Source organism: Mesoplodon densirostris, chromosome 1 (genome assembly GCF_025265405.1).
Source record: "Mesoplodon densirostris isolate mMesDen1 chromosome 1, mMesDen1 primary haplotype, whole genome shotgun sequence".
Lineage (NCBI taxonomy): Eukaryota > Metazoa > Chordata > Mammalia > Artiodactyla > Ziphiidae > Mesoplodon > Mesoplodon densirostris.
The window spans coordinates 72,848,705-72,992,883 of record NC_082661.1 but is presented as its reverse complement, the minus strand read 5'-3'; the positions used below and the strand labels follow the sequence as shown (position 1 = coordinate 72,992,883).

The 144,179-nt window shown below is 37.7% G+C and overlaps 1 protein-coding gene and 1 pseudogene across 5 annotated transcripts; both read left to right on the top strand.

The window, feature by feature from the left end:
* The first annotated feature begins 40,735 nt into the window (after positions 1-40,735).
* On the top strand, positions 40,736-133,480 carry PPA2 (inorganic pyrophosphatase 2). 5 transcript variants are annotated; one of them, XM_060088295.1, is made up of 13 exons: positions 40,736-40,946; positions 55,208-55,309; positions 56,807-56,871; positions 61,178-61,222; positions 65,769-65,822; positions 67,266-67,385; positions 75,624-75,710; positions 83,596-83,722; positions 111,677-111,804; positions 113,818-113,903; positions 122,316-122,385; positions 132,165-132,201; positions 133,269-133,480. In XM_060088295.1, the coding sequence occupies exons 1-13, from the start codon at positions 40,754-40,756 to the stop codon at positions 133,295-133,297; spliced, it is 1,143 nt and encodes a 380-aa protein (XP_059944278.1). In that variant the 5' UTR covers positions 40,736-40,753; the 3' UTR covers positions 133,298-133,480. The 5 variants fall into 5 exon arrangements, with proteins under 5 accessions (XP_059944278.1, XP_059944291.1, XP_059944285.1 ...); XM_060088320.1 differs by lacking the exon at positions 40,736-40,946 and adding an exon at positions 53,518-53,570; XM_060088308.1 differs by lacking the exon at positions 55,208-55,309.
* LOC132483011 (26S proteasome regulatory subunit 8-like) lies at positions 46,299-47,524 on the top strand (annotated as a pseudogene).
* Positions 133,481-144,179: the final 10,699 nt, after the last annotated feature.

Below are 144,179 nucleotides of genomic sequence, written 5' to 3'. Positions count from 1 at the left end.
CTCCCTGCCGTGCGTGTCTGCTTGAAGATACAGCTCCTATCAGGAGGCCCTATTCTACAGCAACCTGGGGTCCAAAAACTGCTCTCTTCCTTTTTTAAAAATTTTTTTATTGAAATATAGTTGATTTACAATGTTGTGTTAGTTTCAGGTGTACAGAAAAGTGATTCAGTTATACATACATATGTACAAATATACTATTTTTCAGATTCTTTTGCATTATAGGTTATTACAAGATATTGAATATCGTTCCCTGTGCTATGCAGTAGGACTTTGTTGGTCATCTATTTTATATATGGTGACGTGTGTATTTTAATCCCAAACTCCTAATTTATCCCTCCCCCCCACACCTTTCCCCTGTAACCATAAGGTTGTTTTCTAAGTCTGTGAGTCTATTTCTGTTTTGTAAATAAGTCCATAAGTGTCATTTTTTTAGATTCCACATGTGACATCATATGATATTTGTCTTTCTCTGTCTGACTTACTTCACTCAGTATGATAATCTCTAAGTCCATCCATGCTGATGCAAATGGCATTGTTTCATTCTTCTTTATGGCTGAGTAATATTCTGTTGTGTATATATACCACCTCTTCTTTATCCATCCATCCGTCTGTGGCTCTCTTCCTTGACTCCTTAGGCCTAGAGAACAAACAGGTTTCTTTGCAGTTGGTAAATGTGTTATAATGTTCCTTAACCCTGCTCACACCCTTGTAAAAAGTCCCTTCACCAAACTGTCCTTAGTATCCCTATTCAAGCCTGCCATTCATTTGCCACTAAAACTGTAACTGTGTGCCACAGAAAAACTCCAATCATGGTATTTAAAACTTGGTATTTTACTTTTTTTTTTTTAATGACATCCAGGGCTAGTGTGGTACTTTTGTGGTCATGCGGTATCTTGGATTGTATAATTCTTCACCACACTAACACTGGCTACCACATGGCTGTGGGAACACTGCCCATCACTCCCACTCTTCAGGCAGCAGGAAGGAGAACAAAAGGGCCAACAACTTCAAGAAGTCTTCCAGGAAGTCTCCTTCAATGCTTTTGTTTCCATCTCTTTGGCCAAACTTCATCACGTGGCTCTGCCAACCTACAAGTGAGACCGGGAAATGATTTTTCTAGCTGGGCGTGTTGCAGCTATGAATAAATTTGGAGTTTTGTCATTAAGAAAAAAGCAGAAAATGATACTGTATAGGTAATTACAAGCCTCAATTCTGGTTAAATAATCCAAAAAATTGAATAGGTAACGAGGGCCAGAGAATGTGTTGAGGGAAAGGGGAAGTAGTTATGGATACTGTGAAAGATATATAAGATGTTAATGTTGGAATGACCCTGATTAACATCCTCTTTATTTGACAATATTTTACTTAAGCCCTTTGATCTAATAAAATATTATTTATCTGAATACACAACTCTCTAAAATCTTCTTGTTGACACCTTTTATAGAGTATAACCAAGAAAAAAGAAATGGACTTAAGTCTGAAGAGAAGTGACTAGAAAACAAAAGAATATTGGCAATTTCCATTTCTACAACTTTGGTAATGTTAAGTAATTCTGGAACCATATCAAAGGACACAATGACAGAATTTCCATTGACCTAAATAACCTCCTGAAAATGAAGTGGTCACAAAATTCAAACTGTTGAATTATGATCATCACACACATACTTTTTGCAAAGCATGCCACTCAAAAGGAGCAAAGTTCAGTGTTACTGATAAACATGAACAACTGTTGATGTGTCAAAGGTCTAAACCTTTGGGATATAAGCTTCCTTGATGAGCTGAATCTTAGGAAAAGTAATAACTTAATTTTGTCTCTCAAACTTTAATTAACACACAACATGTTCCAAGATCTTATGTTTTTTTTATTAGTCTGTAGAAAGTACAGAAGAACTATATTTCTTCTCTCTCTGAGAGTTTATATTCCTTGAGATATGAAACTGTACCTCTAAAAGCTGTGTGCATTTTATGTACAATATACTTGCACATATTTGCAACACATTTTTCTTTCCAAAGCCCTCATGGCTGAGCTAGTCACTAACAGAACATTGCTCTGAATGTCATTATATAGAAAAAAATTCCCACCTTTAAATACATTGTAATTTATGCAGTTGTTCTTGATTTCCAAACTAAGAAACGAATTTATAACTATGTGAAAAATGTAAACAGAATTTTTCATTGAAATATATATGTTAACACCATCATGGTTACCATCTTTTTGAATGAAGTGATAAACATATGTTCTAATTTAGTCCAGCAAGTGCTAGATTTGGTATTGGGAATCTTACATCTGTTCTTCCCAAGGAAACACACTGTCTCTTAATTTTTATCAACATTAACTTGTAATTTGTTAAATATAAGCTAGTCACATTGTGCTTCATTTGTAAAAAAAATAATTAACATTCTAGAGTGGGGGGAAGGGATAGTTAGGGAGTTTGGGATTGACATGTACCCACTGCTATATTTAAGATGGATAACCAACGAGGATCTACCGTATAGCACAGGGAACTCTGCTCAATGTTATGTGGCACCTTGGATGGGAGGGGAGTTTGGGGGAGAATGGATACATATATATGTATGGCTGAGTCGTTTTGCTGCGCACCTGAAACTATCACAACACTGATAATCGGCTATACTCCAATATAAAAGAGTTTAAAAAAATTAACATTCTAGCTTGTCTTCACTTTGCTATCCATCACGCTCTGTGGAGCCATTAGAAAATATACATTTATGAAACACGTCATGGCTTGTAAACCTAGAATTCTGTTTATAATTCAATTCCCTCTCCACAGTTTACCTTGTGTTATTTATTTAACCAATATTTACCAGATTCAAAAATTTTTAAGACTTTTCCTAACTAGCCATGTCAGGCTCTGTGCTAGGAGCTAGGTGTTTAATATTGAGCTTTATGTATTGATTAGCTCTCTATAAATTTGTGGTTGATTATATGTCTTTTGATGCCCAGGAGTTTTGTCTATGGAGAGGAACAACCAAAAGTATTTTTACTTCATTTGATTTTCAGCTTACTAAATTCATAATTTTACTTACTAGACTCTTATATTCATATTCATATTGATGGTAAATTTGGTTAACTAAATTTACTTTAAAAAGATAAACAGCAATTCCATATTAAGCATGCCTGAACACCTTAAACAGCAAATAGAATATGTATAAATACAAGAATTATACAACTTATTATTACATATACCTTTACATGTATTTTAAAATAGTAACATTATAAGGTTGGTTAACATCTTCAATATTCCTAGTGTTGTTGTATAATATTTTTACTCTACTTAATTTGATATCTGCCTAAGGTTTTAGTAATACTATGTTTAAATAGTGTTTCCAGGGGTGGTGAATCTTTCCTGATTAAAAAAAGAAAAAAGACTTTTCCTAACTAGCCATGGTCACAGGATCTAGGTTATCAATCAGTTGATTATTGGATGGAGAATTTGGATATAGAATTTAGCTGCTTCTCTCAAGCAGATTAAAAGTCAAGAAAATTACTATCAGGCTATTTCCTTTTATGGTTAAGTTTTGCAACCATTTGTCTTTCTTATAAATGATGTATTTTGAAAGTTAGTAATTTCACCTATGTCTTGTCATCATAATATATTGACCTGTTCTGTTAGCATTATTACAACATTTTTTATTCCTTAACTAGTATCTTATTATCATTTGTAGAACCACATAACAGTTTCATCTCTTAAGAGATGCAAGAACAGGAACATACATTTCTCTTTAAGACATTTTGCTAATTTAAATACTTTTGAACACTCCTACTTTGTTATAATGTGCTCATTACTATTAGCACTATTTTCTACTTGATATTACATGTGGCTATGAGGGCTGATTAATTCTCCCTGTTATTGATACAATACCTTTTATGGACCATGTAAAAATTGTCAAACTCTTTGCTAAAGTGATTATACCATTTTACGTTTCCTGCAGCAATGTATGAGAATTTAACTCACATCCTCTCCAATACTTAAAGTTGTCAGACTTTTTAATTTTAGCCATTTACTGGGTATTGTAGTGGTACTTAATTGTGGTTTTCATTTGCATTTTCCTGATGACTAATGACATTAAGCATCTTTTCACGTGTTCATTAGTTATTTGTATATCTTCTTTTTTAAAGTGTTTGTCCATGTTTATTGGGTTGTTGTTCAATTTACTATTAATAAGTTGCAAAAGTTCTTTATTTCAAATTCACATCTTTGTCAAATACATGTAACATGAATATATTCTTCACTCTGTGGCTTACCTTTTCATTCTCTTGACAATGTTTATCAAAGAGCCAACATTTGTTTTGTGTGAACACCAATTAATCAATTTTTGTGACTCATGCCATCCCAGAGTAAAAAACATTTGTTCCTATGTTTTCTACTAAAAATTTTAAGTTTTATTTCTTAAATTTAAGTGTACATTTAAGTCTAATTTTGACATTTGGTATGAAGTGTCCAGGCTCACTTTTTTTCTTATGCATATCCAACTGTTTGGGCACCATTTTTAAAAAGACTGTCCTTTCCCCATTCAATTACCTTAATACCTTTGTTGAAAACCAAACGGTCATATATATGTGGGTCTATTTCCGAACTTTCCATTCTGTTCCATTGATCTGTGTGTCTATTCTTTCACCAATAGCTCATCCTTGGTTAATTTTTTTAATAATAAATCTTAGTCCTCTAACTTTGTTCTTCCTTTACAAAATTACTTGATTATTCTAGGTCCTTTGCATTTCCATACAGATTTTATAATCAGTGTGTCAGTTGCTGCCAAAACAACATGTTGGGATTTGATTTGGATTAGTTTAGTCTATAAATTAATCTAGATACTGGGAGAATTGCCATTTTAACAGTGTTGGATCTTCCAATAAATGAACATCATATATTCCTCCATTTATTCAGGTCTTTTAAAATTTGTCTCTGCAATGTTCTGTGGTTTTCAGTAAACATATATGCAAGCACATATTTTGTTATATTTATTCCCTAAAAATTTCATGTTTTTTGATACTTTTGTAATGGAAATGTTTTATGATTTATATTTCCAATTGTTTGTTGTCAATATATAGAAATGTAACTGATTTTTGCTCTGATTTGGGGACCTTGCTAAAACCACTCATTAGCAAGTAAGTTTTTTTTAGATTCTTTAAGATTTTGTATGCATATGATCAGTTTTCTTATAAATAGAGTTTTTCTTTCTTTCTTTGCAATCTCTGTGGTTTTTGTTTCTTTTCTTGCTTAATGCACTGGCTAGGATCTCCAGTAAATGTTGAAAAGGAGTAGAGTGGGACTTCCCTGGTAGTCCAGTGGTTAAGACTCCATGCTCCCAATGCAGGGGGCCCCGGGGGTCAATCCCTGGTCAGGGAACTAGATCCCGCATGCCGCAACTAAAGATCCCACGAGCCACAACCAAGACCTGGTGCAGCCAAATAAATAAATAAATATTTTTTTAAGAAAGAAAGAAAGAAAAGGAGTAGAGAAAGTGGAGACATTCTTGTCATGTTCCTGATCTTCAAGGGAAAGTGTTGAATCTTCATTGATGCCCTTTATCAGGTTGAGAAAGTTTCCTCAGCTCAGTGAGATCTCTGTGCTTTGCTTGCGATCCCCCTATCAGTACAATCAAGTGGAATGTCTTCAGGCAAAAAGCCAGGTAATTGTAGGGCTCATCTCATTTGTTTCTCTCCTATATCAGAGATAATAGATCTACTATTCCTGTTATCCCATGTCTGAAAACACTTTTTCTTATATTTTATCCAGTTTTCTAGTTATTTATTGTGGGCTGGCAAATCTGGTCTGGGTTATTACATTATGGTCCCACATTCAGAGGAGATAGACAAACATCCATATATTAATACTCTCTGTTTATTTAAATCAATAAAATTAAAAACAGCTCTGTATATTCATAATTTTTGTTGTGACTTTTATTATACACTTCAATTAATTTTTTAATTTTTTGTCTTTTAAATTTTTTATAGAAGTATAGTTAATTTAAAATATTATATTTTGGGTATACAGCATAGTGATTCAATATTTTTATAGGTTATATGCCATTTAAAGTTATAAAATAATGGCTATATTTCCCTGTGCTATACAGTATAAGTATATCCTTGTTGCTTATCTATTTTATACATAGTAGTTTGTATCTCTTAGTCCCCTACCCTATTTTGCCCCTCCCTTCCTTCTCTCTCCCCACTTGTATCCACTAGTTTGTTTTCTATATTTGTGAGTCTGTTTCTGTTTTGTTATATGCATTTATTTGTTTTACTTTTAGATTCCACATATAAGTGATAACATACAGTATTTGTCTTTGTCTGACTTATTTCACTAAGCAAAATACTCTCTAGGTCCATCCACGTTGTTGCAAATGGCAGAGTTTCATTCTTTTTAATGGCTGAGTAATATTCCATTGTGTGTGTGTGTGTGTGCGTGCACGTGCGTGTGAGTGTGTGTGAAGCACATCTTCTTTATCCACAAATCTGTTGATGGACACTTGTGTTGCTTCTGTGTCTTGGCTGTTGTAAACTATGCTGCTATGAACATTGGGGTTCATGTATCTTTTTGCATTAGTGTTTTCATTTTTTTTCCAGATATATAGCCAGGAATGGAATGTCTGGATAATATGGTAGTTTTAGTTTTAGTTTTTTGACTAATCTCCATACTGTGTTCCATAGTGGCTGCACCAGTTTACATTCCCACCAACTATATACAAGGGTTCCTTTTTTCCATATCTTCATCAACATTTGTTATTTGTAGACTTTTTATGATGGCTATTCTGACTCGTGGGAGGTGATATCTCATTGTGGTTTTGATTTGCATTTCTCTAATAATTAGTGATGTTGAGCATCTTTTCATGAGCCTGCACTTCAATTAATTTTTAACTTTTGAATATCTATTCAATTTATCTATTATAAATTGAAGGCTTTTGAGTAACTCAATCTCTTCAGTTAAACCTAATGATAAACAGAATAATCCTACAATGCATAGAATAACCCCTTTGTAAACATAAAGAATTAAATTCCAGGAAGTTCTGGGTTATCCTACTGATGGGCTGACTAAGCTTCGGTAACATTGGAGAAAGTCCTCAGAAAGAAAAGCCAAGAGACCAGAATCCTGAGATAGAAAGCTGATAGTTTATAAGAAAAGCATCCCATATAGCTTGTTAACCCAATTGTTCGGTCTCAATAGCTTCCTCCAAAGTCGAACTTCCATGCAGCTTGGGACGGTGTCTTCTTCTTGTCTGGATTCCAGCAGATCTAAGCACAGTGCTTTACACACTGTAATGCCTAGTACTTTTTACTGAATGAAATTGCAAAACTTTATAATGCATAGTAAAGCATCATTTTACAAGAAAACAAATTTTAAATGAATTGCATAATCAAATTTTCACTTTTGGTAATTTAGATCATGAAAATTAATATTTTCAGTCAGTCATCCATATAACATTTACTGGGCACTTCCTATAGGGCAACAGATATTTGTCCATTATGACAGAAGTTGCCACAAAGTATCTATTCTCCCCTTCTTTTTGGCAATAGAACCCTGTAATTTTTGCTTGCACATTGTTATTTAGCTAAAAGAGTGTATTTCAGTCTCCTTTGCATCTAGGTATGTTCATTTGACTTAGTTCTGGCCTATAAAATCTCAGCAGAGATTCTGTGGAAATTCTAGGAAGTCTCCTTAAAAAAGAGAGCATGTACCATTCTTCCTTTTATTCCCCAGTCTTCTTCCTGTCTTTGATGCAGAAGCTCTCCTAGCAATTTTAGGCCATTAAGACAAGGGTCATATCCTGAGGATGGTAGAGTCATGCACAGGAAAGAGCCTAATGACAGCAGAGAATCACTCAACGATTAGTGTGAATTGCCTGACTCTAGACTGCACTTACTGAAGAAAGTAAAATTCACTTTTGATTAAGCCATTGTTATTTGAGTTTTTCTATTATATGCATATGAATCAAATTGCAGCCAATTCAATTTGAAAAAAATATTTGAATATTCTACCTTTGTTGATCTTTTATGAGACTGTATTAATCTGATTTTTCACTGTGATAGTACTGTATAACAGATAGCCCTCAATATCTCAGTGGCTTAAAACAGCAAAGACTTTTCTTGCTTATGAATTGGCATGTGGGCTGCTATTCATCTGATCTTGGACATGATGATGTTTGGCTGGGCTTGCCTGGACTCTAGACTCCAGCTGTGCTCCACATGTTGTCATCATCTGGGTCCAGTGGCTGCCTATCTATTTCTAATGATGCAATGGAAGAAGTGCAAGAGGATAAACCAAATCAGGCAAACACATTTAAAGTTTAAGCTAATATTTTATTGGAAAGTCACATAGCCAAGCTCAACGTCAATGTGATGGAAGAATATACTTCCACCTACTCTACTGAGAGGAATTACAATGACACCTGGTCATGTGTGGATGAATAATTTTTCAACAGGAAGAGAGTAAAGAATCCGTTACGGAGAACTTGGAAAAGTTATAGAGATCTTGGAAAGGTTACTTTGACCTCTCTGTGTCTCAGTTTTTTCATTTGTGAAACAAAGTGTCAGGTTAGATGACCTATACCATTTAGTTTTAAAGGTTTGTGGCCATAATTCTAGATCATCTTATTTTCTTCCTGGTTCTTGAGAGACAGAGATATACCAAAGCATAATACTAAAGAAGACTTTTTATTTAAGTATAGATTAGGGTTATTGAACTTTAATATAAATGAACATAAAACAGATATCAGCAGGTATATCAGGGATTTTTCTCCGTGAAATATGTTGTTCTCTTCAACTCATCCTACCCTTAAAATAATAAAGGGCACAGTACATATAAATGTTCAGATTCAGATGGTAAAGTTTTATTATCAGAAGGTCATTAACATCACATATCTTGACGGTCATATCTGGCTTGAGGGTATGGATATGCTGAGAGTCTTCTAAATTGGGACCAGGAGTGGAAGTCCATAGGGAGGAGGAACCATAACCTTTCTATGTTTTCTTTTTTGCTCACTGCTCAATACAGAAGACTCTTTTCCTTTTTGAAATGACTGTTTAAAGAGTACTTAGTTCAGTTAAATCATAACAATAAGCTAGAAAGAATTGATGACGTCTGAGCACAGATTAGCCCCAAAGTCATTCCCCAATGATTATGAATATTTTTTCTAATATTTAGTATTCTACTTTAACAGAAATTCTTAATGCAAAGACCACAGTCACTTAGGTCAGTGAACAACCTAAAATTTTAAGCAAATTTATATATATTGTGCACTTGGTGGAGGAAAGGGTCTATAGCTTTCATCAGATTCTGAAATGGGTCTGTGACTCAAAAAGGACTGACCCCGATTGACACTAAAACAAGCCATAAACACCCCTGATTTCTCTCCTTTGGGCTTCTTTCTGGCATTAAGAATCATATATGGTCTTAAAATTCATTCATTGCTAAATTTTTGTTGAGTCTGCTATGTGTCAGGCTGTTTGAAGCACAAAGAATCTGGTGCCTAAATGTCTCCTCTGGGGATAGCAAGCCTTACAGCAAAGGGGCTGATTTCAGTAACATGGGGAAATGCTGAAAGTTACATGTCAAGTTTTTGATATCACATCAACAGAAAGGAGAAAATAGCATTATAAATGTGCAAAAAGTTGAGAGACTCCTACAGGGAAACACAAGACAAGGTTTTATGGAACATTGTTTGGAAAAATCAGTCTCATTTGGAGCAACAATATTAATCACTTGTGAACTATGGCTACTTACTCATCCCTAAGTAGTCAGAATGAAGAGATCTAATTTTTATAAATATTGGAGTCTCCCCCTCCCTGCCTCTAGAAGTCTCCTGATTAGCAGAAATCAATGAGGGAGATAACATTCCTGGCTTTCAGACTGCAAAATCAAAGCAGAGCTGTTGGAAGGCACTGACCAGTTCATATTTGCAGAACTACATTTGATACAGATGTAATTCTATCCCTACCTCTCTCCACCTCCCTCATCCTCCACCCCCTTCTACAAAATAAGTCCACATCCCCACAAGCAGAGTTGCAGAGACTGGGGACAAATAATTTCCTTTATCCTTGGTCAGTAGGCTCCTCAGACAGGCTTGGGGCTCTGGAAAGAGAATATAAACATTTATTTTCTTCCCACAGATACTCCTGGCTGAGAAACAAAAATCAAAAGATTGCTCAGATCTCTGAGGAGAAAAATGCATATCTATTAGTTTTGTTTTGGGTGATGATTGGTGTCTTGGTGCGTTTGGGCTACTGTAGCAAAATACCACAGACTGGGTGGCTTATAAACAACAGATATTTCTCTCTCACAGTTCTGGAGGCTGGGAAGTCCAAGATCAAGGCACAGCAGGGTTGGGTTCTGGTGACAGCCCTCTTCCTGGTTCATATCCAGTGCCTTCTCACCGTGTCCTCACACGGTGGGAGGGGATAGGGAGCTCTCTGGAGTCTTTTTTTTTTATTAGGACACTAATCCCATTCATGAGGGCTCCACACTCATGACCTAATCACCTCCCAAAGGCCCCACTTCCTAATATCATCACATCAGGCATTAGGATTTCAACATATGAATTTAGGGGAGACACAAAAATTCAGATCACAGTGAACAAAAACTTTTGGAAGAGTGCACATCATCTTGAGAACTCTTCAAAGAAATTAAAGTCCCTAAACAATGAAGTGGTGAAAGGGCTGAAATGAAGAATGACTTCAACATTTTTAAGGGGAAAAACCCAGAAGGCAAATCATTCTCCTCTTATGAAACAAGTTGCTGATTATAGACAGAGGACCTTAAGATTCATGTTAGATTAGACAGTGCAGGTGGTCAGATATGTGGGTGTGATCCCTGACTTCACTAAGGCTAGTAGGTGTGACAGGGGAAAAAATTGGGGGTTCTGAACCCTCTGAACCTTGACACTGCTTGTTTGACTCAATGACAGCCACTTGCTTTCTAGGAAGTCAGGACTCGATTGCAAGTGACAGAAATGTAACTAAATCTAGGGTAATAAAGAGGGTGTATTGGAAGGGTACTAGTGAAACTCCCAAAGCCAATATAAGATGAACAACCACCTCTTGGAAGGTTGGTTCCAAATATAGGTTCCAGTTTCCAAATATAGATTATGGAATTATGGCTGTAAGATAAGAAGGCTGATTTTTCAAAAAACAAATTAGACTTGTAGAGGAGCTCTAGGAATTTCAATAACTGGAACAAAGCGTTCAAATACCATTAAGACTGCCTCTGTGCCTCTTTCTGTTTCTGCTGCTCATGTTTGTGGACATGTTTCTTCATATTGTGGAGTGGTGGGGTATGACCCTGGACTCGCATATTTATTACTTACTGCTCCAGTTTTAACAATGTCAGGGAAGGACTCTGATTGGCCTGCTTGAGTCATGAGCCCACGTTTGGCTTCTTGTAACCCTGGAGACAAGATCACATAACTTGCATTGGACCATATGCTAGAGTGAGAGTGGGGACAGAAGAATCAGTCCCCCAGAGAAGAGGAGCATCAGACACTGATGACTGGGAAGATCATTGTGAACAAGATAATCGCCCCTATTAATGTCTACTCCATCTATTTCCTGAAGATCCTCTATAAGTTTCTCTGACTGGAAGAAACTTACCTTTCCATGCTGATGTAATTCTAATACTCAGGAAGGAAGGGCAGAAAAGTCTTTCAAGGTTCTAAATGAACAGCTGAAGATATAATCCCTACAAAACCTGAGTTTCAGATTATCCCCAAATTGGCTCTCAGAGAAAAGTCCTATCCAACTCAGAGTGAAAGGAGAAGGGCAGAAAAGTTGGGTCCTGGGTCACCAAAGTTCTGAATATTACATTATCTTCTCTTTATCCACCTCTTGGAGAGAACTAGCCAAGGTGACCAAGATTTCCTCAGGGGAGGGTGATATTTAAAAACTGCTTGTTATTTATAACATCTGTTTTTCTAAGAGGGGAAAAAGGATAGGAGTGAAGTCTGATCATTTGAGGACCTTTTGTTTACTTGCTACTGTTTGGAGTATAGAAGTTTATCACTTGGGAGTTTTCCCCACAATTTTTTAAGTTGGAAAAAGGGCAAGTTTCTTTCTTTAATTTTTTTCTGAGTATATTATGTAGAAAGATACATCTTCTAGTATATGATCTGTTTTATTGCAATATGTATAATTTACCTTCTAAGTCATGTGTACAGAGAGCTTAGTGTGATTTATTTAAGTAGAATAGACACAAGACACTCTTTGCTAATTTCATTTGTTTCTGTGATAAAAGGTATGTCAGGTCTGTATTAGTCAGGGTTCTCCAAAGAAACAGAACCAATAGGATACAGATATATATAGAGAGATTTTTTATGAGGGACTGGCTCATATGATTATGGAGGCTAAGAGGTCTCATGATCTGCCATCTGCAAGCTGGTGGTGTGGTTCCAGTCTAAACCCAAAGACCTGAGAATTCTGATGCTGATGGCTTAAGCCCCAGTCAGAATCGGAAGGCCCATCCAAAGGCAGGAGAAGATAAAGTCCCAGCTCAAACAGAGAAAGCATATGCACCCTTCCTCTGCCTTTTTGTTCTATTCAGGTCTTCAGCAGATTTGTTGATGCCCACCTGCACTGGTGAGACCATCCTCTTTACCTAGTCTACTGATTCAAATGTTAATCTCTTCCCGAAGTGCCTTCACAGACACATGGAGAAATAATGTTTTACCAGCTATCTGGTCATCCCTTAACCCTAGTCAAGTTGATACATGAAAATTACTATCACAAGGCCTGTAAAGGGAATTTTAGCCAACCGTGCCTCAGAAAAACAGAAAAATCCCAAGGTTTCACTGACTTGTCCAAATCATACTTTATTAAGAAAGGTCTGTTAATGTGCTATATAACACTTGAGTGGAAGGTGAATATCAGTAGAAACTAATATTAAGCTGCTTTGCAATCATGGGTTATAAATTAGGTATATGGATATTAGACAATGTACTCAGTGATGATTATTGACAATGTTGAATCATTCAAAAGATGCTAATATATGTTCTGCTTTTTCCATAAACTAGCCACTGTGACAAATGATTTGCATATAAAGTAGCCATTGAAGGAATTCTTTTACCACCACTCCCACCTTTTCTGGGCCTAGTGCCTCTTTCTAATGGAATCTACTATTCTCCTCTCTCTGCCATGTAGTATGTACAAGAGACACCATCTTACAGACCATGCCCCTTGGCCACAGTTGCTTGGTTCAAGGTAGGTCACCTGACTCAAGAACATCCAATTAGAGCCCATCACTGAGAATTCTGAATTTAGGAGCAGAGAGAATATGGCAGTGGGGAGCGCAAAATCTCAAACTCAGGAGAAATTAGCAGCCATGGTTCTGTTTTCCAGAGAAGCTGGTAAGGAAGAAGAAAACTGATATGTCAAGAAAAATAGGGGGAAAATTTGGGTAGAGAGCAAGAGTCCTGGACTTATTCAAAGATATGAGCTTCAGTTGTTTTCAAGGACCAGCTGCATCCTTGTGGCTCAGTTGTTCAATATTTCCTTCTACTGTATGAGATATCTTGTCAACTAGTTTCGATTTTTGCTTAGATTAGTTTGAGTTGTAGTCCTGTTACTTGTAACAAAAGCATGGAACTAACACTGTGGATTATCTCATTTAATTCTCTCCATAATCCTTTGTGGTAGGTCCTATTATTCCCTTTTTATAGATGAGGAAACTGAGTTTAGAGAGGTTCAAATCTTGCCCAGGTTAAGCAGCTTGTGAACAGCATAGACAGGAGTCACACCCCAGGTAACTCCAGACACACTTTCTAAAACACAGGATTAGTGAATTATGGCTGTAAGAGAAGAAGGCTGATTTTTTCAAAAAACAAATTAGACCTTATACATAATAGTACATATTTTTCTTTTTTGCTTGTCTTGAGAAGATATATATTTTCCAAAAAAATGTTGGTGTATCAATTAACCACTCCTGCAAAACAAATCACCCCAAAATTCTATGGTTGAAAACAACAATAATCAATTTTCCATGCTTCTGCTGGTAGGCGATATACTCTGTCTGGAGAACCACAAAAACATGTGAGAGAAGACATGGATACAGGGAGGGATAAAGAATTTGGAGCAGTTCATGCAATCTGCCATGCAGACAGTTATCACAACTGTTTTCGATTTTCCAAGTGATAGTGTTCCGGTTAATTATTACTCTGGATTAGGAACTGAGAAAAAGTTTCTCATGCAGTTGCAGTCAGATGATGTCTAGGGTTGGAACAGAGGGAGTGTTGAAGCCGATGGTGGCTGGCTGGGTATCTTGCTCTCATGGCCTGACCATGTAGTCTTACTATAAGACTTAGTTTGAGTTCCTTACTGCATGGTGGCCTCAGGGCACATGGACTGCTTACTTTAAAAGCAAGACTTTGGGCTTCCCTGGTGGCGCAGTGGTTGAGAGTCCGCCTGCCGATGCAGGGGACACGGGTTCGTTCCCCAGTCCGGGAGGATCCCACATGCGGCGGAGCGGCTGGGCCTGTGAGCCATGGCCGCTGAGCCTGCGCATCCGGAGCCTGTGCTCCACAATGGGAGAGGCCACAACAGTGAGAGGCCCGCATACCGCAAAAAAAAAAAAAAAAAAAGCAAGACTTTAAGAGCAGATATTCTAGCTCATAGCCTTGGAAGGCAATGTGACTTTACTTCTGCCACTGTATTCTATTAGTTACAAGTGCATCACAGCTGGTCTGTATTCAAAGGAAGGATAACTCTCTATTTCAACTTCACTTCTTGACAGGGCAGTAGCAAGCTTCTAGAGCATGTGAGATAACAGATATTGTTAGTGATTTTTATATTTTGGAATATATCATCTACCACAGGCATTATGATATAGCAGAAAATTGGACTTGTGCTGTAGTTCTGGTTTGGCACTTATTAGCCGTGTAACTTTAGACATATTCTCTGATCTTCCAGTGTTGGCCAATAGTAAGCATCACATAATATTTATCAAATGAATGAATGAATGACTTCTTCAGCTTTCAGTTTCTTCCCCAATTGGGATTAATAATACCTAAAGAAAGTCATAAAGAATAAATGAGATGAGAGACTTGAAGATGTTTTGAAAATTTGAAAGGACAACTGTCTATGGGTATTCTTGTCTTTTTTCTTCAGTGCCTATGACATTCTCTTTGGAATATTCTCAATAATGACAAATTTTTGTCCTCTGAATAATTTGACTTTTAAAAAGAGTCATTCGAAGCAGGGAAAGGACTTATGATTTCACTGAGTAATAGCATTTTGGGGTCTGAAATGAGATATCATCATGGTATGATAAGACGGATATTTTCAAAGTAACTGGTAACCTGGTCTGAATGACTTTTCTAAGAAAAGATTACTGAAGGTGTTTTAAGCAAAGGCAGGGGAATTGAAATAACCATATGATGGCTGCAAATAAGGGAAAATGTTCATTTGAATGTTTGTTTAAAAATAGGATTAAAAGTTTATCATCATCACTCTTGTCCAGTGTCTGAGGAAAGACTCAAGCTTCCTTTCTAAGATGGGGAAATTTGAATTTTACTGGTGATCAGTTAAAAAAAAAAGCCAGTAGTAATTAAGTGAAATAATTGTATTTTCAGGTAAGGACCAGCTGTAGATTTCCAAAAGTTACATAAAAAGCACCTTAGTTCAGTCACCTCTATATTCATCTTCTCAAGGTTAAATTACCTTGCTATTCTTACTTATATGTGTTTTTTTCCTTTTATAATCTTGGTGATAGTGAATGGGAAGTTATTTTTAAGTATTACTTCTGAAGTTTTGTTTTTTTTAACTTACAAAAAGCAAATTGTTTCTCAGTCACTAAAGCAAAAATAATTAATAAGAAGGAAAATGATTTCAGCAAATAGGGCTAATCAGTTACCAGCAGTTTCTTTCTTAAAGACATGTGGTAGTAGTTGGCTTTCTCTAGGGAAACCTTATTTATCTGTGATTAAAGTGGATAGCACTGTGCCATCAAAGTCAGCCAAGAAAACTCTGAGCAGACTACTTAGGTAATTTTGATATTATTTTCACTTAGAGTAAAGTTAAAAAAATTGTTCTAAGAGAGAGAAAATGTAAAAGAAAAAGATTTTAAAATAAAATTATATATAATAAATATTATTATATATGTTATATATTTTTTATAATAGGAATGATATATTTTATAAGCATACATAATAAAATTAGGTGAAAGCTTTTAAAAGTATATATACTAGGATCATGCACTAGATTAACAGTCTAGCTGATTGCATACGGTCCTAAAAAAATCACCAAAGAACATTGCATGCTCATTTCTTCTCAAACCTGAAAGGTAGTGAACAGCTATCAGAGATTTTTTGGTGGCTTATAGTCTGCTTGACTTTATGGGAAAGGCCTCCACTTAACTTCAGTTATCCACTCCCCTTTGCCCTCTTTCAAATGAGGCCAAACTCAGTCCTAAACAGTTCAGACAGCCCACAGGCCATTTTTGACTGAGCCAGTGGCTGGTCCAGAAGACAAGGAGGATATTTTTGACATTAGCCTGAAAGTTATAAGCCCTGATTGGTTTTATTTGAGAAGGGCTGGGGAACACAGGACCCACAAATGGCTCTGATAAATGATGCTGGTTTCCATAGCATGAATAGGATATACAATTGCTGCTGCCTTGTTCCAGATCCTTAGAGAGTACAGATGCTAAACTCAAGTAGATCTCTCCTTGAGGGGCTTCTAATGTGAGACCCAGATGAGGCTGCAGAGAGTCATTCATTCCACAAAATTTATAACTCTGATTGTCTTTTAATTTAATTAAGTCATTCTTCTTTGTGTTAGAGGTATTAGTATTTATCTTGTTTGCAATGGAAAAGTCCCTTGTCTTAAAGAATACAATATTGTCTCTATGAGAAGAAAAATTTTTTTAAGTAGCTTAGAAGGTAAGTCAAGAAAGATACAATAAACTAGCTTCAGAACTATCTTCCTCAACTACAAATTCTGTTCAAATATGCTGCATCACACCAAGCACCACTGAGCAGATGTTACATAACTTTGATATTTTGTAACAAAAGAGATACTTTTTCAATAACAGGAAAATAACTGAAACCTGCTTAAACATAGTGGCAGATATTGGTTTTCCTAATTAAAAAGTTAAAGAGATATAATATTTAGCTTTTTAGAAAAGTGCACAATCATTTTAATTTTTTATTAATTGGTGCTCAGAGATATAGATCACTACTGTTTTATGGCCTCCAAATTATAGCCCCACTCATTTTCCTAACTTTTTTTCCCATGTTATGTTTTGCCTTATTCTTCCTCAGATGCACAGTTCTTAGTCCCTTTCTTCCCCTCCATGTCCAGTCATCTTTGTCCTTCTTTCTCTCAGACTCTCCCATCTTGCTGTGTGCTGGATTTGTCTCCTCCACTCTGGAAATCTTTTCCTATTTCAGCTTCTCTACCTTTCCTAGAGAAAAGGACCACAGGAGAGCCTTGTGTTTTCCACCATTTTTGCTGCCACTCCCACTGTTCCCATTGTTTCTTGCTTGGATTCTTCCATTGGCCTCCTAATCAGACCCCTAGGTGCTATACTTGCACCCCTCTAGTTGATTGGCCACACTTCAACCAAGGTGATAGCTATAAAACAAATTGAATCATGGCATCCCCTGCTTAAAACATCTCATTGGGTTCCCACTGTATTTAAGATAAATTACAAAATCTTTAAAATGACCCACAAGGCTCTTCATGATCTGTTTACTACTCTCCTCTGTTACTCACTGTGATCCATCCAATGTGGACTGTTTTTTTTCCTATCTTCTTCCTTTGCTTTCTTTCTGCCTAATTTTTTTTTTTTTTGGAAGGGGAGGGAGTCAGAGTGATGGTGATTCTTAATGTCTTAGGCTTATTAAAAAAAAAGAGAGAGAGAGAAAGAGAGAGAGATACTGTCCACATAGGGGTTGGATGAATCTCTGAAAATTGTTAGCTATTGGAGGGCTCAGAAAATGCGTTACTATAGTGGGAGGCATTACTTTTGCTGCAAGATCATCTAAAGCCTTTTAAAAATACTAAAATAATACATGCTATTGTAACAACAATGACTACTACTACTGCTACTCAGAAATAAGCTTCAGAGATGTCTTTCCACATCTTTCTCTACATTTATTAACATATACATAAACACAGGTAAGTTCTTTCTTGGACAAACAAACAAAAATTATAACTTCTCACCCCAAAATAGCTGAACCTCAGGATAGAAGGCTAGAAATTGAGATATTTTTATGACGAACCCCTATAAAATTTTCTGCTTGCTTTTCCTGTGGACTGTAGAGACAGTTAAGTGAATCAGTCCATTTAACAGTTTAATTTTCCTCTTCCCCCTGCCCCAACCTAGTGTGGAAATTCACCTTGGTTACTGCAAACTCTGATACACTATCTAACAGGGATGCTCCTTCACTGAGGAAGGTGTATCACGTTGAGAGGGACCATTGTTCAGGAATCCCGGGGTAAGCAGCAGTGTAACTAACCACACCTTCATCTGCTATGGGTATTATCATCATTAAACTCTTGACAATGCAATGCACAACAAAACAAAAGGGCTTCTCATTCTAGTTTGCATTTTCCTTGTTGCTAACAATGGCTGAGCATGTTTTTATACATTTGTTGATAACTTTTGATTTTTCTGTGAATTGCTTATTTTTGTCTTCTACTCTGTTGGTTATTGGGTTGTCTTTTATTGATTTGTAAAAGCTTGTTATAATATTGAATATTGTGATGGATGTGGAGATGTCCCCCACCCCAGACTCCCCCTTCAAGGAGGGGTTTGTTGCCTCAGCTGCAGAAAGTACTATTGGCAGAGAGCCTTCAGCTGTCAGGTCCTTCAGGGATGGCGTCAGCTGCAAAGCCACCCAGCTCAAAGTCACACTCTCACCATAGTAGCTTACACCCAAAGACTGACGTGAAGGACGGAAGGTTATAAAGGTCCAGCCATTCTGGCCCACTAGGAGACAATCCTGACAGCCCAGTTTACCTCTAGATCTCCCTGTGTGGTCAACCAGAGCTGTTTGGGTCTGTGTTGCAACTGAACTTTTCCCTTGGCCCAATCCTGAATCCTTCCCCTGCCTTCACAGGGATTGATCCTAAGGGCACTTCCTAATAAATATTATGTCTCAGGTTCTACTTCCTGGAGAATCTATCCTGCCAAAAATATATATTTCATATATTATGGCAAATGTTTTCTCAGAAAATATTTTTCAGACAAATGTTGCCTCAGGACCTTTGCACATTCTCTTCCCTATGTCACTTTACCCTTGGCTCTCTCCTACTTACCCTTTAGGTACCAACTAAAATGTCACATCCTTACCAAGGCCTTCCCTGATTTTCAACCTAAATCAAGTCTCCCTATTATTTTCTATCATAGCTTCCTATATTTTCCTTCATAGCACTTATCTCAGCTTTTAATCCTAGTAATAGGTTTATGTGATTATTTGTTTATGCCCGAATTCTTCACCAGACTCTAAACACCATAAGGGCAATGATTTTCCTAGTTTTTCATCATTCTTCATCCAGTTACTATCATAGTTCCTGACACATGGTACATCTTTAGTAAATATTAGTTAATGAATGAAGGAGGGAGAGAAAGGATGAGTTCTCTTTCTAAAAACATTATTTTCAAACAAGGAAAACTCCACAGCTACTGAGTTTCTAATATAAGAATCATCAACTGAAATCATGAAACTATTCTGCATTCTTTTATTAGGCCCTGAGATTCTTTTGTGGTGTGAGCATGAGGTTTGATGTAAATTAATCCTGTCCATATTTTCTTGCAATGGGTGACTTTAAATTTATTTCAAGGAATTGCCTTTGGAACCCAGGGTTCTTTTGAATCCAATCGGAAAACTGTTATTCCATATAATTAGAATAACATAAAAGAGGAAAAAAATAAAGAAGTTCTATGGTTAAGCCATTTAAAAACAAAATTAATTCCCGCTGCTCAAGGCCTAAAGGGAAAATCTAGAAAGAGGACAGAGAAAATGGGTTGTCTGATTAGATTTTGTTCAGGACCTATTATTACCAATTTAGTAGCTCACCCTTGAATTGGATTAGAATATTACTATGATTACTAGATTTATAATATTACAAGGGATTTATAATGTGTCATTTGGAACTGAAATTTCTCATGATTATTTTAGCCTAGAAGCAGTAATAATACTTAATCAAGCAAGACTTTCTATTTCTTCATGCCATTTAACAATGCGTAGTTAAATCACATGTGATTCTTGTATGATGGATAAATTTTATTACATCCAATTTAGTAAATAGCCAGAAAGACTGAAAGTTTAATATCGATGTATTCTGCACATCACTGGGACTTGGTTAAAAACAACTTGATTGTTTTCTACTCTATTTTTAAGAGGTGTATGGGCCTCAGGACATGGACTTATTTTCACATATATATGATCATTCAGAAAAGAATTTCTACATGTTAACAACAGTAACTTTTTTTGTTTTTTTTCAGACAAAGGGGAATAAAACTAATTTCTCATCTTTCAACCAATTATGTTTCTACTTGCTGGGTGAGTCTGCTTCTTGGGCCATTTGTTTCATCAAAACTTGGATCAATATCTTTTGTAAAATAGGAAAGAAAAACGTTAAAAAAAAAAGAGGACAGACAGATGTCTCATCTGCTCTTCAGTCATGACAGTTTTAAAGAGGAATCCAATATAACAACATATTTTTTTCTTTGTCCTCTATTCTTCTATCCAGCTCTTCTTAACCACTTCTACCAAATTACTCCTAAGGGCAAAGGGGAGAGAATATATGCCCCTTCCCTTTACTAGATGTTTACCACCAGCAATTCTGAGGTAGAATTTAGGCGGTCAATGAACTTGGATTTTTTAAAAAAGATTATGTCTTTATTTTCACTTACTTCAATTAAAATTTAGTATTTATGAATGTAGGCAACAAACCCTATAGTAGTGTTAGTATAGTATATGATTTTTGCTTCCAATAGAAATGGTATATAATTGTTATATTATTTTTTGGATATTGCAGATGTCTCTAAATATCATTTATATCCATCACTACTTCAAAATTAGGGTAGTTATTAGATCTATTTCACTTAATGCTTCTGTGAAGAAGCATGTATCTTATTAGATCACGATGTTTTTTCTAAAATATTTTTGTAAATGCATTTCAGTGTAATTGGTTTCCTTTTTAGCTATGTATTTTATTTTATGCATTTACAAACATCATTTTGAGAAGAGTTTCATAGGCCTTGTAGGTGGCTAGCGGGGTCCATTGAACAAAAATGGTCAGGCACCTCTAAAGCATTTATTTTCAAACTTATTAGACCTAACTTCTCCCTTTTTTAAAAATTGAGGTAAAATTGACATAATATACATTTAACCATTTTAAAGTGTACAGTTCAGTGGCATCTCATGCAGACAAAATATTGTGCAACCATCACCTCTTTAGTTTTGAAATATTTTCATCATTACAGAAGAACACCACTTACCCTTTGAGTAATCACTCCCCATTCCTCCCTCCCCCAATCTCCTGACAACCACTAATCTTTTTTTCTATCTCTAAGGATTTGCCTATTCTGGATATAACATATAAAAGGAATCATACAACACAAGACCTTTTGTGTCTGATGTTTTTCACTTAGCATCAATGCTTTTGATGTCCAACTCGTAGAATATTTCAGAACTTCATTCCTTTTTATGGCTGAATAATATCCATTTTTATGTATATACCACAACTTGTTTATCCAACTCAGCAACAAAAAGACAAATAACCTATTCAAACAATGGGTAATGGACTTGAATAGACATTTTTCCAGAGATCTACAAATGGCAAAAAAAAAAAAAAACCCCACAGGAAAAAATGTTCAACTTCATGGTCATTAAAGAAATACAAATAAAACCCACAATGAACAGACTTCCGGGGAAGATGACAGAAGAGTAAGATGCGGAGATCAACTTCCTCCCCACAGATACACCAGAAATACAGCTACACGTGGAACAACTCCTACAGAACACCTACTGAATGCTGGCAGAAGACCTCAGACCTCTCAAAAGGCAAGAAACTCCCCACGTACCTGGGTAGGGCAAAGCGGAGAGATTTCCGCACAGAGGATCGGTGCCGACTGGCACTCACCAGCCCGAGAGGCTTGTCTGCTCACCCACTGGGGTGGGCGGCGCTGGAAGCTGAGGCTCGGGCTTCGGTCAGGCTGGCGGCAAGAACTCAGCCTGAAGGAGGCTGATGCGCGACAGCTAGCCGGGAGGGAATCCGGGAAAACTCTGGAGCTGCCGAAGAGGCAAGAGACTTTTTCTTCCCTCTTGGTTTCCTGGTGCGCGAGGAGAGGGGATTAAGAGCGCTGCTTGAAGGAGATCCAAAAATGGGCGCGAGCCGCGGCTGAAAGTGCGGAGCCCAGTGACGGGCGTGGGACACTGGGGCTGCTGCTGCTGCCGCCAAGAGGCCTGTGTGTGAGTGCAGGTCACTGTCCACGCCGCCCTTCCGGGAGCCTGTGCAGCCCGTCTCTGCCGGGGTCCCGGGATCCAGAGACGGCTTCCCTGGGAGAACGCACGGCACGCCTCGGGCTGGTGCAACGTCACGCTGGCCACTGCTGCTGCAGGCTCGCCCCGAACTCCGTGCCCCTCCCTCCCGCCCGGCCTGAGTGATCCAGAGTCCCCGAAGAGGCTGCTCCTTTAACCCTGTCCTGTCTGAGCGAAGAACAGACGCCCTCCGGCGACCTACACGTAGAGGCGGGGCCAAATCCAAAGCTGAGACTCAGGAGCTGTGAGAACAAAGAAGAAAAAGAGAAATCTCTCCCAGCAGCCTCAGAAGCAGCGGATTAAAGCTCCACAATCAACTTGATGTACCCTGCGTCTGTGGAATACATGAATAGACAACAAATCATCCCAAATTGATGAGCCAGGAGTCAGTGCTGTGCCTCTGAGGTGGGAGAGCCAACTTCAGGACACTGGTCCACAAGAGACCTCCCAGCTCCACATAATATCAAATGGAGAAAATCTTCCAGAGATCTCCATCTCAACACCAACACCCAGCTTCACTCAACGACCAGCAAGCTACAGTGCTGGACACCCTATGCCAAACAACTAGCAAGACAGGAACACAATGCCACCCATTAGCAGAGAGGCTGCCTAAAATCATAAAAAGTCTGCAGACACCCCAAAACACACCACCAGACGTGGACCTGCCCACCAGAAAGACAAAATCCAGCCTCATCCACCAGAACACAGGCACTAGTCCCCTCCACCAGGAAGCCTACACAACCCACTAAACCAACCTTAGCCACTGGGGACAGACACCAAAAACAACGGGAACTACGAACCTGCAGGCTGCAAAAAGGAGACCCCAAACACAGTAACATAAGCAAAATGAGAAGACAGAAAAACACACAGCAGATGAAGGAGCAAGATAAAAACCCACCAGACCTAACAAATGAAGAGGTAATAGGCAGTCTATCTGAAAAAGAATTCAGAATAATGATAGTAAACATGATCCAAGATTCTATTTCCAAGATCCAAAATCTTGGAAATAGAATAGACAAAATGCAAGAAACAGTTAACAAGGACCTAGAAGAACTAAAGATGAATCAAGCATTGATTAAAAACACAATAAATGAAATGAAAAATACTCTAGAAGGGATCAATAGCAGAATAACTGAGGCAGAAGAACGGATAAGTGACATGAAAGATAAAATAGTGGAAATAACTGCTGCAGAGCAAAATAAAGAAAAAAGAATGAAAAGAACAGAGGACAGTCTCAGAGACCTCTGGGACAACATTAAACACAACAACATTCGAATTATAGGGGTTCCAGAAGAAGAAGAGAAAAAGAAAGGGACTGAGAAAATATTTGAAGAGATTATAGTTGAAAACTTCCCTAATATAGGAAAGAAAATAATTAATCAAGTCCAGGAGGCACAGAGAGTCCTATACAGAATAAATCCAAGGAGAAACACGCCAAGACACATATTAATCAAACTGTCAAAAATTAAACACAAAGAGCAGCAAGGGGACTTCCGTGGTGGCGCAGTGGTTGAGAGTCTGCCTGCTGATGCAGGGGACACGGGTACGTGCCCCGGTCTGGGAAGATCCCACGTAACGCAGAGCGGCTGGGCCCGTGAACCATGGCCACTGAGCCTGCGCATCCGGACCCTGTGCTCCGCAATGGGAGAGGCCACAACAGTGAGGGGCCCACATACCGCAAAAAAAAAAAAAAAAAAAAAAAGCAGCAAGGGAAAAACAACAAATAACACACAAGGGAATCCCCATCAGGTTAACAGCTGATCTCTCAGCAGAAACTCTAAAAGCCGGAAGGGAGTGGCAGGACATAATTAAAGTGAGGAAGGAGAAACACCTGCAACCAAGATTATTCTACCCAGCAAGGATCTCATTCAAATTTGATGGAGAAATTAAAACCTTTACAGACAAGCAAAAGCTGAGAGAGTTCAGCACCACCAAACCAGCTTTACAACAAATGCTAAAGGAACTTCTCTAGGCAAGAAACACAACAGAAGTAAAAGACCTACAATAACGAACCCAAAACAATTAAGAAAATGGGAATAGGAACATACATATGGATAATTACCTTAAATGTAAATGGACTAAATGCTCCCACCAAAAGACACAGAGTGGCTGAATGGATACAAAAACAAGACCCATATATATGCTGTCTACAAGAGACCCACTTCAGACCTAGAGACACGTACAGACTGAAAGTAAGGGGATGGAAAAAGATATTCCATGCAAATGGAAACCAAAAGAAAGCTGGAGTAGCAATTCTCATATCAGACAAAATAGACTTTAAAATAAACACTACTAGAAGAGACAAAGAAGGACACCACATAATGATCAAGGGATCGATCCAAGAAGAAGATATAACAATTGTAAATATTTATGCACCCAACATAGGAGCACCTCAATACATAAGGCAAATACTAACAGCCATAAAAGGAGAAATCGACAGTAACACAATCATAGTAGGGGACTTTAACACCCCACTTTCACCAATGGACAGCTCATCCAAAATGAAAATAAATAAGGAAACACAAGCTTTAAATGATACATTAAAAAAGATGGACTTAATTGATATTTATAGGACATTCCATCCAAAAACAACAGAATACACATTTTTCTCAAGTGCTCATGGAACATTCTCCAGGATAGATCATATCTTGGGTCACAAATCAAGCCTTGATAAATTTAAGAAAATTGAAAGTGTATCAAGTATCTTTTCTGACCACAATGCTATGAGACTAGACATCAATTACAGGAAAAGAGCTGTAAAAAATACAAACACATGGAGGCTAAACAATACACTACTTAATAACGAAGTGATCACTGAAGAAATCAAAAAGGAAATTAAAAAATACCTAGAAACAAATGAAAATGGAGACACGAAGACCCAAAACCTATGGGATGCAGCAAAAGCACTTCTAAGAGGGAAGTTTATAGCAATACAATCCTACCTTAAGAAACAGGAAAAATCTCGAATAAACAACATAACCTTGCTCCTAAAGCAATTAGAGAAAGAAGAACAAAAAACCCCCAAAGTTAGCAGAAGGAAAGAAATCATAAAGATCAGATCAGAAATAAATGAAAAAGAAATGAAGGAAACGATAGCAAAGATCAATAAAACTAAAAGCTGGTTCTTTGAGAAGATAAACAAAATTGATAAACCATTAGCCAGACTCATCAAGAAAAAAAGGGAGAAGACTCCAATCAATAGAATTAGAAATGAAAAAGGAGAAGTAACAACTGACACTGCAGAAATACAAAAGATCTTGAGAGATTACTACAAGCAACTCTTTGCCAATAAAATGGACAACCTGGAAGAAATGGACACATTCTTAGAAATGCACAACCTGCCAAGACTGAATCAGGAAGAAACAGAAAATATGAACAGACCAATCACAAGCACTGAAATTGAAACTGTGATAAAAAATCTTCCACCAAACAAAAGCCCAGGACCAGACGGCTTCACAGGCGAATTCTATCAAACGTTTAGAGAAGAGCTAACACCTATCCTTCTCAAACTCTTACAAAATATAGCAGAGGGACGAGCACTCCCAAACTCATTCTATGAGGCCACCATCACCTTGATACCAAAACCAGGCAAGGATGTCACAAAGAAAGAAAACTACAGGCCAATATCACTGACGAACATAGATGCAAAAATCCTCAACAAAATACTAGCAAACAGAATCCAAGAGCACATTAAAAGGATCATACACCATGATCACGTGGGGTTTATTCCAGGAATGCAAGGATTCTTCAATATATGCAAATCAATCAATGTGATACACCATATTAACAAATTGAAGGAGAAAAACCATATGATCATCTCAATAGATGCAGAGAAAGCTTTTGACAAAATTCAACACCCATTTATGATAAAAACCCTGCAGAAAGTAGGCATAGAGGGAACTTTCCTCAACATAATAAAGGCCATATATGACAAACCCACAGCCAGCATCGTCCTCAATGGTGAAAAACTGAAACCATTTCCACTAAGATCAGGAACAAGACAAGGTTGCCCACTCTCACCACTCTTATTCAATATAGTTTTGGAAGTTTTAGCCACAGCAATCAGAGAAGAAAAGGAAATAAAAGGAATCCAAATGGGAAAAGAAGAAGTAAAGCTGTCACTGTTTGCAGATGACATAGAGAATCCTAAAGATGCTACCAGAAAACTACTAGAGCTAATCAATGAATTTGGTAAAGTAGCAGGATACAAAATTAATTCACAGAAATCTCTGGCATTCCTATATACTAATGGTGAAAAATCTGAAAGTGAAATCAAGGAAACACTCCCAGTTACCATTGCAACAAAAAGAATAAAATATCTAGGAATAAACCTACCTAAGGAGACAAAAGACCTGTATGCAGAAAATTATAAGACACTGATGAAAGAAATTAAAGATGATACAAATAGATGGAGAGATGTACCATGTTCTTGGATTGGAAGAATCAACATTGTGAAAATGACTCTACTACCCAAAGCAATCTACAGATTCAAGGCAATCCCTATCAAACTACCACTGGCATTTTTCACAGAACTAGAACAAAAAATTTCACAATTTGTATGGAAACACAAAAGATCCCGAATAACCAAAGCAATCTTGAGAACGAAAAATGGAGCTGGAGGAATCAGGCTCCCTGACATCAGACTATACTACAAAGCTACAGTAATCAAGACAGTATGGTACTGGCACAAAAACAGAAAGATAGATCAATGGAGCAGGATAGAAAGCCCAGGGATAAACCCATGCTCATATGGTCACCTTATCTTTGATAAAGGAGGCAGGAATGTACAGTGGAGAAAGGAAAGTCTCTTCAATAATTGGTGCTGTGAAAACTGGACAGGGACATGTAAAAGTATGATATTAGATCACTCCCTAACACCATACACAAAAGTAAGCTCAAAATGTATTAAAGACCTAAATGTAAGGCCAGACACTATCAAACTCTTAGAGGAAAACATAGGCAGAACACTCTATGACATAAATCACAGCAAGATCCTTTTTGACCCACCTCCTAGAGAAATGGAAATAAAGACAAAAATAAACACATGGGACCTAATGAAACTTCAAAGCTTTTGCACAGCAAAGGAAACCATAAACAAGACCAAAAGACAACCCTCAGAATGGGAGAAAATATTTGCAAATGAAGCAACTGACAAAGGATTAATCTCCAAAATTTATAAGCAGCTCATGCAGCTCAATAACAAAAAAACAAACAACCCAATCCAAAAATGGGCAGAAGACCTAAATAGACATTTCTCCACAGAAGATATACAGACTGCCAACAAACACATGAAAGGATGCTCAACATCTTTACTCATTAGAGAAATGCAAATCAAAACTACAATGAGATATCATCTCACACCAGTCAGAATGGCCATCATCAAGAAATCTAGAAACAATAAATGCTGGAGAGGGTGTGGAAAAAAGGGAACACTCTTGCACTGCTGGTGGGAATGTGTATTGGTACAGCCACTATGGAGAACGGTATGGAGGTTCCTTAAAAAACTACAAATAGAACTACCTTATGACCCAGCAATCCCACTACTGGGCATATACCCTGAGAAAACCATAATTCAAAAAGAGTCATGTACCAAAATGTTCATAGCAGCCCTATTTACAATAGCCCAGAGATGGAAACAACCTAAGTGTCCATCATCGGATGAATGGATAAAGAAGATGTGGCACATATATACAATGGAATATTACTCAGCGATAAAAAGAAACGAAATTAAGCTATTTGTAATGAGGTGGATGGACCTAGAGTCTGTCATACAGAGTGAAGTAAGTCAGAAAGAGAAAGACAAATACTGAATGCTGACACATAAAATGGAATTTAAGAAAAAATATGTCATGAAGAACCTAGGGGTAAGACAGGAATAAAGACACAGACCTACTAGAGAATGGACTTGAGGATATGGGGAGGGGAAGGGTAAGCTGTGACAAAGCAAAAGAGTGGCATGGACATATATACACTACCAAATGTAAAATAGATAGCTAGTGGGAAGCAGCCGCATAGCACAGGAAGATCAGCTCGGTGCTTTGTGACCGCCTGGAGGGGTGGGATAGGGAGGGTGGGAGGGAGACGCAAAAGGGAGGGGATATGGGAACATATGTATATGTATAACTGATTAAATTTGTTATAAAGCAGAAAAAAAAAGAAAAGGAGCATATTCTGCCTAAATCAAAAAAAAAAAAAAAACCCTCAATGAGATACCACTACACACCCACTAGGATGGCTCTAATAATTTTTTAAAAAAACAGGAAATAATTATGACAAGGATGTAGAAAAATAGGAATCCCTGTACATTGCTGGTAGGAATGTAAAACAGTGTAATTGTTATGGAAAACAGCTTGGTGGTTCCTCAAAAAGCTCAATATAGAATTGCCATATGACCCAGGAGAAATGAAAACATGCCTACACAGAAACTTACATAGGAATGTTTGCAGCAGTGTTATCTTTAATAGCCAAAAGATGGAAATAATCTAAATGTCTATCAATGGGTGAATGGATAAACTAAACTTCCCTTTTAATAAGAAATCTTTTGTAACAGCGTCTTTCTTGAAATTAAATTGATAGATAATAAAACTTATTACACTGATAATTTTCAAAAAATCAATGTAATGCTTATCATATAAAAGACATAAAAGTAGTTTGCAATAAAATTATGCATATTCCAATATGCAAATACTCAGATACCAGTACTTGAGACTTGCGAAGTAGTCCTATGTTTGCATCCACATATAGACTCACTGTGAATTAGGAGTTATAAGTGCAGACCGATACAGTATTAGAGATTCAAATATCACAAACATATTAAAACAATGCAAAAAACACTTTGTGTTATATACAAAATGACCTTAGTTTTTAGACGGAGATAATTTTGGAGAAAAAAAAGACCAGATTTGCAGATTTTGCACCTACCTGAATGTCTGATGGGAGATTTGAGAGCAATGAAGGGCATAGGACAATACTTTCTTGGGTAGGCCTATCTAAGTGTTGTAGGATGGTCAGCACCCCTGGGCCCCATACACTAAATGGCAGTAATGCTCCTCAATCACTGTGATGTCAGAAAACACCCTGACAATTTCAAAAATGCCTCCTTGGGGGCAGTACTACCCCTTTGAGAACATGTGACCCAAAGTTTACTCCTTGGATCTTGAAGTTTCTCTGAAGATTCATGTTTTATCCTTAAAATTGAACGCATATCTGCATTCTATGATACAGTATAAGTGTGCCTGTTTAAAAATATATGTAACTCTCATGTATCTGAACTGCATGGAAGCCAGTCTCAGTATATTTCATCTTCCTTAAGACACTAACTTAACTCTGAAAGTGTTAATGAGTAATATAGTCGTCCCTGTAACCTTCAAAGGACGTCTCAGGAAAGAGTTACACTTCACCACTTATGGCAAAACTTCTTTAAAATCCGTTTTAAGACTCTCTCCTTTTTTCACAAAGTCCCTCTGTCTCCCCAGATGTCTATCCTTCAGCTTTTCCAGCCAGATTGGCTTCAGATCTTTTCACAATTCTCTCTAAATATTTCACCTTAACATGCTCCACCAAACAGAACAAATATTAGACAATAAAAGCCAGTGACCAAGTTTCCTGGTTCCTCCCTCCAAATGGGCACAGACTCTGCAAGGAAATTACGATCATATTTGTCCTTTTGTCGCTTTACAGTAGAACAAGGAGTTCTGGCATTTGAGATTTTGTTTTAAAGGCTTCTGGGCTTTAGGAAGGGGCCTACAGGAACACATGGGCCCTCGGATCTGCTCTCTGCAACCCTGGCCCCGGCTTCCTCCTAAAGTGGCCCAGTTTCTGATTGTGCAAACAGTTGTGGTGTTGACAGCCCCAGTGCCTTCCTCCAAGTAGCTGCTTAACAATTGCTTTATAACAAATTGATTTGTTCTCAGGGACTCTTCTGAGAGTGTAGAGCTAGGAGAAGAACTTTGAAACAGTGTCATTTCAGAAAATAAAACGTACAATTTGTGGTTAGGCATCCTGAGGTCTGAACCACCAAAACTGAGGTTCAGAGACCCACGCTTTGCTCTTGGTTAGGTGGTTAGATGTGTCACACACAATGGAAATCTCTTTTTCACTTAAACCAAATATATAGGATACTTTCTTTATTCAAGATACTCAGAGCTATATCCTAATATTTAGACATCAGCAGGCATTATCTCCACTTTTTCATATTCTTCCCTCATCTCAGTCCAAACGGCTTCCTCCACCTGCACAGGGTTATCAATGACCTCCTTGTCAAATATGAAGGTCAATTCTCGTAATAAATCAGAACGAGAGAATCCAGAAGAGAACATTAAATAAGACACTTTTTAATTAGAAATTAAAACTTTTAAAGAAAATCAAATATTTCTGTTGTTTCATCTGTAAAAGTGCAAGCAAGAAGAGTAGTAATTTTATGTTGTACACCTGAAACAATACCTCAATAAATTTTTAAATTAAAAATAGATTGAAAAATAAAACGAGAAGAGTAGCAATTTTACAAGAAGGGGCAAAAAAAGTTCACTTATGATCTTTGCAAAAATTAAGTGAGTTTTAATTAAAAAGAGAAGCCATTTTGAAAATAATAATCAAACTACTGTAATAAAAATTAGCTAATAAATGAAATGTTAATAAGCACAATGAATACACAAATTCATGAAAAATATAATTCTAACTTAAAATTCTGGCTCTTGCAAGAGAAGACAAACATCTTTATGTAAGTTATGTCAATTAATTTATAGTAATTAAGTCACAATTACAAGATCTGATCCAATTCAAACTAGTTAACCTCTCTCTGTTCCATGGTTACAAACAACATCCTCTGGTTATTAATGTTAACAAGATAGACAAGATTTTTAAAAATTGGTGGAAACAAGCTTTTACTCACAAAAATCTGAAAGCAGAAATCTTACCAAGAGGACTCTATAGTCATCATGTAACTTTATATAGAGAGGATAGTACTTACATCTACCTAGGCAGTGGTCAGGATTTTGATCAACACCAATGTCTGGAGGTAAGTGATACAGGGCTTTCCTATATGAGGGAGCCACATTATTTCTATCCTGTTGCTCTGATGTATTCGATCTCCATTGCTGAGGTAACCTTCATAGTTCAAAATGACTGCTACAGCTCCAAGCATGGCATCTTCAATCTACCTAGCAAGAAAGAAGAAATAAAAGAAGGATGTATCCTTCTCTTAACAACCCATCCCAGAAATTGCATACACCACATATACTTGCATCCCACTGAGCAGCACTTAGTTGACTGTCCATAACTAACTATGAACTAGCAGTCTTTTTTCAGGGTGGTCATAAGCCCAGATGAAAATTAGGAGCCATACTACTACAGAAAAAATGGAAACTGAATATTGGAGAATAATCAGCAGTCTGCCATAAATGTCATTTTCTTTTCCTATATCCAACTTCCCTGGAAATGTCGGTGAAAGGTTTACATATTTCTACTCCAGTTGTGAACAAGGTTCACATTCTTGGGCACCTGAGTTCTTTCAGCATCTCCAATTATTTCATGACAGTTAAAATTAGGAGACTGGTTTACCCAAGTTCCCAAAAAGATCTCTAGGAGATATCATCACTAGTTAGTTACACTCCCTACTTAGATAGTAGATCCTAAAATGTTTTTGTCAACAGTAGTGGCTTTGCAATGTGTCAACCTGATTAAGCTAAAAACTATAAGGCAGACTCTCCCATAAAAAAGAGGGAAATTTCTTTTGTGCATATACCATGATGGTTGTATCATTTTATTGTTTCCTGACATAGAAAAAAAGCTTCATTGTTCTTTTAACCTTCGAAATTCAGATGTTTCAACAAGACAAAATCCTATTGAGATAAAGTTGTGGGCTAATTTCTAACGATCTATATATTCTTAGAATGAGACCAAACATTCCAGGTGTCTGATTCTTAGACATATTATTGCTCCATAGCATTAAACACAATGACTTTCTTTTAAAAAAAAATTGAGGTATAGTTGATGTACAATATTATATAATTTTCAGTTGTACAACATAGTGATTCACAATCTTTAAAGGATATAGTTCATTTGTAGTTATTATGAACTATTGGTTATATTCCCTGTGTTGTACAATACATCCTTGTAGCTTATTTATTTTATGCATAGTAGTTTGCATCGCCTAATCCCCTACCCCTATCATGCCCTTCCCGCCTTCCCCCTTCCCGCTGGTAACCACAAATTTGTTTTCTAGATCTGTGAGTTTCTTTTTTGCTATATTCACTAATTTGTTGTATTTTTTAGACTCCACGTATAAGTGATATCACACAGTATTTGTCTTTCTCTGTCTGAATTATTTCACTTAGCATAATGCCCTCCAAGTCCATCCGTGTTTTTGCAAATGGCAAAATGTCATTCTTTTTTATGGCTGAGTAGTGTTAAACAATGGCTTTCTTTAGAAAATGATGAAGAGAAGAATTTTCCCTGGAGAATTCTTCCTCAAATTAACACCATAAAGTTTCCTAGTACTTGTAGTTACCCATTGGGAGAATCCAGCATATAGTTCTAAGGGCCCTCTTGCCAATGGCTTTCCTTGACTCTGGCAACATATTTATTCGTACCTGCCAACAAGTTATGTGCATCCTGATTTGAGGAAACTGACAAAAATATTAAGCACTTTTAGAATATGAAATGTTTACTCAAAATGAAATATTGACACTTGTTATTTTGTAAATTACATTTTAGAGTGTTACCTAGTTTACCTTGCATTCAGAAAAGTAAGTAAGGAATTTTATTAAATAAGTTTTCACTTATTGTTAATCATTTAAATCCTCATCTTTCATTCCCTACAATTTACTGAATTATTTAAGAATCAGAATTAAGAGTGTGTTATAGCAATAAGAAGAAATAATAGGTAAACCAGGTTAAAGTTCTTTAAAGATTTTAAATATGCATTTCTGAAGGTAATATTTATTACATAATATTTAATTATTTCAAATTTAGCCCAATGATGGGCTTGCATCATTGACATCCCCTGCTATTGTCAGGCAGCAAGTCTCAATTCTAGGACTTTACAAGTTGGAGAGTAAAGACAAATACACACGAAACCATTAAACAACATTTCCAGAGTTTATATTGATAAAACACACCAGAGGTTCTTGAATAGAGAATTGATTCTATAAACTGATAGTTTAGGAAAACATTTAGAATAGCATGCAGGAGGAACCAGAATAGGAAGTAAAAGACAAGGTGTGTCTAGATATTGACAATGACTCAAATATCAGGTGATAAGGACCCAGACGTTAGTCCTGGCAGTGGATATAGAAAGGAATGTTGGATTCGAAAAAATTTACAAAATTTGATGCCTGATTGGAAGTAATGGAATAATGAGAGAAGAGTCAAAAAGAATCACTCAACTTTCTCTACAGAAGAAGAACAACAACAACAGCAACAAAAGAAAAAACATGTGATGATATTCTCAGATAAAAGGAAATAAAAGTGGGAGAGTAACTTGGAGATAAAATGATAAATTTGCCTTGGGACATGTTGAGTTTGAAACAGTGCAGACAGCTCTTATTGAAGATGGATTGGTTGGATTCTCTGAAGAGCAGACTTTGAGATCAAGTGTGGTATGTACAGTGTTTACTAGGTTGCACCCTTGGGACTGGTACGTGGAAGTGCAGGCAAGAAAGTGATATTGGGTAGAGGGAGAAGTTGAGCTGTGATGCAGGCCCAGCAACAAGTTCAGCTGACCCTGCAGGACATCCTAGAGCTTAAAAGGCCAGTTAGATTCGCCCAGTGTAGGGTCAAAATCATCAGCCTTTATAACCCCAATGATTGGATGGGCTTCCCTGGAGAGGGGCATGACTTGGACAAAGCAGCTAAGGCTGTTCCTGGAGAGGCTGACAGCCAGAGCAAATAACCCTTCATTAAAGGGGGCACATCCCAGTAACTCTCACAATTATGAAACTGTGGTGGAGATGAGAGTTGGAGCTAAAGCAAAGTTTGTTAATTAGTGAATCCAGTTCTGTTTCTGCTTCTAACATTGGTAAACATAACACAAAATCTACCATGCTTGTAGTTGTCATTTTCTGAAATGCTGGATTATCCTAGCAGGAAATAAAAGAATTTTAGAATTGTGGAGTAGTCATTCATGTGTTGACTTTTATAAAAGCACATATGTCTCTAAAATGAATGATTATCCTTACCTACAACATAATAAATAAGCAAATTAAAAAACTGCTAATTACCATTGCTCATGCTTGCTAGCCAATAGCTAGCTTCGGGGGCTGGACCATGAAATACAGCAGTAGTCAATAAAAGGAATGATAATTTCAAAACAATTCTGAACATTTTCTAACTTATCTGTTTAGGGACACATGGACTGTGATAGTTCACTGGTTTTTGAATACTTTAAAGGGGTAAGTTTAAAAATATTTTTATGTTACCAAACGTTTAAATTTTTGTCATAGTATCAAATAAATGTTCACAAATATTTCTAAATATTATCTAGAGTTCATGTTCATCCACTATTTGTCAGCCACACTTTTTCCTTCTAAATACGTGTCAAAGATCTGTATCATTTCTCACTTAAATACTATTATTCTATTGAGAAATAAAGTTATCACCATGACAATACAAAAACTTTGTGGAGCAGAGCTGCCATACTTATCAGGTATACATACCTTTGGACTTTTACGTGAGAGAGAAATAAGCATCTATTTTATTTAAGCCACTAATATTCTTGTTTTGGTTTCTGTTTCTGGTTCTCCCAGCTGAACTTACTTCTAATCTTAATTTTTTTCTTCTTGTATAAGAAAATATTTTAGGGTAAGTTTTGACTAACGTAAGGCCCCCTCTTTACTACCTATACAATTTTATTCAAAAATGCTGTAAAAATATTACATGATCTGTCATTATGATGTATTTAAAGTAAGAAGTTATTTGTACTTGAAAGAAAAAAAATGTAATATGTTCAACTCTAAAAACCGACTAAGATAATACTAAAAGGGAAGTAAAGTTGAAATCTTAAGCAGACTGACAGAAAATCATTGCAAAACACACATCTAATATATGACTGGTATCTGAAATATGCAAATAACTCTAAAAACTCAACAATAAGAAAATAAGCAACCCCATTAAAAAATGTGGGAAGATCTGAACAGATGCCTGACCAAAGATATACAGATGGCAAATAAACATATGAAAAGACGTTCAACTTCATATGTTATTAGGGTATTGCAAATTAAAACAACAATGAGATATCACTGCACACCTATTAGAATGGCTAAAATTCAAAGCACTGACAACACCAAATTCTTCAAGAATGGAAAGCAACAGGAACTCTCATGAATTGCTGATGGGAGTGGAAAAATGCTAAAACCACTTTGGAAGACAGTTTGGTGGTTTCTTATAAGACTAAACTACTCTTACCATACGATTCAGCAATCATGCTTCTTGGTACTTACCAAATGAATGAAAAACTTATGTCCACCCAAAAACCTGCACATGGATGTTTATAGCAACTTTACTCAAAATTTTCAAGACTGAGAAGCAACCAAGATGTCCTTCAGTAGATGAATGAACGAATAAATAGACTATTACTCAGTGCTCAAATGGAAAAGAGCCACCAAGGCATGAAAAGACATGGAGGAAACTTAACTGCATGTTACTAAGTGAAAGAAGTCAATATGAAAGGCTACATACTGTATATTCCAACTATATGAATTCTGGAAAAGATAAAACTATGGAGAGAGTAAAAAGATCAGTGATTGCCTTGGTTTGGGGATGGGGGAGGGTTGAATAGGATACCAGTCCTTTATTAGATGTGTGTTTTGCAAAGATTTTCTGCCAGTCTGCTTAAGATTTCTCAATAGAATAATAGTATTTAAGTGAGAAATGATACAGAACTTTGACATGTATTCAGAAGGAAAACTATTCTTGCCTGCACTTCCACGTACCAGTCCCAAGGGTGCAACCTAGTAAACACTGTACATACCACACTTGATCTCAAAGTCTGCTCTTCAGAGAATCCAACCAATCCATCTTCAATAAGAGCTGTCTGCACTGTTTCAAACTCAACATGTCCCAAGGCAAATTTATCATTTTATCTCCAAGTTACTCTCCCACTTTTATTTCCTTTTATCTGAGAATATCATCACATGTTTTTTCTTTTGTTGCTGTTGTTGTTGTTCTTCTTCTGTAGAGAAAGTTGAGTGATTCTTTTTGACTCTTCTCTCATTATTCCATTACTTCCAATCAGGCATCAAATTTTGTAAATTTTTTCGAATCCAACATTCCTTTCTATATCCACTGCCAGGACTAACGTCTGGGTCCTTATCACCTGATATTTGAGTCATTGTCAATATCTAGACACACCTTGTCTTTTACTTCCTATTCTGGTTCCTCCTGCATGCTATTCTAAATGTTTTCCTAAACTATCAGTTTATAGAATCAATTCTCTATTCAAGAACCTCTGGTGTGTTTTATCAATATAAACTCTGGAAATGTTGTTTAATGGTTTCGTGTGTATTTGTCTTTACTCTCCAACTTGTAAAGTCCTAGAATTGAGACTTGCTGCCTGACAATAGCAGGGGATGTCAATGATGCAAGCCCATCATTGGGCTAAATTTGAAATAATTAAATATTATGTAATAAATATTACCTTCAGAAATGCATATTTAAAATCTTTAAAGAACTTTAACCTGGTTTACCTATTATTTCTTCTTATTGCTATAACACACTCTTAATTCTGATTCTTAAATAATTCAGTAAATTGTAGGGAATGAAAGATGAGGATTTAAATGATTAACAATAAGTGAAAACTTATTTAATAAAATTCCTTACTTACTTTTCTGAATGCAAGGTAAACTAGGTAACACTCTAAAATGTAATTTACAAAATAACAAGTGTCAATATTTCATTTTGAGTAAACATTTCATATTCTAAAAGTGCTTAATATTTTTGTCAGTTTCCTCAAATCAGGATGCACATAACTTGTTGGCAGGTACGAATAAATATGTTGCCAGAGTCAAGGAAAGCCATTGGCAAGAGGGCCCTTAGAACTATATGCTGGATTCTCCCAATGGGTAACTACAAGTACTAGGAAACTTTATGGTGTTAATTTGAGGAAGAATTCTCCAGGGAAAATTCTTCTCTTCATCATTTTCTAAAGAAAGCCATTGTTTAACACTACTCAGCCATAAAAAAGAATGACATTTTGCCATTTGCAAAAACACGGATGGACTTGGAGGGCATTATGCTAAGTGAAATAATTCAGACAGAGAAAGACAAATACTGTGTGATATCACTTATACGTGGAGTCTAAAAAATACAACAAATTAGTGAATATAGCAAAAAAGAAACTCACAGATCTAGAAAACAAATTTGTGGTTACCAGCGGGAAGGGGGAAGGCGGGAAGGGCATGATAGGGGTAGGGGATTAGGCGATGCAAACTACTATGCATAAAATAAATAAGCTACAAGGATGTATTGTACAACACAGGGAATATAACCAATAGTTCATAATAACTACAAATGAACTATATCCTTTAAAGATTGTGAATCACTATGTTGTACAACTGAAAATTATATAATATTGTACATCAACTATACCTCAATTTTTTTTTAAAAGAAAGTCATTGTGTTTAATGCTATGGAGCAATAATATGTCTAAGAATCAGACACCTGGAATGTTTGGTCTCATTCTAAGAATATATAGATCGTTAGAAATTAGCCCACAACTTTATCTCAATAGGATTTTGTCTTGTTGAAACATCTGAATTTCGAAGGTTAAAAGAACAATGAAGCTTTTTTTCTATGTCAGGAAACAATAAAATGATACAACCATCATGGTATATGCACAAAAGAAATTTCCCTCTTTTTTATGGGAGAGTCTGCCTTATAGTTTTTAGCTTAATCAGGTTGACACATTGCAAAGCCACTACTGTTGACAAAAACATTTTAGGATCTACTATCTAAGTAGGGAGTGTAACTAACTAGTGATGATATCTCCTAGAGATCTTTTTGGGAACTTGGGTAAACCAGTCTCCTAATTTTAACTGTCATGAAATAATTGGAGATGCTGAAAGAACTCAGGTGCCCAAGAATGTGAACCTTGTTCACAACTGGAGTAGAAATATGTAAACCTTTCACCGACATTTCCAGGGAAGTTGGATATAGGAAAAGAAAATGACATTTATGGCAGACTGCTGATTATTCTCCAATATTCAGTTTCCATTTTTTCTGTAGTAGTATGGCTCCTAATTTTCATCTGGGCTTATGACCACCCTGAAAAAAGACTGCTAGTTCATAGTTAGTTATGGACAGTCAACTAAGTGCTGCTCAGTGGGATGCAAGTATATGTGGTGTATGCAATTTCTGGGATGGGTTGTTAAGAGAAGGATACATCCTTCTTTTATTTCTTCTTTCTTGCTAGGTAGATTGAAGATGCCATGCTTGGAGCTGTAGCAGTCATTTTGAACTATGAAGGTTACCTCAGCAATGGAGATCGAATACATCAGAGCAACAGGATAGAAATAATGTGGCTCCCTCATATAGGAAAGCCCTGTATCACTTACCTCCAGACATTGGTGTTGATCAAAATCCTGACCACTGCCTAGGTAGATGTAAGTACTATCCTCTCTATATAAAGTTACATGATGACTATAGAGTCCTCTTGGTAAGATTTCTGCTTTCAGATTTTTGTGAGTAAAAGCTTGTTTCCACCAATTTTTAAAAATCTTGTCTATCTTGTTAACATTAATAACCAGAGGATGTTGTTTGTAACCATGGAACAGAGAGAGGTTAACTAGTTTGAATTGGATCAGATCTTGTAATTGTGACTTAATTACTATAAATTAATTGACATAACTTACATAAAGATGTTTGTCTTCTCTTGCAAGAGCCAGAATTTTAAGTTAGAATTATATTTTTCATGAATTTGTGTATTCATTGTGCTTATTAACATTTCATTTATTAGCTAATTTTTATTACAGTAGTTTGATTATTATTTTCAAAATGGCTTCTCTTTTTAATTAAAACTCACTTAATTTTTGCAAAGATCATAAGTGAACTTTTTTTGCCCCTTCTTGTAAAATTGCTACTCTTCTCGTTTTATTTTTCAATCTATTTTTAATTTAAAAATTTATTGAGGTATTGTTTCAGGTGTACAACATAAAATTACTACTCTTCTTGCTTGCACTTTTACAGATGAAACAACAGAAATATTTGATTTTCTTTAAAAGTTTTAATTTCTAATTAAAAAGTGTCTTATTTAATGTTCTCTTCTGGATTCTCTCGTTCTGATTTATTACGAGAATTGACCTTCATATTTGACAAGGAGGTCATTGATAACCCTGTGCAGGTGGAGGAAGCCGTTTGGACTGAGATGAGGGAAGAATATGAAAAAGTGGAGATAGTGCCTGTAGAAGATGTTTTCATAAGTTTTTCCGAAAAGCTGATAACCAGAATTTCATATGCTCATGAGAAAGATCTGGTAGAGAAGGAGTTCCAGGAACAATTTAACTCAACACAAAGGAGCCATTATCTATGCAAGACATGATGGATTTTCCATTCTTCAAAAATACTAAATCTCACGTCTTAAGTGTTTGGCACGTAGACAATCCAGTGGGCCGGTCAGGGTGAAATGGGGAATAAAATAAGCTCACAAACATATAGGTACAGTACCCAGTGCCATTGTAGGAACGAAAATGTAAGAAAAAGGAAGGATAAATCACCTCTACTTGGGTTAAATAGAAAAAGGCTTCATGGAGGAGAAGGCATTTGAGGAAGTTATCGTTTTTTGGCTCTATAAGTCACGTCAAGGTCAAGTCCTCACACGGAGGCCTGATCATTATGTCTCAAAGTGATGTTTTTACGTGCGTGCATGCTTTTCTCCTACATTGGACCGTATCTAGAGCAGTGCTTGGGTCAGAGTAATCATTCAATATTAAATCAGTATAATAAAAACAATATTATGATAGTAAATACTGTCTGGATGAGTAACGGAGTGAATGCATGTATGCATTAATAAGTGGCAGTGAGCTGCTCAGGGGCGGTGGACCTTGTTTTGATTATCTCTGAACCCCTGTCTCGCTGCGTGTAACGTGTGTATTACTGGCAATTCACAAGGCGCTCTAATTTCAAATAGGAGTCTCCAGGGCCAGCCTGGCTGGGGCGGGATTCCAAGCCCCGGGCCGGGAGCGACGACTCCGGGCGGTAGGGGGCGCCGGCGTGCGGCCGGGCCGGTTCCCCGGCACCACCCGCGCGAAGCCGGACCCGGGTCTACGCCATGCGCGTGTTGCTGCCACTGCTGCGCACCAGCTGGGCCTGGCGCTTGGGCGTCCCGGCTGCCGCCGCCGCCGCCGCCGCCGCCCGCCTGCCGCGGGGAGCGAGCGCAGGGCCCGAGCCGCGCCGCGCCATGGCTTTTTACCGCACAGAGGAGCGCGGCCAGCCCCACTCTCCTGGTTACCGCCTCTTTTTCAGTAAGTAGCTCGTGGGGGTCCCACCGCGCGCCGCGCCGGAGGCTCGGGATGGGAGCGCGGCCTCCATCCCTCCCTCTTTCGGGCCCGCCGCGCGGTTCAGGTCACTTTCCCGCACGCGGGGGCCAGCGCCAAGCCATGGGAGCTGCCAGAGATGGGGGCGGCGGACTAAGTCCCTAAACGCGGAGCGCGGAGACGCAGGGCGGCCGGCTGGGCCGCGTCCGGGTCACCCTGGGCGCGGCCAACCGCCCTCCCCGAGCCGCGGGCGGAGCGCGCGTGGGAGCACGCCCGGTTACCTGGCCCGGCCGGCAGCCGTTAGCCCAACCCGCGTCACTATTCTGGGTTTGCGTTAACTCCGAACGCGAAGAGCAGAGTCCACAGGTTAGCCGCCCTCCCTTCCCCCCTCCCTCCTCTCCCTTCCCCCCTCCCTCCTCTCCCTTCCCCCCTCCCTCCTCTCCCTTCCCCTCCCTCCCCCCTCCCTCCTCTCCCTTCCCCTCCCTCCCCCCTCCCTCCTCTCCCTTCCCCTCCCTCCCCCCCTCCCTCCTCTCCCTTCCCCTCCCTCCCCCCTCCCTCCTCTCCCTTCCCCTCCCTCCCCCCCTCCCTCCTCTCCCTTCCCCTCCCTCCCCCTTCCCCTCCCAGTGGATGTAACAAAACTCCTGGCGAGGGCCGCCCGTGATTGGAGAGGCAGGCGGGACTTCGGAGATGCCAGATCCAGCGGTTCTTCTTCAGGGCGGGGACTCTGATGAAGGATCTCCCAGCAACGTGAATTTATACTCAAGAGTTTGCACCTTGAATGCGATCCACGATCAAGAGCCTCGCTGGTTGCAAAGTAGCTCATTCTCCTCCGCAAATTTAGCAAACCCAGAGGGCGAAGCGACTTGGGTCACTGACCTGGCCGACTAAGATGGGAAAACACCTAGGTCTCCATTATTCTCATTTTTCTTTGCACCCCGATATTTCACTGTGTAGGTTAGCTATGATGTGAAATAGCGAGGTTGGTTGAGTTGCTTTCATGCCTCACTGATTTCAGAGCCCCGAGGGGAGTAGTACCCTTTTTTCTGTAAAGTCGACCTTGCCTTATCGCCCACCTATTAGGAACACCAGCTCTAGAGAATTTCAGATCTCAGCTTGAATCCTGGATTCTTTAGCTCTTAGCTCTGGGACCCTGGACGAGTTTCCTAACTTGCTGAGCCTTAGTTCTTCTCGTCTGTAAAATAGGGCTGTAAGACTTACATGGCATAGTGTATGCAAATGATTAGTCACCGGGGCTAGAATATAAATTCTATTGTTAATAATACTTGTGATCATTATTGATACCTGTAATTTATAAAATGTTTATACGTATCCTATCTGAGCTTAGGGCTGGGGAGTATTTTATGGGAGAGAAAGCTGAATTTGCATAGTTTTGTGGTTATAATGCAGTTGATACTAAAATTCCCATTTTCTTCAGAATTGACTCCATATTCTTTTCCATCCTAATTTGGTCAAGACTGATCAGGTAGAAAGGAACCATTAACAAGAAGACCCAAATTTCTGAACGGATTGTTCCAAAAGGTTACAAAGCAATGGTTTGAGGAACAGCTTTCCATAGAAACAGTGTTACAAAATGGCAGTTAGGTTTTTAAGTAGATAAATGCTGTCTAACTCATAAAATGGTGAAAGTAATACAGTAATAAATGATTGACCAAAAAGTCAATAAATATTTATAAAATGTGATGGACACTGTTAGGTGTGGCGCTGAGGAAATTTTAGTTATGGGCCCTGACCTCAAGAGATTGGTAATATCAATATAATTAATTAAGGAAAGTATAAAAACACTAAAAAATTCAAATAAAATTATTTGAATGTAGGCTGAGAAAAAATAGTCTTGAGGATCCTGGAGCATATGGTGTAACCCACCGAGCACTGACTTTGGCATGGGGAGTCCTAGGCCTTGGTTCTCGCTCTGCTGTAACTCACTGTGTGCTGATTGGCCAGGTGATGGCTTCATTTCTTACATGTTCAGTTTCTTTAGCTGTAAAATGAAGCAGTTGACCTACCAGTGATCTTAAAGGTCCTTCTTAGTGCTGATAGTCCTTGGAGACATTGGATGAATAATAGACACTCTTAACATTATCTTTTGGGGCCGGGCCTCTATTATGCATTTTTGAGGCTTATATTGGCCTCTCGCTGTGGTTTGTTTCTTTAGCTGCAAGTGTATTTCAGACTCACGATTTTCTTAAACTGGAATGCCACAAATAAAATGCATATATATTTTTTTCACTCAGTTGGAGCAAATGACAGAAAAGAAGAAAAAAGGTTTTACTGAGGTAAATGGGCAAAAATTGGAAGAAAGGAGAATGCGGTTTGCGGGAGGGGCCACATGGTGAGATAGTCATTGGAAGGTATTGTTGGGTTGAACAATTCCTGAACTAAACGCCAGATGGCATCCTTGGCCCAGGTCTGTTTACTGCCTGCTGGAAGGGGTAGGACAAAATGAAAGGAAGCCCCTTTAGGATTAAGGGGTAAGGGGGAACAATGAACAATTTGCTCTTTATAAAGATGGTCACAAATTGTATACTTTATACTCTGGCAGCGTCTCTGTGCAGTAGTATGGTGCAGTTCACTCCCTTCAAAGAAGAACATGAATATAGCAACTACTTGGCTGGAAAGTATTATTTAGCATTATTACAGTGGAATCATTTCCCACATTTCCAAATATATCCCAAGCCTCTGAAATACGAGTGCAGTTGAGAGGTAGACTTTTTGGCATTTCATTTCTGTAAATGGTTCTCTTTACCATCATTCAGAAGAATTAGAATAAATGATAGATGCAATACTTTTCTTTTCCTTTTAGTTGGTGTTGAACTTTGTGGGAACAGTATTGAAGTGAGACAGGGTGACAGAGGGGAAAAAACATCCTGGTGGGAATCATGAGGCCTCCTGGCCCTGTAATTAACTTTTTGTGTGGCGTTGCATGAGTAATTGAACCTCTCTGTACCTCATTTTATTAAACCATGGAAAGAGGAGATTGGACTTGATCATTTCCAAACTGCTTAGTTGAGCACAAGCATCCCATGGTATGTTACTAGGCTTTCTTTAAAGGAAGAGCTTCATGGTTTAATAAATTAGCAAAACACTTATTTTATCACCTTGGGGAGTCACAATGTGCATATTAAAGTTGTTGGAAATTCTTATGTAAAGTAACTTGTCCCAAACTTTTGAATCCAAGAGCCCCTGTTTCTCAGAACATTTGTTGACATCTTAGTAACTCTAGAGTTTGATGGAATTCTATTTGAGAAGCATTGGGTTCTAGACTAATAGTCAAAACACTTAGGTTGTAGCCCTGGCTTGACTATTTTAGGCATCACTTGACATCCCTTAGTTCTGTTTCTCCATCTGTAAAATGGGGATAGCACTGATGATTTTATAGAATTGCTGTGGCAGATCAATGAGACCATGTTTGTAAAGACTATCACTGTCTCACACATGGCATATGGTTAATGTTTAATATGAATTATTTCTTTTTCCCTTTTGACTTTAAGACCAAAATTCTTGTTACATTTTGTGAAGGATGAGAACAATGGGATGTGGATAGAATTGCATACTTTGAGTAAGTCCTGATTTATTAATTCCAAGTCTTATAGTTTTCATGGATACCGACTTGCAGTCTTTTGAATTAGTTGTGAAATCATAACGAAGTAAGACTTGTTCATATGGGACCAAATAGCACTGCATGCCAATATTCTTTCGTAGTCTACATGTTTTTGTTTTGTTAATAACTTGAAAATTCATTATTTTAGATTTTTTAACTTTAACGAAAGGATGAGGAGAAGCTACACTTTTCATAGTTTGGATTTTTTTTTTTACTATGGGGTAGGTGACTGATTCACTTAGAGAAATAGTGCTGTAGATAATTCAGGTTGCTTTTATTTAGTGTGAGAACGAATCATGCAGTTCTTTAACAATGAATTTATTTTATCAGTTGTAGTAAGACTATGCTTATGTTGAAATTACTATGTTTTGTTTTTCAAGCATGCCATTTGAATAGTAGGAGGAATCTGCCATTGAATGTTCACACACTTGGACTTAATAAAATTTACTGAATTACATGAAACATGTGTTTGAGTCTTAAATATGAGTTCCTGTAACTTTTTTTTTTTAATTTGGCCCATATCATAAAACTTGAATTGACACAGTAGATGATAATGGTTATTGTGTGGATATAGAAATGTTAGTTATATTTATTTGGTTTTTGTCATTGCTGCAGCTTCCAATAAGAATCTCTATAAATGCTTTTAGTAATGATACGTAGTAGTATGTTGGTACTTAGCATACATGTAACTATTTGATGTGTATAACATATAATCAGGTATAAGTTTTGCAATCCATTCAGTTTCCTCACTTGCTAATACAAATAATAAACTTTCATCCTGATACAACTTGCTGTTATAAGAGAAAAACATAGATTACTTACAAAATGATAGAATAAGATCTCATTTCAGTCCAGTCGAAGGGAAAGTTTTGACACTATTTGGCAATGTCTAATGTATATTGATGGGCCTGATAGAATTCATTAGCTTATGCCCAGTAGGTATGTAGTCTGATTTTTGACAAAGTGAAATACCAAAACAAGATGGTAGGGTGACTACAATTGTTTGTCTTATCTCCCTCCTCATAAATATCCTATTAAAGTGATAGTAGGTGGATAAAAAAGTATAACCCTGAAACAACAAATAAGAAGGAGCCATCAGAGCCGGTGATTTCAAGATATTTATAAAGGAAGAAAAGCAGATGGAGATGTGGTTATTGATGAAGCAGCACGGAGGCAGTCCCAGCTGAAGTCTATGTGCTGAGGGGGCTGTAGTTTCAGAAGAAGCTGAACTGCTTTGCAGAACCTTAGAGAGTTTGTGGACTTGTTGATGTCAGATTGGAGAGAGAGTGAGAGACGTGGAGCCTGACACAGGGGGAGCAGTTTAAGTTTTATTATGGAATAGCACACAGATGTTTACCATGCAGGCCTGGGGCTTAGGTGATGTGCTGGTTCCTTCTGCAGAAACTGAAGAAGGTATTTGGAGGTCAGTAGCTCAACCTGATGGTGTTGCTGCTCAGCAGAGCTCTGGGCTCTGTGACGTTTAGGGAACGCCCCAGCGTCACAGCCAGCTTCTTACCCACACATCTCCAAGGGAAGCTGGCCATTCAACAAGCCTGTCTGCGTGCACATCAGTCTTTTCTAGCCTCTTATTAAATATAAACCAAATTGTCAGGGATCACTTTCAGCCAGGTTTTCATCCTCTTTCTGCCAAACTGCTTTGCCAAAAGGTGTCCTCGGCCTGGTGCCAAGGCGGCTCTGATGCCTGCGGTCTCCGCGGAAGAGGGAAGATGGCGCTTGATGGACCAGAACAGATGGAGCTGGAAGAGGGGAAGGCAGGCAGTGGACTCTGCCAATATTATCTGTCCAAGATTGAAGAACTCCAGCTGATTGTAAATGATAAGAGCCAAAATATCTGGAGGCTGCAGGCACAGAGGAATGAGACTAATGCAAAAGTTCGCCTGTTGCGGGCAGAGCTACAGCTGCTGCAGGAAAAGGGCTCCTATGTGGGGGAAGTAGTCTGGACCATGGATAAGTAGAAAGTGTTGGTTAAGGTACATTCTGGGGGCAAGTTTGTCATAGACGTGGACAAGAACATCGACATCAGTGATGTGACACCCGATTGCCGGGTGGCTCTCAGAAATGACAGCTACACTCTGCACAAGATCCTACCCAACAAGGTAGACCCACTGGTGTCACTGATGATGGTGGAGAAGGTGCCAGATTCAACTTAAGAGATGATTGGTGGACTGGACAAGCAGATCAAGGAGATCAAAGAAGTGATCGAGCTGCCCGTTAAGCATCCTGAACTCTTTGAAATGCTGGGCATCGCGCAGCCCAAGGGAGTGCTGCTGTAGGGACCCGCAGGCACTGGGAAGACACTGTTGGCCCGGGCTGTGTCTCGTCATACAGACTATACTTTCATTTGTGTCTCTGGCTCTGAATTGGTACGAAAATTCATTGCGGAAGGAGAAAGAATGGTGAGGGAGCTGTTTGCTATGGCCCGAGAACACGCTCCATCTATCACTTTCATGGATGAAATTGACTCCTTCGGCTCCTCACGGCTGGAGGGAGGCTCCAGAGGGGACAGTGAAGTCCAGCGCACGAAGCTGGAGCTGCTCAACCAGCTGGATGGCTTCGAGGCCACCAAGAATATCAAGGTCATCATGGCGACTAATAGGATTGATATCCTGGGCTCGGCACTGCAACACCCAGGGTGCATCGACAGAAAAATTGAATTCCCACCCCCAACGAGGAGGCCCGGCTGGATATTTTGAAGATCCATTTTTGGAAAATGAACCTGACCCGGGGGATCAACCTGAGAAAAATTGCTGAGCTCATGCCAGGAGCGTCAGGGGCTGAAGTGAAGGGTGTGTGCACTGAAGCCAGCTTGTATTCACTATGGGAGCGGTGAGTCCACGTCACCCAGGAGGACTTTGAGATGGCAGTAGCCAAGGTCATGCAAAAGGAGAGTGAGAAAAGCTTGTCCATCGAGAAAGTATGGAAGTGAGGCACATATCCTTTGCGTGGATCCCTCAAATAAAGCTCTGTAGGACAGGAAAAGAAAAAAAAAGGTGACCTCCATGTGGCAAATTTAATGATCAATTTAAAATTCTCATCTCGTGAATTCTCAACAGTATTTTCACAATGAAGCCCTCTTTCTTCCTTGAAATGTTTTCTTTTTCCTTCTGGGACGGTACTTTTATCTTCTTTTGATGGCTTCTCCTTCAGCATTCTCCCTTGCTGGATCCTCTGATCTGAACTCTAACCTTTGAAACGGCCCAGGACTCAGTTCTTAGCCCACTTATCTATCTGTTCTCTCTCTAGAGCAGGGGTTGGCAAGCCCTTTCTGAAAAGGGCCAGATAGTAAATAGTTTAGGCTTTGCAAAACCTGTGGTTTCTTACAACTACTTAACTCTGCGTTGCAGGGCAAAAGCAACCAGAGAGTAAAAGTATGGGTATGGCTTTTGTTCCAACAAAAGGTTATTTATAAAAATAACAACAGGCCATGTGCTGGCTTTGGCCCATGGTCTGGAGTTTCTGTTGTTGCTTTTGCTGTAGATGATCCCATCCAGTCCTGTAGCTTGAGATACCATCTATGCCTCCCAGATGTGTAACATTAGCCCTAGTCTCTTCTTGAGCTCAAGATTTACAGATGCAGTAAATGTACTCTGTATTTCCACTGAAACGTCTAAGAAGCATCTCAAGGTTAACGTATACAAAACAGAGCTCCTGGTCCCCTACCCCCACCCAACTATTTCTTTCTGTTTTCTCACCTATAAGCTGTAACTTAGGAATCACTGTTGTGGCCACCACTACTCTTAGCCCATATCTAGTTCATTAGTTTCTCCCTTCAGTCCAGCTTTTGAAATGTATGCAGAAGACAATTCTCCACTCCCACCCTTGCCACTATATCCATGTCACCATTGTCTTTCACTTGACCAATTGCAGTAGCCTCCTGATTCTTCACCTTGCCTCCACCATTGTCCCCTGAAGTCTGCTTTCCACCAGAAGTCATCTTGATTCTCAAGATGTAAGTCTGATCATGCCAGGTTCTGCTCCTTGTATACAAGTTCTTGTGTGACCTGATACTGGGCTTCCCCTCTGAATTCATTGCTTAGCACTCTTCCTTTTGATCACTGTGCTCCAGCCATCCTGGCCTCCTGGCTGTTTCTCAGACATGCCGTGCATATTCTTGTCTCTGAGCTTGCTCTGCATGCAGTGTTCCTGTCTAGATGTCTGCTTGACTTACGTCCTCACTTCATTCAGCTCTGTGCTGAAGTGTTATCTATCAGAGAGATCTTCCCTGGCATTTCCATATTTCTCTTTTTCCCTCTTTTCTTGCCCTGTACCTGCTAGAGTTAAAAACATCTTCATTGCTCCTATACATCGCCTCCCCCACCAGAATATAAGTTCCGTAAAAGCAAGGAATTTGTATACCTAGTACCTAAAAGAGTGCTTGGTATACTGTATGTGCTCAGTAAATAATTACTGAATGAATGATTTTAAGAAAACCTTATAAGCTAAATGGGAAAAAAAGAAAGCAGAAAGGGATTTTGAATTTTTCAAAGTCGCATGGGTGTCCTCTGAGATTTCAGAAGCGATGGCACCCATTAAGAAGGAAGAGGAGGCTGTGAAGAAAAGGCAATCAAAGAACAAGAACTCTTGGAAATTAAAAATGTGATTGTTAAGACAAATCAGTGGATGGGGTAGTGGGTTGAATGGTGTTCTGTTGTTTTAAGCCACCAAGTGTGTGCTAATTTGGTATAGCAGTCCTAGAAGGCTGATACAGAGAAGTTAGAACATAAGGTAAAGAAATCTACCAGAAAGTAGAACAAAATGTCTGAGACAGCAAAAAATTGAGGAAGAAAGAAGAGACATAGAGATTTAATCTAGGAAGTCTAACATTTGGCTAATATGAGTTCCAGAAAAAAAAGAACAGACAAAACGAAGAAGAATTTTCAAAGGAATAGTGGAAGAGATCTAAGAATTTAAGTACCCAAGTGTTCTGAGTCCCAGACACTTTCTTGTGAAATCTCTGAAAACTGAAGCTTTTATAAAGAAGACCCTAAAAGTCCCTGGGGTTGGGGTTGGGGGTGGGGAGGGAGAACAGGTCACCTGCAAAGGACTGAGAATCAAACTGGTATATGACTTACCCAGCAGCGCTGAAAGCTCGGCAACTGGAGTAATGCCTCTGAAATTCTGAGAAAATGATTTTCCTCCTAGAATTTACCCAGGCAACCATTAATCTAGGGTGAAGACTGAATCAAGACGTTTCAGACGTTTAAGGACTTGAGAAATGTACCTCCCATGCATCCTTTCTTACACAACACAAATTAGGGATATGCTTCTGCAAAAGATGTAAGTAAACCAAAAAAGGTGAATGCATGGGATCCAGAAAACAGATCTAAGCTGGAAACCAACAAAGCAGAGTCTAAGGGTGCCAAGAAAACTTCCAATCCAGATTGCAACAGGAAGAATGAGATTTCCAAAGGGAGCTACTTGGGTAGAGAGAGAATTCCATAGTTTTTATGGAAGCTGTGAGACATTTGAATAATTGATAGATATGATTATGACTGCCAATGGAAGGAAGAAAATTAGAAGCACAAGTCATAGAAGCTGAACAAGAAAGGAAATTTATTTATGCCATTCTACCTGGCCAAAAATCAACACACAGACAGTGTTTCTTAAACTTCCCTGACTATATGAATTATTTGGGGGTGCTTGCTGATAATACAGATATCCAGATTTCTCTCCTTAAGATTCTGATTAGATATGGGGGTCCAGCGATCTGTTTAACAAGTAATTCAGGTTTTTCTTAATCTTAGGAAATATACTAACAGGAAAAGCATAGAAAACTCTGTGTGATTATAGAACATTTTATGAGCCTTGAAAAAATAAAAGTGCAGAAGATAAAATTAGAAGAGAGAAGGATGAAGAAAGAGAGGTAAAAAGCCAGTTAGCTGAGTCAAGAAATACTGTATATGTTTGGTGGAGCAAGGAATAAAGCTGTGAAGTATTAAGATTGGCCAATAGAGAATTTAAAGGGAAAGGTTGGGGTCAAATCAACTAAACTTACCTCTCAGAGCTGAAATCAGTAGACAATATTCTAAGATTGTAAATTAAAAACTAACCATATAAATATATTATTTAGGGAGATGAAGATAACATCCAGATCTAAAGTACGTTAAGGAGGCCTAAGTGGGTTGCTCTAGAGTGGAGCTGGATTGGAGAGAGGTGGTGACTTTTTTTAACCATGCACATGCATTGCTTTGTTTAAACAACAACAAAATGGATATTTATAAAAGTAAATTGGCAACAACTTGGTTTCAGTTGTAAAGAAGCAACCAGTCTGAGCTACAGATAATGAAGTTCAAACTTAAGATTTATTGCTAGTTTACTCTGAGGCTCTAAGAAAGGGCTATTTCTAATCTGTGCTTCAGTTGTATCTTTACAAGGTGATTACCACAGTGCTTGCTGCATGTACCATGTCTCTCTCTCTATGCCTCATAGGTATAATATGGATTACCCCGTTCGTTTTATAGTTGATCAGGATAGGTAGTACGGGTTTCTCCACTATCCAGAAAGGGAGCAGTCCTATGAAACCATTCGTAAGCCGAAATGGCATAAAGCAAAGAAGCAATACCTTAGGATACATCTTGCTAATGAATGCACAGAATAAATGGAGAGAAAGCACAGGTGCTCACAGACACAGTTCAAAGCTATGGCAGCTTGCTGCTGAGATGATGAGTATATAGTTCCCAGGGAAGGAGCTTGACTGGGCCACTCTCACTGCTCAGGGGTGCTCGCTGCCCCTATAACAGCTGCTGAAGAACACACCGAATGCTGTTTTCGATATTTGCCTTTTTTTGTAAAAGTGAAAATCCTCTTCGGATTTCTTTCTTTAGCAAAAACAGGTACTAGTGTAGGTCTTTTGTAAAAGTGAAGTGGCGTAGAGCAAACTTTTCAAAAAGCAGGGGATACCTGTACCTATCTTTAAATCCACCTTTAGAGAATCTTAATACCCTTTAAGTGGAACCTAACAGCATACTTATAGCACTGACTCTAGAAAACTTTTAATGGATTCTCATCCTTCCTTTGTGTGTTAGGTCAATGGTTAGCTCTCTAATTGTGCCAGGAGGACTCCTTTGTTTTTAAATTTACAGGATGCTGCTGATCCTGATAACATATAGTACTCGCCCTATCTTATCTGTGGGCATTGCTCACATTTTAGCACTTTTGTATTCTGGCATCTAGTATGTTGCCTTTTACATAGTACTAAATTGTATCTTGCTTAATTGAAGAAAATTGAGAAAATTAAGTTTCAGAGAAATCGAGTGACTTAATCAAGCTCAGCAAATAACATGGCAGATTCTTGGCCTCTGTATTCATTGCTCTCGTGCAAATTTATTGGTATGTTGCTCAAAGCATTATGATTATCAGATATCTAAGGCCCTATTTTATTTTCCCAGAAATTATTCTTTTTTTCTTTATTGCTATGTTTTTATTTAAACTATTTCATGATCCAAATGGCTTCTAGTAGGTTTGGTTATCTGAGTCAGACCATTCACTTACATTTATATTCTTGTTACCTTCCAAAATGGCAATTAGAAAACAATTTTGACGTATATATTGGCATTACCTTAGTGTTTGAATATATTTAGATCCCAATTTAAAGAAAGAGATATCTAAGCACACTTCTCATAGATCTTTAGATTTTAGTGATCACAGCCTAGTCTAGTCCTGTTTTTCCTCATACTTGAGTAGCATGTGCTCCTCTTAACATCTTAATAAGTTGTTGGGGCTTGTCCCCAGTTAACCAGAGCTTTAGGGAAACTTAACACAAAATCAGTGTGCCAAAGGTATCATTTACTCTTAACTACAAAGGCAGCCTAGCTATTCTGTCAAGTTTCCTGTACTTCATTAATTTTAATAACAAACTTTCCTGGTTTGTACAACTTCCTGAATTCTTAGAGCTGAGATTATTGTTAATTTCCATCACAATGACAGGTTCCAAATGTAACAACTGAAGTAATATGCTAAAGGATTACATCTTTCTTCTCTTCAAAATTCTGCCTTATCTTTGTGACTTAAAGTGGAGAAAAGGATCACAGATGGTTGATTGTTATTTGGAATAAGTGCTTCTATTTATATGTTAATATACTATATTTTTCTTAACTGCCGTCTTTTTTTTTTGCTCCATATATACTTATTTTAAAAATTACATAGGATAAAATTCACTCTTTTTTTTGGTGAACAGTTCTGAGTTTTAGTAGAAATATAGATTCATTTAAACATCATCACAATCATGATATAGAACAGTCTATCACTCCCCAGAATTTCCTTGTGGCCCCTCTTTCAAGTCACCTCCACCCTCTACCCTCAACCTCTGGCAACCACTGGTCTGGTCTTTATCCCTATAGTTTTGCCTTTTCCAGATGTCATCTAAATGGAATTGTTTGAGTCTAGCTTCTTTCACTTAGCACATTGCATTTTAGATTTTTTCATTTTCTTGTGTGTATCAATAGTTCACTCCTTTTTATTATGGACAAATATACTATTCTGTAAAGTGCCATTGTGTGGGTGTAACAGAGTTTGTTTATCCATTTACCAGTTGGACATTGGGGTTACTTCCAGTTTTGTGGTTATTGAGAAGCCACTATAAACATACACTTAGAAGTTTTTGTGCAAACATAAGTTTTCATTTTTTCCTGGTTAAGTACTTAATAGTAGGATTTCTGGGTCATATGTTTAACTTTATAAGAAACTGCCAAGCTGTTTTCCAAAGTTGCTGTACCATTTTCATTTCCTACCACTACATTTTATTTTAATAAAAAATATGTAAATGTGACCCACTTAAGTACCCTTGTTATTTATAGAAAAGTAAATAATCAAGCAACAAACTGATAATTTTGTTCTTTCTGTTCTTGTGTTGCTCATAGAAGACTTTAAAATCAGGCACAGAATTTGAAATTTGATGTGGTATGCAAAAGAGAAGATTCTGTTTTTCAAGATGCATCCTTTTTAACTGATGGAAAAGAGCTTTATAGATCATAGTGAGTTTTATACCCTTTGCCACTTGTGTGCTTTTTCTCATCTTTATCCTACTTTGTGCACCGGGGTCCTTCATGAGTTACCTTGTTGCTAGGGTGGGAAAAGAAAAATTACATTAACAGCTTGTACAGGAAAATGAAATAGTAATAGAGGTATTTGCTCAGCAAATATTTACTGAATGCCTACTAAGTGCTGGAAACTTTTCTGGATGCTGGGGATCCAGTAGAGAGCATAACAGAGCAAACAACAACAAACACAACAAAAAAATCTCCTTGCTTCAAGAACTTTAGTCTATTGATAAGTGCTAAGGAAAACTCACACAGCATGAGAAGAGGAAATAAAATTTTGGTGGAGTGGAGGCCATTATTAAGTTATATACTTCTAATTTTATTGGGCCGAAGCCATGGCTTGTTTTTCGTTTGTTTGTTTAAATAAACTTTATTTTGGAATAGTTTTAGATCTGGCAAGGTTGCAGCAGTAGTACAGAATTCCAGTATATCTCTTACCACGTTTTCCCTAACGTTAACATCTTTCATTACCACTGTACATTTGGCAAAGCTAAGGAACCAACATTGGTACATACTATTAACTCAACTCCACGTTTTATTTGGGTGTCACTGGTTTTTCCACTAATGTCATTTTTCTGTCCCATGATCCAATTCAGGGTACCACGTTGCATTTAGTCATTATATTTCCTTAGTCTCCTGTAATCTGGCAACTTCTCAGTCGTTCCTTGTTTTTTGTTTTCTAATGACCTTGAAATTTATGAACAGTATTGGTTAGGTATTTTGTAGAATGTCCCTCAGTTTGGGTGTGTCTGATGTCTTTCTCACGATGAGACTGGAGTTCTGGGTTTTGGGGAAGAATACGACAGAAGTGAAGCACCCTTCTCATCATGGCATATCAGGAGGTACATGCTATGAACATGACTGGTGATACTAACCTTGATCACTTGGTTAAGGGTACTGCTTGTCAAGGGTTCTCCACTGAAATGCTTTTCCCCTTCCATACTCTATTCTTTGGAAGTGAGCCACTAAGTCCAGTCCACAATCGGGGGGACAGGGTAAGCTTTACTTATTGGAGGGGAGGACATCTACATATATTGTTTAGAATTTTCCTGAAAGGAAGATTTGTCTCTTACCCCTCATTTATTTATTTATACAATCATTTATTTGTATTACTGTGGACTCATGTATATTTACTGTATACTTTGGGTTATGATTCAATACAGGCATACCTTATTTTATTGCACTTTGTTGTACTTCGAAGATATTGTGTTATTTACAAATAGTTTTGTGACAACACTGTGTTGTACAAATGTGTTGATGCCAATTCCCAACGGCATTTGCTCATTCGGTGTCTCTGTGTCACATTTTCATAGTTCTTGCAATATTTGATATGGTGACATGTGATCAATGATCTTTGGTTTTACCAGTACGACTCACTGAAGGCTCAGATGATGGTTGGTGTTTTTTTAGCAATAAAGTATTTTTTAATTAAGGTATATATATTGTTTTTTAAGATATAATGTTATTGCACACTTAAAAGACTACAGTGTAATGTAAACATAACTTTTATATGCACTGTGAAACCAAAAATTTGTGTGACTTGCCTCATTGTGATATTCCCTTTATTACAGTGGTCTGGAACCGAGCCCACAGTATCTCCAAGGTTTGCCCATACCCATTATTTATTTTGTTGCTCAACTTGTTCCAGCTCTGGCCTTTGGGAACTCTTTCAGGTTGGCTCCATTTCCCTTTGACATACCTCCAGCCTTTTGTTTTGAGCACTTGGTTGGTTTCTGGTACTACAGGATATTCCAGGCTCATCTTGTATATTCTTTGCCCCAGCCTTAGAATCAGCCCATTCTTCAAGAAGCCCTAGTTCTTTTCATTGGAGAATGGTATTTAGAAGCCAAGATTTGGGTGCTAGGTATACTCATTGCTACTGGAGTGTCAGCCAGTCCTCATTTTATTTATTAAGATATTTTTAAAGTCTAAATTTGAAAATTATACCAAAGAAGTAGCAGGCCAGAAGTAGAACATACCCTGACTTAGGAAATTGCAAAGTGAAAATTTTCTATGGCTGTATTAAACCCAGCTTTTGGAAACATGCATTCCAACAAAAGTATGCATGGGGTTATTGTATTTTATTTAAATAATATATACTTTTAAAGGTATTTTATATATACATTTCAGTATGCAATGAGGATAAAATAGTTTCTGTTATTGAAATTTTTGTTTTAAGCTTACCTTAATATTAGCATCCTTACCACTTTGAGTGGAACAAATGATTCGTTTCTTTTAACTTGGTAGGACCTTTAATCCTTTGTTCGTGTGAATTGTCGGTGGAAATTAGGAATTCTGTCGCTAGGTTTCTCTTGGGAAAATTGACCTCAGTTTTAATCCATTTCACTTATTAATCAGTCTCTTTTCGAAAGTAAGATTTTTCATATTTGGGGTTTTAGTCTAATTGAGACATATTTTGCTTTGGATGTTTAAGCCGCAGGAATAAGTAAATGGTTTCAGCAACCCAAATATGGTTGATTTGGTGTGTACAGCAGTCCCACTTGTCTGTGGTTTTGCTTTTCACAGTTTGTTACCCTTGGTCATATGTGGTCTGAAAATATTAAATGGAAAATTCCAGAAGTAAATATTTCATAAGTTTTAAATTGTGTGCCGCACTGTTCTGAGTAGTGTGATGAAATCTGGTGCTGTCCTGTTTTGTCCTGCCTTGTCCCTGTCCTGGGCATGAGTCATACCTTTGTCCAGCCTTAGTAGATATCCCGGTTGTCAGACCCACTGCCCAGGCATCACAGAGCTTGTGTTCAGGTAACCCTTATTTTCCTTAATAATGGCTCCAAAGCTCAAGAGTAGTGATGCTGGCAATTCGGATATTCTCTTACTGTGCCTAATTTATAAATTAAACTTTATCATAGGTATGTGTGTATAGGAAAAAAAAACATATGTAGGGTTACTATCCACAGCTTCAGGTATCCATTAGGGTCTTGGAATGTATCCCCCGAAGATAAGGGGGGACTACTGTTTTTCTCTTTGGTCATCAGATTGGAGCAAGTTTTAAAAGTTGAATTAAACTTTAAATTGGGAGTTAAAGTTAATTTTGAAAAATAACATTAAAAACTTGTTTAAAATTTAAAAGTGGGTAAGAGTATAATTGCTCTAAAGAACAGGATAGTCCATTGCTTTAATTCTGTGTTTTTGTTTATTTTCTTTTGCAGAGAATGTAGCTGGTCACTACATTTCCCCCTTTCATGATATTCCTCTGAAAGCGGACTCTGAAGAGGTATTGTTTTAACTTGTTTGGGGCATGAAAATATGTACTTCTCCTATCACCATAAAATGCTTTTTGGAAGCATCTTGAAAGGAAAGAATGTGGTTGGAAGCTGAGAAGGGCAATGGAGTTATCATAACAGGATTATAAGCCTCCTTTGTGAATTAGAATTTGGATAAGAATAGGATTCTTCCAGGAGGACTTGGGGAGAAAGAGATGTTAGTAATCGATAGAGCTTAGAATTTGGTCAGAAATAAAGATTAAGGTATAGAATTTAAGAGGTTAATAAGAGGCTTATTTAAGTAGTAGTAACAGTAGTAGTAGAAATAATAACATTTGTGAATTATTTTGTTTGCTAGCCACCATGTGAACATATGCCAGTTTATTTAATCCTTATGAGTTGCTATTATCATCTCTAAGGACACCGGAGCCAAAGGTATGTTATTGACTTGTCTAAGGTCACACAGCTGGTAAGTGCCAGAACCAGGTTTTGAACTAGCATTTCTGACCACAGAGGTCATGCTCTTTAACTACTCTACGAGACAGATGCTAGAAAGATAAAGTTGGGGGCTTCCCTGGTGGCGCAGAGGTTGTGAGTCCGCCTGCCGATGAAGGGGACACGGGTTCGTGACCCGGTCCGGGAAGATCCCACATGCCGCGGAGCGGCTGGGCCCGTGAGCCATGGCCACTGAGCCTGCGCGTCCAGAGCCTGTGCTCCGCAATGGAAGAGGCCACAACAGTGAGAGGCCTGCGTACCGCAAAAAAAAAAAAAAAGAATAACTATTCAAAGACTACGATCTTCCCAACTTTTTCTTTTCTTTTTTTTTTTTTTTTTGTGGTACGCAGGCCTCTCACTGTTGTGGCCTCTTCCATTGCGGAGCACAGGCTCTGGACGCGCAGGCTCAGTGGCCATGGCTCACGGGCCCAGCCGCTCCGCGGCATGTGGGATCTTCCCGGACCGGGTCACGAACCCGTGTCCCCTTCATCGGCAGGCGGACTCCTAACCACTGTGCCACCAGAGAAACCCCTGAATAGTTATTCTTTTAGAACCTAAAATTACTTGACAGGTGTGAGGGTGGAAGGGATGTAAGTCAGGTCAGAGGGAGATCTGCTGCTGAAGGTGGAACTAAGAGGGGCTCGGAATACTGGAGCCCTCCAAGGACTCTCCTGACTAGCTGGCGAGATGGCATAATCGGCAGTGGATGTTAGTAGTCACCATGACGTTGGAAGTTCTTTTCTTGAAATCTGAGTAGTTACAATAATTGGCTGATTTCATCTGTTAAGTAACCAGGACTATGTTCCTGGTTGAGATTCTATGGGGCTAGTTAGTGGGGTGGGGTTTTCTAGAACTGTGGGGAGATCAGTGTGAGGGCAGAGGCCAGTGAAGAAGTGGGAAGCTGCTTCAGATGCAAGGCTGGTTTGACCTTTTTGGTGTTACCTCAGGGGCTGAATGTCAGGCATCATCCAGAGGTTCTGGAACTCTGCAGTAGGATTTATGCTGCCTTGCAGCCCTTCACAGGGCTGGACTGTCCATAACGGTGGCAGTGGGGAGAATAATAGCAAAGATTTATTGAGTGCTTCTAGTGCTTAGCTAAGCACTGTGCCCAGAGCTTGACTTGCATTATTTCAAGATGTCCCGGGCTACTATTATCATCCTTATTTTGTTAATGAGGTTAAGTACCTTGCTCCACAGACTGTATCTTTTTTTTTTTTTAAACATTTCTTCAGGCTTTATTTTAAATGATAGCAGGTTTGAGGTCAAGAAGACAGTAGGTGATGGTGACCTGATATCGTAAAAAAAAAAAAAAAAAAAAGCAAAAGGAAAGGTATTTTATTCTAAACTATTATTTACAAACACATTTAAAACTATAGTCATTTCCTATTATGTCTGTAGAATTTTCTATAAGTAATTTTCCCAGAAAGAGCGAGGAAAAGGATGCTCGACAGCAGGGGTACCCTTTTCTACAAAGCCTGTATCTTAACTGCTCTTGTGTAATTCTTCTAGCTCATTACTTCTGAGGAGTATTCAGCTACAGGACAAGGAGTCATGTAATCTGGAGAGAGAAAGAAACCAATGAGAGGGCAGAAAGAACTCCACAGTACTGTGTGTGTGTGAATGTGTGTATGTGTATGTGTGTGTGTCCACATGTTTTGTTTTGTTTTGGCCAGTGAGCTATCCAACCTAGATATCTCACGTCTCCCAAAAATTCTCTTTGATTTTGGCCAAAAGTGTGTGCATTCATCTATTTATTTATCCATAGACTTATTCATTTAGTAAGCAGTTATTGCATGCTTATTAGGAGCCTGACAGTATTCCAAGCACTAGAGTTGCAGTGGTAAATAAAGTGAATATAGTTCCCACTCAGCCAGAGGAGACAAACAACCTGAAAATAAACAAGTCAGTCCAATAATGTTATGTGCTCGAAAACTAGAATAGGGTAAGGAGGGTAGGAGTGACTGCTGGGTGCTGCTTCAGGTGTACTGTGACAAAATCTTTATACCTAATCACAGTAACAATGATAATAATAATATTCGGAGGAGTCATGTAGTAGGTAGGGGTGGAGGTGGAACAAAGAGTGGGCTTTAAATATCCCAGTGGGCATAATATTCTGCCCAAGGAGGATGGGTTTTGGGGAACATGAGATTTGGGGTTATGAAAAATTGAGGATAAGGCAGGACAAAGTATAACAGGCTATACTGGTGAATTCTGGGCCTTTTGGAGACTGATACACACAGTGGTTATGTAAATAGGTTTCCCTGGTTCCCAGTCCTAATGGTTAGAATGGTTGCACCTTATACTTTGAGTGGTGGTATTTTAGGAACAGGAATAATGTTTCCGGGCCGACTTGGAATAATTGTTTTTCTGTTAGTTTTTGTTTCCTCCACTAGTTGTTTTGGTGTGTAAAAGTTACATATAATGTGTGAGCATTTCTGAATGGCATAATTTTTCTTCTCAACCCACCACACACTCTTAATTTAAAAGTGCTTGATGGAGGCATAGTAATCACACCTTGGTGGAAATCACAGGCAGGAGGTGCAGCCGAGTACTTTCATGGCTTGTTAGTCACACTCCCTGGAGTTTCATTTCAATAATGAAATGACTGTTTTAAGCATAGTCACTGGAAACTGCCAGTCTTTCCTTAAAGACTGAACAGAGCCTTTGCTTGTTTTATAAAAACTAGGAAAATATAACTTGAAAGAGATTTAGATTTTCTGATGATTTGTTTTATGAAACACTTTGATGCTCATGCACTGAGGATGCAAATGCTGAGAGAAAAATGAAGTGGGCATTTGGTGGATTCTCTGTTGAATCAGGTTCCTGGAAGCCTCTGTAGTGGAATGTTTATTCAACAGGCATATTTTCATTGCTCTGCAGTCAATGCAGCTGTATTCTTTCATGAAATATCACAATCATAAATACGTTCTTTTTTAAATTGAAGTATAGTTGATTTACAGTGATTCAGGTATACAGCAAAGTGATTCAGTTTTATATATATATATATATATATATATACACACACACACACAATATATATATTCTTTTTCAGATTCTTTCCCATTATAGGTTATTACAAGATATTGAACATAGTTCCCTGTGCTATAGAGAAGGTCCTTGTTGTTTATCTATTTTATGTATAGTAGTGTGTATCTGTTAATCCCAAATTCCCAATTTATCCCTCCCCCTCTTTCCCTTTTGGTAACCATAGGTTTGTTTTCTATGTCTGTGAGTCTACTTCTGTTTTGTAAATAAATTCTTTTGTATCATTTTTTTAGATGCCACATGTAAATGATACCATATGATATTTGTCTTTCTCTGTCTGTCTTACTTCACTTAGTATGATGATCTCTAGTTCCATCCATGTTGCTGCAAATGGTATTGTTTCATTCTTTTTTATGGCTGAGTAACATTCCATTATATGTATATACCACATCTTCTTTATTCGTTCATCTGTTGATGAACATCTAGGTTGCTTCCATGTCTTGGCTATTGTAAATAGTGCCGCTATGAACATTGGGGTGCATGTATCTCTTCGAATTAGAGTTTTTGTCTTTTCCGTATATAGGCCCAGGAATAGGATTGCTGGATCATATGGTAGCTCTATTTTTAGTTTTTTAAGGCACCTCCATACTGTCCTCCATATTGGCTGTATCAATTTACATTCCCACCAATAGTGTAGGAGGGTTCCCATTTTTCCACACTCTCTCTAGCATTTATTATTTGTAGGCTTTATGATGATAGCCATTTGGACCAGTGTGAGGTGGTACCTCATTGTATTTTTGAATTGAATTTCTCTGATAACCATCTTTTCTTTTATAGGAAAATGGCATTCCTACAAAGAGAGCACGAAATGATGAATATGAGGTATATCTAAAGGTTTTTATTTGTGTGTCTCACTTACATTGTCTTTTAAAGACCTTGATGATAAAATGATTCTGAATTATTCTCCCTTGCAAGACTTTTGTGTGCATTCTGTTGTTTTTCTTCTTCTAGTAACTCTTTAAGGCAGCTAGGGACAATATTACCATTTTACTTTTTTTCCCTTGTGGTAAAATATACATAACATAACATTTAGCATTTTATTTATTGTACACTTTTTAAGTATACTTTAAGTGACATAAGTACTTTAGCATGTTGTGCAACCATCACCACCATCCATCTCCAGAACTTCTTCATCTTCCCAGACGAAACTCTGTACCCATTATGCAAAAGCTCTCCATTCCCGCTTCCATGCAGCCCCTAACCACTATTCTACTTTCTGTTTATGAATCTGACTATTCTAGGATCCAGGAACAACTCTTTTGGGGGTAGAGAAGAAAAAAAAAGTTATACCAACTATATGCTAAAATAAATACATTCTAAATCAATCTTTCAAGTATGTGACTGTCAAACTTTTAATATTTCTTGGCTTAGGATCAGAACATTTGACATATTTCTTGACTTAGGATCATCCCATTTCTTGCTGTTGATACCTTTTTTTTTTTTTTTTTTTTTTTTTTTTGTGGTACGCGGGCCTCTCACTGCTGTGGCCTCTCCCGTTGCGGAGCACAGGCTCCGGACGCGCAGGCCCAGCGGCCATGGCTCACGGGCCCAGCCGCTCCGCGGCATATGGGATCCCTCCGGACCGGGGCACGAACCCGTATCCCCTGCATCGGCAGGCGGACTCCCAACCACTGCGCCACCAGGGAGGCCCTGTTGATACCTTTTTATCTTGCTGTTTCCAGGAAGCTTTTCCTGCCACTTTCTTAGCCTTCTTTTCCCTTTCCAACCTTACTGCTATCTAGTCTCTCATCTGGCTGAAACTTATGTCCCCAGCCTTTGAATCCACTTCCAAACATAGCTGTGGGGCTCTTTAATTCCTGACACCTTTGCCTGCCCTCCATCTTGTATATTCCTAAACCGGCGTTTGTCAAAATGGCCCTAAGCCATCTGCATTGGAACTGCTTAGGGCCCTTGTTAAAATTTCTGATTCCTGGTGCATTCCATATCTATTAAATGAGAATCTCTGCTTGCTGGGGACTGGCTAGTCTACATGTTTAACAGGTGTTCCAGGGCATCCTATACACCTGAAGTTTGAGAACCATTGCTCTAGATGTTGGGTGAATAGACATTCAGGGGCTCAAGTCTTTATAGGTTCCCAGAGACTTTGAATGTTAAACTGGAAACAGTTGTTTCAGTGGGAGAAATGTACTCTGAGTACACACAACCAACTTAACATTTAATTCTTAGTTACATAGTTTGTGTGTCAGAGACTACCTGATTTGAGGGGTTTTTTGTTTTGTTTTATTTTGTTTTTTTAAATTCTCTCCTACTTCCCCCACCCCCTAGGCCCTGGCAACCACTTTTCTACTCTCTTTATGTGAATTCAGCTTTAAAAATTTTTTAAGGTCCCACATATAAGTGATGCCATGCAGTATTTGTCTTTCTCCTTCTGGCTTATTTCAGTGAGCATAATACCTTCCAGGTTCATCCATCCTGTCACAAAGGGTGAGATTTCCGTCTTATGGTTGAATAATATTCCCTTGTATGTATACAACATCTTTATTCATTCATTTGTTGACAGGCACTTAGGTTGTTTCCATGTCTTGACTATTGTGAATAATGCTGTAATGGGCACAGGAGTGTAAATAGCTGCTCAGTATCCTGTTTTCATTTTTTTTTTTGGATATATATCCCAAAGTGGGATTTCGGGGTTTTATGGTAGTTCTATTTTCAATTTTTTGAGGAACCTCCTTACTGTTTTCCATTGAGGCTGCACCAATTTACATTCCCACCAACAGTGCACAAGGGTTCCCTTTTCTCCATATCCTTGCCAATACTTGTTATTTCTTGTCTTTTTGATGATAGTCATTCTAACAGGCAATGAGCGTCTATCTCATAGTGGTTTTGATTTGCATTTCCCTGATGGTTAGTGATGCTGGCCATCTGTATGTCTTCTTTGGAAAAGTGTCTATTCAAGACCTGTGCCCATTTTTTAATCGGATTGGTTTTTTTGCTGTTGAGTTACATAATTTCTTTATATATTTTGTATATTAACCCCTTAACAGATTTATGACTTGTTTTCTTCCATTCCATTGGTTGCCTTTTCATTTTGTTGATGGTTTTCTTTGCTGTGCAGAGCTTTTTAGTTTAATGTATTCCCATTTATTTATTTTTGCTTCTGTTGCCTTTGCTTTTAGTGTCAAATCCAAAGTTTATTTGATATTTTAAGAGAAAGAGGATAGAAGGGTGATTTCCTCTCATTCTTTTCCCCAAGTATATAAAATCTACTGACTGCTTTTTCATCTTTTTTTTTCCCCCGCAATAAAAATAGAAGGGAAAAATAGAAAGAAAAGAACTGAAGGAGGAAGTAAATGCCCCTGACCCATACTCAACTTTCTGAATTTGAAATGTGTCCCCTTGTATCTTTGTGATTTTCTAATAAATTTCAGCAGGCCATTTTTGGTTTGTAATTAACACTAATCCTAGGATAACCAGACTCACATTGGCTTTAAAAAATTACAGGTCGTATGCATTTTAGCCAGAGAGAAGAAAAACAGGCTGGAAATACACTCCTAGTGATCAGGAACAAATGATGAGGGAGAGTGTAGTTTGCAGGCTTAAAATTCAAACCTGATCCATTGTTCTTTTGGCCTAATTCAAGTCTCTCTGAGTGCTTTTGGTAGGTGTCGTTGTGTAAAAGGATTGTCACTAGCTTTGTCTTCTCTGTCACCTCTGAGTATTCATCTGCATGCATTTGTTCTCTTATAGCCAGACTTTCAGGGATGAATAAATTATGTGAACATCTGTCATTTCCTTAGGTTTTTCTTTTTAACAGCTACTTCAGACATATTTAAACAGGTGCTGGGGTACCTCATGAAAGAGCATAGAAAATGAAACATAACAGCAGGCCTGTGTATAAGGTTGCTAAGATAGGTATGAGACATACTTCTAAGGAGCAGTTGTTGAGAATTCATTCTCAGCTTTGTTCCTTATCTCGTTATGAGTATGCAGTTTTGTCACTGGTAAACTTAGTCTTATCTAGAAGAACTTAAAAACCATCATTATTTTTGTGGCTTGATTTATATTTAATTGTATAAATGGCATTCTTTGAATTAATAGCATTCATGTTTCACTAAGAAAGCCCCAGATATTGTTTAGCAGTGCTTTAAACCAGAGGTTCTCAACTCTGGCTGCATATGAAGATTGCTTGGAATGCTTTTAAAAATAAGCAATACCCTGGCTACACCTGAGAACCATTGAATTCAAATATGTAGGAGATGGGGCTCTAAAAATCTTTTTCTTTTTTTTAACTCGGTTACAGCTCTCCAGGTGATTTTGCTGTGTGACACAGTTGAGAATAAGTATATTTAATCACTGCTTCTCAAATGATCTGTGGTGAAGGACAGTTTTTTTGTTTGTTTATTTCTAATCTGTTGTGAACTGATACTTTAAAAAAATACAATCAAAATGAATTATTAGAAAAGTGTAATTCAAGTGCCAAATTTTTATTATTAGGTTCAACAGTCATAAAAAGTACTCTGTCAGATTGTTATAAATGTTTCTCAATGAACCAGTAACAGTCAGATTACAGATTAGTCCTGGTCCATGACCACACTTGGAGTAAGACTGTTTTAAACCATTGCTGTGATAAGTTGTTGGTTACTGATATCAGAATGGCATGCAAGTCAACTTTACCTGTAAGGCTTTCTCTTTGTGAGGCTGTTACTGTAGGAAATTATTTTTACTCATCACTGATGTAGAGTCTCCTTTGTTTTAAGTACTCTGCAAAATTCAGAAATGCCAAAAAGAAGCAGTGGTCCTTTTATAACTTTAGGGAACCAGAGATCACTAGATAAGCAAGCTAAGCTTTAAAACTCTTTGTAAGCTTTATAACTACCTATACCAATAGCCTTAATTTTATATTATGATCATAATAACTTGGATTTAAATATTGTTTTATTATTTTAAAAATACTTCATAATTGTCTGTATTTTCATTTAAAATATGTAATTCATCTTCACAACAACCTTGTGTCGGGTGAGGAAGGAGATTATCATACTTACTATGTAGTCTGGAAAAGTGACACATTCAGCTCTCACTCCTATTTTAGCTGGAAAATAAAAATTGAAACAAGTTTCCTGGCTCCATTCTGGTTCTTTCACTACCCTGCAAAGGTATTTCCAGAAATGTAGCAACTCCTAACACTGTACAGTAGTGGGCAAGTGACACGATCAGGTTTAAATTCTGTTGTGTTTTAAACAACTTCTCTAATTTTTTAGAAGGAATTTAAGGCATAGGCAGACACATGATGCAGACGCTTAACATTTTTTGTGGGAAAAAAACTAAAACATTCTCATGCAGGAGATAAGTGAAAAGATGAAGGCAAAATTCTAAATTTTTTCTCTTTGTTGTTTTTTTTACATTGCAGAATTTGTTTAATATGGTTGTAGAAGTACCTCGGTGGACAAATGCTAAAATGGAGGTATGGATATATCCTATTAATATCAAATGGAAATGATAATAATGATATAAAAACTTGGTTTCAAGTTGTTTGCCATAATATTTTGAAATTGGGATGGTTGACAAACTTCTTTATAATTTAAAGCAATGGAAAACATTCTTGTGAACTTATTTTGAATCTAATTTCAAAAAGGAAAATATTATTCAAAGCTGAATTTACACTTTAAAGAAAATGTTTTCCATTTTTGCCTCCCTAGTTTATTATACACGTATTTATTTAATTTTCCTTGACTCCTCTGTCTTTGAAAATGACAAATATTTTCAAGATTTTCTTAAATAGATTCTAAGATGTATTTTGTTCATAGACACAACTGAAACATATTATTTGGGGCTGATGATAATTTTGGTTTCTAAGGACTTAATTTTCCTTTAGATTTTATTTTAGTCTACTAGGAATAAAAGCATTTTGCTGGCCAATTTGGTTTCTGAGCACTTTCTAAGAGCATCTGCTGCTCCCCTGGTTAGCTTTTTTTTTTTTTTTTTTTTTAGTTTTTCCATGAGACATGAACCTATCAAGAACTTCCCTTTTGCTTTTCAGAATTTTATGATTTCATCTTCAGTTAGGTAAGATCCCTTATAGTTCCGAATGAAATTTAATTTATGGTACTTAGTTTGTTTAGTTATTTAAGCCTTCTCCTACAACTTTGGATGTGATGGCAAGTATTATTTCAAATGTTTAAGGATTGTTATGTCAGTATATAATTCTCAGATTTTATATTTGGAGGATTGTCAGTAACTTCACCAAGTCCTGGTAGTATCTTTTTGTTGTTGTTAATATTTTAATAGGAAAAAGTAAAGATATTAGATTCTTCTTTTGTTCTTGCTTTAAATACAATGTTTTATCATTCTGGCGACTCTCTACCTCACTTGGGTATAGGATCAAGATTCTGTGAGATTCTGCCTAATTTAAGCAGTGCAGAAAGATGGCTTCAGTTATTTTTTATTTACTTTATAGGATAGTTATTTTTCTTTCTTTTTGCATGGCAATTTGGATATGTTTGATTGAAAGGTAACTCTGAAATGAAATCACTTGGTGAAAATCTTTAAGTTAACTTTATTATAAGATTGATGGTAGAAAGTCCGAGATTAGTAACAAACAGGAAGTTGATTAATCCTTATCCTCTTGCTGTTTCAGTAAGCTTTCTTATTTGTGTTAGAAATAATGAGTTCATAAGTAATAGAGTGCCTAAAAACATAGTCTGATGTTTCCTTTCCAGACAGTTTTTTTAATACAGAACAGTAAATTAGAAACAAGAACTGGCTTAATTTATTTTAAAAGTGCCTTTGATCAGTAAGTTGGATTATGAATACTTAGTCTGATAATGGCAAATTTAAAAAATACTATTTGATTATAGGATTAATTGTTTCTTATTCCCCACCCCCCTTTTTTCCATGACCTGCTTAGATTGCCACGGAGGAGCCATTGAATCCCATTAAACAAGATGTAAAGGATGGCAAGCTTCGCTACGTGGCAAATATCTTTCCTCACAAGGGTTATATATGGAATTATGGTGCCCTCCCTCAGGTAACATTTTTGTTATAATGGTAAAACTTCTCTGTCTTCTGAAAAAATTGCCTTGTAAATCCTGTGAACTACTTGAATTTAAATTGGTTCTGAGGACATGTCAGTGTGAGAGATTTGTGAATATAATTTTTTTTTTTTTTTTTTTTTTTTTGCGGTACGCGGGCCTCTCACTGTTGTGGCCTCTCCCATTGTGGAGCACAGGCTCCAGACGTGCAGGCTCAGTGGCCATGGCTCACGGGCCCAGCCGCTCTGCAGCATGTGGGATCTTCCCGGACCGGGGCACAAACCCGTGTCCCCTGCATCGGCAGGTGGACTCTCAACCACTGCGCCAGCAGGGAAGCTCTATAAATTTTTTTAATGTGGAGTTTTATTGTATCAGTAAATTTTTTTCAAAGTATATATATGTCTGTACTCAAGTTCTTAGAGTTAGGTATATAGAACAATCACATTTGGCATTTTGAATGTTATTTCTTTTTCTGGGCTTGGCTATTAAGAGTCAGTGAAAAATGTTTTATCTCCTTTATCTGCAGTCATTTCTTTGGATATGACAAGTTATGCTTTTATATACGTTCATATATGACAGCATGAATTTTGTTTTTTAAATTTTAACAGATGAACCTTTTAAATTGTTACCTCTTTCAGAACTCATTGTGAATTGAATAAAGCAACTTAATTATATACTGTTATGAATTTATAATTTTTAAGTGGGAAGCAATAGAAACAATGACTAAGTAATGGTAAAGCAGCATTCCTATTAGAGAGTAACACTATTTGCTTTTCTTCCTTTCTTCTCCCTTTTTGTTTTCTTCTCATGTTTCCTCACTCCTGGGAAGTGGTAACTCCTTCCAGATAATTTAGTGAGTAAAACTCAGAATATGCAGATTCAGAAGTCTAGGTTTGGGGACATAGAGAAGCATCTGCCTTTATGTTTATAAAAGCCGTTAGAGCATCTGTCTATCTGAATATTTAATTTTGATTATTTAAATTTTATTTATTAATTTTAATATTTTGCATGAAATTCCAAGATGCTTTTTGGAAAATATCTGAGAAAAGGAGGTCTTGCTTTATCCAACTCAGAAAACAGCTGCCCATGTAGAATAAACATTCACAGGAAAAGAAAAAAGAAAAATGTTTTCTAAAGAGTCAGGCTGTCTTTGATGCAGTTAGACCACCCAAGTAGATACATTCTTGGTTAAAACAGGCATTTCTAACATGGTGTGCTAAGAATGAGGATGTCTGTTGAAACCAAGAAGGCAGGTTTTCTGACTCCCTAGGTGCCTAAGTAGAGATCCTGTTTGGCCTAGCAGTGAAAGAGCAAGAATATTTTTGTTAAGCTTGGGGGATAGGTCTGTACGAGAAGACATAGATGAGGGGAAGGCCAAAGAAGCCGTTGAATTAGAGAAAGACAAAAACAGAGCCATAAAAAGTATGTATTTATTTATTTCATTAAACATTTGTTAAGGATTTATGTGCTAGGCTGTGTATTAGGTATTGAGTAAACAAAGAAAAATGAGAGATACGTATAAGGTCAAGGCAGCATAATAAGTGACTAAGAATGTTGATTTTGGAGCCAGCTTGCCACTTCCTAGTAATGTGACCTTGGGCAAGTTCCTTTGTCTTTGGGTACCTCACCCTCTTTATATGTAAAATAGAGATGATAAAGTACCTATTGCACATGGTCCTGTTGAGCTTAAATGAGTTATTGCACGTTTATGTTAGAATAGCGCCTAATAGATAGTGATCACAGTATTATTACTGTTGGTACTTTTATTATTATATGGTCTTTATATAGTCTCTTGGGGGTGGGGTGATCATCAACTAAACCAGCGGTTACAGTGGAGCATAATAAATGCCATTAACTCATCTTTTGTAGTTTATCTATTTAAAGTCCTGACAAATTTTTGTGCTCCTCTGGATGTGTTTGAATGTGCAAGATGCTCTTACTGCTATTATATTGGTCTGTTAGGTGTAGTGGTTCTTATATTAGAGCAGAGTTCAACTGCAGCTGGCTCTTTGCCCCCTGCCTTCACCACTGCCTCCCGAAATTTCATACTCCACCTAGTATCCAAAATACCATTTTGCCCATAAGAGAACCTTTTAATGGTCTCCTGTTGCTAAAAGGATAAAATAAAAAGTTCCTTAACATGGCTCCCCAACCCTTCATGATGTGGCCCTGCTTCTCCAGCCTCGTTTTGCAGCCTTTGTCCTTCCTCACTTACATCCCACCACAGCAGCTTCTTCAATGTTTCGAGTGTCCCTTGGCGTTTCCACACCAGCCCTTCCTTCACAGAGCTGTTTATTCATTCTATACACATTTTTTGAGTATCTAACGTTTGCCAGGCCATGTTCTAAGTACTGGAGGTAAAGCAGTGATAAAAGGGACAAAAATTCTTTTGGGACTTGTATTCTGGGCAGAGAGACAAATGAAAAAAAAAAAGTAAAAATGTACAGTACATCAGATAGTGGTAAACGTGTTAGAGAAAAATAAAGCAGAGAATGGGGCTGGGGTGTGTTGGGATTGTTGCAGTTTACACAGGGAGAAGGCCTCAGTGAGGTGGTATTATCTGGGGGGAGACCTGAAGAAAGTGGGAAGGTGGTTATCTTCGTAAAGACCTGAGGAAGTGAGCGCCATCCAGGGCCATCTAGGGGAATTCATCAAGAAACAAGTATAAAGGTCCTGAGGTAGAAGGAGGCCTCGAGTGCCTGAGTAACAGAAAGGAGGCCAGTGTGGCTAGAATGGAAGTGAGGAAGAGGAAATCGACCTGTATTCTCTCTGCTGTTTTCAACCAGAGATCTTTACTATATTTTTACACCCAAACTGACGTTGTAGGCTGTGTGTGTATGTGTGTGTGTCTTCAGCAGAAGAATGTACTATAGGGCTTCCCTGGTGGCGCAGTGGTTGAGAATCTGCCTGCTAATGCAGGGGACATGGGTTCGAGTCCTGGCCTGGGAAGATCCCACATGCCGCGGAGCAACTTGGCCCATGAGCCACAACTACTGAGCCTGCACGTCTGGAGCCTGTGCTCTGCAACAAGAGAGGCCGCGATAGTGAGAGGCCTGTGCACCGCAATGAAGAGTGTCCCCCACTTGCCACAACTAGAGAAAGCCCTCGCACAGAAACGAAGACCCAACACAGCCAAAAATAAATAAATAAATTAATTAATTAATTAAAAAAAAAAGTAACAAATGGTCAAGTACAATTGGTGTCTTTAAAAAAAAAAGAAAAAAAAGAATGTACTATACTATAGACTGCGTAGAGGTGAAACACCAAACAAAGATAGCTACATAGATTCATGTTTATAAAAAGTTGAAATTAGGCCAGTTGTTGATGGGCAAGGTACTGTACCCAATATCTCTTTGCTTCTGGTCGATGTTAAGACAGAGTGAGCCTGTTAAAATGCAAGCCAGCCCCCGGTTCCATTTATGTTTTTGGTCTCGTGTCTAACTTCTCTTCCTGCTCTCCCACCTCCACACTGGCCTTCTCACGACTGCTCGACGCTCCAGGCACACTCCTGCCTCAGGCCATCACATTTACTGTGTCCTCCAGCCCGGGACACTCTTTCCCAGTGGTCATATGTCCTGCCTCCTTAAATGTTTGCTGGTCAGTTACCTCCTTCACGGTGTCTGCCCAGAACATCCTTTACAGCTTTAACCCACGTACTCCCATTCCTCCTTCCATACTTTTTTTTTCCCCTTTTCCATTACACCTACCAACTTCTGACATACTACATAATTTAGTTATTTATTATATTTATTTATTTATTTATTTTTGTGGTATGTGGGCCTCTCACTGTTGTGACCTCTCCCGTTGTGGAGCACAGGCTCCGGACGCGCAGGCTCAGCGACCATGGCTCACGGGCCCAGCCGCTCCGCGGCATGTGGGATCTTCCCGGACCGGGGCATGAACCTGTGTCCCCTGCATCGGCAGGCGGACTCTCAACCACTGCGCCACCAAGGAAGCCCTATGTTTATTTTCAAAATCTTTTAGCTAGAGTGCAGTCTCCATGAGGGCAGGGATTCTGTCTGTTTTGTTCACTTATGTCTTCCAACTGCCCAGCTTAGTGTCTGGCACCAAGTAGGTGATCAGTAAATATTTGGGGATGAATGAATTCATGAATGCACGGTGTATGTTGCATTTGCTTCGTAGGCATGTGTGGGTAATTGGATTTTGCTGTTCTCTTACGATTTGTCTTGTAACAGCAGGAAGTTTGTTCAGAGCAGTTACCAAGCCAACCACGCTTGGAAGAACATTTAAGCAGCAGAATACTGTTTAAGTAGCAGCCTCTCCCTTTAGCTTGTAGTCCATCTGGGTGCCCTCATTTCAGACCTTCATCTGCCTAGACTGTTTAACCTTAATGACTTCCCTTGCACCAGCAATAATGCCTTCCTTAGAGTTTGAGTTTGGACTGGGCAAGAATCATCTTTGTCTTCCCCCCGATTGTTCATATTTCCCACATATTATTCAAGTGTAATAACTTTCTGTGTAAATATTTAGAAGACCTGTCTGAATAATGTTAAAGGACTAGAATCACTAACTTCAAGATTTCTTCAGTCTTAATGTAATAGCATCGTATTTATTACTTTGAACTTCATTATAAATTTGGTTCAATGACCCCAAGTTTCATTTAGTACTGCTTCTTAGCTTTATAACCTGGGACCAGTGACTAAATGTCTCTAGGCCTATTTGTTCATCTGTATCATCCTGCCACCTACCCCACAAGGTTATTGTGGATATTGAATGAGATGATCAAAGCAAGGTTAGTCCCGTAGTGAGTGTTCAATAGTATTATCTCGATGATGACACTGTCGCCACTGATTGATATTAGCTGCTAATAGTAAATAGCTTTTGCTCCAAATTGAAGCTGGTGAACTTCAGGTAGTGGTTGAGTAGATCTTACTTCCTTTGACTTGATGATAGGAATTCTGACTGATCAGGAAGTAGTTCTCAAGAAGCATCTGTATACCCAGCTCTGTACCATTCAGTGATTTTTTTGGAGAGACTGAAGCACCAGATCATGGTGATTACAGATGTATTGGTTAATATTTATAAGATTGTAAGGTAGTGATCTCAAAGCCTTCATGAGGATGAGTAAGGTTTGTTTTAGGCTAGATCAATAATCTATGTATTCTGATTTTTTTTCACAGCTTTATAGCCATCCTTTGTATGAGTTTAGCGTTATTTGTATTCCTCTTGATAGGTTTTTAAACTCTTTTTAAAACTTTTCGTGGGTCCCTGCTAAAATTTTTCTATATACTTAACATATATACGTATATACTACTAAGTATATGCCTGAGTCAGATTGCTAAGTTCTGAGTTACATACCTATTTACTTGACTAGGTATTCCCAAATTGTTTGCAAAAGAAGTTGTAATAATATATACTCCTGCCAGTAGTAGTAGGGCTCCAGGTTTCTTACATCATTACCAGTATTTAGCATTATCAGATTTTTAAGTTTTTGAAATAGCATCTCATTTTGGTTTTAATTTGTATTTCTCTGATCAGACTGGGTATCTTTTCATATATTTGTAAGTCATTCACGTTTCCTCTTTGAATTACCTGTTCCTGTCTTTGACCCATTTTGTATTGCACTGCTTTTTTTCTTATTTAACTGTAGAAGGTATTTCTAAATTCTGGATCTAATCTTTTGTCACTTTTGTGAAACAAATATTAAGATTTGGAATTTCCTCTTCTGGATATTTCTTTTCTAGCCTGACTGTGCTTTTTCTAGTAGTTTCTCTGCCTAGTTAGATACTTAAAGCTTCACTTGAGGGCATAACGTTTTAAATTTGTCAGGATTTCCGCTCCTAGTGATTGTTTGAAATTATACTGTATTTTCAAGTTAAGTTAGAAGTCATTTAGTATGACTCTCTTTTTGTAGTAAAAAACTGAGCCCTGAAGATATAGAATGTTAAAGGCAGGACTAGAGATAGAAAGAACTTGTATGGTCTTTTTTTCTGGTGAGAGAAATCATGAACCACTGGCCCTAAAATTTACAGCATTGTTATAGCTTAAGAATTTTGCCTGTATGTACTTATTTCCTCAAGAGAAGTAACTAAATTGATAGGTAATGTTGAAAGTGGCATTTCTGAAGGGAATGTAGACCAATGAACCAATCAAAAAACAGAAACACTTACAAAAACCAAATGGAATACAACTTATATGAAGACAGTTTTTGTGTCAGTACCAGAAAGGACTTTTGTAAATATTAAATCCGACCAAAATGGGCTAAGTTATCTCATGAATTTGTGAGCTTCCTGTTCACTGGTAGTATTTATGTAGGTTATGAATGACCACTAACAACCATAGAATTCAGGGCTAGGATGTATCTGGCAATTGTCTTATTTAAGCCATTCTTTTTATAGGTGAGGAAACTGAGGTCTGGATGTTTTGGCCAAGGTAGTTTGTGGCTAAAGTAGGACTAAAATCTAGGTATCTTCCTTCAGGCTGGAGTGACTTCTAGCTTATCACATTTGTTCCCTTCTGAGAGTGGGAGTAAGGTTAAGGAAGGTTCAAGAAAGGATTCCTGCATTAGGAAGGAAGAACCTCTTAGACAGTTTCTGATTCTGCCTCTGGGTTTTCTAATTCCACTTATACTTCACTTCCATCTTGGCTTCTCCAGCACATTAAGATTAATTTTGTAGCATTTGTGACAAATGCTACACCATTTATCAGAATGGTGTTCTTCAGGGTATTGACTGTGTCCTGTTGGTTTCTGTTCCTAACTCCTGGTCAAGAGTAGGTAATCAATAAATATTAACTCAATGAATGGATGCCTGGTAATAGAAAACAAGAAGCAGTAAGGGCAACCGTAGGAAAATATACTTAGGAGCTTCTGAGAGTAAGAGAATTTAAAAGAAGAGAATCATGAATAAGGTTATATCTGAAAGTAATTGCCATTCAATTACCAAATATTTGTTATCAAAATCTGGGCATCATAACATAATTTTTAATAGCATGTGGTCTAATCCCATTGCCACCATTTAGAATCTGAGCTTGGCAAGGTTAAACTCTGTGCTGCAGTTTACTTATCTGTACAATGGGGTTAATAATGGTACATTCTTCATGGGATACATGTATGTATATGTGTGTGTATATCACTGGGAAGGTATCTCTCACCTATAACCAATATGTAAGGTTAACAGTTATTTTTATTATCCTTATATTTTATTAGTAATGCTAGTATTGGGAGTAATGAAATGTTGTTAGTAGTGGTTTACTGATTTTGCTTTCTGGTAAGGATGGGTCAGTTTATTCCTGAATATGCTATAATTATGATCAGAAGGGAAATACTAGAGTTTATCTAGGGTTTAGCTGTAAATAGGGTTCATTTTAAATTATCTATATAAAATTAGAGGAGCCAATCTTGGATAATCTGAAATTCTAGGTAACATTCTTGAGATGACACAGTCTCTGCACATCTTATAAATCTGAGAGAAATAATTTCAGGGAACTTCTACAGTTCCATTTAGAATCAGCTAATTATGGAGCTTTTGGGGAAGGATAGTGCCTAAGGGATATTTAAGCTTGATAACGAATTTCTGTTATGCTGTTCATTTATAAAAATACTCAGTGTATATAGTTTATAGCCAACAGGGTATAATCTTTTCAGTAAACTAAAGAGTTGACATCTTTTCATGGTTTTGTCAAATTTTTGAGATTTGATGACAAAGGTAGAGGATTTTTAAAATGGAATGAAATGGGACAAAAATGGGGTTTTCTTTCGTAGATACTTGTTCTTTGGTTTATGAAGGGAAAACTGGGTTTCTTCTAGTAGAAGTTACTTAGAGTATAGGAAGTTTATTTTCAAACCTGGAAAGCCAGACCCAATGCTGTTCCATGTCAAAGGAAGCAGTGAGTAGTGGAAGCAGCAGTCCAGACAGTTAGTGGAAACAAGGGCACAGACAATGGGAACATCTGAACTGAAGCTCTAAATAAAAGTGAGCATGAATTTAGACACTGACTAAACTTGGAAGAAGAGTGTGTTTGTAAATACCACCCACTTTCAGGTGTGATCATACAGACAAATGAAAGACAGAAGGGAGGAAATAGTATGAATCTGTTTTAATTATTATGATGCTTAGGGATGTACTGGCATGTTGGCATTGAGCCTATTTAATTTCTGAGAATTTTCCCCTCGGATTATGGCTATCTGTAAAACTTCATGGACATGTGGAAAGATTAAGATACATTCTAGAGAGTATTAACCCATATTTCACCCCCGCCCTTCTGTTTTTTAGACTTGGGAAGATCCCCATCGAAAAGATAAGAGCACAGACTGCTGTGGAGATAATGATCCTATTGATGTTTGTGAAATAGGCTCAAAGGTTTGTTTCATAGACTGTTATTCTAACATGTGTTCAACTTTATTCATGCCATAAAATCTCAGTTCTCTTTGGAAGGCACCGATTCTTCAACTCTTCAAAGTTCTAGCCTATTCATCCCTCTGATATCAGTTCTTTTTTGTATCTTTACTTCCTTCTCTTAAACTAGGGGTTGGTAAACTATAGCTGGTGGCCGGTCAAATCCAGCTCGCCACCTGTTTTTATAAATGACACAGCTCCAGCCGTTCATTTACGTATGGTCTATGGCTGCTTTTGCGCCACAGCAGCAGTTGAGGAGTGTAGCAGAGACCGTACAGTCTGCGACGTCTAAATATTTGCTCTCTGACCTTTTACAGAATAAGTTTGCTGAGTCCTGTCTTCATCGTCCTTGCCCATTATCCAGACAGAAGTTCAACACTGATGAAAGCCAGCTGGTACTCTTTTTTTGTGCCTGTTTCCAGGCTGCCGGGTCCCACTGGGGACAAACAAAACCTGAGCTTTCATAGGTTACTGCTACCCATAGAATACTGTGTGTCTTTGCTCACATTCTTCCTTTCTCCTATTTTTACTGCATTTGTTGCCAATATTTATTGTTCTCTGCAGACATTAAACTCCTTGTACTTTGTTCTCACTCCCAGCAGAACATGTCGTCTTTAATTTTGTAGAGCTCGTAGAAACCAGCATGTAGGAACCCCCTAACTTTCCCCGTTAGAGTACCAGACACTTGTGCCTGCAAACACTTCTTCCCTTCCTTCTGTTACTCTGAGACCAGGGCTTCCCCCTGTGCTCTAGATCATGTTCCTTCTTGCCTCTTGAGTGACTATTTTCCTAGCTCTTCTCTGTCCTGTATTTACAACTTCTCTTTCTTTATTGGCTTCCTCCCTTATGCCTCCTCTCTTTTTCCTTTTCATAGGAAGCCTTGTAAAAAGAGTAAACACTGACCTCTATCTCCTCCTTCCCACTTAATCTTCAACCTATTTCAAAATTGTTTCCGTCCCCCCGTTATTTCAGTGAAACTGCTCTTACTAAGGTTACTGGTAACTTTGTTTTAGCCAAATCCAACTGGCCTGTTTCACAGGTTTTGTCTAACTTGAATTTACCTTAGTATTTTATACCTTTAACCTCATCTTCCTTCTTCAAACAGTCTCTTTGCTTGGCTTTGATTATATCATAATATCTTGGATATCCTCTAATTCTCATTCCTCCTGGGTTTCTTTTGCAAGCTCCTTTCTTCTGCCTGCTCCTTGAGCATTGCTTCGCTTGAGGGTTGTGCCCTGGTTCACGTCTTCTTCACTTCGTGTGGAGACTCCCTTGGCGAACCAGTCCCAAGCATTCATGGTTTTGCTCTCAAATTAATGTCCAGCTCAGACCCACGTTCTCAACTACCTACACCTACACTTGGGTGTCTTCCAGGCACCTCAAACTCATTGTGTCCAAAACTGAATTCGTTGTTTCCTCCTGTCCACATGAAGGACGTCTCTCCTCCTTTCCTCCTCACCTCCAGGTTCTTGAGCCAGAAACTGAGGGGTCATCCTTGATCGTCCTTTGCTTCTCTTTATCCTATTAGTCATGAAATACTGATTCTATGTTCTAAATGGCCTTTAAATCTCTTTCTTTCCATTATCACTGCAGCCAGCTTTGTCTAGTCCTCAATTATATTGCACTTGAATTATTCCTACTACTGAGCAGTTTCCTTGCCAAGTCTTATCTTCCCTCCCGATTCCAGATTCTTTTCTGGCTCTACTCTTTTTGAGTCCCTGTCCCCTCCTGTTCTGACTTCCTCTCCTGCCACTGTTCGTCTGCAGCTGTACCGAACTTCCAATTCCTATAATGTATCTGCCGTCACTCATGTACAGGCCTTCACACAAGCTATTCCCTTTATGTAGAATGGAATATTCTCTTCCTTCACTTTATTTTACTTTCCCCTTCCTTTCACTTTACCTCCCCCTGCTCATCCTTCAGATCTCAGCTGTAATATCACTTCCTCTCAGAAGTCTCCCTTTACCCTCCATACACTAATATACTTGCTCTTTGGTCTGTGCTTCCTCAGTACCAATAGTGCTGTGTTTTTTGTCTAATTGTCTCCTCCGAGATGGCAGTGAGCTCTGTGAGGATGGGACTCACCGTTACAGTGTGTAACTCAGTGCCTGGCACAGGGCGTGTGCTTAATGTAAGACGTTCCAAATGCAGTCATTACTTGAGTCATATTCTTCTGGCTGAGATTAAATCGGTTTTCTCTGGAAACTCATATTAGCACTTTTCAGCTTCCAGAATGTTATTCAGTGAATAGTGCCCTCTGATTCTTTGTCACTTTGTTTATTTACTATGTTCTTCTGTTACTCTTCTTTTTTCTTTCTCTTCTTCCTCATTCTCCTTTCTTATTCCTCCTCCTTTCCTCCTCTTCTTCATCCTCTTCTTCGACTTTCTATTCCTTCTGTTTTTGCTTTTTCTCCTTCTATTCTTCCATTTCCTTCTTTTTTCTTCCTTGTACTTTTATTCTCCTCCACTGCCCCACCTTCCCCCTGCCCCCCCTGCCCTGGCTTCTTTTCCTTCCCCCTGTCTCTTACTCCTTTCCTGCAGGGTAGATTCCCATCCAACTTAGATTTCTAGTTTACACTGAGATAAGGACAAATAGGGGCTAGAGTTCATGCTTGTGTGACCCTATAATTCCTTTATCTCTCCAGCAGAAATATGGCCAAATTGTTTGCTTTATTTCAAATTTAAGCTATAGTTTACAAATTTATTTTTTGGCCTTTTTTCTCCAGAGGGGGTAGTGAAGTGTGTAAAAAATGAATAGATTAGAAGGAAGAATATAAATATTTCAGTGAGTACCTCCTTTGTTCCAGATGCTATGCTATATACTTTGGGTCACTTTCCTGTGTCTTATTTTATGATAAGAAGAGTCACTAAATTAAATAACATTACATCGATGGAAAGGTTATATAGTAGAAAACCCTAATTCGTTTTATTTTATTGAAGTATAGTTGATTTACAATATTTTGTGTTAATTTCTGCTGTACAGCAAAGTGATTCAGCTATACATATGTATACATTTCTTTTTTATATTCTTTTCCATTATGGTTTATCACATATATTGAATATAGTTCCCAATGCTATGCAGTAGGACCTTGTTGTTTATCCATTCTATATATAATAGCTTGCATCTGCTCATCCCCAAATCCCTATCCATCCCTCCCTACCACCCCTACCCCTTGGCAACCACAAGTCTGTTCTCTGTGTCTGTGAGTCTGTTTCTGTTTTGTAGGTAAGTTCATTTGTGTCATATTTTATTTTATTTTATTTTATTTTTTTCTTTTTTTTTTTTCTTTTTGCGGTATGCGGGCCTCTCACTGTTGTGGCCTCTCCCGTTGCGGAGCACAGGCTCCGGATGCACAGGCCCAGCGGCCATGGCTCACGGGCCCAGCCGCTCCACGGCACATGGGATCCTCCCAGACCGGGGCACGAACCCGCATCCCCTGCATCGGCAGGCGGACTCTCAACCACTGCGCCACCAGGGAGGCCCAATTTGTGTCATATTTTAGATCCCACATACAACAGATCATATCGTATTTGTCTTTCTTTTTCTGACTTACTTCACTTAGTATGATAATCTCTAAGTCCATCCATGTTGTTGCAAATGGCATTATTTCATTCTTTTTTATGGCTGAGTAATATTCCATTTTATATATGTGCCACATCTTCTTTATCCATTCGTCTGTCAGTGGACATTTAGGTTGCTTCCACGTCTTGGCTATTGTAAATAGTGCTGCCATGAACATAGGGGTGCATGTATCTTTTGGAAATTACAGTTTCGTCTGGGTATATGCCCAGGAGTGGGATTGCTGGATCATATGGCAACTCTATTTTTAGCTTTTTGAGGAACATGTGTACTGTTTTCCATAGTAGCTGCATCAACGAACATTCCCACCAACAATGTAGGAAGGTTCCTTAGAAGACTCTTATTCTGAAGGTGTAATCCTTGGGGCCACTCAGTTTATATTAAGTGCAGATTATTAAGTTAATTTAAATCCTTATGCAGATATTAAGTGTAAGCGAAAAGATTAAATGAAAGTATCTTATTTTCACTGATGTAAAAATTTGTCAGTGAGCACATAATTAATGAGATTGGTAACTGGAAATCATGAAAATCTTGGTACCTGATAAACTGATTTGACTTTGTAACACTAAGTCACTATTGACAAAACAAGAGAATCTAAGAAAACTTGATATACAGGCTTTTAAATAAACGTATCAAAGTCACTAAATATGTGGAATAAAATTAAAGGTTTTAAATGTAAGTGATTTGTAACAAGGTATACATCATTAATCTTGAAAGTGTACTTTTGTATGCAGAGAGCAGTCCCTGGCTGACAGCCAGCAAGTTTAGGGGGACCTCAGTCCTACAATTGCAAAGAATTGCATTTAAGTGGGTTCTTCCTTAGAACCTTCAGATCAGAGCCTAGCCTGGCCAACACCTTGATTTTGGCCTTGTCAGGCCATAGGCAGAGAATCTAGCTGTGTTTTGCCTAAACTCCTGATCCATGGAAACTGTGAGATAATGTACACTATTTTAAGCCTTTTGATTTATAATAACTTGTTACACTACAGTAAAAACCTAATACACAGGATAACAGGCTTTAAGCAATTTTACTTTCCATGGTTTTTTATATTGATTGGGTCCAGTTGAAGTTTTACCCCTCATTCTTCAAATTCTAAATCAGCACAGAAGTTTTGTTGTAGACCACTATTACATTCTGCTCATTCCAGGTTCCCAGGAGTTAGCAGTTGACAAGTGTGAGCAGATAAGTACAGGTAGAGCCCAGAGAGAAAAAATGCTAATATCTGTGGAAGACCTTTTGTGTTCTAGTTCATGCATCTGTTGTTTCCTTTGCTCTTTATCTTTACATCAAGGAGTAAGTCATGTGATCTCCATTTTACTGTGGAGAAACCAAGTCCTAAAATATTGTGTGAAGTAGTTGGCCTCAGTCACCTCTAGGTGACTCCACCTCTATGGTGGAGGAAGAATTGGACCCCATATATTTGTGACTTAAAAATCCTATCTTTTTTTTTTTTTTTTTTTTTGCGGTACGTGGGCCTCTCACTGTTGTGACCTCTCCCGTTGCGGAGCACAGGCTCCGGATGCGCAGGCTCAGCAGCCATGGCTCACGGGCCCAGCCGCTCCGTGGCATGTGGGATCTTCCTGGACCGGGACACGAACCTGTGTCCCCTGCATTGGCAGGTGGACTCTCAACCACTGCGCCACCAGGGAAGCCCAAAAATCCTATCTTTTGAAATATTTTTATAATAGCTAGAAAAGTCTGTAATAACCCTAGTCTGATTCTGCCTGAAATCTTTGAGGCATACCTACATTCTTGTTTCAGAGCGTCAGCTCATTTTTGAAACATGGTCAACTGTATGATTCCCAAGGAATTAGTAACAGAATCTGCTGTGTACATTAATTTCCTCACAGGGTAGACTGAGAGTTTTATAATGGAACTGAGGCAATAGGATTTATCTTATATCCAAAGCAATTTGTTCTTTTAGTTAATGAGGCCCGAAAAAGTATTTAGTAAACATGAAGTAAGTACTTAATCGCCATCTAAACAATAGGCCTTTGTTGGGACTACACTCCTTTATCTTGTGCAAGGCTATGCCTGGCTAGTCCTTAAATCATCTATAAGGAACATCATAGAAGAAAGCCTCTTTTAACACCACATATGTAAATGGGCAAAGGAAAAGGAGCAGAGTCCTGGAAGTTGTTAATAGACTTAGAATCACAGATACAGAAATTTTTAAGTTAAGTTCTTTGAGAAGTGTTATTCATTTGGTATCTAACATTATGTGTTCTGCAACATTTGTTGAATTGCTTTAGACTGAACTGAATTGTGGAGTATTCAGAAGAATTTTACCATTTGTTTTTAAGTATCTTATCCTGAGTTTTTGGTTTGATTGAGAGAATTTCCTTTCCAGTTTTTTTTTTTTTTTTTTTTTTTTTTTTTTGCGTTACCTGGGCCTCTCACTGCCGTGGCCTCTCCCATTGCGGAGCACAGGCTCCGGACACGCAGGCTCAGTGGCCATGGCTCACGGGCCTAGCCGCTCCGCGGCATGTGGGATCCTCCCGGACCGGGGCACGAACCCGTGTCCCCTGCATCGGCAAGCAGACTCTCAACCACTGCGCCACCAGGGAAGCCCTCCTTTCCAGTTTTTAAAGTGTTATATTGCAAGGCAGTGGTTTGTCTAATCCCTTTCTGTTGCTTATGAGATCAGAGGGCATTTATCATTCTGATGAAACTTGATAATTCCCAGACATGCTTCCTGCTTGCCCTTGTAACCATAAAAGTCTCAAATCTGCTCTCACGTTGTATGAAATTTCAAAGTAAATTAATTCTTGTGAATAAAAATAAAACAGTTTAGAAGGTGCCTTTAAAAACTATATATAATTCCCAGTAATTCTGATAGACACCCCTGTCACCAAAGTCTGCTGCAGGCTCCTCAGCTTTGACACTATTGACATTTTGGGTGGATGATACTGTAATAGGAGACTGTCCTGTGCAGCATCTCTGGCCTCTTCCCCGCTAATATGCTAATAATACCCCCCAGTTGTGACAACCCAAAATGTCCCCAGGCATTGCCACATGTCCTCTAGAGGGCAAAATTGCCTCTGGCTGAGAAGCAGGGATGCAGTTCATCACTGAGTTAACCAATGGAGCCATCTTTCATTGATGATTATGTGATAACTTTGAACATTTTTGTTTTATAAAGGACCTCCTGGCGTGAGGTGTGTAAGTCTCCCCAACAAGATTGTAAACCTTTAAGAAAGGGGATGCTTTCTCTTTGTATACGTAGTGTCTAATATAGTGCTGGGCACTAAATAGAGCCTAAACATGTGAGAGTCTGGCTAATATAATTGTGCATATTCTCCTAAAAGTGGTATTTCAGTTTAGTTTATACAGTCACATTAATCTGTTGGATAAACTAATTTCACCTTCATGCAGATTTATATTAAGATTTCAGATTCATTTTGCAAATGTTCTGAAAGGATTTATTTGACTTTATGGTTTAAGATCTGTTTTTTTCTCTCAAATAATTTCAAGATACAACAGTGACTTTCTTTTGCATACCTTGATTTCCAGATGTAAAGTAGAATTTTGAATCATGAAGGAATTATTCTGAAGCATGTGTTCAGATTTCAGCTTACAGTGAAATTCTATAGCCGACTAAACCTTTAAAACTAAAAGGCTATAGAAAGAATGCATGCATATAAACTTGGCATTGGCAACTTGAGGGAACCACTGAAATAACTTTCTTTAGTACAAGGAGCATCTGCTTCAACATCATGCTGTTTCTTGGTTTCACTTAAAATCTTTTTAAAGCATTTTATGAAACCTGCTTTGTCTCTATCTTTAACATTTTAATAATTCTTTCATTGTCATTCATTATCTTAAGGCTGTATTCAGATATGATAAAAATTTACTTTTCACTAGTAACTGATAAATATAGTTTGCAAAAAAGGTACTATAAAGCAGTTTCAAAGGATTCTCATGTCTTTTTACCCCCAAGTTTCAAAGGATTCTCATGTCTTTTTACCCCCAAGCAGCAGAAGCCAGATTTATATTATAACATGATATACATGACTTTATTTTCTGCTTATTAGTATGAGTTTCTAGGCCTAGTACATTAAATTTTAAGATCTATAAATAATTTCAGAAAGGGATCAAGACATCTTTTCTAAGAAGGATATCATAAAAGGCTTTATGACTGTGTTTACAATAATTTTAATTATTAAGTTTCAGTCTATAGTGCTTTTAACCTTTCATATAGATTTTTATGATATATGAGTAAATTTCTCCAAAGTCTGGCAAATGCTGAATTTCTTTTCTCTTTAAAGGTTCTTTCTCGTGGAGATGTTGTTCATGTGAAGATCCTTGGAATTTTGGCTCTTATTGATCAGGGTGAAACAGATTGGAAATTAATTGCTATCAATGTGAATGATCCTGAAGCCTCAAAGTTTCATGGTAAGTCTGTAACTTTCCAGAAACGGAAGTAAATCAGTGTGTCATTGGAATTCTTAGAATTTAAAGGAGGCTCATGTAAAACACAGTGTATATTTTGGGAGTTAAACTTATACGTTTTGTTTTTTAATTCTCTCTCCATGGTCTATAAAGGGCAATTCAATATGATTGTGTCTGAGTTATGTCATTACTGCTGGGAGGAGCAAGAGACGAAAAGGAGTGCAGACAGACAGATGACACTTCAGATTAAGAAAGTGCAATCTATGGGTTCCCTTCCCCCTCACCTCCTTCCCTCCTGCCCTTCCTTCTTATCTTTCTTAAGTCTCTCTTTTATTCATTTGAGTAACAGGAAAAATAAAAAACAAAAAGGGGAGTGTTCATCAAAGGCATAAGCTGGGTTTTTTTTTTTTTTTTGGTACGCGGGCCTCTCACTGTTGTGGCCTCTCCCTCTGCGGAGCACAGGCTCCGGACGCACAGGCTCAGCGGCCATGGCTCACGGGCCCAGCCGCTCCGCGGCATGTGGGGTCTTCCCGGACCGGGGCACGAACCCGTGTCCCCTGCATGGGCAGGCAGACCCTCAACCACTGCGCCACCAGGGAAGCCCCATAAGCTGGTTTTATACCTAGTTTTTGTTCTGTCTTGTACAGGTGAAGGGAAAGATAACGGCCCTCTAACAAAATTTTGATGTCCCAGAAATTTAAGTTCCAGAAGTTTGGTATGATAAAGAGTTAACTTTCTTTGGTGTCGGACAGACTTCAGTTTGCGTTCTGGCTGTGCTACTTTCTACTTGAGTGAATTTGGATAGATCATTTAACCTTTCTGAATTTCAGTTTGCTCATCTAATAATGTAGGTAATTATACCTACTTGTGAGCTTGTTGGCAGTATAAGAGATGATTTACTTAAAGCATCTGGCTGTCATATGAAGTGTTGAGTATATGGCCACTATTATTATTCCTGACCAATTTTTTCCCCTAGTTTTCTAACCTTTTTCCTTTCAGTTTCATCCTTATTTGGGATCCTGGTCTTTTCTAGACCTCAATTCTTATCGCAATTTGAAAATATACCATTTCTGAATTGACTGAAACTCATTAACACTTACATTTTAAACTCTCTTAATTTATGTGCATTTAAAACCTTTTCTTCACCATGGAGCAGGAAGGAGAAGTACAGAGAGGGAAACTCCTGATGCAGAAAACATACTTTGCAGACTTTCCAGTTTTACACAGAGCTGCACTAGCAAGAGGGATGTGTAAAAGCTGTTCTTAGGGATTTTTTTCCATTATAATTGTGCATGCTCAATTTAACGTAAGCATTACCACTGATCAACATTGCTTTTTGAAATGCACCAAAATGTAAGCATAGCTGCATTTAATAAAGGAAGTGTTTTGTTAAAAAAAACAAAAAACTTTCATTGCACATGGAACAACAAGAGAGATTTTATGCCATTCTTGCTTGTAATTGAGAAAGGGAGGGGTCTGATCGGGTGAAGTACATGTAACCTCAGGGTCAAAACTAAAACATGAAAACTACAATTAAAATATGAGACTCAAGCCCATAAACCATATATTTTTCTTACCTATTTCATTATTTTACACTGGATTTCTTTATTATCGTATTTCTCACATATATATGTATGCATGTATATATGTATACATATGTAACAAGAGTAAATCAATACCCAATTTAAAAGTTTTTTTAATACATAAGCTGCTCCTCAGATGAGAACTGATAATATAATGATGCAACAGCCAGCAAAAACAAACTGTTCAACTAATTCATTTGTGATGTGGCACACTAAAGTCATGATACTCTACTGAGGGATGTGCCTTTAAAGTGGAGAGGCTGAGAGTCTAAGGAAACTAGTCTTTAGCTCAGTACTGTTGGAGATGTGATTTAACATCTCAAATTCCCTAACATATGTCAAACACTGGTGCCTGTCCTAGTACATATTATTATTCTTAATTTAGAAGAATCTCAAAGGATTTAAATAAATTGCCTAGGGACTTCCCTGGTGGTGCAGTGGTTAAGAATCCACCTGCCAATGCAGGGGACACGGGTTCAATCCCTGGCCCGGGAAGATCCCACGTGCCGCGGAGCAGCTAAGCCCGTGCGCCACAACTACTGAGCCTGCACTCTAGAGCCCGTGAGCCACAACAACTGAGCCTGTGCTCTAGAGCCCGCGAGCCACAACTACTGAAGCCCGTGCGCCCAGAGCCTGTGCTCCGCAAGAAGAGAAGCCACCACCATGAGAAGCCCGCGCACTGCGAAGAAGAGTAGCCCCTGCTCGCTGCAACTAGAGAAAGCCTGTGCAACAACGAAGACCCAACGCAGCCAAAAATGAATAAAATTTTAAAATAAATAAATAAATAACTTGCCTAAGTTTGCACATTTAGTAAATAGTGGAACCATGATTTGAACTCATTTCAGTCTGATGAGAAAGTCCATTGTCCATCTACTGTGCTATACTGCACAATTGTATTTGTGTAATTTACAGTATTTGTAACTAGCAGTTTTGAAACCAGATTACATAGTATTAGTACCTTACTCCTACAGTTTCCTAAGGGTTAGAATGAAAAACTATAACTGTATTTTCACTTTTTTTCTGTTTATACCCCAAATGGAGATGGCTTGCACTTTGGGCATCCTCTTCTAGATTTTTGCTGTGTATGCTTATACAGAGAGACATGCAGAAATACTGAAACCATGACATGCAGAAATATTGAAGCTTATTTTGGTTGAGATGAAATTATCAGACTAGAATAATTAAAATAAGAAATTATTGTTTTGAAAAGCAAAAAGGACTTTTTTTCCATTACACTAAAAGGGAACACATACATCATCTTCATCTTAAGAAATACAGCAGTGCTTCTTTATAATAACTTTTTTAAATCTTAAAAGACTAGATGAGTGATTATTGACATATTTTGCTCTGAAATGGTAGCTGACATTGTGCTTTGTGTTTATTTCCAGAATGAATAAGGTATACAAGGGAAAATGGATTATTTACTTTAAGGATATTTGCATATTATTTACACTGAGTAGTTCCAATACTTAAGTACTCTTATATCTAGATTTTGTAAGATAAGTTCTGTAGTTTTAAGAGTTAAAAGTGTTTTCTTTTGTGACTTCTCATTTCTTTTACCTGCACGTTACTGTACATACTCCACATATTCCACATTTCTTGCCTCCTCTTTTATTCGATAGAGACCGAAGAAAAAAATAGATGTAGGCACAAAATGAAAGGCTGAAGAGTCTGCAGTATACATTTTTTTTTAATCCTAAATCATGGAATACTAGGTAACCCTATGTAGCAGCTTTTATTTTTAATTGAAACTGAAGTTTGGTTTATATTTATCATATCTCTCTAACATCATCCAGCTCTCCTCTGAAACGATTTCAGACAAAAGACAGAGTTTCTGTTGTCCTGCTGCTCAAGCAAATATTAATGGACAGAAATCATTCCTAACCTTACTTTTTTTGTTCACTACTTAGCCTGGTGTGTTGTCTGTGTTTTCCTTTTTTTTTTTTAAGTTTAATTATTTTATTAGTTTCTGCTTTATAACAAAGTGAATCAGTCATACATATACATCTGTTCCCATATCCCTTCCCTCTTGCGTCTCCCTCCCTCCCACCCTCCCTATCCCACCCCTCCAGGCAGTCACAAAGCACCGAGCTGATCTCACTGTGCTCTGCGGCTGCTTCCCACTATCTATCTACCTTACGTTTGGTAGTGTATATATGTCCATGCCGCTCTCTCGCTTTGTCACAGCTTTCCCTTCCCCCTCCCCATATCCTCAAGTCCATTCTCAAGTAGGTCTGTGTCTTTATTCCTGTTTTACCCCTAGGTTCTTCATGACATTTTTTTTCCTTAAATTCCATATATATGTGTTAGCATATGGAATTTGTCTTTGTCTTTCTGACTTACTTCACTCTGTATGACAGACTCTAGGTCTATCCACCTCATTACAAATAGCTCAATTTTGTTTCTTTTTATGGCTGAGTAATATTCCATTGTATATATGTGCCACATCTTCTTTATCCATTCATCCAATGATGGACACTTAGGTTGTTTCCATCTCCGGGCCATTGTGAATAGAGCTGCAATGAACATTTTGGTACATGTCTCTTTTTGAATTATGGTCTTCTCAGGGTATATGCCTAGTAGTGGGATTGCTGGGTCATACGGTACTTCTATTTGTAGTTTTTTAAGGAACCTCCATACTGTTCTCCATAGAGGCTGTACCAATCACATTCCCACCAGCAGTGCAAGAGTGTTCCCTTTTCTCCACACCCTCTCCAGCATTTATTGTTTCTATATTTTTTGATGATGGCCATTCTGACTGGTGTGAGATGATATCTCATTGTAGTTTTGATTTGCATTTCTCTAATGATTAATGATGTTGAGCATTCTTTCATGTGTTTGTTGGCAGTCTGTATATCTTCTTTGGAGAAATGTCTGTTTAGATCTTCTGCCCATTTTTGGATTGGGTTTTTTGTTTTTTTGCTATTGAGCTGCTTATAAATTTTGGAGATTAATCCTTTGTCAGTTGCTTCATTTGCAAATATTTTCTCCCATTCTGAGGGTTGTCTTTTGGTCTTGTTTATGGTTTCCTTTGCTGTGCAAAAGCTTTGAAGTTTCATTAGGTCCCATTTGTTTATCTTTGTTTTTATTTCCATTTCTCTAGGAGGTGGGTCCAAAAGGATCTTGCTGTGATTTATGTCATAGAGTGTTCTGCCTGTGTTTTCCTCTAAGAGTTTGATAGTTTCTGGCCTTACATTTAGGTCTTTAATCCATTTTGAGCTTATTTTTGTGTACGGTGTTAGGGAGTGATCTAATCTCATACTTTTACATGTCCCTGTCCAGTTTTCCCAGCACCACTTATTGAACAGGCTCTGCTTTCTCCACTGTACATTGCTGCCTCCTTTATCAAAGATAAGGTGACCATATGTGCGTGGGTTTATCTCTGGGCTTTGTATCCTGTTCCATTGATCTATCTTTCTGTTTCTGTGCCAGTACCACACTGTCTTGATTACTGTAGCCTTGTAGTATAGTCTGAAGTCAGGGAGCCTGATTCCTCCAGCTCTGTTTTTCATTCTCAAGATTGCTTTGGCTATTCGGGGTCTTTTGTGTTTCCAAACAAATTTTGAAATTTTTTGCTCTAGTTCTGTGAAAAATGCCAGTGGTAGTTTGATAGGGATTGCCTTGAATCTGTAGATTGCTTTGGGTAGTAGAGTCATTTTCACAATATTGATTCTTCCAATCCAGGAACATGGTATATCCCTCCATCTATTTGTATCATCTTTAATTTCTTTCATTAGTGTCTTGTAATTTTCTGCATACAGGTCTTTTGTCTCTTTAGGTAGGTTTATTCCTAGATATTTTATTCTTTTTGTTGCAATGGTAAATGGAAGTGTTTTCTTGATTTCACTTTCAGATTTTTCATCATCAGTGTACAGGAGTGCCAGAGATTTCTGTGCATTAATATTGTTTCTTGCTACTTTACCAAATTCATTGATTAGCTCTAGTAGTTTTCTGGTAGCATCTTTAGGATTCTCTATGTATAGTATCATGTCATTTGCAAACAGTGACAGCTTTACTTCTTCTTTTCCGATTTGGATTCCTTTTATTTCCTTTTCTTCTCTGATTGCTGTGGCTAAAACTTCCAAAACTATGTTGAATAAAAGTGGTGAGAGTGGGCAACCTTGTCTTGTTCCTGATGTTAGTGGAAATGGTTTCAGTTTTTCACCATTGAGGACGATGTTGGCTGTGGGTTTGTCATATATGGCCTTTATTATGTTGAGGAAAGTTCCCTCTATGCCTACATTCTGCAGGGTTTTTATCATAAATGGATGTTGAATTTTGTCAAAAGCTTTCTCTGCATCTATTGAGATGATTATATGGTTTTTCTCCTTCAATTTGTTAATATGGTGTATCACGTTTTTTGATTTGCGTATATTGAAGAATCCTTGCATTCCTGGAATAAACCCCACTTGATCATGGTGTATGATCCTTTTAATGTGCTGTTGGATTCTGTTTGCTAGTATTTTGTTGAGGATTTTTGCATCTATGTTCATCAGTGATATTGACCTGTAGTTTTCTTTCTTTGTGACATCCTTGTCTGGTTTTGGTATCAAGCTGATGGTGGCCTCGTAGAATGAGTTTGGGAGTGTTCCTCCCTCTGCTATATTTTGGAAGAGTTTGAGAAGGATAGGGGTTAGCTCTTCTCTAAATGTTTGATAGAAGTCGCCTGTGAAGCCATCTGGTCCTTGGCTTTTGTTTGTCGGAAGATTTTTTATCACAGTTTCAATTTCAGTGCTTGTGATTGGTCTGTTCATATTTTCTATTTCTTCCTGATTCAGTCTTGGCAGGTTGTGCATTTCTAAGAATGTGTCCATTTCTTCCAGGTTGTCCATTTTATTGGCAAAGAGTTGCTTGTAGTAATCTCTCAAGATCTTTTGTATTTCTGCAGTGTCAGTTGTTAGTTCTCCTTTTTCATTTCTAATTCTATTGATTTGAGTCTTCTCCCTTTTCTTCTTGATGAATTTGGCTAATGTTTTATCAATTTTGTTTACCTTCTCAAAGAACCAGCTTTTAGTTTTATTGATCTTTGCTATCGTTTCCTTCATTTCTTTTTCATTTATTTCTGATCTGATTTTTATGATTTCTTTCCTTCTGCTAACTTTGGGATGTTTTTGTTCTTCTTTCTCTAATTGCTTTAGGTGCAAGGTTAGGTTGTTTATTCGAGATGTTTCCTGTTTCTTAAGGTGGGATTGTATTGCTATAAACTTCCCTCTTAGAACTGCTTTTGCTGCATCCCATAGGTTTTGGGTCGTCGTGTCTCCATTGTCATTTGTTTCTAGGTATTTTTTGATTGCCTCTTTGATTTCTTCAGTGATCACTTCTTTATTAAGTAGTGTATTTAGCCTCAATGTGTTTGTATTTTTTATAGATCTTTTCCTGTAATTGATATCTACTCTCATAGTGTTGTGGTCAGAAAAGATACTTGATACAATTTCAATTTTCTTAAATTTACCAAGGCTTGATTTGTGACCCAAGATATGATCTATCCTGGAGAATGTTCCATGAGCACTTGAGAAAAATGTGTATTCTGTTGTTTTTGGATGGAATGTCCTATAAATATCAATTAAGTCCATCTTGTTTAATGTATCATTTAAAGCTTGTGTTTCCTTATTTATTTTCATTTTGGATGATCTGTCCATTGGTGAAAGTGGGGTGTTGAAGTCCCCTACTATGAGTGTGTTACTGTCGATTTCCCCTTTTATGGCTGTTAGTATTTGCCTTATGTATTGAGGTGCTCCTATGTTGGGTGCACAAATATTTACAATTGTTATATCTTCTTCTTGGATTGATCCCTTGATCATTATATAGTGTCCTTCTTTGTCTCTTCTAGTAGTCTTTATTTTAAAGTCTATTTTGTCTGATATAAGAATTGCTACTCCAGCTTTCTTTGGATTTCCATTTGCATGGAATATCTTTTTCCATCCCCTTACTTTCAATGTGTATGTGTCTCTAGGTCTGAAGTGGGTCTCTTGTAGACAGCATATATATGGGTCTTGTGTTTGTATCCATTCAGCCAATCTGTGTCTTTTGGTGTGAGCATTTAGTCCATTTACATTTAAGGTAATTATCCATATGTTTGTTCCTATTCCCATTTCCCTAATTGTTTTGGGTTCCTTGTTGTAGGTATTTTCCTTCTGTTGTGTTTCTTGCCTAGAGAAGTTCCTTTAGCATTTGTTGTAAAGCTGGTTTGGTGATGCTGAACTCTCTCAGCTTTTGCTTGTCTGTAGAGGTTTTAATTTCTCCATCAAATCTGAATGAGATCCTTGCTGGGTAGAGTAATCTTGGTTGCAGGTTTTTCTCCTTCCTAACTTTAAATATGTCCTGCCACTCCCTTCTGGCTTGTAGAGTTTCTGCTGAGAGATCAGCTGTTAATTTGATGGGGATTCCCTTGTGTGTTATTTGTTGTTTTTCCCTTGCTGCTTTTTTTTTTTTTTTTTGCGGTATGTGGGCCCCTCACTGTTGTGGCCTCTCCCGTTGCCTAGCACAGGGTCCGGACGCGCAGGCTCAGTGGCCATGGCTCACGGGCCCAGCCGCTCTGCATTACGTGGGATCTTCCCGGACCGGGGCACGTACCCGTGTCCCCTGCATCAGCAGGCAGACTCTCAACCACTGCGCCACCACGGAAGTCCCCTTGCTGCTCTTTGTGTTTAATTTTTGACAGTTTGATTAATATGTGTCTTGGCGTATTTCTCCTTGGATTTATTCTGTATGGGACTCTCTGTGCCTCCTGGACTTGATTAACTATTTCCTTTCCCATATTAGGGAAGTTTTCAACTATAATCTCTTCAAATATTTTCTCAGTCCCTTTCTTTTTCTCTTCTTCTTCTGGGACCCCTATAATTCGAATGTTGGTGCATTTAATGTTGTCCCAGAGGTCTCTGAGACTGTCCTCACTTCTTTTTATTCTTTTTTCTTTATTCTGCTCTGCAGCAGTTATTTCCACTATTTTATCTTCCACATCACTTATGCATTCTTCTGCCTCAGTTATTCTGCTATTGATCCCTTCTAGAGTATTTTTCATTTCATTTATTGTGTTTTTAATCGATGCTTGATTCATCTTTAGTTCTTCTAGGTCCTTGTTAACTGTTTCTTGCATTTTGTCTATTCTATTTCCAAGATTTTGGATCTTGGAAATAGAATCTTGGATCACCTTTACTATCATTATTCTGAATTCTTTTTCAGGTAGACTGCCTATTACCTCTTCATTTGTTAGGTCTGGTAGGTTTTTATCTTGCTCCTTCACCTGCTGTGTGTTTTTCTGTCTCCTCATTTTGCTTATCTTACTGTGTTTGGGGTCTCCTTTTTGCAGGCTGCAGGTTCGTAGTTCCTGTTGTTTTTGGTGTCTGTCCCCAGTGGCTAAGGTTGTTTCAGTGGGTTGTGTAGGCTTCCTGGTGGAGGGGACTAGTGCCTGTGTTCTGGTGGATGAGGCTCGATCTTATCTTTCTGGTGGGCAGGTCCATGTCTGGTGGTGTGTTTTGGGGTGTGGCCTTATTATGTTTTTAGGCAGCCTCTCTGCTAATGGGTGGGGTGTGTTCCTGTCTCGCTAGTTGCTTGGCATAGGGTGACCAGCACTGTAGCTTGCTGGTCGTTGAGTGAAGCTGGGTGCTGGTGTTGAGATGGAGATCTCTGGGAGATTTTCACCGTTTGATATTATGTGGAGCTGGGATGTCTCTTGCAGACCAGTGTCCTGAAGTTGGCTCTCCCACTTCAGAGGCACAGCACTGACTCCTGGCTGCAGCACCAAGAGCCTTTTATCCATGCGGCTCAGAATAAAATGGAGAAAAAGTAGGAAGAAAGAATTAGAAGAAAGAAAGAAAGAAAGAAAGGAAAAAAGAAAGAAAGAAAGAAAAGAAAGGAAGGAAGGGGGGATGGAGGGAGGAAAGAAAGAAAGAGAAGGAAAGAAAAGAGGGAGGGGGGAGGGAGGGAGGAGGGAAGGTAGGAAAAAGAGAAAGAGGGAAGATAAAGTGAAATAGAATAAAGTATAAAAAATATAATAGCGTTATTAATATAAAAAAATAATTATTTAAAAAAATTAAAAATTAAAAACAAAACAAAACAAAAACAAAAAAAAAAACCAGACGGATAGAACCCTGGGACACATGGTGGAAGGAAATCTATATAGACAAAATCTCACACAGAAGCATACACATACACTTTCACAAAAAAAGAACAAGAGGAGGGCCTCCCTGGTGGCGCTAGTGGTTGAGAGTCCGCCTGCCGATGCAGGGGATACGGGTTCGTGCCCCGGTCTGGGAGGATCCCATATGCCGCGGAGCGGCTGGGCCCGTGAGCCATGGCCGCTGAGCCTGCGCGTCCGGAGCCTGCGCGTCCGGAGCCTGTGCTCCGCAACGGGGGAGGCCACAACAGTGAGAGGCCCGCATACCGCAAAAAAAAAAAAAAAAAAAAAAAGAACAAGAGGAAAAAAGTCGTAAATCTTGCTCTCAAAGTCCACCTCCTCAATTTGGGATAATTCGTTGTAAAAAGAGGAAAAAAATCATAAATCTTGTTTTCAAAGTCCACCTCCTCAATTTGGGATGATTTGTTGTCTATTCATGTATTCCACAGATGCAGGGTACATCAAGTTGATTGTGGAGCGTTAATCCACTGCTTCTGAGGCTGTTGGGAGAGATTTCCCTTTCTCTTATTTATTCTCACAGCTCCAGGGTCTCAGCTTTGGATTTGGCCCCGCCTCTGCGTGTAGGTCGCCGGAGGGCGTCTGTTCTTCGCTCAGACAGGACGGGGTTAAAGGAGCAGCTGCTTCGGGGTCTCTGGCTCACTCAAGCCAGGGGGAGGGAGGGGTACGGAGTGCGGGGTGAGCCTGCGGCGGCAGAGGCCAGCGTGACGTTGCACCAGCCCGAGGCGCTCTATGCGCTCTCCCGGGGAAGCCGTCCCTGGATCCCGGGACCCCGGCAGTGGTGGGCTGCACAGCCTTCCCAGAAGGGCAGCGGGGACAGTGACCTGCGCTCGTACACAGTCCTCTTGGCGGCAGCAGTAGCAGCCCCAGCGTCCCACGCCTGTCTCTGGGGTCCGCGCTTTTAGCCGCGGCTCGCGCCCGTCTCTGGAGCTCCTTTAAGCGGCGCTCTTAATCCCCTTTCCTCGCGCGCCAGGAAACAAAGAGGGAAGAAAAAGTCTCTTGCCTCTTCGGCAGCTCCAGACTTTTTCCCGGACTCCCTCCTGGGTAGCCGTGGTGCACTAACCCCTTCAGGCTCTCTTCCCGCCGCCAGCCCCAGTCCTCTCCCCGCTCCGACTGAAACCCGAAACCCGAGCCTCAGCTCCCAGCCCCGCCTGCCCCGGCGGCCGAGCAGACAAGCCTCTCGGGCTGGTGAGTGCCGCTTGGCACCGATCCTCTGTGTGGGAATCTGTCCGCTTTGCCCTCCGCAGCCCTGTTGCTGCGCTCTCCTCCACGACTCCGAAGCTTCCCCGCTCCGCCACCCGCAGTCTCTGCCCGCGAAGGGGCTTCCTAGTGTGTGGAAACTTTTCCTCCTTCACGGCTCCCTCCCACTGGTGCAGGTCCCGTCCCTATCCTTTTGTCTCTGTTTATTCTTGTTTCTTTTGCCCTACCCAGGTACGTGGGGAGTTTCTTGCCTTTTGCGGGGTCTGAGGTCTTCTGTCAGCGTTCAGTAGGTGTTCTGTAGGAGTTGTTCCACGTGTAGATGAATTTCTGTGGGGAGGAAGGTGATCTCCGTGTCTTACTCTTCCACCATCTTCCCCCAGCTCCATATCTGTCTGTGTGTTCATTAGCACCTGTAAAGCGGGGAATTGGAGGGGATGAGAACTGCAAGATGCTCACTAATCACAGGGGTTGAAAGCTTCCTAAACTTGTGAAGGAATTTTTACAGAGTTAGTTTCTATGAAAAGTTTGGTGCTATTCTCTACTATAAATCTTTAAAAATTAATCAACAGTATTTAATCTGAAGCCAAGCAACTTTTAAACATTTTATTGTGTCCCTCCCTCGTGTACCTTCTAAAATCACAAACGGAAGACTTTGGATGGCATTTTTTTAATTATAAAAAATAGTCATATATTTGGAAATAAAAACTCAGAAGTATAAAAAGGGTATATAAAATGAAAAGTAATGTTCTCCTTCCTACTTTTTCATCCCCACCCCCCTAGTCTTACTTCTCATATCTTCTTCCCCATATGTTTTTAGTTCTCAAGTGGTTGCTTCTGTTCTGTAATCAGTGTGCTCACACCTCTGTTTCTTTTCCCTGTTAACTTAAGTTGCTGCTTTCAGAGATTAGGAATTTAACATCTTATACATCACTCAATTTTGTTACCATATTTCTTCTTTTGTTATCTTAATAGCTCTAGGTCTTACACTTTGAGCTGTATTTATTGCTTCATTAATTTTGAACGGTAACTCGTGGCTGCCCAGTGTAAAACCAGGGCATTCAGGTTTCTGTACTTCTTTCCTTCTCTGCCCCTTACAACCCAGCTTCCCTCAGCTACACTATGAGTTCTACAGTGTAAACATTTGTAATGTGTAGGTTCTGTTCTTTATCCATAACTGTTTTTCATGTTTTGTCTCTTGAATCTGAAAGTTGAAAACTAATGAATAACATTTACAGTATTTATGTGACTATCATTCACTTCATTTATCATACTGTTTATCGAATGACTGGTTTTAAACAGGCTGTACCCTTGAGCCTGCTGCATAGCTATTATCATGGGGTTTCTTTTCATTGCCTTTCTGGGTTATTAGTTCTATTCTTTCTTAGATTCTTTGATGCCCTCTACTCTACTTTTCTTTTTCATTGTTGGCTGGTGTACATTTTCCAAAAATTTTTACAGAAAATGCATGGGAGATTCATTTCATACATGTTGGAGTCCATACGTGTCAGAAATGGTTTGTTTTGGTGGTCAACTTCTTAAATAACTTTAAAATATCTAATGCAGTAACTTTAAATATAAATTACTGTATATGAGTTGAAATTTCTATCACAAAGGAGTGATTTTTTTAACAGTTTAAACATTTGTCATCTATACTTGGCATTTTTATTCAATAGGAAGAAGAATTAAAAACATGTAGGGAAGGGTAACTATCTGAAAATTCTTTAAAATTCTGTAGTTTTCTGAGGATGTGTGTAATACAGAAATTTATAGAGAAATTTTTTTTATTATTTCCTATATATAATTGTTATTTTGACATTTAAAAAATAAGTCCCTCCTATTAATTTCTACTACCTTAAGAAAAAGAAGCTGTTTTTGACATGGTCAGTACCTATTTCTTCTTTTCTGAAAACAAAAATGTGTGTTTTAATTTATAGACAGTATGTTTTATCTATCTATATATTTTTTGGTGTATTAATTCAGACACATTTATATTTCTGTAAGGAAGTTCTGGGGTTGTGGCGTTTTTTTAAGCAATTTTTATTACGCTTTAATTTTTATACATGTAGTTCTAGACGTATCATGCTTGAAGCATGATACCAATATTTTTAAATTAATTAATGTATTTATTTTTGGCTGTGTTGGGTCTTTGTTGCTGTGCGCAGGCTATCTCTAGTTGTGTGAGCAGGGGCTACTCTTCCTTGCTGTGAGCGAGCTTCTCATTGCAGTGGCTTCTCTTTTTGCAGAGCACAGGCTCTAGGCACACGGGCTCAGCAGTTGTGGCACGTGGGCTCAGTAGTTGTGGTGCGCGGGCTGTAGGGTACACGGGCTCAGTAGTTGTGGCTCGCGGGCTGTAGAGCGCAGGCTCAGTAGTTGTGGCGCACGGGCTTAGTTGCTCCGCGGCATGTGGGATGTTCCTGCACCAGGGCTCAAACCCATGTCCCCTGCATTGGCGGTTGGATTCTTAACCACTGTGACACCAGGGAAGCCCTGTGGTTGTTTTATTTGTTAGGAAATAACTTCTTAGATCCTAATGAACATGTACAGACTTTGGTAGACTGTAATATCCTGTTTTAATGTTTATAGTTTTTTAAACTTTGACTTGACTGAACTAAAACTAGCCATTGCATCAGAGAATACATTTCAGCTGGAAGGAAACTGTGGTTGCTGGCTATATTTCTGTAATTTTAACATTATTATTTAAATCTTCAAGTTTTGCCTTCTGAAAGTGGAGTAGCAACTTTGAAAATCTAAAAAAAGTCTAAACAGCATTTGAAAACAAATTCCTCATACCCCTGATAGAAAATTGGCACTTTGGCTGGCTCATTAACACTTGGTGAGCACTAAGACCATTTAATGCACTGTAATTAGGTTCCAGCCCCTAATGCTCTTAACGGTACCTTAATGACCTGAAAGAGTTAATAAGACTCCCAGGGCACCTAAATTGTTACTAGAGAATGCCTTGGCTGTTAGGGATAATAACGCATGGTTCTGAAATAACCAAGTTCAGAGCTTTTTAAGAAGATGGAAATGCTAGGGCATATGCAATTTCTCTCTTGGTTAAATTAACCACCTTCTATAATATAGAGCTTCAGATATTCATCAAACAGATGTTTGAGCCTCTTCAGGACCGCCAGCGATGCCTAAGGCCCTTATGTCAGGAGAAGTAATGTCATAAGGAGGTAATTTAAGCCTAGAAGCTATGTCAACTTGCAGAGCAATAAAGATTTCTTTTGATTGGTATTAAATAAATGAAAACTATTGTCTGATGTTCTGTAATAAATATTGTCTGTGCAGTGATGTTAAAGTTTTCAAAAATTGAAAATCAGAACAATTATATTGATGTAGATACATTCTGGGATGAATAAATTACAGGAGTAATAAGGGAATTATTTTAAATGAGGCAGTTGGGACTTTTTCAAAGGCCAGCATTGCACTTGTCCAGAAATTATCAGAATTTATATGTATTTCATACTTGTAGAGTTTCAACTTACATTTAAAGAAATTTGAAAGTCAAATAAAACTATGTAGTTTCTTTTATTTTCTTTCAAGGCAGGAACAAACACATGGAAACCAAATCTATTTGACTTAAATTTTCATGTGTTAAATAAACAATTCTAGTGCCCCTGCAATTATTATTTTAAAAATAAGCCAAATTAATAAGGTATTTAAGTGCCTTACTTCCTAAAACACAAGTTAACCTTATCATTTAGGGAAAAAATAGGGCACAGCATAGTAATCTTAAGGGAAAATATTCACATTAACCTTTGTAACCGGAAAGAATGGCATTCCGTTTGCTTTCCTTTGCGTGTATTCTTTGGCACAGAAAGGGGCCGGCGTGTCACCATTGTTGTCCTAAAAGCTGTAACATTTCTGGAACAATTACTGTATGTCGAGGAACTATGCTGAGTGCTTCTTTTGGAATATCTGTTGAATGTTTACCTAAGGCCAAGCAAGATGTGCTAGTGTTCCCTTTTTTGTTTCAGATTGGGAACCTGAGACACTGGTGGTTGGGGGTGGGCGTTGGTCGGTGACTTCCCTAAAGGCTGCAGGAGCCACTGCATCACATCGACTCTCAGAAAAGTATTTGTGGCCTTGGACTATCTTGCGTTCTGGGAGTGCTGACCACTTTCTGTTAATAGTTGAGGCATCAGTGGCATAATTATGATTAGAAGTCCCAGTAAAAGATGGCTCTTTTGATCTTCATTCCTTTGATTTCATTAATAGGTATGGCTTAATAGGCGTGGGTGGGTAGGGATGGGAGGAGGCAGTTGAGGAACGGGGACAAATCAAGTAAAATGTACTATAATTAAGAATAGAATTAAATTACTGGGAATCATTTGCCTCTTTTTTGAACCTTGACCTCTTTCAGTGTTTTTTTTTTTTTTTTTTTTGCGGTATGCGGGCCTCTCACTGTTGTGGCCTCCCCCGTTGCGGAGCACAGGCTCCGGACGCGCAGGCTCCGGACGCGCAGGCTCAGCGGCCATGGCTCACGGGCCCAGCCGCTCCGCGGCATATGGGATCCTCCCAGACCGGGGCACGAACCCGTATCCCCTGCATCGGCAGGCGGACTCTCAACCACTTGTGCCACCAGGGAGGCCCTTCTTTCAGTGTTTTTTCAGGCTTCAGTCATATTCCTACAATGTGAAGAGTAGGGGAGGCCTAAATTCTAAAATCCTCTCTTGTATGTATTAGTTATCCGACCTTGGGAAAGTCACGTAACCTCTTTTTTTTTTTTTTTTAATTTCCTTTTTCCCTCCAGCACATGTTCCCAATACACAAATAAGCTTTTTCTTTTTTTTACAAATTTATTTATTTATTTATTTATTTATTTATGGCCGAGTTGGGTCTTTGTTACTGCACGGGGGCTGTCTCTAGTTGCTGCGCACGGGCTTCTCATTGTGGTGGCTTCTCTTGTTGTGGAGCACAGACTCTAGGGCATGCGGGCTTCAGTAGTTGTGGCTTGTGGGCTGAGTAGCTGTGGCTCGCAGGCTCTAGAGTTCAGGCTTAGTAGTTGTGGCTCACGGGCTTAATTGCTCCGCGGCACGTGGGATCTTCCTGGACCAGGGATAGAAACTGTGTCCCCTGTGTTGGCAGGCGGATTCTTAACCACTGCGCCACCAGGGAAGTCCCTCACATAACCTCTTGAAGCTTTCTTCATCTCTAAAGTTGTGGGGTTGATCCTCTAATCAGTAAATTACCCCTAGAGCTTTTCTCCTCTAACTCTTGGTTGTTTTAGGAATATTTCAATCCATTATTTAGACAGGCTAAAGCCTGTCTTCTTCTAAAATAGAAAGACCTAAATTATCTTCAGAGTTAGTGCTGAACGAAACACAGTTTAAATTAAAGATCATTAGATAGATTTCTTGGGGACATTGGTACATTTTTAGGTACTTTAGGGAAGCTGTTAAGTGGTGGAGCTTTCACTTTCAGTGAAAGTCTGGCTGACCCAAAGCCTAAGCTTTTAGCTGCTTGGTTATGTGGTTCTAGTTAAAATTAGATTAGAAAACCATTTGGATTTCTGTGTTACAGGGCACCTGGATGGTCTTCATTTTATTGGTCATGTAAAATTTCTTGTGAAATGGTAATAAATATTTATATTTTGGGAAAGAAATCTACCAAGTCTTTTCCAAGAAGTTTTTCTGATACAATACAAATAGGCTTCTATCTCTGTTTGGTTTTAACTTATTTTGAAGTATATTTCCATTTTTCATGATGTTAACATATTTTTAGTATAGATGTTGATAAGAGTAGAATTTGTGGAAAAGGTGAATAGAGAAAGAAAAGGCAACTAAAATGAAGGATACTATTCATCAGTCTGTGTGCTATTAAGCATAGATAGGCAGAACAGTGTGGAAAACATGAGAACCTTTTAGGGACCCCATGTAAGTGTAGCTATTAAAACATTTCTCTGAGCTGGAACCTCTATTTGTGATGATACAGTAAATATTATGGAACAGAACTGTTACTTCTTGTGAATGTTTATAAAATGTCATTAAAAACATATGTTCTCACTTCCCACAGACTTCGTTTGGAGGCCGGTCTTGCACACATTTAGCTCTGTGAGAGCAGCATCTACAGCGTTGGAACGAGAGCTTTGTGCATTTATGTCACTTCCTTTGGTGGCATCCCTTAGAATTGGAAACTCCTTTTTTACTTTTTTTTTTTACTCTCTTTGGACAGAATTTCAAACATGAGCACATTTTCTAGTATCTTTTTTTTTCTTTTAAATAATACGAGCAAGGAGATATGGCACTACATTTGTGTTACTGTTTTTTATCTAAAAATAAAAACAAAAATCCTCAGCTGATTATATGCTTTCCTTACTTCCTGTTGTGATCTGGTGGAGATAATGCCAGTGAAAACATCATTTTCATTTTTTTTTCCCCTCTGGATCATTTTCATGGAAGTACAGGTGGTTCTCTATATGGGGATGTGGATAGGAAGTTAATGATGTGACTGTATAAATAGTTTGATAAATATCCCTGGGTGACCCTGATGGGCTCCTCCAAGTTGAGGACCATTCTGTTAATCTATTCTTCTTTTCTAGTTGGATAATCCAGTCTTGGAACTAGAATAATTGATAACAATTTTGATATATGTTCAGTTAGGAGATGTAATCACCTAATCAAATTTGATGATGTTCTTCTCCCCACACATACCCTTGCCATCCCATATTTAAAGGTAGCGCAGGTGACCCTTGAACAACGCGGTGGTTAGGGGCACCAACCTGGCACAATCAGAAATCCACATGTAACTTTACAGTTGGCCCTCCATATCTGCAGTGCAGGCATACTCAGATTCAGCCATCCATGGATCACTAATACTGCAGTACACACATTGAAACGAATCCATGTGTAAGTGGACCTGCACAGTTCAAACCCATGTTGTTCAAGGGTCAACTCTATATTGAGGTTACTCTATTCCCTTTAAGATCTTGAGCCAATTACTTAACCTCATGGAGTCCCAGTTTCCTAATTTAATAATGGAAATAAATAATGCCTAATTTACAGGTTTTGAAGCCTCAATGACATACTATTACAGAGCCTTTAAAAGGTTTTTTTTTGCCAGTCTAATAGATGAAAATGGTATTTTGTTTTAATTTTACATTTTTCTGCTTAATGCTTGGATGGAGCATCTTTTTCATATATTTATTGGCTAGTTGTATCTTCCCTTCTGTGAATTGCCTATGCATGGTGCCCTCCATTTTTCTATTGAGTTGACATATTCTTTTGATATTTGGGAGTTGCTTAGATATTTTGGATATTAATTCTTTATTATTTAGGTTGTAAATATTTTCTCCCTATCTTCAGAGAAGCTGTGTTGCCTTTTGTCTTACAGACATTTTAAATTCTGACGTATTGCATTTTATCGATCATTTTTATGTGACTTTAGCATTTTGATTCTTATGTAAGGATTTCTTACCCCATAGTCACAAAGTTGTTTTTCCTTATTTTTTTTATTCTTTTATGTTTTAATTTTTTTACACTTGGATCTTTAGTCCATTTGGAATTTATTTTTTCCATATAAATAATTTTTTCATCACCTCTTAACAGAAAAATCTTTTCTCTTCCCCGTTTTTTGAAATGTCTCCTTTATTGTATATTGCATTCTTATTTATACAGATAGTCTGCTTCTGGATTCTCTTCGGTGTCAGTGATCTATTTCTGTGCTAGCGCCACATTATTTTAATTACAACAGCCTCATAATAAAACATATAGAAGGCAAATCCTTTTGTTCTGCATTTTCCAAGTTGTTTGGTTTTTTTCTAATGCATATATTCTTCTGGGCAAATTTTTGGAATTAATCATCAGGGATTTCTGCTATCTTTAAAATACTAAATTTTGCAATAATGAGTATGATATGTTTATATATTTCTCCAATTATTCAGGTTTTCTTGTTGATCTTTTAGAAAATTGATGTAGATTTACTAATGAAGGCCTTACATTTTATGTTCGGTTTGTTTCTAGGTATTTAATTTTTCCACTACAAAAGCTTTGTTCAGTGTCTGGCATGTTATAGGTGCTTGGTAATTTTTTTTAATTGATGAATAAATGAATGTATGCATATATATATTGATAAAAACTGAATGTTTTGAACAAAGTTTGAAAATACCTTCAAAATAGTGTATTTTCACTTATTTTAAAGTGAGAAAACACTTGTACTTAAAATTTTGGCATTTTTAACAATTGTAGTTATGTTTCTTTGGAGTTACCTGTACATTGCTAAGGACAAGCATTTTTTGGTATTTTTCTTTCTCTTGCATAATGCTGTAGGGATTCATGCATATTGTGTGTGGTCAGTGTAGTTTGTTCTATTTTGTCGCTGAATAGTGTTCCATTGTGTAGATACACCGCAGTTTATCCATCCACCTGTTGACAGAAATTTGGGTTTTGAGTTTGGGGCTAATACAAATAAAGCTGCTATGAACATTCAAATATATAGGTCTTTGTGTGAACCTATGTTTTCATTTCTCTTGAGGAAATACCTAAGAATAGGGTTATAGGTCAGTGAGTAATTATATGCTTAACATTGTAAGAAACTGTCAAACTTTACTAAAGTGACTTTATATACCATTTTGCATTTCCACCAGCAAGTTGTATGAGAGATCCAATTGGTCCCAGAACCTCCATACATCCTTTGTGCTTTGGTTTCATATTGTCTTAAACAATAAAATGCCTTTTAAAAAAATTAAGAGGAAAAACACACACACATATGTATTCTATTATATTTACCCATGTTTTGCCATTTTTTTACCCATATATTTTATTACTTCCTGAAGATCTGTAGTTTCCATCTGGTGTTATTTCCCTTCAACTTTAGCATTTTTTGTAGTGCAGTTCTTTTGGCAATGAATTCTCTCCATTTTCATTGATCTGTCTTTTCTTGTCTTTTCTTGCCTTTGTTTTGGAAGTATACTTTCACTGGATATAGAATTTTGAGTTACAGGGTTTTTTTGTAAAGATTTTCCATTTTCTTTTGGCCTGCATTGTTTTTGATAAGTCAACAGTCAGTGTGTTGTTAACTTAGTATATAATATATTGTTTTTCTTAGACTGTTTTAAAGGTTTTCTCCTCATTTTTGGATTTCAGCAATTTTTCTGTGATATGCTATGGTGGTCTTTCCTTTATATTTATTTATCCTCCTTAGGATATCCTGAACTTTGTGGATCTGTAAGTTCATGTTTTTGCCACATTTGGGAAATTACTTACCATTATATTTTCACATTTTTTTCACCCCATATTTTTTACCTTCATTCTGAGACTCATAACATATTTTAGACCACTTTAAAAATTATTATTATATAAATTTCAGGTGTACATCATTATAATTTGACATCTGTATTCACTACAAAGTGATTACCATGACAAGTCCAGTTGCCATCCATCACCAAACCATTGACCCTCTTCACCCACTTCAGTCACCCCTCAACCCCTTCCCCTCTGGTAACCATTAACCTAATCTCTGTATCTATGAGTTTGTTTTTGTTTTGTTTTGTTTAGATTCCACATGTCAGTGAAATTATACAGTATTTGTCTTTCTCCCTCTGACTTATTTACTTAGAATAATACCTTTGAGGTACATCCATGTTGTTGCAAATGGCAGGATTTCATTCATTTTTATGGCCAAGTAGTATTCCATTATGTTTATATACCACATCTTCTTTATCCATTCATCTGTTGATGGACACTTGAGTTGTTTCCGTATCTTAGCTATTGTAAATAATGCTGCAGTGAACGTAGGGGTGTATATGTCTCTTCAAATTAGTGTTTTCATATTTTTTGGGTAAATACCTATAAGAGGATTAGCTAGATCATATGGCTTTTCTATTCTTAATTTTTTCAGAAATCTCCATACTGTTTTCCATAGTGCCTACACCAAATTACAGTCCTACCAACAGTGCACAAGGGCTCCCTTTTCTCTACATTCTCCCCAACATTTGTTATTTCTTGTCTTTTTGAGAATAGCCATTCTAACAGGTGTGAGGTGATATCTCATTGTGGCTTTGGTTTGCATTTCCCTGATAATTAGTGATGTTGAACATGTTTTCATGTGCCTGTTGACCATCTGTATGTCTTCTTTGGGAAAATGTCTATTCAGATCCTCTGTCCAGTTTTGAATTGGGTTTGTTGTTGTTGTTGTTGAGTTTTATGAGTTCTTGATATATTTTGGATATTAGCCCATTATCAGATATATGACTAGCAAATATCTTCTCCCATTCATTAGGTTACCTTTTCATTTTGATGATGGTTTCCTTTGCTGCACAAAAAAGCCTTTTAGTTTGATGTAGTCCCATTTATTTATTTTTGCTTTTGTTTCCCTTGCCATTGGAGTTAAATCCACAAAAACATCATTAAGGATGATGTCAGTGAGGTTACAGCCTATGTTTTCCTCTAGGAAGTTTAAGATTTCAAATGTTATATTCAAGTATTTAATTCATTTCGAGTTAATTTTTGTGTATGCTGTATTTAGACCACTCTTAATTATCTCACAGGTCACTGAAACTCTCATGTCTTTTCAGTCTTTCTTCCTTACTGTTCTTTAGACTCCATGATTTCTATTGATCTGACTTCTACTTACCTGATTTATTTCTGCCATATCCAAGTTCTGCTATTAAATTCATGATTTTTCATTTCAGATACTCCCTCATTTGGTTTTTTTTTTTTGATAGTTTCATAGTTTTTATTCCTCAACTGAGATTTCCACATGTTCATGCATTGTGACCATATTTTCCTGAATGTCCTTGAACATATTCATAATAACTACTTTAAAATCCTTGTTTGTAGGGATCCTCTCAGGATTGATTTCTTTTGATTTTCTTTTGTACCAAGAAATTATTTATTAATAAGTAAGAGTGTGTTTTTCCTTTATTATTTGTTTTTAATATCCAATATTTAATTATATCAAAAGTTGGGGGTACTGGGCATGGTTCTTTCTGGGTAGGCAAGAGAGTAATTTAAATTATTTAAAATATTTGATATTAATTAATTAGAATATTAATATTATATATTATTAATATTATATAATATATTATTAATAAATATCTTAAAGGTATTTATTATAGAATGTGTTACGATTTTCTCATGATTAAAATTTCTTAATTTTTTTTGTTTTTGGTAAATAATTACTTTTAAAGTTCATTGTGTCTTTGATAAGTCTCCAGAGTAAAAATATGTTATAGGTTAGATATTTCTCTCTCTCTCTGTCTCTCTCTCTCTCTCTTTCTCTCTCATATTGTTCATGGGCTGTATGTATAAAATGAGCCTTATCAACTGAATTTTTTACCTCATTTACATCATTACTGTTTGCTTATTTGGCAAAAAGAGAGTATTAAAGTGTGTTTAAGTCTGAAATCTGGGTAAAATGGAAGTCTTGACAAATACCTGTGATTAGAAACTACCTCTGGTATAAGAGAATGTATTTTTTTATAATAAATATTAAAAAGAAAGTCAATTATCAAACCTTTTTTTTCTTAATAGATTACAGTTTGTGATATTCAGCTACGTTTTAGAAACAAGTGAATTGGTTTATACTGAAAAGAAACTTGATTACATGTTGAAAGGTATACAGTATCTCTAATGAAAGAAAAAGATAAGTCATAAAGATTGCTTTTAAAAAGTGAAAAGTGTTATGATCCTCTCACGTCTACAGAGATAAAGTGGTAGGTTTTGACTAAGATATTTTAGCTTAATTTCTTTGCTTTTATAAATTTCTAAATCAAAATTAGTTAAGACAAACTAAATTAAAATGGAGAGCTCTGGATTTTGAAAAGCCAAATTAAACTTTAAATTTTGTTATATTGCATCATTATTTTCTGTTTTGCTTTTTATCTAGCATTTAATAAAGAAATTTACAAAATTTCCAATGGTTTTATATAGAACTATGGTTATTTATAAATCATGTATTTTTAGTTTTAATATAAAAATTCCCTTGAGACTGTATATAATCTTTGTTAATTAAACTTTCAAATTTGGAAACAGCTGTTTTATAAAGTAAATCATGGCTGTACACTATTTGTCAGAAGTTATGACACCTTTTATGAAACTAAAAAATAGGGTGATATATATTTAGGTGACTGCATTTAGTTGTATTATAATTTAAATTGCTACTTAATGTTACAGACTAGTCCTTTTTAGCTCTTTGATAACTTTAAATTTTACGTAAGTCTCATCTTTACTGGGTTTTGTTGTTTTTAATTTTTTCTTTCACTGGTAATTCGCCTCAATTCTGCTTTCTAATAATATCCAAAACTGACCATTTGTCACCACCTCCATACAACTACAATTATCAAAGCCCTCATCACATTTCGCCTCATATTGGATTTCCTGCTTCCACTTCTTCCTCTCCACGGTCTTTTCCCTACACGGCAGCTAGAATTCTTCATGAAACACGTACTCTGCCCAGAATCCTGTAGTGGCTTCTCATCGCAAAGCCAAGTCCCTAGTCTGGCCCTTAGACTCCTATGCGACTGCTTCTATAATCTCATCTCCTAATACTCTTACTTCACCCTGATCTAAACGCAGGGCTTTCTTAATTGTCTTCCTCAAACGTTTGATGCACACTCCTACCTCAGAGTATTGATTGGCACAGCCTTCCTCCCAGGACTCCTCTTCTGCCTATGTGAATGAGCTGCTCCCACACTTCATCTAAGAATTTACTAAAATACTTGTTGTCAGAGGCTGTCCCTGATCTCTCATATCTAAAATCCTCTTCCCCACCTCATTTGCAGATCAATCTACATGTTTAATTGTAAATTTTTACATCTTTGTCTCATCTTTAACTTACCCAGGCCTACTTTGACAGCAGATTTTTTTTTTTTTTTTTTTTCGGTTCCCGGGCCTCTCACTGTTGCGGCCTCTCCCGTTGCGGAGCACAGGCTCCGGACGCGCAGGCTCAGCCGCCATGGCTCATGGGCCCAGCCACTCCGCGGCATGTGGGATCTTCCCGGACCGGGGCATGAACCCGTGTCCCCTGCATCAGCAGGCGGACTCTTAACCACTGCGCCACCAGGGAAGCCCCAACAGCAGATATTTTTAGCAATCTCTTTTATTGAATTCTTGTAAAAACATTCAAGTTACTTTCATAGAAACGAAATCTCATTTTTTTGTACTGATAAAGTCACTGCCTTATATAATTTTTATTAAATCTCATAATTATAACAACAGATACAGTTGGCATGAATGTTTTGAGAATAAACATGCCTGCTTGCTAAGGCTAAAAGTTAACTGGTGGGAGCCAAGTGTGGGCTTCATTCTAGAGCTGTCTACCAGACTCAGCAGACAGACCACTGTGGACATCAGGCAGAATATTTACGGAAGTGGAGAGTCTTTGTTAATCGTCTGGGGAATTGATCAAGTAGATCTCGATTAAGAGAGTTTAATTGTAGTTAAAAACTGAAACTGAAATAAGCTTAGCTTGATTATATAAAAGAGCTCTTCTAGATTATTCTAACTTTTATTGTTGGATTAGTTCATCTTGAAAATAAATTATATAATTATCTCTAGTAGAAACTTTCATATAAAATTAATTCCAAGAGTGGAAATAAATGACTACTAGAGAATTGCTGCTTTTCTTAAAATAGCATATATTATAAAAAATATATCTAACGAAAAAATTCTGTAGTTGGATAATAATGATGGTTGTGCAACATTATGGAGGTACTTAATGCCCTTGAATCAAACACTTAAAAATGGTAAATTTTATGTTATGTATATTTTCCCACAATAAAACCAAAATAAAAATACATCTACACATAAAAACTAATATAAATAAACCTGTGGCAAATTATTAATGGGCAATATAGAAGAAAAGTCAGAATTAATGGAATTAGAGGACTTGTATTTATATAATACTAGTTCTACCATGAATGAGTTGGCAACATTTTGACAAATCTTTTACATTTTCTTTTCTTTTTAATTAATTAATTAATTAATTAATTTTTGGCTGTGTTGGGTCTTCGTTGCTGCGCACGGGCTTTCTCAAGTTGCGGCGAGCAGGGGCTACTCTTTGTTGTGGTGTGCGGGCTTCTCATTGCAGTGGCTTCTCTTGTTGTGGAGCATGAGCTCTAGGCGCGTGGGCTTCAGTTGTGGCACGCGGGCTCAGTAGTTGTGGCTCACAGGCTCTAGAGTGCAGGTCAGTAGTTGTGACTCACAGGCTTAGTTGCTCCGTGGCTTGTGGGATCTTCCCGGACCAGGGCTCAGACACATGTCCCCTGCATTGGCAGGCGGGTTCTTAACCACTGCGCCACCAGGGAAGTCCCTTTTACCTTTCCTTAGTTGTAGTTTTCTTAAGTTTAATGTGAATTTACTTACTCCTCACAACTCTTGGGAGTTTCATGAGGAAGAAATGAGGTTATTTATATAAAAATCTTTTATGAACTGTGTAAGTCAGTTTATAGCCTTCAGGTGGAATTTTTCATATTTTTGGAAGAGTAATTCATTGAACTGACTGTTGGTATTGCATATAAGTTTTGGCTTGAAGCATTTGCTATTGAGGTTTTAAAAATATTTAAATTGCATATTTAAAATGTTTTATTTTTTTGTGAAAATGCAGCTGTTTATTCCCCAGGGTTTAATTAATTGAGAATGGAAAAGTTTAGCTTATATTTGGAGAGTTACACTTCTTATTGGCATTATTAAATGTTCAGGTTTTTTATTATTGATGTCTTTTCTTAACAGGTTCCCTTCATAACTTCTGAAGGGAAAACCTTGCAAGCTGAGGTAGATACTGGATAACTTAGTTTTTCCTTTCTTATTTGAAATCAGTGTGTTAAAAAGAATTTATCAAAAAAAAAATAAAGGTTTATGCGGAACAGGAACAGTGGAACAGTGGAACAGGAAATGGTAGACTGGGCAAGTATAATGATGTCATAAATCAGATTTAAGTAATAGAAAATTATTTATTTTGGACATTGATTAAAGTGCATTTCTGGTTGCTCACCTTCAGTGGACTAAGAGATATTTTTTTCCTCTGAGTAAGAAAACAGTGAGTTGGAGGAACTCAGTTAATTTCAGAGATTTCTTTTTGTAAAAATAGAGATAGGATGTAGGAAAATGGTCAATAGAAAGCTCACTTTAGAAAGCAGCTCTTTTTATAAGGTAAAGAAGAAAAATAATCAGAATTTAATTAGCTGAAATCTTTATTGAATGTTCCATTTGGGGCATAACAAAGAACTCTGTACCTAGGATACAATGTATAATATTAAAAAGATGCGGGGCTTCCCTGGTGGCGCAGTGGTTGAGAGTCCACCTGCCGATGCAGGGGACACGGGTTCCTGCCCCGGTCCGGAAAGATCCCACACGCCACGGAGCAGCTAGGCTTGTGAGCCATGGCCGCTGAGCCTGTGTGTCCGGAGCCTGTGCTCCGCAACGGGAGAGACCACAACAGTGAGAGGCCCGCGTACCGCAAAAAAAAAAAAAGAATGAAAAAAAAATGTGATTTTAATCTTTAGAATTCACTGCTTTAAACGTCCTCCATCACTTACTTAACCTGTGTTCAGTTTCAAGTGATTCTTTTTTCCCTTAGTTAGTTGTAACATTTCTGAAGTTTGCTCCAGAATTACTTTAGATAGATATGTGGCCCATTGACATGTTTTAAAATTTTAGATTTGTGTGCCTTTAGGCCGCATACTCAGTCTTTTATTTGCATAGTCTCTGCCATTTCTGTGGTCTCTGCCTTACCACACTTATTTCACTTATGTGAAACACCTGGCCTCTGGAGACATATGTCACTCTTGCTAAACCTTTACCTAAGAGGCACAAGGCAAGGATAAAAAGGAAAAGGATAATTCCTGTCTGTTCAACCCATGCCTGCAAAGTTCTTACCTTTTCCTGTCATGCCTAGTGAGTGGGGATTCCTACAGGGCTTGGATGAGCATGTCTGAAACCAAGTGACCTTTAAATTATCCCTATGCCTGGTGTCATCTCCTGGTTTTAGTTATAGCTTTCTAATGCTCCAAGTGCTGCTAAGTTCTGTTTGTCATTTGACATAATATACTGTGAATAAAGGACTATGCTAAATTTCCCTTAAGCCACAGTCTAGTGGAGAGTAAAGACTTCTAGTTTTATCTAGTTATTTCTTATACTTTTTGAATTGATATTTTTGGAAATGATACATTCCTTGGGGACCTCTTTTGGGGGAGGGGCCTATTACTAACAGTAGTATTTCCAATTACATTTAAATGAATGTCTTCAAAATGTAATGGTTAAGGTGTTTACGTGGTAATAGAACTTAAAAATAAATCTTATAAATCATTACTAATTTGAAATGAAAAACTCTGAATCTTCCAGGTATCACTCTGTTTAAAATTGCCCTGACCACATTCTCTGTCTTCCTTACTCTGATTTATTTTTCTTCATCAGACTTTTCACCGCTTAAATTGTGTATTTGTGTCTTTATTTGTTGTCTGTCTCTTCCTACTATGTAAGCATGTGAGCAGGGACTTGTTTCTGATTCCTGTTCTATTTCACTGCTTACAACAGTGTTGAATACATAATGAGAAACTTACTAAATATTTGGTGTAGGAGTGCATGAAACCCTTCTCATCCACCTGTAGTATGTTCTTTTCTGGGTGCTGCCCTCTCCATTCTACTGTCAGCATCCTTTGGCTTAGTACATATAAAACACAGATCCTGATGTTGTAACTCTCCCTACTCGAAGCCCCCCATTGTCCTCAGAATGACATCAGTCCTTAAGTATATCTCACTTAATCTTCTCACTTTAATACAATTTGTTGTCTATCTGCCTTTTTTTTTTTTTAATTAAACCTTCGAGCTCCTTGAGGAAAAGAACTTTGTTGTCTTCATCGACTTATCCCTTACTCCTTATGTGGTATCTGAAGGTGCTCAAGGAATGTTTGTAAAATGAAGGAGTAACATTTTACATGGGGAAAAAAAGGCAAGTCCGGAGGTGATAGGATACATGCCGATGAGTAGCTGCTAGTGAGCAGCAGGGTTAGACTGACTCCCTCAGGCCAGTGCTCTACCACTAATGGGAGTGGATTTTGATTTTTAACAAAAAGTATTTTTGTTTCTTCACTTACAGATATTGAAGATGTTAAGAAGTACAAACCTGGTTACTTAGAAGCTACGCTTAATTGGTTTAGATTTTATAAGGTACCAGAGGGAAAACCAGAAAACCAGTTTGCTTTTAATGGAGAATTCAAGAACAAGGTGAAGTTGATAATCGTTATTTTAAAATGTGCCTATGGGCTTCCCTGGTGGCGCAGTGCTTGAGAGTCCACCTGCTGATGCAGGGGACATGGGTTCGTGCCCCGGTCCGGGAGGATCCCACGTGCTGCGGAGCGGCTGGGCCCGTGAGCCATGGCCACTGGGCCTGCGCGTTCGGAGCCTGTGCTCCGCAACGGGAGAGGCCACAGCAGTGAGAGGCCCGTGTACCGCTAAATAAACAAACAAACAAATAAATCTATAGGCTGATATGCCTGATGAACATAAATGCAAAAATTCTCAGCAAAAGTCTAAATAAATCAATAAGGGTGTTACACATTGCTAAAAGAATGGAGAATATATATGATCCTTTCAATAGATGCAGAAAAAGCAATTGACAAAATTCAAAAAAAAAAATAAAATGTGCCTGTGATATCTGTACAATATTTCTTTCACTTTGGGGGATTTCATATGTGAACATTTGTATATAGTGTGATAAAAAAAGTGCTTTTTACCGACTTTCATATTTAAGGACATTATTTTATCATTTTTATTTTTAAAAAAGTTTTAGGAGATCTCTCTAAGTAAATCAGTAAGGCTGATAAATACCTATATGCATCTGTTTATCTATCAATAAGTCCTTCGTCTCAGAAAATGAAGGATTTCCATGATCAGTCTAAGTCTGCAAATTGTATATGAAGAAAAGCCTTCCATTTACTTACTCCAGAGAAGAGGAAGTTACTTACCATTAATGTAGATACAAAGGGGCTTGCCTCCTAAGTGTTCATCCTACCATGGCTGAATTAAGCTGCTTAACAATTAAGACAACACTTGAATTATCTTACTGTCAGAGGATTTTTCTATTAGAAAACCACAAACTTACCAGAAAGTGGCTCTAATATGACACATATGGAGGAAATAGACCAAAGAGTTAAAGTCAAAAACATGGACTATGTCTTTTAAACTTACTGCCACTATATAAATTTCACATTATAAACCAACCTTTAAGTGGTACTAATAAATAAAGTATGTTTTGCAGGTAGAGTAAGCCATGGTCGTGAAAACTTTAAAATTACAATAAGTATTTTGTTATACAAAAGTTTATTGCTGAACCCAGTAGTTTTTAAAGGTACATTAAAAGAACCCTTAAGATCTTGAGGGCTTTGTCTAGGATTTTTAAATATAAATATAAAACTATTATTTTAGACTGTAATCTCTCACTTAAGGAAAATTAGGAACATTTTGGGGGAAAAATATAAAGAATTTTCTGCTTTGGAATAATAAAGCAAGTTTTCCTTAGATGGTCTTACTAGATCTATATCTATTGTTGATTTTGCATTTTTAGACACTATATGAATTCATACTAAGAAAAAAAATAGAAAATGTCGAGGTTTACTACCTTCAGACAGTGGATAATCTAAAACGATTATGCAATTGGACTACTTATAGCTTTATGATGATGAAATTAATAGGTATATGCTTATTTACAAGCAAGATACTGATAGTAGGCTAACCACTTTACGTTCAACATCTTATTTATTCTTTCAACAACTCTATGATTTAATTCAGGGGTTGGCAAACTTTTTTGTGTAAAGGACCAGAAAGTAAATATTACAGACTTTGTAGGCCATATGGTCTCTGTCACAGCTACTCAGCTCTTCCATTGTAGCACTAATGCAGTCAGAGGCCATGCACAGATGAATGGGTATGACTGTGCTCAATAAAAACTTTATTTAGAAAAACACATGGTGAGTTGGATTTGGCCCACAGGCCCAAGTTTGCCAACCTTTGATTTAGATGATCTTCATTACATTGCATATTATAGATGAAGAAAATTAATACAATGAGATTAAGTAATCTGCATAAAGTCACACAGCTGGTAAATAAGGATGTGAGAATTTATACTCAGGTTTGCCTGACTAAAGAGCTCGTGTTCTTAATAATTAACTGTCATACTATGACTAGTTCCATGTTAGTATAATGATGTGATTGCTGTGTCTGTTTTTGGTTTTTAACTAGGCTTTTGCTCTTGAAGTTATTAAATCTACTCATGAATGTTGGAAAGCATTGCTTATGGAGAAGTGTGCTGGAGGGGCTATAAATTGGTAAGGACTTGTCTTTTCTATGTAGAGTTATTTTATTACTAACTGGTACTAAAGAGCCATATGATACTGCTCAGATCTGATTTTTTTTTAAGAGAATTGAAATGTTTCTTCATTTAAAAAATGTTTACAGAGCACCTATTTGAAAGGCATTACCAAGTGCTGGGCACTATGAAATTAGGAATTGACATGACCCCTTTTCCCAAGGAATTTATAGTTTAGTGGGGTATACTGTCAAGTAAAGAGGCATTTCATTATAATGCACCGTGAATATATGCAAAGGTGGATATTCAGCGACTTTTCAACATGCAGACGTATGATTAATTTATGTAATAAGTACCACATCATTTCTTGGTAAGAACAGTTAAAAGCCTTCTTATCCAACGTGATCTGGGTCACCAGCTAATTGATTAAGGGGAACCAAACAATAGTAACATATATAACTCAAGCGTTTTATTTTACTTTAAAACATTTAAGTGTACATTCATTTATCAATCTGTGGATATAGGGCTAAGATCTTTTCTGTATAGATTACATATAGATTATATATAGCCTAACTTAATATATAATAGAAAGTAAAGATCAAATCCTGTAATCTTTAAACTCCTTACACTTAAAAACCCTTATTAATTTTTAGGGTTCTTTTTTTCTATCCTTTTACAGTTGTCTTACCACACCTAATTTGATACGAAGTTTTTATAGTGATTCAACTTTATGGAGGCTTTTTAGAGCCTCGATGGTGTGTACAGCCTCAGTGGTTTTAGAGCCTACTTGGTGTTCATAGAAACAGTTCTCTTTCCATACTCCCTTCATTGATGGGCGTAATTACAGCTTTAATTATGAAATTGTAATACCAAAGACCACTGACATAAAAAAAGTTTGGAGGGCTTCCCTGGTAGCGCAGTGGTTGAGGGTCCGCCTGCCGTTGCAGGGGACATGGGTTCGTGCCCCGGTCCGGGAGGATCCCACATGCCGCGGAGCGGCTGGGCCCGTGGGCCATGGCCGCTGGGCCTGCGCGTCCGGAGCCTGTGCTCCGCAACGGGAGAGACCACAACAGTGAGAGGCCCGCATACCGCAAAAAAAAAAAAAAAGTTTGGAAACAAAAACAACTGACTCTTGGTAAGCCTAACTAGGAAGCAAAAGTACACAGTCTTTCTGGAGAGCAGAGTCCTACCCATCTTCATGTCCTCTTTGAATCAGGAAAAAGTGGGAAGCCATTTACTCTTCAGCAAATACTCATTGAGGGTCTACTGCCAAGTACTGTGCTGATAGTAGGGTTGCTGCTGTGAATACAATAGAGTCCCTGTCCTTCTGGGGCATAAAGTCTGGGAATCAAGAGAGACATAAAAAAAATCATTCGAATGGAGTAATATGTAGTAAAGAATTAAGCAGTCTCAAGGAATATTTTATCCAAGTCATCAGAGGCTCATCTTGCAAATGCTTGGGCATTATAGCTTCCGATTCTGTTTCTCCTGAGTCTAGAGTAAAACTGTGGACTCCATCTTCTCCTCCCATTTTTCTTACCTCTTATGTATTGATAGAATACTCTTTTTTTTTCAGCATAGTCATAAAATTTAGGTAATTGTTTCTAACATAAATAGTACAACTTACTAACAAGAAAACTGGGTGTAATGAAATGTCATCTAGCCCTCACTATCCTAGTAACTAATAGACTGAATTCTCCTTTATGGTCAAATATTCTAAGTCAGATATTAATGTGATGGGCTCCTCTAAGAAGAGGGACCTCTGATTGTCCAAAGAGGTATTTGCTTGCTGTTTGCTTTCCTCTCTTTCCTAATGGTACTTTCAGAAAAGCTTTTGCAGTCTTTAACGGGACTTGTATGGTTCCCAGGTTTCCTGATCTGCACAGCTAGAGAGCATCTCTGGTTAGATTTTCTATAGCTTGATGGCATTCCTTCTATGCTGATTCTAATTATCTTTACTGTGAAGGTAACTTTATTTCTATGCTCTGTGGAGTCATTTTGCTGTAGCCTCCTAGGTAATGATAAGGATTACATTAGCAGTAAGAATTGACATTTACTGAACTCTAGTAGTTTTCAGGTTCTAAGAGTTTTATATGTATTATCTAATTAATATTCACCAGAACCCTATAAGATGTGTATCATTATTATATCCATTTTACATATGAGGAAATTGAGGCCATGTAGAGATTGTGACCTATTGAAGGTCTCACTGTGTGATGGATTTAAGCCAGACTTCAAACCTACTCTCTCAACAGCTTTATTCTTCCTCTATGTTTTCAAAGAATACAATAAAATTATTTTTTTTAGCTTGAAAATTTTTAGGATATAAGTTTCTGGTTATAAATTTTACACATCTAGATAATTTCAAGTCAAAATATTCAGGATTTTAACTCATTTTTGTCCATATTTTCTTTATTTTTTGCCACTACTTGATTTGTAAAATATATTTATATTAATAAAATTTTTCTTTCCTTTGTCTTTACCTAATGAATTGCTTCTCTCTCTCAGTTCCTTACAGTGTACTCTGTTATTGATTATCAAACCATCCCCCCTTCCTTTTTAACCTGTCATCCCCACGCAAATCAGTTTAGGTCTGAACTGAAGACATTATCACAGCAGTTCTCTCAAACAACGTATAGTACAGCACAATTACCCAGGGAAACCGTTAGAAAATTCAGATGCATTGTCCTTTTCTTTAAACCTGGCGAATTAGGATCTCTGAGGAGTAGAGTCTAAGCATCTGTATGTTTTAAAAGCTCCCTGGCTTCTGATGAGCTTCTCTGCTTAGAACCATTAAATCCAAACTTCTCTTAGAAGAACAAACAAGGCCTTCCAGGATTTGGCACTTGCTACCTGTCCAGCCTCATTTTCCGTCACTTCTTGCCTCTTTTTTCATGTTCCAACAACTTAGAACCACTTGTCACTCCTCACAAACACCATGTTCTTATTGACCTCTGGGCCATACTCATTTTGTTTCCCTTTGCCATGATTTACTTCTCACTTCTTGAAATGGCTGACTTACTTATCTTTTAAGACTTGGTTTTGACTTTGCTTTCTCTAGGAAACTTTCCCTCATCCTAGCCTTGTGCTTGCTAAGGTGCCATTACACTCTATTCCTTGCCCCCCTGTGTAGTCCTATCACTGCATTTATTAATTAACTGCTTGTTTTATGAGTTTGTCTTCTCCTTTAGAGTATAAGTTCCTCAAAAGTAGATGAATAGGGCTTCCCTGGTGGCGCAGTGGTTGAGAAGTCCACCTGCCAATGCAGGGGACACAGGTTCGTGCCCTAGTCCGGAAAGATCCCACATGCCGCGGAGCGGCTAGGCCCGTGAGCCATGGCCGCTGAGCCTGTGCGTCCGGAGCCTGTGCTCCGCAACGGGAGAGGCCGCAACAGTGAGAGGCCCGTGTACTGCAAAAAAAAAGTAGATGAATAAAGATGTTGTATTCATCTTTATATTCCTTATCCCTGACATGTAGTAGTCACTCAATAAATACTTGTTGGAGTAATTGCTGAATAATATTTTAAAGCCAACAAATAAATGGTTTCTTAAAAATAAATTTATTTATTTACTTATTTATTTTTTGACTGCCTTGGGTCTTTGTTGCTGCGCGCGGGCTTTCTCTAGTTGTGATGAGCGGGGGCTACTCTTTGTTGCAGTGTGTGGGCTTCTCATTGCAGTGGCTTCTCTTGTTGCGGCGCACGGGCTCTAGGCGCACGGTTTCCAGTAGTTGTGGCACACGGGCTCAGTAGTTGTGGTGCACAGGCTTAGTTGCTCCACGGTACGTGGGATCTGCCTGGACCAGGGCTCGAGCCCTTGTCCCCTTCACTGGCAGGCGATTCTTAACCCCTACTGTGCCACCAGGCAAGTACCTAGATGTTGTTTTTTAAATCCAGTAGTGACTCTACTGTTTCCAGGAGCCCTGCATTTATTAAATTATTTAATTGATAATCCTCTTTATCACAATAAATTTTGTCATTGTTATTTTTATTCCTTTTCCCCGCTGCTTAATGTTTACTCTGGAAGCTACGTATTTTTTTTTAGCAGAGATAATTTTGTTATTTCTGTTTTACCAAAAACAAATTTAAATTCTTTGTAGGAGAAATACAGTTTTTTGCCATTTGGGTTTACTCTTCAACTCCTCTCACTCTTTCTTCATCATGGTTTATGTATCTACCTTATTTTTAAGAAATCAGAACTGCACTGTTCATTTCACCCATTAATTTTATTTCACTAATCATTATTCCGATCCATTCGTCTTACAAATTTTTCAAGTTTTGACTGATTCTCAACTTTCCTTCTAATTATAAAGCTGCTTTAATTTCTTTACTCATAAATTGTTTTGCCTTGCAACTACTCTCCTGTTTAACATATTCTTTACAGTACTGTCAGAATTATCTTTGAAAAATACAGATGTGACTGTCATTTTTAAGCTTAAAATCTTCTTGTGGCTCCCTTCAATTAATAGGATCTAATCCAGCTCTTCTATATATTAAACAGTGTGTCTAAACTGACTTTTCCAGCCTCCTGTTCATCTCCTCCTATTTCATTGTCTTTCCTCCATGAATGCTTGCTCATTCTTCAGGAAGCAGTTTAGATGTCACCTCTGCAAAGTATTTTCATTTCTTTTGGGCAAAATTAACTATACCCTCACCTGTGCTCTCATATCACTGCTAGGTAGAACTTGGAGTGTTTTATTACTTTTTTTTATGCTCTAAATTGAGTTGGTACTTTAGCCCTAGTGACAGGACTTGGCATATAGTAGGTAGTTTAAACATGCTTACTAAATGAAAAAAATTATATAAATATGTATGAAGTTTTTCAAAATATGTATATATTTCAAATATATATGTATTTTTTCATATATATATTCTTCCAAATTGTTTATGTCTTGAAGTTGTTTCTTTTACCTTTCTAGAGGAAGGTGTGTCTGATCCATATACGGATAGCTCCAGTTCTTTTAGCTTTGTATAGATTTACTTCAGTGTCAGTTTTCTTTGACAATCTCTGGAGGTTATGGACCCAAATCATCATTCTTATCTCTTTAAATTTTCTCTCTCCTTTTTTCCTGAGGACTTTGCTTTAGAATGAAAAACCTTGAGCAGTCTGAATCCTGGGCACTGTCTTTGAGGATTCTAATGAGTGTGGGCCTTTGTCTGATTTGAAATTGTCTTGAAGAAAATAATCTTCTCTTTACTAAAATTTCATATTGCTGGCCCTGTAAATTTCATCTTTTAGGTATCTGTTTATTATTTACAGGTAATTTTCTATTTCTGTTTCTTTTTATTTAATCACTTATTTTGCTCTTTATATAGCTATTAATATATCTTTATTATTTGTGAATGAAATTTGGTTGTGCATAGAAATTTTGGTATTGTTGATCTTTTGTTCTAATGTCATATCTGCTTATTTTGATCAGCAAGATTGTGTGTAGGGTACACAATGTTTATAAATTTAGAACAAAATATTTAGTATCTTATTATAAAAAGGAAAGCAGCACATTCTTCCCAATCAGTATTTTTAATCTCATTTATAGTAGGCACCATCATCTTTCATTTAAGTGGTTATACTGCTTCTCCTCTTGTATGCCATAGTCATAGTTTGAAAGCTAGAAAGAACCCTAAATATTACAATGTTCATGAGGGCTCCATGGTCCAACATTGTATCCCCAGCATCTAGAAATGCCCCTAACACATGGCATAAGAATAATTTTTTGAATCAATAAATAATATGAGTCAGTGTTAACTATTTTTGTATAAGGGACAATTCAGATAAAATTAAAATGTTTCTTGATAACATGCCTTTTATTACACCTTCAAGCATTCAAAGTAAAAATCACTTCCTTAAATCCTGAGGAAAGTATATTGCAACCCAGATTTCATTCTTTATTAACTTAAAGGATATTAGTGAGGAGGATGGCACTGTTTGTAAAAATAAAATGCTATAAAAAAAGGCAGGGGGGAGCTATTGGAGAAATAGTAACAAGGGGCTTTGTAATCTCTCCTCTTTTATATCTTATATATCATTCAAGAATCTCCTAAGTCCATTTGTATATATCTTCCATTTAATTCTTGAAACAGCCATACTAATAATTTGTCCAAGGTGAAAAATGACAGAGCTTGTTGGCTTCCTAGATTCTAGCTGGTTACTTGTCAAGATATTTTATTAGGGATATTTTAAAAGTTACTCAGTTTTTTTAAATTTACAGAATATTTTAAAAGTTACTCAGTTTTTAAAATTTACAGTGCTGGCTTTAATATTTTCTTTCTTTTCTAATATTTCTGTTGATGGTTTTGCTTTGTTGTGGGAATAGAGGATTACTTTAGAGATAGGTTATCAGATTTAACAGGTAAAAATAGAGGATACCCCCTTAAATCTAAATTTCAGATTTTAATGTAAATGTCTCATGGGACATACTTATACTAAAAAGATAGTTTGCTTGAGACATACTTATACTAAAAAATAATTTGCTGTTTATCTGAAGTTCAAATTTAACTGGGTGTTCTCTGTTTTATCTGACAACCCTATTTACAGGACTCCCTGTTCTCTCATCACCATTTTCCCAGAATTCCCAAGGAACGTTTTACTTTGGTGTAGTTTTAATGTTAAAAACATTGTGTGTAGCAGGGGCCCCCAACCCCCAGGCCACGGACCAGTGCCTGTCCGTGGCCAGTTAGGAACTGGGCTGCACAGCAGGAGGTGAGCAGCGGGCGAGTGAGCGAAGCTTCATCTGTATTTACAGCCGCTCCCCATCGCTCGCATTACCGCCTGAGCTCCGCCTCCTGTCAGCATTATGGTGAGTTGTATAATTATTTCATTATATATTACAAAGTAATAATAATAGAAATAAAGTACACAATAAATGTAATGTGCTTGAATCATCCCCACACCCCCACCCCAGTCCATGGAAAGATCGTCTTCCACAAAACCAGTCCCTGGTGCCAAAAAAGGTTGGGGACCGCTGGTGTATAGCATATTTAGTATTATACACCATGTTTTCTTCAGAAGAGCAGCACTTAAGACTTTTCAGTGTCTGTTTTTTTGCCTTGTTCCTTTTAAATTTAGTTTTGACTTTCTTTAGAGAAACATCTAACTTATAAAGCCTTACCTTTTTCAGTTTTTAGCTTACTTAAACATGGGCTGTGAAAAAGAGAGTATAACATAGTTTAGTCTTAAAGATGATAATGCCACCTTTCATCAAACATCATCACTTATGCCAAGAATGAAAACAAATTCCACATTTTGAGTCTGCATAGAAAGCAAAATGACCACTTTCATAATTGCTATGTACCCAGTGTCTGATTACGGGCAGATGTAGCTGAAAAGATAAATAAATAACTAGACAGATCTTTTATCATATATATCCCAGCATATTTCACAAAGCCATTGCCAAAATAAATTTGATAATGTACATCCCTTAGATCCACTTGGAGAGCACACATGCGTGTGCGTGGGTGTGTGTGTGCATGTGTGTGTTTCATCTATTAATTATCTCCTTTAGGGATCTGCTAATCACTTATTTCTTCAATTCTGAAAAATTAATTTGGCTTTAATGCCCTTCTGTACTACCTTTTTCTGTATCCATTTTAATCTGATTTCTTTGATGAAATTTTTAAAACTCAGACTTATTACATTTGAGGGGAATGATGCATTTTCTTTCATCTAGGAGGTAAGAAATACGTGGTGGGCAGCACGTTTGTGGAGATAGCATGTGTGGGAAGACTTTGGACTTTATAGAGCCTTTACTGGTCATGGGAGGAGCTGCTGTCTGTGCCTTGCTAACCTTCCTTACTTGTACAGAAACTGAGTTTTCATGTTCCTGTGGATTCCTCTCACCACTGTTAGCTTAGTCTTCCATACCTGTCTGAGAAAGAGATTCTACAACATCTTTCAGCAGCCAATTACAGTGTTTATCACCTCACTTAGAGGAAAATTCTTCCTCATGGTCGTCGTTCTGTGGGTCAAATTTGTTTTTTCTTTTCTTCAGTAAAGGTGAAGGGTAGTGGAACAGCCTTTTATATATACCAGGAGATTATTTAAATTTGTATACTATCATTTGATTTTTTTTTTAATTCTGGAGAGTGCAATGCTATGGAGCACTTTATGTTTATAACTTTGCCTGAAAGAATGTAGAAGACCCGAGTTGTCCTAATTTATATTCATCCAGGTCCTTTTTCAGGGTATCTTAATCACATTTCTGCAGTGCTCTAGCATTCTGCATTAGAAGGTCTCTTGTCTCCTTTTGAGTGAGTGAGTGAGAGACAGAGAGAGAGAGTGTGTGTATGTGTTATTATCCACTGAGATCCAGAGACTCAGTAACTGTTGGCTGGGATCATACACTCAAATGTAAAGTATTTGAGAGCTGGTTTTCTTTTTGGTAATTGCTCCTTTTTTTATCCTGTTTAATAATACTATTCTCTTTTCCTCTCCAGCACAAATGTGCAGGTATGTGATAGCCCTTTCCATTGCTCTCAAGAGGAAGCAAGATCATTAGTTGAATCGGTAAGGAACAAATATTCAAGGCATCCTTTATTCTTATAAACGTCATGGAGAAGTCTAGCAAAAATTCTGAAAAATCTAGCGATGAAATGTATCAAGCCTTTTGGGGAGCATAAAGTTTAAAAATAACATTAAAATTATTTTTTCATGCAGGGAACTTAGATTAAAAACCTTAAAACCTTTTAGTTGTATTTCTATTTTCTAAAGTACATTAACCATTTAACTGATTTCATAGGATACTATTTTTCACCAATTTATTGTTGTTTGAATGCATTTGCTCTCCTCTATACTGACCTGTTCCCATGAGTTATCCACAATCCAGTGTCTAAATTGTGACTGGCTGCTGGCACAGGTGCATTTTGGCTCAAAAAAATGAAATAAATACATCTCTTTTCCTTTTTTTTTTTCCCCATTTAGTTTGGTTACCTCACAAGCTTTCCTTCTCTTAACTAAGAAGATATCCTCGGATTTTTACATGTCTTAGTGATAATGCTGCTTGGAGGCAACTGAATTTATTAGCAAAGTAATGCTTGATTTGGAAACCACTAAATAGGAAAATTCAGATAATTAAGTAATGTTGCTGTGTAAAGTGTGTTCAGGAGTGATCTTAGGCTAGAAATCCCATTTATAAATTAAGGGTTTGGGGGTTTTTTTTCTCTTAATTATCAGCTAGAAACTAGTGAATTTAGATCTTTACTTAAGGAACAACAAAAATGTTTGCTCACAATGGCTGCTTTGAATTTTTTTTCCATTAATTAGTCAGTTATTTAATTATTGCCTGCTACGTGTGGTTAGAATCTAGGTGCTGGGGATGCAGTATTAAAAGACACAAAAACCTCTTTCCTCGTATAGCTAACATTCTAGTTGGGGTGATGGATAATAAATAAATACACAAGTGAAATATATAGTGTTTGTGAATGTGATAAATGCTATGATGAAAAATGAATGAGGGAAGAGGAGATAAAGTACCAGGAGTGGGATGAGAGTTGTAGTGATTGAAAAGTAGTAGGGAACAGCCCCACTGAGGGGAGAACGGACCTGAGTCAAGTTTTGTAGAAGGTAAGGGACTGAGCCAAGTGACTATCTAAAGGAAGAGCATTCCATGCTGCAGCCCAAAGGCCACGAGGCAAGTGGGTACCTGACATGTTCAAGAAATAACCGAGGAGCCACAGTGGCTGGTGGAGTAGAAAGAGTCTAAGGGAGAAAGGAGGAGATGAGATCAGAAATGCATGGATCTGGGGGTGAAAATGGAGGCAAATTATTATGAAAGACACTGTAAAATACCCTTAGAGACTATTTTAAGAATCTCATTTCTTATTCTGAATAAGAAGGAACCATTGAGAGATTTAAGCAAAGGAGTGATATGATCTGACTTAGATTTTAACAAGATCACTCTGGCTGCGTTGGTGAGAATGGGCTAGGGAAGCAAAGGAAGATGCAGGGGAGCCATGACAGTAATGCAGGCTACAATATCGTTGTATTTTTTTCAAGTTTTCAATTTTATATCTGTGTCATTACATTCTGAACTTAGTTCTCTTCAATATTTATTATTAATTCTTTAAGAAAAAAATTAAGGAAAACAAATTAAAAACTTTATTCACGTAGTCTCCCACTAATCTCAGATTAAGACTATTTCATTTATTTTAGTTTGGGTTTTATAAATGGTAGATGTAATAGATACTTGTCTTAAAATTAGCTGTAAGAATAAAGTTTCAATCTTACATCTTTTTAAAAAAGTTGTTTCCTACCATATTAGTAGGAAAAATCCTCGGAAAAAAATAATAATTGGAGAACATGGATATGATCTGGATAGTTTGATTTGGGGAACAAGATTAGAATTCAGAAACATTAACATCCAGCTTTAATTACATGGTTTGGTGGCTTTGTTGTGTTTCATAATAATGAAGAAGGTGCTATACTGATTTTTCACTGAGAAAACTATGGTAGAAACTCAAAATGCAGAGAAAGCAGCCCCTCGTCATCAGCTCTATTGGAACTTACTGTACATGGGATTTCACCATTAAAAATTTGTAAGTCAAAGAATTGCTCTATTAGCAGCCTCATTAGTGATTCAGGAGCTCAGATTAGGTAACAATTTCTCCTGAAAATTTTATCAACTTGTAATAATGACATTCTTTGTAGTCAGAGCATTTTGACTTGGCATTTTATCTCTTCAGAACCACATTGAGATGTTTGACTCAGCATTACTTAGGTATATATTCCCAGATCTCTCTATTTTGCTATATATTGAATGTTGCACTGACTTCAAAGTACTGTCAGCTTTTGTTTGTCCTTTGCTTGCTCAGAATAACTTAAGACATTAAAGTCATCCATCAAACTTGATCATATTCAGACCACATCAATCCTGGGCCTGTATGGAAACAAATTGTAACCCCAAGGTTTATTAGTGGACTTAGAATAAGTGAACTCATTCTAACAAGTTAATCAACTTAGGTAATATTATCTTAAGACAGATGTGTAGATGTTAAATGAGTCTGGAGACTTGCCTGGTGGTCCAGTGGTTAAGACTTTGCCTTCCAGTGCAGTGGTTGTGGGTTCGATCCCTGATCGGGGAGCTAAGATCCCACATGCCTTGTAGCCAAAAAAAAAAAAAAGGAAATAAAAAAGAAGCAATATTGTAACAAATTCAATAAAGACTTTAAAAATCGTCCACATCAAAAAAAAATCTTTAAAAATAAATAAATAAATAAATAAGCCCGAAGTTACGCTTAAAACAAGGCCAGATAGTAATATAAGTTTTCACTTTCTAGATGTATATTCACAGAATATTCAGAATGATCGTTAATTAGGTGAGATTTTAGGATCAAGTAATTGGCTTTGGTGAACATACACTTTTAAAGTATACAAAGAAAAGAAATGGACTAATCTCTTGAGGGATTAGGAGAACTGTTGCAGGAAGCATATACTGGTGAACATATATTGATCAAAATACAATTAAATATAGTAGCATTGAGGCCTCCCCCCAAAATCATTAAGTAGTCACCCAACAATATGTACAGATCAATTAAATTAGGAAAAATAGTGTCACCATAACCAAGAAAAATAAAAGCCAACACCCTGATGACTATTGTTTGGATGCATTTTAGAAACAAAAGAGAAAATATCTACAGAAGTAATTTGTCAGACTTAGGTTAGAGATCTTAAGAAGGATAGATGATCTGAGGAGGATAAGGAGAACTGAAATGGTCAGAAAGGTTATTGGATTTTGTTTATAAATAGAGATGTTTGAATTATATACAATCATGAAAGGCATGGCTGTGTCAAAAACAAGGTTTGCTACTTAGATCTGAACACACTAGGGATCCACAGAGGCAGTTGGTTACTCTGGGTGTCCGGGCTACAGTGTGTGGCCACCAGCAACAGGAGTAACTCTCAGTGGTAGTTCAACCACAGGACCACCCAATTTTTGAAGACTATATGACCAGAAGTTGGAGCTTTATTTCAGGGAACAAGGTTCAGAGCCTTTATAGGGAACAAGGAATGTATGTTTGTGTATGTGTGTGCACACATGAGTGTGCGTGTGTGCATACACATGTAGTTTTCCTTTCAGAACTAATATCAGTTGATATTTAATGACAATTGATTCTGGGATTTAAGATGCTAGTTTTAGGATCCTTTACTGTATATAAAGTATTATTTGGAAAATATATTGAGAAGATGGGAACAAAATTTACAAGCTTTATCTAATATATATAATTAGAGAATACATTGTTTTTTCTAGTATATGTGGACACTTCCAAAAATTGAGTATATGTTAGACCACAAAGAGTTGGAAAATAATACCAAAGAGTTGAGGTAATGCAGACCACTTTCTCTGTCAACAGTATAACAAAGTTGCTAATCAGTTATAAAAATATTAAAAGAAAAAAAACCCAAATCTGTGTTGTTTGGGAACTAAAAATACTTCTCAAGTCATGCCTCAAAACAATGAATTATGAAAAATTATAAAATATTTAAAATTGAATGACAACTAAATCACTCCATGTCAAAACTTGCATGATGCAGCAAAAAAGTTTTTGAGAGAAATTAACTGTACAGCAGAAATGAAGAAAGAAAATTGAGAGGCTGAACATTTAACTCAACAAGCACTCTGTTTTTTTCTATCTTTTTACATTATAAGAGAGAAAATTATAAAGAGTAGAGCAAATATTTAATGAAATGGAAAACAAGGAGATAATGAAAAGGATCAATGAAAATAAAAGCTGGGTTTTCTTCTTTTAAGGCTAATAATATAGACAAACTTATTACAGGAAAGACAGTGAAATAGAGAAGCATAAATAAAAATATCAAAAATTAAAATTAAGACATTATTACAGACACAGGAGATATATAAGTAATCAGAAAGGAATACTCGGGACTTCCCTGGTAGTCCAGTGGTTAAGACTCCATGCTTCCACTACAGGGGGGACAGAGGGCATGGGTTCAATCCCTTTTCAGGAACTACGATCCCATGTGCCACACAGTGTGGCCAAAAAAAAAAGAAAAAAAGGAATATTCTAAATTGCTTTTGGCAATACCTTTCTAAACATAGATGAGTTGACAATTTTTAAAAAAATATAAATTACAATGTCAAATCAAGAATAAACAGAAAACCCAAATAGACTTATCAACAGTTTAAAGGAATACTTAATTATGAAAATGACATTTTTCCCATATTAATTAATGAAGTCAATCTGTTTTTAATCAGAATTTCAATAGGGTTTTCACTGAACTTGGTAAGATAATCCTAAAATGTATATGGAATATTAAAGGGCCAGGAATAACCTAGAAAAGACTGACAAATTTAAAGTTTTTTTTCAAGCTGTAAACAATTAAAGATACCACAAAATAAGTCAAAAGATAAGCCATTGATTGGGAGAAGATACTTGCATATAAGTGACAAAAGGATTAACAACTTATTCAAATCAACAAGAAAAAAATAACCAGTAGGAAAAAAAATGGGCAAAAGTATGAATGGGCAACTCACAAGAGAGAATATTTAAATTGCCAGTAAACATGTGAAAATCTGCTGTATTTCCCCAGTGATCAATGAAATCAAATTAAGACATAGTGCAATTTCATAGTTATCAGATAGGCAAACGTTTACAAGTGTTTTTAAGCAAGTGGAGAAGGGAGACCACTCATACTTGTTGATATGCTTTATAGGAGTATAAATTAGTACAGCTACCTTGAAGAGCAATTAAGTGATTTTTAGTATAGTTGAAGATGCTTATAACCCACTACTCTGAAGTTACCTTTCTAGATGTACATTCTATTGAGACACTAATACATACGTTTTTATGATCAGACATGGGAAAGTTGGAAACTGGACAAACATCTATCAATAGAAAACTGGGTAAATAAACTGTAGTATATTTGTACAGTGGAATACTATACCACAGGTAAAATATGTGAATTAGAACTATATGACTCTACATGGATAAAACCTTAAAGTGCAGTATTGGGTGAAAAAAACATTTGCAGCAGGATATAGTATGCATTGTTGAAGTAAATTTTAAAACATCCAAAGCAGCACCATATATTTTTAATGAATACAAACAGATACATTGCTCACATTTTAGAAACATAAATAAGAACAATAAACACCAGTTTCAGCGTAGTGGTTAGGAGAATTACTTCTGAGAGGGAGTAAAAATAAATAAGGTCTTTATTTTTGATGAGTCGGGAGAAAAAGAGACTTCAGTTGTAACTTTTCTGAAATAACAATGTTAACTCTAAAAAAATCTAGAGAGTAGATATTGGTTATAAAGGTCTCTTCATTTTCTGTGTGTTTGAAGTATTGATATTTCATAATTAAGAGAATTTGTATGCCCAGAAAAACAACACAGAAAATTAATGAAACCAAAAATCGACTCTTTGAGACCAGCACACTATATTGTGCACCAGGAACTAACCTAGTGTGGTAGGTCATTTATACTGCAACAAACAAACAAACTCCGAAAAAGAGATCAGATTTGCTGTTACCAGAGCGGTGGGTGGGGGGAGGAAGAATTGAATGAAGGCAGTCAAAAGGTGCAAACTCCCAGTCATAAGATAAGTAACTACTAGAGATACACGGTAGAGTAGGATAAATAGCATTCATGCCACTGTATGTTACACGTGAGAGTTGTTAAGAGAGTAAAGCCTGAGTGCTCATCACAAGGAAAAATGTGTTTTCTGTTTCTTTAATTTTGTATCTATATGAGATGATGGCTGTTCACTAAACATATTGTGGTCATCATTTCATGATGTAAGTTAAATCATTATGCTGTACACCTTAAACTTATACAGTGCTGTATGTCAATTATATCTCAGTAAAACTGGAAGAAGAAAAAAAATGAATATAGAATAACTGCCTTATAAACCATGGAAACATAATGTAGGGAGAGAATACCCAAGGTAATTTAATTCAACTAAAACCCTACTCACCTGAATGAAAAATCAGAAACTTTTTTCTCTTTAATTTTGAATCCTTATAATAAAGTAAAAGAACATCAATCCTCATATCATGTAGTAAAGCAAGCTTTTATGTTGGTTGAGTGTGTCATGTTTGTTAATTAATTTGAACAAATGTAACCTGCAGGTGAAAATGCTTATAGGGACCTGGTGGGGTTATCTGAAGGAGTACAAAACAGTTGTTTAATAGTTCATGTTCATTTAAAATACAGTTTACACATGAGTAGGGACAGAAAGAGAGTAAGCCTTCTTTGGTTGATAAAAGAGGAATACTTTGGTAATAAGAACACTAAATTTGTTTGAAAGAAATTAAAGATATGAATATTCATGAGAAGTATTTTTGGAGTGGGAGAGGAGAGGGGAGAGCATTTTTAGAATGAGAGTATAAAGTAATACAATTTCCTGGAGAATTTATCTTGGATGAGTAGAGGGTGCCCACATTCATCCCCTACTGAGAAATTAGAAGTAAGTAACTGAAAATCCTTCTGTTTCGTACAAGGAAAATGTAATGATGGTGACTTCTGAGAGAGAGGGTTGGGATTAGGTCACTTTAAAATGCTGCTCTGTGTGTTTCTTTGTTCTTCCATTTTCTGTAAGCAAGTGTAATGTTTAAGAATCAGGAAGTCATTGACAGTAGGTGAAGAGTTAAATAGCTGATGTGTATCATGAACCCATTGTTGTTTTCAAATTTAAATGTTGGTCTCTTTTGACATATGTTAATATGGAGATGTGTAAAAAAAAAAAAAAAAAAAAAAAACAAAGAAAACTTCCAGACTTTCGTAGTTATTTTATCTCTGTTAGATTTACCTGTGATGTTTGTTTTCTTTTATATGAGGCTTTGTACAGTCTGAATATATTCTACCAACCAAGAAATATATTTTAGGAATAAAGAAATAAAACATTCTGGGAATTATTTTTAAAATAAAATGCAATGATAAATGTTTTAGCTAGAATAGTTTGTCCATTTCTTTTCTGTAATGCTTTTTAGGTTAATGAGAAGCTGATCGATTATTCTATTTCATATATCATACATTTTCTTCCCCTGAAATATTTGACAGCTCCAGCAAGAAGCAGCTGCTAATTTTAAGCAGGAAATCTAAAGAGCTACCTTTCCAACAAACTCTGTAATAGGCGTCCTGCACAATTTAAAGAGCATAAGCATTTCAAAGAATAAGCAAGTTATTCTGTTTTATAGTCTATTTAGAAAAACAGAGCCATCAAATCCCAAAGGCCTAATCTCAATTTTTATGTTGTAGTGTTACTTTCACACCCAGAATTATTTAAGTTCTGCCATCCTCAAAACCAACCATGGTTAAGCATTTTCTCTGCTAGGAAGCTGAATAGAATTTTCTTTCGGTTTTTTTTTTGAAGTACTTGGAAAAATCTCAAGGATGTTTTACATAAAATTTATACAGAGGTCTTCTTTATTTACATTGTTATATCATCATTTTGTATGATAGAAAATAAAACAAAGCATATTTGATTAACCTTTTTCTCAAAAAGTAGAAGGAAAAATAACTTTAACCCATTTATGATTCAGGGGAATGTATTAGCCAGCGTTTTTCAGAGAAACAGTCAATAGGAGATACATATGAAGAGATTGTTAAGGCTTGGTGATTCCAAAATCTGCAGAAGGGGATGGCCTGCTGGAGACCCAGGAAAACCAGGGATTCAGATGAAGTCCAAAGGCAGTCTGCTGGAGAATTCCCTCATGCTTGGGGAGGCTGGTCTTTTTGTTCTGTTCAGGCCTTCAGCTGATTGAATGGGGCCCACTCACATTATGGAGGGCAGTCTTACTTTATCCAGAGTTCATCAATTTAAAAGTTAATCTCAAGCAAAACCAACCTCCAAGTTGGCACATTAACTATCATAGAGAATCTTTTAATATTGCTGAAATTTATATTTTCCTCCTAAGTTGTTCTTCAGGACTGTCCTTAGACCTAAGGAGGGCCCTGCTTTGGGTCCTTCTTTTTAGAGGGTCCTGCTTTGGCCCTCATCTAATCACGTCTCTCCTCACAGGGCAAGACCGAGGGACCAAAGTTGTGCATTCACAAGGAGCCCAAGCCCCCATTCTAGACCACCTTTTAGTTACTCAAGTCCCTGGAATTCCTTACCCAGATAGCTGCAAGCCTGTTTCCAGGGCCTACATGGGCATCTCCCCAAGTGTACGCTCATGACTGTGTGGACTCTGCTCACCATTACTTCTACAGGGGCCTGTGGGTGGCTGTTAGGAGGCAGGGGATGCCTAGATATGTGAGCTACCCTTGTGCAGGTGAGGCCCTCAACACAGAATGGAGCCTGGGGTAGCAGAAGCAGGGTGGGACGAAGGCCATGTGCCTCTTTTCCTTACTCTGCCATGTTCAGGCAGTCTCTAAGGTGTCCAGAATGCTAAACAGGAGCTTCCAAGTCAGTGCAAAGGTATATTTATCAAGATAGTAGGATGCAACAGTTTTTATAGTCACTTTGTTAGCTTGACTTATAACCTTTAAATACTCAGGTGTATGATATATGGGTCTCCATTTGTACATTTGCCCCAGACCTCAAATATCAGAGGTAGATCTTTCCTACTAAAGCTGAGCAAATTCAGAGAATTAGAAGTTGATTATTAAATTTGAAATCTGAAAAGTGTGTTATAAAATCAGGGTGGTGGTTACACCTCAGGGAAGAAGAGGTTATGATTGGGGAAGTGCCTGGCATGTTCCATTCCTCGACTTGGGTGTTGGTTACATAGATGCTTATTCTGGTTATTCATGGGCTTTGTGCATTCTCCTCTGTGGAGAATGGATCTCTCTTTAAATTTTTTTTAAACCTTTAAAAATGCATTATTCTTAATTAGGAAAAAATCTTATATCTCAGAAAAACTTTTCAATCTTGTCTACCACAGGTTATGTCTGTTCTAGGAATCTTGGCCCAGTCATCAAAATAGAAAAATTAATTTAAACACTTTAGAAGACAGCTAAATACATTATATAATGTGTCTCTGTGTGTACCTACGTACACGTGTGTGCATGTATCTATGAATGTGTGTTTTGGATTTTTGTTCTCAAGGCCTCAGCCAAAGAAGCAACTGAAAGAAAACCCCTCTCCTCTCTTCACATTCTCAGTAGTTCCCATGGGTTAATGACAGAAAATTTTTTCAAGAATGCTTTTTTTTCTTATTTGACTCTTAAGTCTGTGGTTTGTTTATCTGGAAGAACAGGCAATAACAATAAAAGGCAAAGAGGAGTATTCACTTTGTTCTATAATTTCATGTTAAAAAAAAACATTCTGGATATAGTTTCCACATCTAAATGTTCGTTATAACAGAGACTGTTCTTATCTTTCAGGTGTCATTTTCACTGAATAAAGGAAGTAGTGAAGAAGGTATGGTATATGCTGGTTCTTGAGGAGCTAGATATGTAAATTTATTCGTTTACAGTAGTGGACACCCCCAATAATACAATAGATTAATTTAAAAATTATATAAACTAAGTAAAATACTTTTTTAGTCATTAAAGTTTTCAGATGAAATCAATTATTTCCTAATTTCAGAAAATAAGGAACATGTGTATTACTTTTAGGCTAGAAAGTAGTTTGATTGTGCAGTGACTGTTGGTGAAGCACTGAGGTTCCAGCTAGTTCTGATAAATTTTAAGCCTCCAAATGTCTGCATTTGAGAGACTTCATTTATTATCTATCATCATTTTAATGAATCACTCATTTTAACTAAAGATCTTAAAATCAAAATTTATAGTAGGATTAAAAATAGCATTTTTTAAAATTACCATTATTTGAAGCTGTTTTGAGAAACAAGTAAAAATGTTCTGTAGTAAAAATCTCAAAATACAAGCATGTGCATGTATCATTTGCCTTTTAAAATATTGCAAGGCTTTTTTGCCTTTTTGTTTTAATATGAAACTTTAGAAGAATATTCAGCTTGCAAGTTTGGAGGAAAAATGAGAACTATTTACTATGAATCGAGTTGTAAGATGTTTAGAAAGGAGCAAATGTATAGACATGATTTCGTGGGAAAGCAAACTATATTCCTTATATGGGAAACTAACAGATTGTTTCTTTGCAATATTATCCCATTTTGGGTATTTGACAGACAGTCAGATTTTACAGTACAGGGTTTTCCTAGACCTTTCATGCCGTAGCTAGGACACTAGCTTCAGTACTATTCAATAAAGACTAAAGTGACCCAGTAAGATGTAGGAAATAAAGTGGGAAAGCTCTAGACTATAAGGCCTTAGCCAAATGAGAGAACTTAGGATGAAAGTTTAAAGGTGAGAGGCTTTAAATATAGAAATGTGTCATACTAAGTTCTGATTGTTTTTATCTGCCTAAATCTTTCCGAAAGGTCTAAATTAAATTTGTCTTATCCTCCTTTCCTCCCCCACTCCCTCTCCACCCCTTCCCTAACACCCTGCTTCCCCCATTTTTAAACACAGATCAAGTATGGCACTTCCTTGGCAAGTGATGAGAACATTTGAAGTTCTACCATCAGGATTCCAGTCTCTAAAACTCCAAGACTCCATCTCCCCCAAGTGCTAGAAACAAGCAGATCTATGAGAATTTGCTAACTTCCTTTTGAAACTTCTTTTTTTTTTTCAAAGTTTTTGAGATATGCAAAGTGTAAATAAACGTTGAAATTTTTGAATTAGTCTCCTTTGGATATTTACTGATGTGAAAAGATGTTGAATTTCATAGCAAAAATTTAGAAGCATTGAGTTTCACCAGTTCCAATTTGCATGCCTGAAGGAACCCAATGATTTTATTAACTTTTATTTCTGTAAGTTAATATAAAAATGATAAATTTAGTAAGTTAATATGATTTTTATAGATATTATTGCTCTCATTTTCGTACCATATTATGTTTTTTGAGTCCATTGCTGGTGGAGACTTCATTTAGCCAACCTTTGTCCTCTTAATAGTCCTGTGTAAATGTGTTTACATTTATTAAGACTCTTTCCTACCATTTATTTTGTAGGTCCTAAACTCCATTTGATTCTCATCAAGTCCTCTTAGTTTTACTTCTCATCTCTATGGTGATCACTCCCAACTCTACAGTTCTCTCTCCTGGGGTCTATCTAGCGGACATCTCTTTAAATGCCTTGGATCCCTCTTGTCCAAAACTGAACTCATTATCTTCCCTTTTTCTTGAACAGCAGAATTAACATTCTCCTAGTTCCCCTGTCAGACCCTTGAAACCATATTGAATCTCCCTTCTCCTCTCTTTACTCATGAAGGTCATCTAAATGTTTCTTTGCCCTCTCCATTCCTTTGCACCCTTACTATGCAGGTTTTCCCCCTTATTTCTCCAGACTCTGTAACAGCCTCCTAGCTCTTCTCCATGCCTCCAGATCCATACCTCTGCCTCGTTCCCATTGCTCCAGCCCAATTTCATGCCCTCTTGCCTCCTAACCAAGTTGTTATCCTACCTCTGGCTTTCCTTCCTGCATACCATCTTCCACATTTCCAAATAGTTATGTTCCTAAAGCATGGGTAATGCCTTGTTAGATTTTTCTCAAAGTGTCTTCAGTGGCTTTTCATATTCTTGAGAACAGAAATCAGGAATGCCATCTTTCAGCCATGTCATGTTACCCCTTCTCCAAGCACATCTTGTGTTTTTCACATTCCCAGTACTGTGCTTCTGTGGCCAGTTCTGTTCATAGTTTTTTTCTCCCCTTTTCTTTCTATTATCATTATGAACACATTGCATTTACATAATATGTTTTGTGGTTTACAAAGCACTGCTATAATAGCATTTCTTGAGCGTCTATTGCATGTTGGGCAGTGTTTCAGATGTCATGCATGCATATACCCTATAAGGTGGAAATTGCCCATTTCACGTTGAGGCTCCGAGAAGTTTAATAACTTGCCAGAGGTCACAGAGATAGTAAGTTTCAGAGCCAGAATTAGGACTCATGACTACATGGCTCTAAATGCTATGGTTTTTTCACCCTGCTATGCATGCTGCTTCCCTCCTATAGCCACCTTGTGATGTGGGCAAAGCTCAGAGCATGCCTATTTTACAGATGAGGAAACAGGCACAGAGTTTGTCATTAGCCCACGTGAAATAGTAATGTTCACTTGAGATGTCTTTGGGAATGTGTGAACCTCTTTGAGGGACATCAAAGAATGTAAGGAGAGAATCTTTTTAATTTTATATATTGATAGCTTAAGCTGTGAAAATAATAAAACTTATAGAAAGATATAAAATAGAGAACAACTATTATTTCAATTCAGTTGGCCGTTGAACAACGTGGGTTTGAACTGTGTGGGTCCATTTATATGCAGGCTTTTGTCAATGATAAATACTGCAGCACTGCACAATCTGCTCTGCTACTTGGTTTAATGCGTGGATGCGAGCCACAGGTATGGAGGAACCACATATACAGAGGACGAACTGTAAGCCATACACAGATTTTCGACTTTGGGGAGGGTCTGCACTAAACAATAAGCAAATTATCAAAGGATGGATTAACGGCTTATGGCATGTGGCATATTAATCTCCTGTGAGTTGGAGAAGAAGCCATGTCTGGTGGGCCTCGTGTGGGGTAACTCACACCTCGTAGTTGGCTCCCCTCCTCCTAGCGGTCAGTGATACTTAGATGCTACCTAGTTAGTGAGCCTTGCTCACTACAGTACAGTTAATCACAATTGTCTTCATAGTATATGATTTTACATAGTTATAATCTTAAATACATCATTTTGAATTTTAACTCATTATTATAAGCATCTTTCTACATTGCTACGTAGTCATCAGTATTATTATAGTGACAATTATATTTCAGCATCTATTTCATAATTGTTTCAGAATGTCTTCCAGACTAGCTAATCTGATCTTTGCTAGCTCATTCCCATGGAACAATTAACTTGAACACATACTTAGGAAAAATCCTGCAAAAGAATAAAAATGAATCTTTGTTAAAAATCACCTAAAACAGGGCTTCCCTGGTGGTGCAGTGGTTGAGAGTCCGCCTGCCGATGCAGGGGACATGGGTTCGTGCCCCGGTCCAGGAAGATCCCACATGCCACGGAGCGGCTGGGCCCGTGAGCCATGGCCGCTGAGCCTGCGCGTCCGGAGCCTGTGCTCCGCAACAGGAGAGGCCACAACAGTGAGAGGCCCGCGTACCGCAAAAAAAAAAAAAAAAAAAAAAAAAAAAAATCACCTAAAACAAATTAGGAAACCAAAAGTGATCTATGGGTGGGATTTTAGGTAACACCCACAGCTAGGTACCACGGATATGAAAAATCAAAGGGGTAGACTGTCCAAGATTTATTTTTCTCAAATGTGCTCTCTGAAAATTTTGTGAGCTTTTCTTTATTTTTCACATACAGACCAAATCATTTCTTACATGATACATTTAGTATCACTCCGTTGTTCTGCAGAAGAAACACACTGAATTTCATAAAATGCAGTTCTCCATCAAGGACTACATGCATTTTTAGCAGTTTGTGTACTCACTAATAGCAACATTTGATGATTTATTCCCAGGAGGGGGTTCACTGCCTTGTCATGACTAAACATGTTTCTTGTGACTGCTGATTCATCTTTATTACTTACTGCTTTATTATACAGTGGATCACATCTTTAAGTTCTGGGTCAGGTATGTTCTTTTCATCCTTCTTTCTATATTCTGTCCAAGGTGATAATCAGTGTTTGCCGGTGGGGTCTATGAAACACCTGCTCCAGAATCACTTAGAATGCTTCTTAAAATACAGATTTCTGGCTTTCCCTAAAATCTACTAAATCAGAATTTCCGGGGTTGGGGCCATAAACTTGTTTTCCTCCCACCCCCATAAAGTTTTAAACCCATTGGTTTAGATAGTTGAGGGGTAGATCATATTGAGAATTTCTTCATGTTAATGTTGTTTGAGGTTATCTTCCCCCTTAGAAGAAAGAAAACCAGATGTCTGCCTTCGTAGTGGACTCGTATATAATATTATCACTACTTCCTGTTAGAAAAAAAATGAAAGGCAATAAAAGTTATATGAAGTTTAGTGTTAAATGTTAAAAGTGTTCTGCATTTCAAATCAGAGAAAAATTTACACCTGATGAGAATCACTTGTGATTTCTAAGTTATCAAACTTACTAGATAAAGTGAGCCCATAATAATTGGTCAGCCCCGCAGACCCACCCCTGGCTTCTGTCTTCCTAAGGCACCTTGAGAGAGAAGTGGCTGCTTCTCATGCGACAGCCTCGAAGTGTCGAAACAAGAGATGGCTCTGCTCCGACCGGGGTGGGGAAGACAGCAGTGGCAGCAGAAGATGGAAGAGCTCTGAGGAACGTGTGAGTCCTTGTCACGCACAGGCCAGGGTCTCTGGGGCTGACCTGACATTTACCCTACTTAGATCACCTGTTGGGAACAAACTCCACTTCTCAGATCATTCCCCACCTTAAAAGGAGCCAGGAACCCAGTGCAGCCAGGACAGAGGCATAAGCTCTTCTTTCCTTCAGTCAAAAAATATTTATTGAGCTCTCTTATGTCAGGCCGAACAATGCAGCTGTCAGTCCTTTCCTGAAGACCAAGACTCTGGAGGTATCCTGGTACCCCTAGAGGGAAGCTGCCGGTGCTTCATCTTCTCTGTTCAGATTCCCCAATGCAGAAAGGGCTCTTTCTCCTTTTTAAAGTACCTGGTTGCAAAGGGTTGAATCACGCAGAAAGATTAAGAGGTTTGATTACATCAGTCTAGAATGCATTCCATTACCATGATTTTCACCAGCCAGCCCTCTGTTTTTAGACATGCTTCCTCCTTTTTGCTATTTTAAACTTCATTCATTCAACAGTTATTTACTGACTGCCTATGTGTAAGTGACAGGTACTAGTCCAAGTTTTTAGGATACACCAGTGCAAAACTGACAAAAATCCCTGCCCTTGTGGACCTCGTATTTTGTGTGGGGAAGACAGATCACAGACATTGTAAGTAATTTCTATAGTGCGTAGGAGAGAAAGAGCAGGGAAAGAGGAAATCAGCAATCCTGCTTTTATTCAGGGGTAGGAATGTGAATTGGAGTTTTAAACTGAGTAGGTCAAGACAGGCCTCTTAGGAAGATGACAGCTGGGCAAAAGGTTGAGAGAAGCAGAGTGGGACCTCATGGGTCTCTGGGGGAAGAGAACTGAGGCAAAGGAAATACTCAGAACAAAGGCCCTAAGGTAGGAGTATGACCAGTTTGGAGGAACAGCAAGGAGCCTGTGGCTGGAGGGGAAAGAGCAAAAGAAGAGTGACAGAGATGAGGTCCCAGAGACAGAAGGGAGGGCACAGGTGGCCTTGTCAGCCAACATAAGGCTTGGCCTTATACCTTGATCAAGTGAGGGTATAAGGGAAGGTCCTGAGCAGAGGACTGCGGTGATGAAAATAGATTGTGCTGGGGCTGAGTGTGCGGGGGACAGTGTAGGGCAAGGATGGAAACAGGAAGATTCCTTATGAGGTTTCTACAGTCATCAGATAAACGGTTTTTCCTTCTTTGAGATCATTTTCTCAGTATGCATTCCATAAGAGGGCATCACAGAATAAGAACATTTTATGGCCAAATAAATTTTCATAAAGGTTATTCCAGTTGTATTGCCACCCGTAATATGTGAGACTCTTAGTTTCTTCTTTCCTATCCTTCCTAGGATAGGATATTTTGTTGTTGTTATTACTATAATAGTTAATTATATATATATACATAACAGTTAATTGTATTATTAACTGTTTCCCTACATTTTTACTAGTTATAGTATCTTTTATGAATGTTCCATTTATTTTCTTTGCCTATTTATCTACTGGATCTTGATGTTTTTATCATTTTGTATAATATCCTTATTTTCAGATGCAAAATTTAGATCCTGAAGGCTGGATCCAAGTTTAAAGAGATTAGCCCACACTCAAAAATCTAAACCTGGGCCCTAAAAATATTTATGCAGAGCTAACCAGGGATGCATGGGGTACTTCTACTAATTTTCCTGCTTTGAGGCAGGACTAGCTATAGGACTATCCTTGTTATGCTCCCTTATTACTGCTTCCTGTTCTCTGTTAAAAGTAAAAAATGAAAGATAAAATTTTTAAAGTTAACACCTTAAATGAAAAATGGATAAAATAGTACAACCAGTACAGTTTTAAAAGTAATCATGGAAGAATGCCAAACAATGAGTTTATCCAATTAAAGCAGCTAAAACTGGATGGTAGGCGTGCATCTATGGTCCTTGACTAGGAGAATTTAGCAGTTGGCAAGATCAGGGATTACCATCCTAAAGCAAGGGTTCTCACCATCCGGGGAGTAGAACATGAATACTAGGATTCAGGCCAGAAGAGCACTGCTATGCACAGGTGGACAAAACCGGCTCAGCCCCCAGTGAAATCTGCAAGTAGATTTTGCTGTTCTTTCCTGTCTAAACCAACAGCAAGGCAGGCAGAGCCCGTGCTCAGGGCCCTTCTTGTGCCGGAGATGCCTGCAGGCTTGCAGTGAGTGATGCAGGCAGGTGTGGAGCAGAACTCGGGCTGTCGACTCCAAGACTGATGCCCTTTCCACTGTATCTCATTGCTTCCTGCACTCTTTCTTATCCTCCAAGTTCAGCTCAAATGCTGCCTTGTCTGTGAAACCTTTCCCACTCTTCACGTTGAAATCAATCATTTTCTCCTGGGGGAGAGGATATAGCACTATTGATTTATTCCTCCATTACAGGATTTCGTTCACTATAGCGTATATCAGAATTGTTCATATTGCCTCTACTACTGGATTATAAACTCACTAAGAGTGGAGACTGTGTCATGACCATTTTAGCATTATTGTTTTACACATTAACAATTCATATTGGTTGTATTAAATTGACACTGCATCCTGTGAAGAAGACAGATATTCTTTCTATTTTACTTATTACATTAACTGAAGTTTAGAGGTACCTGGAAATCACAGGACTTCTGCATCTGAGGACAGTGTCCTATCACTGCATGGAAAGCATTTTGAGGGTATCTCTGCTCTATTCCAAAGCCATGTAAGATCTTTGAAATATAAGAATCTATTCCTTTTAGGGATATCCAAAAGAGGAGATTTAATATATCTAGCCTACATACCAGTGCTTTTAATTTAACTTACTTTATTTTTAATGTGTATGGACCTGATCACTGTACTCAAGAAACTCCTCATAAATCTTAAGGAATAAAATTAAGTATTAAATGTCTTTTTTTCTTTTTTTTTTTTTTTTTTTGCAAGCTGCGTAATTCTTGCTTCCTAAAATTCTACTCATCATTGATATTTTTCTTGAAAACCCTTCTATTTTACTGGGTTGTTTTTTGTTTGTTTGCTATGGAGCCCTCAAATGAATATAGTAAACATCTCTCTAGTGTAAAAAACCAAAACAAAACAACAAAAAACAGATACTTGTTATGAATTCCATATACTTTTTAATGCAGCCTAGAATATTTTGTTCTTTCCAAAGAAATGATTAGTGTTACCCATTTTTATGTTCCCAAGTGGATCTAAAGGATATCCAGAAAGTAAGATTCTCTGGGAAGGATTTTATCTATTATTTGTATTTAAGGCATTTTGAGAGTTCTTACATGAGATTCCTCTAATGCCCCAGGGGAAAAAAATTCAACTTATATAAAAAACAATACCTTAATTGTGAAAATACTAAGGCTGATCATCACATGTTTACTGCTGCTCTTTTATGGAGTATGAGGCAAAAATAAACATGGAATACTTCAAAATAAAAATAGGCTCAGTGCTCAAAGGCCAAAATTCTTGTCCCAGAGTGGCTTCTTCATGGGTTTTTGGTTTAATTATTGATAATAACTTTCATGTTTGAAACTTGATCTTCTGAACTTGAAAGTAGAAGTAACATATTTTTGTTTTCAGATTAGGAACACCACAAGAAGCACCATGATAGAAAACATGAATGATCTCAAGAGTGGTAGAACAAATAAGATTAATATGCAGTGAGAAATGAGGAAAATGTAATCCATGTTGATCTAATATAAATAGTTCAGTTGATAAACTCATTAAAAAAAAAAAAAACCCTAAAACTCCACTTACTCTAAACTACTGTATTTCAGGGAATATTTTCTCACAGAAAAGTTAGCTTTTCCTACTCTTCCCACAATATCAAATGTCACTCCTCTGATTTCTCCTTTTATTTCATTTTTAAGAACAATTTGAAGATTTTAGAAGTTCTTGGTAGGCTTTCAAACCATAATTTGATTTTTATCCACCCCAGCCTCGATCCTTCTGCTCCTCAAAAGTCCTATAAATATGATTTACAGTAGTATTTGTACTATCTGTAGAATATACCTAACCACTTACAAATAGCTTTTCTGTAATTCAGAAATCAACCAAAAGCACAATAGGTATAGACTGTAGGTTGCTTTTCTGAATCTGAAGGGGGATTTAGAATATAGAACGTTTTGAACTGGAAAGAACCTTGCATGTAAGTTGAGGCAAGGAGGGCCCAGAGAGGTGAATTGCTAAAGCCACGCAGCTGCTGAGTAAGGGAGACTGACCTGAAACTAGATCTTCTGAATCCAAGCCTGTTGTTTTGTTTTTGCTTTTGTTTTTTGTCATGCTTTCCTGTGTACTTTGTGGTCTTTAGAGTAGAAAGGTAATTTTTGCCCCCTTTCTGTGGTATGCATTGAAAAATAATTCTGTGACTGTGGAAATGAAGATACTGTCAACTGAAAAAAAAAAAAAAAAAAGCACAGTGTGAGAGTTGTGAGTTAAGTTTTATCTGGAGCAAAATGAGGACTATAGCCCAGGAGACAGCATTTCAGATAGCTCTGGGAAATCGCTCCAAAGAGGCAGGGGGGAAGGTCAGCATTATCTATGATTTTAGTGAAGGGGAGGGTACGTGCAGTCAAGCACACATGTTGGCAGAGCCTTGCTGCTAGCCACAAGGAGCAGATGTCACCATTAATGATTTTGGTGCTTTTCTAGTTACAAGGAGATGCAAGAATTGGGCTCATAAAATCTTCTCCTGAAAATACCTATCTGAAGACCTGTTCTGCCAGTTCTTCCCAGAGCACAGAGGGCCTCATTCCCGATCTCCACCCTGAACTCCTCTCAGGGGGTATTGAAGGTCAGAGGCTTCAGCAGCTCATGATTTGATCCTTGTAGAGGTAGATGGCAGGTGCCAATTTGTAGTTGGCAATATGCATCATTTTGCAATTCTTTGGTGTAAATTTTTCCCCAACTATTAGTCTTTAAAGTGTTTATGGTTATAATACAAAACAGCATTCTTTATATGGAAATTTCCTTTTTGTAATAGAACTTCTTGGCAGGCTCTCCAACCACAATTTGATATTTACCACTACCCAACCTGGTAATATTTCTTGTAAATATAACTATGAATTAAAGATCAAATGTAAGTCCTAGAATACAATATATGGCTTAACATTTTACTTGTGATTGACTTACAACAACTTTTTTGGGCAAAATTGTGCTTAATTTTTGTGTGTGAGTCTGACAGTATACTTTTTGCTCTTCTTTGGTGTGTTTCCATTCTGTGGCTCTCAGCATCCCATGCTGGGAACAGGAAGGAGATGAATGCAAATCTGTGGCTGTCTTCCCCTTAATGCTTATGTTAGACAATGAAAATGTGGATCAATCTTAAGTTTTTCATGACGTGTTAGTATGTTGAGCAAGTGGGAAGAACACAAACCAACTATGCTATTAAAAATACTGTCTTTGCATTTTCTAGCTTCTGTTTGGGTGGATGTTTTTCCCGTGGTGAAAAACAAAAAGTGCAACAAATTAGGTTTGCCATTCCTTAGTGCTTTTTTCCAATGTGCACGGTATGAAAGATTTAAAACAGAGACAGAATTCCAGAGAAAACAGGTGGTGTGAGAGCTGGACTTGATGTTGGCCAAATCCTCTGTGGCAGGGATTCACCCTCTCTAAGCAATTGTCCATCCCATGAAAGCTCTTTGCAATTGATTACAAGGAACATATTATGTGAGGAGTGTTGAGAGTTGGCCTCAAGGTTGGACACTTGGGAGGACTGTGACAAAGGATTATGTGCTGATACCTATGTGTACATGAAAAATTATCCATTTTATAATGTAATTTCAAGTTAGATTAGTACTTATTTCTTGGAAAAAGGAGGTACTGTTTATACTCAGATAGCATTTGGCTTTCTACCTTCTTTTCTCCCCTTGGAGGGACGATCTAACTGGCAAACATGATTATACTTGACTGTGTGTGTGCACCCATGAGTATGGTTTAGGCAGTGCCTCTTGGAGAAAAAAGGGAGAAACAATGAGTCTTTGCTTGTGGCCTTCACAAACGGAAATTTGGCAATTGCTTTACATAGGACATAAATCTTTGATGATAGGATCAGTGTAAAAATTCTGTTCCCAAGAAAGTAGTTCACAAAAACAATTATCTTCCTGTAATTTGTGAAAATAGGAGTACAACAACTTCAAATACAAGGAAATAAGGTTATCATCAGGTGGTGGGTGCCCCTTTGGCTTTGTACTGTCACAGAGAATATGGTCAGTTTCTTGCTGGCTATTGGCATGGGGCCTCTCCAACATGGCAGCTTGCTTCATCAAAGTGCCCAAGCCAAGAAGGAAATAGAGTCTCCCAGCAAGATGGCAGTCACAATTTCCATGAGCTAATCATGAGAGTGACATTGCATCATCATGCTGTATTCTGTTGGTTAGAACTAAGTCACCAGGTTTAGCCTACATGTGAGGGAAGGGACTAAACCTAAGAGTAGATACCAGGAGGCAAGGATTATTAGGTACCATTTTAAAGTCTGCCTACCATAAGTAGTGGAAATTCAACATTGGACAATAGAAGGTTGTGTGTGAAGGGAGATCAATATTTCCTGTTCCAAGGGAAATGGACTTGCACAAGATTTGTGAGGTTTACCTGAGACAGATTTCCAGAAAAGTGGTGTTCTAGAAAATTGAGGCACAGTATGGGGAAAACTTTCTCCTAGAAATGGTAACAGCAGTCTTAAGGTGAAGGACATCCTGTCAAGGAGAAGGTGACATCCATAGCTTAGGCCAACAATCAGTAGTTATGTCCATCAGAAGCATTTTATGCTTTGGAATTTTTGTAGGTGTCTAGTGAGTCATGAAAAACACAGAAGATACAAAGGAATGCATGATTTAAAGGGAAAATAAAACAAGCTAATACATTTAACTGCTAAAAAACAAAACAAACTGAACAACTACAGAGATTTTGAAATACAACTGTCAAGGAACATAACCCTGGAAGTGCTGATAGCGTGGGTTTCTCACACGTGACTCCAGATTCCCAGGGGAGTTTCAGAACCCTGAGCAGCTGAACTGGAAGGGAAGTGCCAGGGCTGTTTGTGTGGATGCACAAAGTGATTGGAGAGGAATTTGCAGGATATGAGATATCAGGGATATTA

Coding starts and splice junctions, on each gene's coding strand:
- PPA2 (XM_060088295.1), top strand. CDS start 40,754: ATGCGCGTGTTGCTGCCACTGCTGCGCACCAGCTGGGCCTGGCGCTTG. Junction 122,386..132,164: donor CAAGATCATTAGTTGAATCG/GTAAGGAACAAA, acceptor CTTATCTTTCAG/GTGTCATTTTCACTGAATAA. Junction 132,202..133,268: donor TAAAGGAAGTAGTGAAGAAG/GTATGGTATATG, acceptor TTTTAAACACAG/ATCAAGTATGGCACTTCCTT.